The 112,500-nt window shown below is 49.5% G+C and overlaps 4 protein-coding genes and 3 long non-coding RNA genes across 16 annotated transcripts in view; 5 read left to right on the top strand and 2 right to left on the bottom strand.

The window, feature by feature from the left end:
• Positions 1–3,758, top strand: part of babam2 (BRISC and BRCA1 A complex member 2) — a 51,315-nt gene extending 47,557 nt beyond the window's left edge. For both annotated transcript variants that reach the window (XM_048974450.1, XM_048974449.1), the window contains 4 exons: positions 1–63; positions 362–444; positions 1,233–1,386; positions 2,045–3,758. The exon at positions 1–63 is cut by the window's left edge and continues 8 nt beyond it. In XM_048974450.1, coding sequence (XP_048830407.1) covers positions 1–63; positions 362–444; positions 1,233–1,386; positions 2,045–2,108 — 364 coding nt within the window. In that variant the 3' untranslated portion in view covers positions 2,109–3,758. The remainder of the gene's footprint in view (positions 64–361; positions 445–1,232; positions 1,387–2,044) is intronic.
• LOC125707366 (uncharacterized) overlaps positions 1–7,346 on the bottom strand; it is a 15,047-nt gene extending 7,701 nt beyond the window's left edge. The window contains exon 1 of the long non-coding RNA XR_007382269.1: positions 7,315–7,346. This is a non-coding gene — a long non-coding RNA (uncharacterized LOC125707366). The remainder of the gene's footprint in view (positions 1–7,314) is intronic.
• Positions 7,347–10,712: 3,366 nt separating this feature from the next.
• Positions 10,713–26,357, top strand: fosl2 (FOS like 2, AP-1 transcription factor subunit). 3 transcript variants are annotated; one of them, XM_048974451.1, is made up of 6 exons: positions 10,713–10,920; positions 12,050–12,232; positions 16,001–16,120; positions 20,297–20,551; positions 21,156–21,263; positions 22,420–26,357. In XM_048974451.1, the coding sequence occupies exons 2-6, from the start codon at positions 12,194–12,196 to the stop codon at positions 22,933–22,935; spliced, it is 1,038 nt and encodes a 345-aa protein (XP_048830408.1). In that variant the 5' UTR covers positions 10,713–10,920; positions 12,050–12,193; the 3' UTR covers positions 22,936–26,357. The 3 variants fall into 3 exon arrangements, with proteins under 3 accessions (XP_048830408.1, XP_048830410.1, XP_048830409.1); XM_048974453.1 differs by lacking the exons at positions 10,713–10,920; positions 12,050–12,232 and adding an exon at positions 15,358–15,571; XM_048974452.1 differs by lacking the exons at positions 10,713–10,920; positions 12,050–12,232 and adding an exon at positions 15,359–15,571 and having other exon boundaries at positions 15,900–16,120.
• An 84-nt stretch (positions 26,358–26,441) lies between these two features.
• Positions 26,442–37,484, top strand: mocs1 (molybdenum cofactor synthesis 1). Of its 3 annotated transcripts, none has more exons than XM_048974445.1 (11): positions 26,442–27,392; positions 29,462–29,585; positions 29,764–29,931; positions 30,469–30,633; positions 32,113–32,174; positions 32,739–32,850; positions 33,044–33,156; positions 33,253–33,363; positions 33,454–33,574; positions 34,354–34,401; positions 34,518–37,484. In XM_048974445.1, the coding sequence occupies exons 2-11, from the start codon at positions 29,480–29,482 to the stop codon at positions 35,597–35,599; spliced, it is 2,088 nt and encodes a 695-aa protein (XP_048830402.1). In that variant the 5' UTR covers positions 26,442–27,392; positions 29,462–29,479; the 3' UTR covers positions 35,600–37,484. The 3 variants fall into 3 exon arrangements, with proteins under 3 accessions (XP_048830402.1, XP_048830401.1, XP_048830403.1); XM_048974444.1 differs by lacking the exon at positions 26,442–27,392 and adding an exon at positions 27,420–28,157; XM_048974446.1 differs by lacking the exon at positions 26,442–27,392 and adding an exon at positions 27,423–28,157 and having other exon boundaries at positions 34,354–34,413; positions 34,518–34,655.
• Positions 37,485–41,864: 4,380 nt separating this feature from the next.
• Positions 41,865–109,518, bottom strand: daam2 (dishevelled associated activator of morphogenesis 2). 3 transcript variants are annotated; one of them, XM_048974437.1, is made up of 26 exons: positions 109,322–109,518; positions 79,578–79,817; positions 72,518–72,607; positions 68,185–68,259; positions 66,213–66,307; positions 60,018–60,351; positions 59,707–59,817; positions 59,386–59,489; positions 59,241–59,307; positions 58,936–59,053; positions 58,405–58,543; positions 56,446–56,504; positions 56,070–56,254; positions 54,996–55,280; positions 54,462–54,569; positions 53,813–53,842; positions 53,120–53,226; positions 52,151–52,235; positions 51,791–51,897; positions 51,074–51,162; positions 48,866–49,034; positions 48,647–48,754; positions 48,290–48,350; positions 47,004–47,135; positions 43,528–43,698; positions 41,865–43,230 (listed from the first exon to the last, which is right to left on the bottom strand). In XM_048974437.1, exons 2-26 carry the CDS (start codon positions 79,743–79,745, stop codon positions 43,009–43,011), a joined length of 3,219 nt encoding a protein of 1,072 aa, XP_048830394.1. In that variant the 5' UTR covers positions 79,746–79,817; positions 109,322–109,518; the 3' UTR covers positions 41,865–43,008. The 3 variants fall into 3 exon arrangements, with proteins under 3 accessions (XP_048830394.1, XP_048830395.1, XP_048830396.1); XM_048974438.1 differs by lacking the exon at positions 109,322–109,518 and adding an exon at positions 102,577–102,968; XM_048974439.1 differs by lacking the exon at positions 53,813–53,842.
• On the top strand, positions 48,131–55,036 carry LOC125707363 (uncharacterized). Of its 3 annotated transcripts, none has more exons than XR_007382265.1 (5): positions 48,131–48,475; positions 48,570–49,659; positions 51,050–53,597; positions 54,183–54,473; positions 54,900–55,036. It is a non-coding gene; the product is annotated as an uncharacterized LOC125707363 (long non-coding RNA). The 3 variants fall into 3 exon arrangements; XR_007382264.1 differs by lacking the exon at positions 48,131–48,475 and having other exon boundaries at positions 49,030–49,659; positions 51,050–51,239; positions 53,487–53,597; XR_007382266.1 differs by lacking the exon at positions 48,131–48,475 and having other exon boundaries at positions 49,030–49,705.
• On the top strand, positions 95,704–106,210 carry LOC125707365 (uncharacterized). Its single transcript, XR_007382268.1, has 6 exons — positions 95,704–95,814; positions 98,082–98,241; positions 99,029–100,534; positions 100,852–101,070; positions 101,652–101,725; positions 106,053–106,210. It is a non-coding gene; the product is annotated as an uncharacterized LOC125707365 (long non-coding RNA).
• Positions 109,519–112,500: the final 2,982 nt, after the last annotated feature.

Raw genomic sequence — 112,500 nt, 5'->3', positions numbered from 1 at the left:
TGTTATCCAGGGCTACCACAAGAGGAGGGAATACATAGCCGCATTCCTTAGCCACTTTGGCATGTGAGTCCGCCGAAGCATGCGTGGGTGTGTTTCCTGTGAGCGTTAATAACACGCCGCTTTCAGAAGCTCCGTGTGGGTGTGTGTGTGTGTCGAGTGGCTGGTAACGACTGGTTCAGTCCAATGCGTGGCTTTGCATGTCATACATCCATGAGGGTGCGTCAGGTGACCGTTAATAATTGCATGCTTCAGCGTGGTGGTGTGTCCCAAGCGTGCTCCACTCTTCACCGTGTGTGTGTGTGTGTGTGTGTGTGTGTGTGTGTGTGTGTGTGTGTGTGTGCGCGCGCACTTGTGCTTCCAGGGGCGTCGTGGAGTATGACGCCGAAGGCTTCACCAAACTCACTCTCCTGCTGATGTGGAAAGAGTTCTGCTTCCTGGTGCACGGTGAGTTGCAAGCGCAAGCAAGCACACATGCAGTCCCACCCGCGCATTCCTCAGACACCCTCCCACGCTGTGCAAACAGCCAGCGAGGGTCTCGACCCCTCCTGTTTCCCTCGAACGCTTTTACGGTCCTCATCCCCCAGCGGGTGTGTGTGTGTGTGTGTGTGTGTGTGTGTGTGTGTGTGTGCGTGTGTGTGTGTGTGTGTTTGCACACTCCGTAACCCACAGGGTAAACATGCCTGAGCCTCCAGCTGTTTGCCTTTGCCCCAGATCCCACCATCAAGCTGATTGCTGTTTACGAGGCCCACGCTGGGACTCACTCGTTGCCATGGTGAGCGGTGAGGGTGAGGCGGCCAAGTCCGCGGCAGTAAAGCAGGCCCTTGCCTGGCACAGCTGTCTGCCCTCCAAATGCCCGTTTATTTTTTTTTTTTCCTCTTGATGGCACAGCGCTGTTGCCGAAAGTCAGGCTGCTAGCAGGTCGGTGCTGTTCCCACAGTCCGAAGGGCATGCCAGACCCACCTTGCTCTCGCAGGTTTGGGGGAGCACAGTTAAATAAAGCCCTGATTACTAACTGAATCTCCAGCTGAGGAAACCCTCTGTCCAAATGATGAATTCTGTGAAGCGCTTTAGTTGTGAGTGCGCATGAAAACCAGCACCGCAGCTTAGGACCAGGTTCATGCTCTACAAGGTCCTGCTGCAATGGCAGCTGCCGTCCAGGGTTCTTTCAGCGCGATGTTGTGACCTCTGACCCCTCTCTATGTCCTGCCTCCTTCCTGGCCCCGGCCCTGCAGTGGACTTGCCCCTGTACTTCCCATGTGATCAGCCCACGCTCACCTTCCAGTCGGTGTACCACTTCACCAGTAGCGGACAGCTCTACTCCCAAGTGCAGAAGTCGTACCCCTACAGCCCTCGCTGGGATGGCAATGAGATGGCCAAGAGAGCCAAGTAAGTCCAACTCACCGCTGCTATTCAGACCTGAGACTCCTGACTTCCTTAAACATCATTGGTCCATCATCTAAGGCTCCCTATTTTAATCCAAGTAAGTTTACCCAGTATGCTACCATCTAGATCTGAGATCCTGCTGCCTCCTCCGAGATCACCAGCCTAGACCCCCCTTCCTCATTCAAATTCCAGTCCTTCCAGACCCAAGCAGAGTTTTAAGTCTCGATCGCTCTCCTGCTACAGAGGGCACGCAGCGACGGTGTCATCCTTGGCATCAACTCTTAGTTAAACCGGGAAATATGTCTGCTTTTCTGTTCACACTCCATCGTGGAATGAAGGTATCAATTCTGCACCTTTCCCACATTGCATTACTCTGGGTATTGGCCCATAAAAATGCCCCGAAGGGTGCCAGGCCCCACCCAGATGGCGGTTTCGTTGTTGTCAGGTCAGACTGCCCATAGTGCGAGAACAGAACAGCCAGTCCCAAGTCTTGTTTGCAAAACGCCCAGGTCCCCTTTGTTTCCCAAGATCTTACGCTGTCTTACTATAATTTTTTTTATTATTACTGTTTTTCGTGTGCAGGACAGGAGGGTACATACTGAACCCTCTATCTCGCTCACTCTCTCCCTCCCTCTCCCTTTCTCTCTCTCTCTCTCTGTAGAGCCTACTTCAAGAGCTTTATTCCGCAGTTCCAGGAGGGCGCGTTTGCCAATGGGAAGCTGTAGGATGCAGCAGTCAGTGTGAGCTAGAATCTGTTTGATGAACGCCGTCCAGACAGTGTCGTTAGGGAGAGGCCCTCTCTGCGTGTCTGTGTCCGTTTGCCTGTGTCTCTTTATCACTGATGGTTATTGCGACCGTGTTGAGCTAAAGGGTTATCTTTTGTTTGTCTTCAGCTTTTTTTGTGTAAATGGTTTCAAGTCGTCCTGCTCATCGCTTCACGGCCTTGTATGGTCATGCCGCCATCACAGCCAAGTGAATCTGTACAATCCTTCCCAATAAAAGTGTCTGTTCCTTTGTACCCCGGAGTACGTCGTGGGGTGGGGCTGGACGGGGTGGTTCCACAGTGGGCCATGATTTCATTGGCTTCACTGGAGGCTTGTCAAACCGTGGCTTGGGGCCTGAAGCTTCCGGAAAACTCCGGCGCTGTGGAAGAACGTGGGACGTGCGCCATTGGTGCCCTGAGCCATCGTCGCTCACTCTCCCCTTGGATGCCTCGGGGTTCCTATGGCTACGGCGCACTCCCAACCAATCGGAGGACTTTGAGCGCCCGATGCCAGTCATAGCTCGGAGATGCCGCAGTTAGATTCGGTGTCATCGCTGAGTCACTGGTCAACACAGTGGATCCCCGTTGGTTCCCCGTCCCTGATCCAGACGTCTGCGGTGACTTCAGAGGCTGTCCGCCAGGTCTTGCAGTTTCGGGGCGCCTGCCAAACCGGGAGCTTCCCCGTTCTCCTCGTTTACAGCCAAACTCACGCCGCCCCCCCCCCGCACCCACCCGGCTTGCAAGCAAACGACATTTCGTCTGAGCAAAACAAAGGAACCGCGGCCTTCTGCGTTAAAAGCACCTTCAAGTTCCCACCTGCCCGATCGCCCGCCCTGAGCCACGGTGGGGGGGGGTGGGTTTCTCTGCAGTTACTTCATGAGATTCAGGCCGTTCGGAGTCGGACCGTGTGAAGCCATTGGGCGTCAGGCTCGCCGTTAGAAAATGAGCTTGTTTGCTTCCCTCCAGATGTACTTCAAGGTGAATTAAGAGCAGAGTGCTGCCGTCAGGACAGAACCGGCCTTGCGGGAAGGGGGGGCGGGGTACACCCGGGACCTTAGCTACTCCTCCGCACAGCCGGTCCTGTCACAGCGTGAGGGGAACAGTCAGAGTGTCAGAACGTGCTGTGGCGGCTTTGCTGCCGGGAGGATTAGCGCGTAGCCCTGTGGCATCTTGTGTAGGGAAGCTATTGTTGTTTACGTCAGGCCTTGATGGCGTCTCACTATTTATACATGTGTGTGTGTTTGTAAATATAAATACAGATACACACCCACAGGTGTGCTCCGAATGGAGATTACAGGAGGATTGCGTGTTCGTCAGCGACAGCGTGTATGTAGTGCAGAGCGGGGGAGGAAGAGAGAGGGAGAGAAAGAGAGAGAGAGAGCACGAGTGTGTGGGGCAGAGGGGGAAAGGGTGCATGCATGTGTGTGCGCTTGTTTTCGTTATTAAACATAAGGGTCATTGTCAGGGGTCTGCCACAGCCCAAGGGCCTGTCCTCTGCTATATTTATTGTTTGTAATGCTGGAGCTGTCATGTTTAATTGGGAACTATAGGGCGAATGTATTTAGGCCATTTAAAAGCATCAAGTCTTTTAATAAAATCATTAAAAGCACGACTCTATTTGTCTTTGTATCCTGCTTTTTCTCTTCTTTGCTTCTCGAGTTTAACATACAGCGTCCGCATATGTTTGCACGCAGTAAACAGTCAAATCCATTCATTTTCGGAGAAAAAGTCAACGGTTTTCTTGCATAAGAAAGGTGCCATTCTTGGTGGTAGAACCAAAGCTTTTTTTTTTTTGGTGCCAGGTGCCCTGTCATACCAGTCCAGCTCCATGAATCCCCACAAGACATCAGTAAAGCTGTCGATAAACTTTGTCCTTGAGTTAATGTTCCCGAGTGCTAAGAGCACATTGGCATCAGAGCCCGTGTGGGCACCTTTCTGACAGGGAAAACGAGCTCGTCGATCGGGGGAAGTTTCCTTCTTGCTTTTTTAAGCTTCTGAATCTCGTAGGGTGTTGACCGCAGTCTTTGGCCCTCCAAGTTTAGGCTAATTTTGTAAGATTACTAAAATGTAATCCTGTTACATTTTAGTGATCTTCCCAGTTCATAACAGTAATTACGGATTGCTGGAAAGCAATAATTAAGTCAGGTTTTTGGATGCGATAGAGGCAGAAGTGTTGCTATAGTGAATTGAGGTAACCTGACCACGATTCACAAGAGGACGTTTTCAGCAGCACCAGAAGACCACTAGCTTAAGTCGTTACTTGCCTACTTAATTAATGGTAATTTTTGTGTAGTGTGGACCTGCTTAGCACCCCCTCCTATAGGCTAACCTATAAGACAGGAGTTTGACATCGGCATTATTTTGGTGACTGCAAGCGCTCTGCATCCATCCAGAAGTCCTGGATCTGGGTGTTTACAGCTGGTTCTGCGGCTCCATTTGCCACTGAGCTGGTATAAAGCCTTTGTTGGCACGTCCAGTGGGTACGATCCTCCAAACGACTCTGTCTTCACTCGTTGGAAAAGGGAAGAGCGACAAAAACAGGGCAAAGCGTTGGTGGAAACGTGTGAAAGATGTAAGGCAGCGCCAGGTTTTGAAAAGGAATACATCTGGATGGCATATCTTCAGCTGTCAGTTCCTCGAGTCGTTCCTTCGGGGACATTTTACTTGGATATCAAAATTCACAAGGGATGACTTTCCGAGCTACTTCTCAGGATAATCTCCCTTGAGGTAAGTCATCTTCAGTGCAGAGAGAAGAGAAAGACTTTTTTTAAAAAAAAAAAAACAGCAACAAACTTGATGGATCTTTGCGAGAGTTGGAATCCATTGAGGGCATTAACATCGGGAAGGGTTTGGCTTCTTATTGGAGCAAAGGATACACTCAAAAGTCATCCTGGCATTCCGGATCACTGACTTTCCCAGGAGGCCCCAAACAGACGGGAGCGGGCAGGTGGAAGACGGCCTTCCCCATCTCTTGTTTACTTTCCCGATCCAAAATCCTAAGCTGTCAACCTCACCCCACTTTATTTGTCACTTTTCGTGCGCAAGTTTGGGTCCTCGCAGATGAGGAGATGGAAATAGCGACGCCCGAGTCGTCCGTTGTGCCTCTGTGCACCAAGCAAAAGGAGAAAACGCAGGGGGACCCAGAAGAGGGATGGCTCTGTGTGCAGTGGGGGGCGCGAGGTCACATCTTTTAATGCAGATGACAGGCTGAGAGGCTTAGCTAATTTTGCCAAGAACTTGTTCCTCTTCGAGCTTTTCATTTGATCCAACATAGATGAATAGATGAAAACTACAGAACTGCCATTTTTTTGTGCTCCACAACCAAGCTTAGTTGATGTTCTCGTGTTATGTCTGAGCGCTGGCAAAAAGATGTCACTTTTAATAAATTGCAGCACGCCAATCGTTAGCTGCTAATTACTCCCGTCTTGCTGTAGATGGAAACAGACACTAATCCCATCAAAGTCTTCCCCGCCACTGCATCCACATGCAAGTTTCCCTGTTTCTCCCCCTATTGTTTGTTACATTTTGGAGATTTATTTCTGTTGATATTCAATGAAGAACAATATCTATTTGACTATGCCCATCCTCTCCACCATCATCCCCCCAGAGTGAGCTTTGATGATCGATACAAAAAGGGAGTTACACACAACCCCCATCGCCTTGAGAGAAGAAAGGGAAATGCAGGAACTATCTGTTTAAACCCGTCAAGGGATTTTGCAGAAATATTCCTTAGGTGTTTCAGCGTTGGCACTGTTTATGTGTGTTCATTCGTGTTTAAGGAGCGGTGCGGGGTGATTGTCAGACTGCGTTAAGAAGCAGACTTCGGTATTGTTCTTCTCGAAATGTTACGTTAAAGAGTCTTCTGATGGTCACATAGTGGTCGGTTGGTTGGCATGGAGGCCATTTCCAGAGGCTGTGTGGCCCATAAGGCAGTTCACAGATTCGATGCAGGTCATCCTCGGTGCTTTGTGGAATTGCTTCATGTCCCTGTGACCTAGAAGGCGGCAGATCCACGGGTTCTGTGTCATTACAGGCTCTGCGCCTCCCAGGATCCCACCCAAGGACCTGTCACTCCTGATCGCACACCTCCGCATCGCCCACTGTCAGGTTGAATGACAGCTCAGGTTCCATCGGGCCCGTGGCTGAGACGTGACTGGATGTGACGGGGTCATCATGCAGGCTGAGGTTTTGGACTTTTGGATGAGCTCTGTGCCTGTCTTGGGGCAGGCAGGGGGGGTGGATGCACTGGCATTAAAGTTCCATCCCAAACATGAACTCGTGCTCTGAAAGGAGGGGGGGGGCACATTGTTTTTTACTTGGATCAACCCCAAAATAAGAATCAGCTTGGGATGGCGTAGGCAGATTAAAAGATCTTGTTTATGGACAGGATTTATTTGTTTAGAAGACACCCCAAACGAGGGAGCCTTATCACGCTCACTACCTCAAGGCATTCTGCGACATATTTTCTATAAACAGCTCCTATGGGAAGCAGGACCACACAAGCTCAATTGGGCAGGAGACGGAAACATCCATGCTTGCCCTGTGATATTTTCTCCAATTTTCAAGATTTTATGTCTTGCTTTGCAAAAGGGAAGATGCCATCTCCCTTATCCCTCTAAGCATCCCAGAGAGTGTCAGCGAAAGGCCAAAGGCTTCCTGGGCCCTGATCAAGGCCTGTGAGGTCACGTATCCAAGGACAGGGCCGTGTCTTAGCTGGAGTCATAAGGGGTGGGGGGGCACAAACCACCCTTAGCAACCTAATTCAATTTTTCACTTTTACAGACTCACATTAGGTCTTCATCCAGCTGGAAGAAAAACACACTGCAAGTTAAGACCTCGGGGAATGAGCCCCCCGCCCCCCGAAATCATCTTGTGCATGTCTCTGGTCCCTGACAGTCTTTGCCAACGTCAGGACCAGCTTAAGTTCTTCTAGACCAGTGTTTCCTAAACCAGAAATCGGGGAGCTGAGGATAGACCATGTGTTTTGCAAGCATGTGGACTGTCTGTGAGGGAGCAAGAAACGTGGTTCGTCTGTGATCCCCAAGGATCTAGACGTCTAGATTCTGGGCAATTTGAAGACCTCACATGAAAGACAGGGAAGAGCAAGGCAGGAGAACCACAAACCCGACCCACAGGTGCAGGCGCCGGCCCCGGCGAGACGTCCTCACCACATCTGTGGTGTTGCCACGTGGGTGGACTCAGGTAGGGGGCCCCAAGTGGCTGTTTAACAATTTTCTGTAGCTGAAAGATAAAGAAGAAGGAACTAAAAACAATGAACCATCAATAATATGCTAATCAAAGCGGGGCGGGGGGGGGGGGGGGGGTACTGGCGGTAAAGCTTACTGATTGGGGGGGGCGGTTCTCGGTAAAATTTGTCGATCAGGGTGAGGGGGCTATTCCATCAGCAGCAGATCGAATGGCCTAATTTAAGATGTATTATTATAGATTCGAAAATTTTAACCAATATTATTCTATAAAAGGTTTGGAGTGGACATTTGATCTATGTGTTTTGTTACTAAAGGAAAAAAATGTGGAGATCGGCAGGGGGCCCCCTACAGTGTTGGAGCTAGGGTTGTTTGCCCTTGCATGTGGGGGTTGGGGGTGTCATTCGCTCGCGGTTTTGTTTCTGGTGTGATGTGCGCCCCTGCCTCAGCGTACGCCCCTGCCCCTGCCTCAGCGCGCGCCCCTGCCTCAGCGCGCTCCCCTGCCTCAGCGCGCTCCCCTGCCTCAGCGCGCGCCCCTGCCTCAGCGCGCGCCCCTGCCTCAGCGCGCTCCCCTGCCTCAGCGCGCTCCCCTGCCTCAGCGCGCGCCCCTGCCTCAGCGCGCTCCCCTGCCTCAGCGCGCGCCCCTGCCTCAGCGCGCGCCCCTGCCTCAGCGCGCGCCCCTGCCTCAGCGCGCTCCCCTGCCTCAGCGCGCTCCCCTGCCTCAGCGCGCGCCCCTGCCTCAGCGCGCGCCCCTGCCTCAGCGCGCGCCCCTGCCTCAGCGCGCGCCCCTGCCTCAGCGCGCGCCCCTGCCTCAGCGTGCGCCCCAAGCCCCGCGGGCTCCCTCTGACCTTAGTGCAGAACACTTTCTCCCCTTCTCTGTCTCACTTTCTCTGCCTCTCTTCATCGCTTTGCCTTCACCTAATCCTCTTTTCTCTCTTTCCAGCTCTTACCACACCCGCATATAGCAATAGTTGCTTAATTTCGATCAGGGATGCGCAATTTTCTCAGATGTGTGCAGTGGATGTGTGCAGTGTCATGAGGCATCCCGTCTGCCATTGCAGTGCGGCAAGGCTGCACTGCAGACGTGAACACAGGCACACACCACACATAAAGAGAAAAACATGCCTTTTTCGGGCCAACGAACACTTTCCTCTGTGGTTTCGATTAAAGGGGCTTTTGTTTTGATTAGGTCTGCGTCTCCAGACAAAACAGGAGGGGAAACAGCAAACGCATCTTCTGCCGTGGCACTGTCTGTTTACGGGAAAGCCTACACCACTCCACTCTCCTCCCAGCTCTCTTTCTCTGCCTCCCTCTCTTTCCTTTGTTTCTTCGATGCTGGATGTTTGTTCACTTCTTCCACCGTGCCGTGCTCTCTGCCCCCCCCCCCCCCACTTACATTTCCTCTCCTTTGTTTTTGTACCCTTGCTGCAGCAGTGTTCCGCTCCGCTCTTGTGGGCCGTACCTTTAAGCGAAGGGCTGGTGACGCACTTCCTTCCATTTCAGCAGGAACAGATACAAAGCACGGCCACCAGAAACCTACGGTCAGAACCCTTTGGGTGGGGGGGCTGCGGGGGTCTAGTGAAGTGGGCGGTCGATCTTATTAATGCCACGTGCCTCTCCAAGCATCGGGGAACCGGCCTACTCATTTCAGTCATATGAAGTCAACAAGTTTTGATGGAGCCTCAGTCATTTCAGGAGCTAAGCGACGGAACACTCTGGGTCAGTCCGTGGGGCAGATGGTGACCTGGGCTCCATTACATCACGGCGTCATTAGAGGGCTCCATGGCACAGCTCCCCCCATAGCCAAAATATAGAAGCAACAAGTGAAAAAAACAAACAAGCGTATGACTACCTGCTATCTATCAACAGAGGTGAGTAATTCAAGTCCAGAGAGTAAAAATCCAGACCAATATTTTGTTTCAACCAACCAGTTGAGTATAAAGAGTCACAGACAGACAGGACTCAGCTGGTTGGTTGAAACAAAATCTTGGTCTGGACTTTTACTCTCTAAACCTGAACTACCCACCACTGCCTATTGATAGCTTCACGCTGTTTCTGGGTAAAGAGGCCCAAACCCCCAGCCTGAGGGCTTTATAGGATGGCTGAGGGACTCATAGTAATGTAGGCCAGTGATACAGGAGCCCGTGATGTATCAGGCGCTTCAAGTAAAGGTGTAGCCTCAACTTTTAATGCTGAAGTTTCCGTGAGTGATAAGCCTGGCCTGTGCCGCGTTACGTAACTGGCTCTGATTCCCTGTAAGTAACACCAGGAAGGTCTCCTCAGATAAACGCTCCATCGTTATGTTTTTATTGAGTCTGCCGTGATTGGTGGATATATTCCATAGCCCCTTTTTTCCGTCCTGAAACCACATTGCTTAAGAAGGTCTAAATGAGGTACGGTGTGTCGTTTTGAACAGTCGTTGCTAATTCAGATCACCCATCACCGATGAAACTTAGAGGATGTGTCATTTATTTATGGGTAGAGCTCGTCTGGGGTTATGCTCTTTAGGTGACCGTTAAAAGCTGCGCCGCTTCTCATATGCTTTTGTGCCATTTGTACAAGTATGACTAACAGGCACACTGGTATGTGTTGGTTTTCATGTATCCCATCATCCTCTCCTTTTTAAAGACACACACACACACAAACATAGGTGAGCTTGAAGCTTGGGGTCATCCATCCAGGACCTGGAGCATTTTTCGGTTGACGTAGCGGGTGACGGACATTGCTTAAGAGTCCAAAGGAGATGTGGCCATTCTGCCTAGCATGGGATTCAAACCAACCACCTTCCGATCACACACCTAACCTACTGAGCCCCCTACCAGCGAGGCAGGCAATCAGAGGACCAGCCGGCTGCATGGAGCTCAGCTGAGAGCTGGAAAAGTGAATCCCCTTTTAAATGAGCTATAGTGGGGAAGAACTAACCATTTGTTGGGGTAAATTAATCCCAGCTGCTAGGCCAGTAATACCTGGGGCACATATTCAGCACGTGAGCCTCATTCCACAGCAATGAAGACATGTGACTGATGCAATCAGATTATCCACCCAAGAATAGGAAAGATAATAATCTGCTTCAAGGAACTTAACCTATAACCACAATATCCTCCTGTGGTAGCAGAGGTATGTGCCGCACGCCGTTCTGAGGTGTGTCTGTCTTTATGCACTTTGCCTGCCACCTGCTACCCCGAACTGTTGCTTTACACTTGACACTTTGCTTACACATTCAACCACTTCATATCTATGCATTGCCAGCTTATTCATTACAGTAAATCTTAACCTTGTGTTATTTAATGTTTATTATTGTTGCATTGTTAATTTCTTGTTTTAGTAACTGACCTTTATTTATGTTTATTGATTCATCTCTTGGGAGTGAGTCAAGTAGATTTTAGTTGTATGTTGAATGGTGTAATGACAATAATGAATTCTGAGCATAAAGGCACTGGAAGCTGAGGAATTAAACGAACTGTCTTCCTAGGGGCAGTAATAGTGATACCACGAGACCAGATCAGAGGGCGCCTACATATGTGTGACGTCGAGAAACGTGTTTCTTCCAGAGAGCAGGGGGCATTGTGGGTAAGGATGTAAAGCGTTTGCCCAGACAACTGATGATAAATGACAGGATCCGCTGCTCTACCGCTGACCCAAATATCACCCTGTGCGAAACGTCATGCTCAAGCGCATTCTTGTGGCCCCTAGAGAAAGTCTATCGGGTACAATGATATGGCTGTAACATACGGGGGCCCTTATGCACCTCCAGACAGCTGCCAGTGCAGCGTCAGTGCGCAAGATCAGCGACTTCTGCCTCCCATGAGGAGTAAACATTTATTCTGCCCGGTATTGATTCTCCTCCGGCAGACAAAGAGTTTTATTTCTGCACAGAGGGACGGTAATTAGCGTGGGGTTGGTGGTGCTTTGATATCGCACTGCTCTTTTTCACTTTTCGCTTTACAGCCGGTGTTCCGTGCAAAGGTGAGGAACAGTACGATCATGCGAGCAGTAAAACAACCTTGGTCCCTGTATCGGAATTTCACCCAATGAAATGGCCGTATGACATTCGTTTGCTTGCGTGGAGTATAAACTGGCTTGACCTTAATACTTAATACTTGTCCCGGTAACACCCTACTCTACTCAGTCAATCGGCGCCCAGAGCAGCTGGGGCCTGGACAACTCGTTAATTCCTCCAATTGGGGAAAACTCGTTGTCTACTTAATCGGGATGGACTTGTGCCCCAAGCATCCCAAAGGGACCTGTCCCAAATACAAGCGAGGTGTACCAAGTTCTGTGAGTTTGGCCACACAGACACTCATAGGTGTAAAAAGATCCTCGCGTTGTGTGTGAAATAAAATTTTTAATGACTGTTGTGACGTTTCTGTGGCGCTAAGTATGAATACGTGTCGGCAAACGTGGGAATCTGTGCTCAGCTCTCCAGTGAATAATGAGGACCGTTTAAAAGCGCCACCCACGTGGTCCCTTTAAAGGCTTCATTTTGACACTTCGTGGAAAACACACCTCGAAATCCTCCTGCCTAAGTATGTAAGCCTACTCCCGTAGTCTCCCTTAAGGGATACCGGTAATGTCCAATCGTCACAGGTATCTAATTTTCCACTGTTCTATTTTAGGGCGTGATTGATAACCATAATAACGTACATCTTGGCTCTAATTCGCCTGATATCCGGCGCTAATTCTGTTTTCCCACTTGAAGGGATATCGTAACTCGGCCAGACGCCGCAGTGACGTCCGAGTCAGCGAGGGACCGACGTCAGTTACCACCGGGAGAGACTAGCGGACCGTCACCCCCCACCTCCCTGCTGGCTCGGGATGCTAATCCCATCCTAGGCAGCAGCGCATGCAGCTTCACACCGCGCCGACCGTGATCCAATATGATGTAAGCCCATGTTTCCTAAAAAGTTACACTCAGTTTCCGAGATCTCCAACGTTACTGGTGTTATTACATAGGCTATGTATTTGTTCGATATGTGTTAAACTTGTGGGGTTTCAAAGTAAAGTCATTGCGACGATGACTTCATTTAGTGGTTATGCTCCGTTCGCCAGAACTGTTCAGAAATTACGGTTCTGTATAATGCGCCCGTCAAGTCTCGTTTCTGATCTTCCGAGTGCAGCCATAGTTTGCATCATCGCTGATTCGCCGTGACTTTCAGTTGGTCACTTCTTTCCGGTCGGCATTCTTTCCATACCACACATTCCCTACATTTTGGGGGTGGATTAACGCTCCCCCCCCCTCCCCCGTTGTGACACAAATCTGCCGTATCTTGGGAAGCCCTTCGCCTAGGAATTTGTATCAGAGATCAATATATTCCACTGTGAGATTCAATAACTTCTCACAAGTAACGTGAAAGAAACTACTGTATCGATAGAGGTGTGATTATCAACATATTCATGCATTGGTATTCCCTGGTAGGCTATTTTGCAATTTGTCTATATACCATGTAAAGGATTTGTAAACTATATTGCATGTTATTTTGTCTGAAAAGCAATAAGAGATGTGTGCAGGACAGTCACATGCAACATAGTACTCAGTGAATTACCTAGTCGCGCACGTTTGGGAGTCCTTCACTGTGTTGTGCGGTTATTTTCTGGGGGGGAAACGGAATTATCTATCTGTGTACGATGGGATTAGTTTCATTGTTACTGTAGAGCATGATGAGTATTCCTGGGTAGTTGCCATATTGTTACATCATGTATATTTTTTAGTGTTCAACTTTTCCATGGCGTGTAGATAAGTAATTTACTATAATACAGGGTAATACCAGACACATCCTCATGTTTACAGTTTATTGGTGAACTGGAACTGGAGCAATTGAATCCTTTGCACTGACTATAGCAATACGAGCAGCCAGCTTTTGATTTTTTGCGGTGATAAGACGTAAATAGCCCCGCTGAGAGTCAGAAGACTGACCCACGCTCATCTGAAGCGTCCATGACGTGCGCGGTTGCGATCTTTGTTTCTTACTAGTTTGGTCACAGTCGGTAGTTTCCGCGTCTTGCCCCATACACGCTGCAAAAAAAGCGAAGAAATCGGTGCCGTCCCCTCCCCAAATTTACAAAAATTCGTATTTTTCAACTCTTTCCGCATATCAAATACACCATCAAATGCGCGAAAAGAAACATGCCGTGGGAGAGCTGGAGAAACCGACCAAATGTGATGGATGATGAAAACATCATAGTAAATCGATTTGTGTTTCAAGGAAACGATCGGACTTTCAGCTGGGATCGTGTAGCGTGAACGAATAATTCGCTCTTAAAATATACACATTTACTCCATTGAAATAAACTGTTGACCATCAACACACAACTGTCACACATTCGTAGTGTAACATAAACTACAAACGTGTGCTTTTGTTGGCCTGTTATTATTATTATGGGTCTAACATTGAAGTTGTGCTCCCGTATTAGCGTCCCCACATACACAGATAAGGAGGTCGTCTGCACTCCACCACACAAACAGCCTAATGCAATTTGTGTCAGATTTTATGACATGTTCGCAAGGATATTAAGCTGTTGCCCTAATATCCGTTACGATCCAAGTTTAATGTGAGTCTTATATTTAATTCTGCTCAGCCTCTGGTCCAAGGCAGTTGAATGTGCAATTTTGGCACAGACATGCGAAGCAAACAGTCTTACTATATGTAATTAGCGAGTGCTGGTATTTAATCTTAAAATAGGAACCATACAAGATTGGATTGCAGTTAATACGACGTTCATTATCTTCAATATGTCAAAGTCTGGGCTCTTTGCCTGCACCGGTAGTTGGAGTAAACATCAAACGCCACATGAATTAACCTAAATTTTACATCCCTTCGGTATAGCTCCGCGTTTCCAGTACGTTGCACGACCCTGGTTGCCTTTTTCATTCTAGGTTTCCCATCATCAGATATTTTAATGCAGTCTTTGTCATTGCATAATGTTTTTTCTTGTGGAATTTTCTGCAAAACTGATATTCTGAGCGGCTGTCCACAAAGGAGTTAATCGGCACATTTGGTTTTGCTTGTATTTGTTTTTTTTTTTTTTTTGACGTGTGTAGTTCAGTTGTGCGATGACGGGGTTGCGCAGGTAGCACTAGTGACTATAAGCAACTGCAGTCACTGTGGAGCAGCGCGGGGCTCCGGCTCCGGACGGAGGAAGTCTGGGCAGCGCTGTAGTCAGTCCGGTTGTTGAAATGGTGGAGATTCTTCACTTCTGCAGTTCTTTCCAGATAATCTCCCCGTACTACTGGCGACATCTATCTGTTCCTCCGGCAGTAGATGCGGACAGGAATTAAATTCTAAAGCTCCGGAAAACTTCAAAGAAAATATAATCTCTTTCCCTCTCCTCGCTGTAAGATTAGGCTCCACTCGAAATATGACTTCATGCAAATTACGCGTCTAACTAAAAACGTATTAAAACATAAACTCCAAAATGTATAATACAACGGAATGCGCCCCCCCCCCCCCCCCCCCCCCCCCCACACACACGTAGCTATTACTTTTCAAAAATCTCTCTCGTATTGTGTGGGCATACAGAGACCGATGGCAATAAACTGCAATGGTATGGAAATACGTGCATATATGTTTTTCCGTTACACTCATTTGGCTACAGCGAGGTTATGAGACCCCTTGTCTAGTAGTGGAATTATGAAGTGGGGAGGGGCTGAGAAGGGAGGGAATCCCTCCTGTCTTTGACGTCCCCTTACCAAGGAAACCCGCACACGTTCTGTCTGACGCAACTGCCCATTTTTGGAAAAATGCGTCAATGGACAAGACCAACTAACACAAATGGTTTATCAAGAGGGGGGACGTCATTGTAGTTTAAATGTAATCACACATTTTACTACATTAATCCTTCAAGTACTACATTATGCACACATTATATATGTTAAATACGGATAATAATTATAAAATATAATGTTTTCATTAAGCAAAATGCATATTTTATTTGCAAAAAATATATAACCCCCCTGTTTCGAAATGACTGTGCTGACGTGACGACGTACTGGGTTTGATAAGCGGAGTTGCTCTCCAAAGTCGTGCCATTGAAGTGAGTCATACAAGTAAATGGTCGGCAAAATTTTAGAGGAAACAAGGCAGAGCTGTTCCAGAGGGACAGAGGCAAGCTGAATAAAGTGTGTCGCAAAAGCGCGTCTTTAATTCAGAGCAGAGCGTAAGCCGTTGTGAGTCACTCGCATATCGGTGCTGTTCAAGGCAAACTCGGGATTTTACTGCGGAAAGTAGGTGACTCGGTGACTTTAGTTTTGATTTTCAAGTACGCACTAATTACACCACCAAGCGCTTTCAATAACACGAAAATAAGAGACAAGTCCAGACGGATATTCTCGTGTTTTTTTTCCTTGCAGTTTGTTAGCTAAGATTTTTATGGACACACGGAGCAAAGTCTTTAACATTTATTGCGATTCTTTTATTGTTTTTCACAATAGGGTTGTCTTATTTATTTCATTTTGAAGAATCAGGATCTAATATATATTTTTACAATATATATTTTTGACTTTCGAGTTTATTGATTATTGCTCTGAAACTTAAAGGGATTTCCGCTGTCAGTTTTCTTTGGAAGGGCCGATCGTTAGGACGAAGAGACTCTTGAGTGCATCGCGGCTCTCATCGTCAACTGAAATCTCCCCTTTTCTTGGATCATGTACCAGGACTACTCCGGGACCTACGACACGTCCTCTCGCGGCAGCAGCGCATCCCCCGCCCAACCAGAGTCCTTTACAAGCGGCAGCAGCACAATCGGCAGTCCGATCTCAACTTCAAATTACCAGGTAGACTGAAGGGTATCTTCGTGGGTCAGAATTACCTGCCTTACGTTTCTTAGCTCCCCTCCTATACCTGTAAACACGCGCAAGCAAAACGCGCTGTGACTTTTTGCTTAGTTTTGTGCTGTTTTACTCTACTCACAGTATATCTGTATTACTTCAAGATATATTTTATGCAGAAAATGAATCTTGTCGTGGTTTTGCAGAGCTCGTACTCTGTAAGTGTACAATTCAGTACCGCGAGTCAATAAAATTTGGAAATACGTTCAAACACCTCCAGCAACGTGGTATTTGCCATTCGTTTCCTTTGGTTTGTATCTATCACTTCTATTTTTTACACGAAGACATTTCTGCAAAACGACCCGCGGATTGGGGGTATATTGAACAGTACAGTGCAGTGAAGTCGAAGTTAGGAATTAGAGATTTGGCTTAGTGACAATGAAGGGTGGAAGAACTAAGACAAATACTGTTCCAAAAAGTTCTTCGACGTAAAATGTGGAGAGCCTCGAGTGATTAATGCTATATTGCTGTATATTCACAATAATAAAATAACAATACGCGTAGCCGGTTTGTAGTCGCAACCTGCGCCAGAAGTTTTCCGAGCTGGATCCGCGGGAAGAACGTCTGCCTGCGTTTTACCCGGCAGCACGCAATCTTGTTTCATCGGTCCCATATGCACGTGAAAGCAACAATTGCGCCCTAAACTGGCATTACTGTGAGGTTTTAAATCGGCATAGATTAAATGTTTTTGCCCTGAAAGTCCCGATTGATTGTGTGCGCGTGGAATAACCACGTGTGCGATTTAATTCCTACGAATTATAATCACTGCGCCTCTCGCAGTTTAGTTCCCTAAATAATAAATAAGACATCGCCACTTTTTTCCCTTGCGGACAAGTTTAACTGCTTGATACCGCCTTTCTCTTTGGTATCTGAGGATCTACATGTACAACATCGTGCGGCTGCTATGACAATACGGTCAGATCTTCTGTTTTCCCCAGGTTTAAATGTAAAGGTCTGTATTTTCCTTTGACTTTGAACTTCCCTACGCAATCAAAACCCAAAAAAAAGACCGCTGGCCAGTCACGTATAGGTTACCCATAACACTGTTGACAACCACTTTTGTAGTCTGTGGTCAGAGTACTATAAAACCAAAATGCTTCATTATAATGACGTTTTCTGTTCCTGTTTAGTTTGAAACAAAGAAAGCCACTAACGATGTGAAGTTAAACAAAACCTGACTTTTGGGGATTTTCCTTCATGAAGTGTACCAAAGAGGGTTGATAAAGCCAAAGCCCATTTCTTGTTTTGCGATCCATAGTGTTAAAGTATAGGACCGAGTCCAAATTTGTTCACAACATTAACTTCCGAAGGTCTGGCCCCGAAAGTTAGTCGGAGGTCAAAAGAGACCCCTAGTGGCAGGAACAGTGATTACTCCCAGCGGCGCCCACTGTCGGCTCTTTGAAGGAGAGGAATCTAGGGATCTTCCACAGGAAAATATCTAGTTACCCGACTTTCGGTAAGAAAACGAAGTTCGCAGGAGTCGATGGTAATAGGGGCGCGCTACCTTTGACCGTAGAATATACTTTAGGTTGCAGCCTATGCCTGAGAGCCGAGCATCACGCAGACTGCGGTGGGCCCGGGGGCGGTAATCTATGGGAGCAGCCGAATGTTGAGATATCTCCATAGGTTTACTTCGTATTTGTCTGTTCTGTATTTGTCAGCGGCGGTTTTATTTGAGGAGACAGGTTTGAAAGTGCTTTAAAAGTCATCCTTCAAAAAATGTTCTCTTTATACAAAATAAACCTGTTATACAAATTCTGAAATCTGTTATCATTAAGAAATGAAGGCGCGCCACATATGAAATCTATGGTCATATTTAACCCATAACGACAGTACTGGTCAGGTACCTCAATCACTGGAACCTTCGCAAGAGACAACCGTGAGCCCGTTGCTTCCTCTGCTCTGCTTCGTTTGCCTGACATGCCAAACCAGGGGACGCGCTGCAAATGAGGGGGCTTCTGTTCACTGTTATATAATCATCAGGTTCTTCCTCTGGACGTTGGTATTTTAATCTCATCTCGCCTCTGAAATGTGGCCCCCACGAAACAGAGAAACACTGGCCAAAAACGGGAGAATCTGTCTGCCTTGCAAGAAACTGGGAAGAGCTGCCGGCTGAGCTCATGTTCTCAATAAACCAGCAAAAACCATAAATAAGAAAAACTGACCGGTAACGAGAGAGAACCTCTACGAAAAACGTGACTCAACAGAATGATTACAAGCCTCGTTTATTCCTGGGGAGCGGGGCAATTCCCTTCTAAATCCCATTCTTTAAAATGATAGTTCATTTGCTTCATGTTCCCATCTACAAGTAGCTTAAATCTACAGATTTCGTTTTTTAATATACAATTTAACCGCTTTGCAGACTGAAAGCACATGTAGGCTACACCAATCAAATGTAAAGTTCTAGTTTTGGAAAGTCTCTGCCTGCCATTTTACTCACACTTAACCCCCCCCCGTCCCTCAAAAGACTTCTTGTTTACTGCAGGCTTCGAAGCAGACTATTAAAGATGAAGTATATTCGTGTTTAATTCCCAAAAGTTTTGAGGTCTGCTCGATCCAGAAAGCTATTAATTTTTATCTCCTGCTTGGAAAACAAATACGCAGATACGGACTTTAGCGGTGTCATTCACACGGCTAAATCAGTGTATTTAATAAAACGTATTAATAACTAAGCTGTAAATCCGTGGCAGTCGCTCGAGTTATTTCATAACCATTTCAGTTATCGCTTGTTCTTTGTCAAGTGTTTAGGTGGAACATTGTTCCTGAGAGTTTGCATCATGTGTTAGTCATATTTGTATTGGAGGGGAGACCATAGGTTCTGCTGGGAAATCTGGACGAGTTCCCAGTACGGGGGTTAATGCCAGGAACCGGCGCATAGCGGGCTGCTCGGAGCTACTTCGCCTATTTCTTTTGCTTATTGGCGAAATGTCGCCATCGTTGTGTCCTTTTCTTCGGAGAACAAATGCCGTGTGTCCGGGGCTGGTCGCGCCGCGCTGGCGTGATGCTGCGTCGCACAGCCTCCGCAGTAATTAGAGCCCCGCAATAACACGCAGAGGAGAGGAGGGGCGCCTTTGCAACTTCAAACTCGACTAGGGACGGATTTGTATATAAGACAACCCTAAGTCCACGAATGCGGAAAAGACTCTTCTTCCTCATGATATATAAACAGCCTGTCTTTTTTTGTTGTGTAGCGATCCCGCATCTGATCTTTCTTTTCCCATTTCCTGCCTATAGTGCCTATGAATTTGCTTAACATGGATATAATTCAAAGAAAAGGCCGATCTGTTGCCGTACTCGGAATTCCTGCTCCTCTTGGACGGAGTCCCGCAGTTTGCCGTAAGAGGCGTTACATCCCTCCATTTAGCCTCAGCTCCCGTGTGAATGCGGCGGCCCCGCAGTCTGGAATGTCCTGGCCGAAGACCCTGCATTTCCCCAGCGCCTAAATATACGACCCCCTCCCGCCTTACTGGAACTGATTGTGTACTTGCCGATTACACTGTTAAACGTGACTCAGCGAGTGCTTTCCCTACGAACGTGTTCTAAAATGGTCTATTTAAACGCCATAATGTGAAAAAGCCGCAGAATGAGATTATGTGAAATCAGTGTGATATAGGCAAACCCCGTCCAAATATGGCATATTAAATATGTTATTTCTCGCGCTGATAATCACAAGAAAAATAATAATCTTTGACATTCGTGTTAGTCCTCTAGCCCTTTATGCGGAGAAGAGTCTGTGCAGCAGATACCGGACCGTAACTACCGCAGGGCAACCGGTCATAATGCGCCCTGGTCACCGCATCCGGGCGGCGGCGCTCCGGTTCCCCTGAGACGTTCATGCATAACAAAATTTCAAATCTAAATGTTATTAAAACGGTTGTATTAAAGTTTATTATTTTTTTACTACGTGTGCCTGACAGATCCATATGTATGCCAACAGAAAATGCTTTGGCCGAGCCTGTTTTCAGGAAGCCGTTTTTCCAAAGATGGAAGCACTAGCAGCTACTCCTGGGGTGACTCTGTTTTAAACCGTGTCAGCAGGGTCTCATGGCGTCAAGTGTATAACCTGGCCGATGTGAACTGAGCATGCTTTCCTGTCCCCCCCTTACCCCCCCCCCCCCACAGAAGTTCAGGGTCGACATGCCAGGCTCCGGCAGTGCCTTCATCCCCACCATCAACGCCATCACAACCAGCCAGGACCTGCAGTGGATGGTCCAGCCCACGGTCATCACCTCCATGTCGAACCCTTACTCTCGCTCGCACCCCTACGGCCTTCCTGTGTCTGGGGGGCCGGGGCTCCTGGGCCACACGGCGCTGCCCCGTCCGGGGGTCATCCGATCCATCGGTGATGCCCGCGGGCGACGCAAGCGGGACGAGCAGGTGAGCTGATGACTCCACCAGGAGGCGCTGCTTCCACGTTTAGCCACTGCTTAGCAAACCCACTCCAAAGGGAAGCCCGGAACTGGGGCCACGAAGCAGGAGTTTTCCCGTAGCCAGAAAACTTATCAGATTTATGAATCTGGGCTAAATGTAAGTGAACGAAGAAAAAGGCCATTTAAAAAATCTGGGACCTATGGGTCACTCTAAACAGGCCCCCCCCCAAAGTTTAGTGCAGCGTCTGGTTCCTAATGACGATGACATCATCGCGTCTCCTGCCCCAATGTGGCAGCCATGCTTGCAGGCCGGATGTGATTCGCCGTGTTTGTGCTTGGGTGGCTGCGCCGTCTGAGCTGAGCTGTGTGCCGTCGGCTCTGCGTATCCGAGCGACTGGCAGTATGTAGACGCCTCGGCCTGATTTAGACGTCGAGTCTCCGCTTGATTTATGGGCTGCCGTGCAGCAGCCTATGGAAACATGAGCCGGCCTCTTCACTTATGCGAGCCACCATCCGCGTCGATCCAGATGGATGACGGGCATTTCTGTCACAGTGTACGTGTGTGTGGGGGGCGACTGTGCCATTTACCCTGCCCCCCTCCCTGCCTTCAGCTCACCCCAGAGGAGGAGGAGAAGCGGAGAGTGAGACGGGAGCGGAACAAGCTGGCTGCCGCCAAGTGCCGCAACCGTCGGAGGGAACTCACCGAGATGCTGCAGGGGGTAAGTCTCCCACACAGCGCCCCCTGCTGACATGGCCCTCACATGACACCTGGAGCTGGTGGTTAAAAACACAGCCTTTGTTTACAAGGTGCAACGGGACGGTTTTTCCTGGGGAGGGGCTGGGTTTCGGCTGTGAAATGCGGCCCCCACAGCCCCAGACGTGTTTTAATTGGACCACAAACGCGATTAAGATAGGAACTTTTTATATGGGTCCAACTTAACCCCAAGAGTGTGTGCAAGGAGAGGAAAAACATTCCTTTCTCAGAGCTGTACTGTGCCCAGACAGGGAGGGCTGGGCGAATTCGGAGGGGGGAGGGGACTTTTGTTTATGGTTCCACACAGAGGTGGCTGTAGTTTGGCTGATCCCGGGAGTCCCTGCCCCCCTCCCCCCAGGAAAGCAGACAGCTCGTCTTAAATTAAACTAATTAGTATAACAATCAGTCTGTCAGTCAGACCTGTGGAAGGAATTCGATGTCAGGGTTTGTGGTGGCAGGCAGGTGACATTATGTGAGTGGAAAGCGCAGGACGCACCTGCAGACACGCCCCAAGCCTCTGCCCACACATGCCACTAACCCCCCATGGAAGAACGCAGCCCAGCCCAGAGACACAGCCTCTTCCTTTTGTCTTTCGGGGTGGATTTTTTGCCCTCTTTCACCGCATTTCTCCTTCCTCGTTCCTATGCGCTCATGTCACTGGGCCTCTGCCTCTGCCTCCCTGCATTCATGTTCCTGGCCCGTTATGGGTCATTTGCATTTATTTTCTTTAAGGGGGGGTCGCAACCAGGTCACACCTTTGATTTTGTGGCATATAAGCATCCCTTCCTGCACAGCTGCTCTTCCCCTTGCGGTTAAACACACTGAAACTCAGTCGAGGAGTAAGTCAAGAGCGAAATCTGATTAGCATCGTGAACTCTGCATTTTCCTGTAGCTCTCAGCTGTCACAAAACCCAAAAGTACTTCTGCGGTGAGGTGAAGGTGGTTAGCAAGTACATTATGTTCAACTGTTTTTTTTTCTTTCATTATTATTTTTTTTTAAAGCATGCTGCGCCACCATGTGGTAATTCTAGGTAGTGCAGCCAAAAATTGTTAAACGGTACTGCCTCAACCACAGAACCCTTTAAAACCACTACACACGTTTTATTCTTGTCCATGTCCAGGAGACAGAGAAGCTGGAGGAGGAGAAGGCCGGCCTGCAGAAGGAGATTGAGACCTTGCAGAAGGAGAAGGACAAGCTGGAGTTCATGCTGGTAGCCCACAACCCAGTGTGCAAGCTGCCGCCTGAAGAGAGGCACCAGCCGTGTTCCACCATGTCCCCAAACCTGCGCAGCACCCGCAACCCGCTGCACCTCCTCAACCCCGTGGTGGTGAAGCAGGAGCCCATGGAAGATCAGGAAGAGAAACCCCAGCGGTCTGTAATAAAGCCCATCTGCCTGGGGGGGGGCATCGGCATTTACTGCCATGAGGGGGACAGCCTGAACACCCCCGTGGTCGCCGCCTCCACGCCCGCCGCCACACCCAGCACGGCCAACCTCATCTTCACCTACCCCAATATGCTGGAGTCGGAGAGCCCCTCGCCGTCCTCTGAGTCCTGTTCCAAGGCCCACCGCCGTAGCAGCAGCAGCGGGGACCAGTCGTCAGACTCCCTCAACTCCCCTACCCTGCTGGCCCTGTGAGCGGCGTCGCCAGCCTGCAGGGCGGCGACACAGAGCTGGAAGGAGAGATTGGGACTGGGCAGATGATGACTTCTAGTGATGGGTGGTGGTCGAGGCACGTGCCCATCATCTAGTACAACCCACAGAACCCCTCAAGGGCTAAGGTGTTCATCTCCAGAAATTTGGCGTGACTTTCGTTGTGCATCCACATCATAGTAACGCTTCACCCCAATTCCCATGTGGGGTCTGCCTCAATCCCCCCCCCCCCCCCCCCCCCGCAGATGTACCGTGTACTTATTTTCGACCCGTTACTTGTGTAACGTGAATCAAAGGGAGGTGCAGAGGAGGAAAACCAAAGGCATTCGCAGGAAGAAGGTGAACCCCAACTGGTGCACCCCACCTCCCATGCGCACCATCCCGGATTGTTTGGCAGTTGGTGTGTTTTCCAGTCAGGATGTGAAGGCCACAGATCTGCTTCCTTGGGGTCAGGACTGACCCAGGCAATGCACTATGGCAGCGAGAGCTTGCAGACCTCGACCCCCTGGACGTTGGCTGTCATCGTCGTGGTCCTAATGAATCCTTCATTGTATTTATAACGGGAGTCAGTCGTTTTTGTGTTTTGCAGTTTTCTTTCTCTCTCTCGTCCTTCTTGACTCTGGTCTTGCGTGTCTGAGATAAGCCATAGGTTCACTGGCTGAGCCTGCATTTCGTCACATGGTAAAGGAGCACAGCCACCGGATTGGTGCAGAGCGACGGTGGACATATCCGCACGCCCGCCTCGCCCCATCAGCGCCAGCTCATCTGTGCTACTTAAATTATCGTCAGGGATTTTTACCTTCAGTGGAAACTGTTTTTATTAAGCTCCCCCACCCTTATGGTGGCAAGACGACACATTAACAAAGTCCTTTCGAATGGGGAAGATGGACATTGTTGGCAAAACTGCAGCTGGTGAGGAATTATGGGAAGGTCCCTCAGGCAGAACTTTCGCTTGAATCTAAGCACTGTGCTTGCCTGCTGTCGGTTCCACAGCGTTTCAGTCTTGTACAGACCCGTTGTGGTTCCAAACAAACCGCTCTCTTCAAAACAGTGTTTCCTCTAGTCTGTTAAACTTTTTAAGGTGGTGGGGGTGGGCAGGGTGTTTTGGATAAGAAAACGATGATGTAATTTTTATGTCTGCCGTAAGATGTGTGTCCCCCTGGTGGTGATTTGTCTGCCAGGAAAAATTGTTATGTGCACTTTTTTATTTTTAAGTTTTTTTTTGGTATTTTTTAAAAGGTTGGTTTGGGGATAAAATATGTGACTCCTACTGCAGCTGGACTGAGAGGAAATAAGTATAATAACCTAAGCAACAGGTTAAGTGGCTAAACCCAGGTTCTGAAGAGATGCACTAGTGAGCGCTAGGTGGCTAATCCCGGGTCCTGAGGAGGGTTGCCCCTAAGCGCTAGGTGGCTAATCCCGGGTCCTGAGGAGGGTTGCCCCTAAGCGCTAGGTGGCTAATCCCGGGTCCTGAGGAGGGTTGCCCCTAAGCGCTAGGTGGCTAATCCCGGGTCCTGATGAGGGTTGCCCCTAAGCGCTAGGTGGCTAATCCCGGGTCCTGACGAGGGTTGCCCCTAAGAGCTAGGTGGCTAATCCCGGGTCCTGAGGAGGGTTGCCCCTAAGCGCTAGGTGGCTAATCCCGGGTCCTGAGGAGGGTTGCCCCTAAGAGCTAGGTGGCTAATCCCGGGTCCTGAGGAGGGTTGCCCCTAAGCGCTAGGTGGCTAATCCCGGGTCCTGACGAGGGTTGCCCCTAAGCGCTAGGTGGCTAATCCCTCAGTGCACTAGGAATCTCTAGCACTAGAAGAGGTACCTCTGAGGATTTTGGGTATTCAATCCTGGGCTCTGAGGAGATACACTTGTGATCTCAATGTGTTTGTGTTCTAATATGTACTATAGAATCTTGGTTTGTGGTTTTAAGGCTTTGAAGTGGGTGATTGGGTGTTTTTTTGTTATTTTCCATCTGGATGGGAGTTTAAATGTTTTTTTTTTTTTTTATTTTGGGGAGGGGGGGGGGGGTTTAAAATGAACACCAAGCACTGGAAAAGGATTCAACTGCAATATTCAGACAAATTATTTACTTAAAACATTCCTTGCAACAGAAGATGGACTGAACTCTGTGTGGAAACTGAAGGGAAGGTGAAACGCTTGCTGCTGTTGACTTGTGAAGGATTATTCGGTCGGTTTGGGGGATTTCTGACCCCATGGACTGTTGCAGCAAGAACCTGAATAAGGTGACGGATAGCTTATATTTCTGAGGAATATACACGTCCCCCCCCTCCCCCAGCACAGACGAGAGTTGCAATCAAAAAAAAACCAAAAACGTCATCGGAGGGAAGGAGGAGTGTACATCCTTATTTTTTCTTTAATTCTGCAGAAACACGTAGGTAAGCCATCTGCGATTCTCAATCCACGTCTGCGGCTCCACTTTGATTTCCTCTTTTCCCGAATGCTTTATCTATTTAAAAACACAAAACCAACAAAAATAGCAATATCTATGGCAGTGTTTGTTCATTTAGTAATTTAAATCAGTAAACTAAGTTTTTTTTTTGGAAAAAAAAAACCTTTTGGTGTTTTGGATAACTGTACCTTGCTTGTGTTGTGGTAACGTGATGGAGTGTCGGTGAACAATGCGGCCTTACTGCAGTGTCAGTGGACTCTTCCCTTTGTGCTTTGGGCTGAATGCACTATGTCCGCTCCCAAAAGCGTCCCCTCAGAACCATCTCAATATTCTCTTTTGTACTCACGGAAAGGCACGTTGCAGGCCTGATGTTCCTATTGTCCCCAGCAGAGGGAGCTATGTTTTGTGTCGTCTTATAAATTGCGATACACTGATATGACGCTTTAAAATTAAAATAATATTTTTTATCATGTATGGCAGGCTGAAATTCAGCTCTGATTAATTTCTGGTATTTTCCCTCGTTTCCTGTATCTCATGAATAGATTGTATGTGTCTGCTCGATTGAGTATGTCGCCCTTAGCAAAGCAAAGCGCTAGGTGGAGTAATTGCGTGATAATAAGAGGAGGTGCCCAGAAGTCTCCTCCACCCCCACGCGCAGTTGCACCCCATCAGCACTCCATTCGTCATTTCACCCTTGGCTGTAGTCTTGTCAGTCACAATCAGAATCCAGACCTGCCCTGAACTCCTTCTGCCTCTTCCCATTCCCTCCCCCGTGCTGAGAGCTAGCCGCCATCCAGCGTCCCCTTACCATCCGGAAGCCCCCTGACACTGCAGGGTCTTACCATCGGGTATAACTTTTCTCTGACTTTCCAAGTTGTCGTGTGTTGCTGATATTGTTTGACCCATTGAATTGTTCCCCTTCAAAAATGTTCCGTATTTCTGTAAATGCCATTTTTGTCTGTTATAAATGAACTTAATTTTGCTTTTTTAAATAAATGATCAAAAACAAGATCACGTGTGTCGTGTTTTTATGGGCTCTGAGATCGAGGCAATACTATTATTACCGAGGTAGAAGTAAAAAATAAATAAACCAATATATTCATAGTTTCCTATACACGTTTCAATCGGATAAAAAAATGTTAACGAAACTGACGAGGCACATATAACAAGCCGACCAGAGAAATTTACGCAGCTAACATGGATACCTAAGTTGAATTTTCACGAGCCGCCACCAGATGGCTGCAGTAATTTAGTTCGACAGGGCGTACTGGTCTGGACTATCTTCAACACAAGCTTTCCCAATTTCTCACAATAATCTGCTTTTTCACTCGACCTCCTTAATTTCGTACTTTAGTAGATGAGTGTGTAAAACTGAACACCTTATTAAAGTCACAAATTAAGACGCATAAAAAACGCGCAAATACGACCGAAGCAGATTTATTCGTGGCTTAATGCTGCCCTCTATCGGTCACATTAATTGAAATTGTTCAAGCGCTGGAAGAAAAACTGTATTTCTACTAGAGAACTACATTTTCCCTGTTAATTTCATTTGCAGCTGTGTGATTGGTCAGAGCACAGGGTGTTGTTTTGGCACTAAAAAACCAAAAGGGCTAAAGTCTAAAGTGCGCACTTGCTTGGGAGTAGTGCCTGAAGGCTGTCATTGGCCAGCTCCACCAGCCAATCAGCGCAGATTATCCAACCACTGACAGTTAGTCTGTGTGAAATCAGCTTGCCTCGTGCCCATTCGCTGGCATGGCGCCTCTGGTGACTCTCAGGGTGTGACGTTACAGGCAGTATTTACAGTAGATAGTCGGTTATGTTGGTGACGTGAAGCTGCAGTGTTCACACTTGATTTCTGACTGTTTATGGAGAATAACTTGAATTAGTTTTTACTTTAATCATCTTCATTGTTTGGTATTCAGTAGGTAATAGTGGTACACTTTAATTGGTCACACCTGGCCAATTAATCACCTGCTTTCCTGTGGGTGTAATGATATTGCTGGTTAAACAACGGCCATAAAGGCCTTAAACAGGCTGACTGGAGGTAGGGTGGGGTTTTGGAACGGGCAGTCACCTTAGCGTTCTGCAAGAGGCTGAAAAGATAAAAAGATAGATAAAAATGATCTGCAACAAGTACACACGGAACACCCACGTCTTAATGTCTGGCTGCATTTCGGTCCCAAGGCCAGATAAGTCAGGCTTTTAGTATATCTCTGTTAGGTACATAAGAAGTTTACTGAGAGTATACTTACTAATTTTTTAGTTTACTTATAATACAGTTAAATATACTTCTTTTTTGTAAGGGGGCATGCACCGAAACGAGCAGAACGCGTTCCTAACTTGGCAGATCTCCAACTCGTACCCCAATACATCATAGGCTGAACATGCATCATGCAGCTCAAAACCTTGGAGCCGATTCCAACGTCGCCTTCTGCGTTGGGGTTTAAATACGGAGGGACCACATTACCCAGATGCCGCCAGACTATTGGCGCAACGCTATTGGCAGACGCGCATGTCACTCAGTTACAGACGGGCTCTCCTATTGGCTGGCGTGGTTCTAACTTCTTAGGCGCAGACCCCGAGTCCGAAGTCACTTATTTTTGACGCGTCCGGCGAGTTTGGGGTTGTTCGCAGTGCTTCCGACGGCATGGTTTCATACGGCGTGCGGTGCCACCGGATGCTTTTGGGCGGTCGCGCCGAGGCCGGGGCCCTTTCGGCGGGGCTGTTGCGGCAGCGGCGGTACTCGAGCGCTACCCCGTCAGCCCCGGAGCCGAGCGCGGCCGCAGCGTCCGTAGCTGCACCCGATCAGGTAAACGCAGGTGCCTCTCGCTAACTCGCCGCACAAAACCACCGTAAGTCGCCGTGCTTCCTAAATCTCTGCGTACTTTCAGGCATGATTCCCTCCCTGTGCCTGAACTCCAGTTAAAGTGGAATATTGCACCGTGCGCTCCAGTCAACCAGTAAATAAGACATGGACTTCTAAAGTGTGTCGTAATTACAAAACAGGTTTTAACCAGAAACAGTTTTTGCAGAAAAATGGCATAATGCATGTTATACAGCGATGCACTAGCCATGTTCCGAATCGGTGCGTTTGCACAGCCGTCCCGGGACTCCCAGTTCCCACCTGCACATTAAGCGGGTCTGTGGGTATACTGGCACGCCTGGTGCACGTCTGATCGGGCGTAAAACTTAAGCAATGGTATTAAACAGGCTTAAAGAGTAATCTCTGCCTCGTGGGAGTGATACGTGATTCAGGTGTGGGTGTTTCACTGCGTGTTAAACAGGGGTAAACCCTCTCGGTGTCACCGAATGCGTAATTTGCAGGTCTACATATTAAAAATAGCTGTGGTACAGTGTACCTTCGGGCACAATGACCTGTTTTATTTTTTCCTGGACTTCAGCATTAGGGCCCTGCTTATGAGGTGAATTTCTGGTAATCTTCCTGAGCTGTGAGTGTCAGGCTCTGGGCCCTAATTTATTGATATTTATGGAGACTTTAAGTGTAAATGAGTCATAGGGGATCAGCTCACTAGTAGGCAGAGACTTTGCAACCCGCCTCCTGATTTCTTTGTGTCTTATGCTGACACACTCATTCCTGAATGGGCAGATCATTTGGAAATCACAGAATGCAGGACCTGGGCTCTTAATGTACATTAAATGATTGTTTTACATATATAATGTCGAGTAGGGGTGTGTGTGACAGAGTGCAGTGCTGGTGTTTACTGCCCCTATAACCACGCATTTGCCCCCCACCCCAACCAAAACAGAAACTATACTAAAGGTTAATGAAGCTTGTTCCTTAAGTAACAGGTAAAGAAGTTGCATATTCTGTTAACCAGCTAGTTAGCTAGAGTTTTTAATATAAATAGCTCTCTATGTATTAATTTTTTGAAGTTTTTTTCTTTTTTTTTTTTTTGGGGTGGGGGTGTTATTTTAACATTGTGTACGGCCCTAGAAATAAGAAACCTCTTTGTCTGTCTGCCTGCGTGTGTGTCTGCCTGCGTGTGTGTCTGCCTGCGTGTGTGTCTGCCTGCGTGTGTGTCTGCCTGCGTGTGTGTCTGTATGTTAGAGAGAACATGTGTGAGAGAAATGCCCCCTCTGTTGTTCCCGCAGACTCCGGTCCCCCGCCGGATGCTGCCTGCAGAGACTGCGCCCTTCTCCTCCTTCCTGACGGATGGTTTCGGTCGCAGACACAGCTACCTGCGGATCTCGCTGACGGAGAGGTGTAACCTGAGGTGTAAGTGTGTGAGCCAATTTCCTGTATCCCCGACTTCTATCGGCTTTTACAGAAGAGTTATCTGCGTTGCAGTGAAAAAATATCAGCAATAAATAATTGAGCTGGAACATGAAAGTGTGTATGTGACGTTAAAGTGGGTGATGGGCTCTGATCCTGGGGGGGGGGGGCTCTCCTGCAGGTCAGTACTGCATGCCTGAGGAGGGGGTGACGTTAACTCCCCGGGCACAGCTGCTGAACACACAGGAGGTGCTCAAGCTGGCCCGCCTCTTTGTCCACGAGGGGGTGGAGAAGATCCGGCTGACGGGGGGGGAGCCCCTCATCCGGCCTGACATCCTGGACGTCATTGGTGAGCTTTCGAGGGTCCCGCTTTGGTCTCGCTGTTAGTCCCCATTTATTTCCACTTCCGAAGTCGCCGCCGCTTGGTGTCTCTGGGGCTCCTGTACGCCTCAGCGCTGCCCTGCCGTTCTCCATCTCGCCCTCCCTCTCCCCTCTCTGTCCTCCGTCTGTATCCCCTGCTTATCTTATTCTTAAGCCTGTGCAGAGCTTCTGCACCCCATCAGATCAATATCAGCCCTTATCTTCTAATTCTCATAGATTTTTGGGCTGTGATTTTGCATCTGGGTGGGACTCCTTATATTTTAGGTGTACCCCCCCCCCTTCCTGTTTTTGGGAGCCTAGACAGGATCAGGTTCCTGGATCCTCCCCACCCATCCCGGGAGGGGATCTGGATGTTTACCTTCTGACAGTCGTGCCCTAGGGTGTTATCCATGCCGCATGGATGATCCCTGGGGGGGCCTTTCTGGCATCTTTGAGCTTGCTGGTGTTTTTCTCAGTCTGACGTTTGATGGGTTCTCCCCCCCCCCCCCCCCCCCTCCGCGTTCAGCCGAGCTCCGGAAGCTGGAGGGTCTGAAGAGCATCGGCGTTACGACCAACGGCCTGAACCTGACGAGGCTGCTGCCCGGGCTGAAGCGGGTGGGCCTGGGTCTGCTCAACGTCAGCCTGGACTCGCTGGTGCCAGCCAAGTTCGAGTTCATCGTGAGACGTAAAGGTGATTTCTGCACTAGGGGCGCCGTTCCGGGCCTCAAGGGCGACTTAAACGGCGTCTTTCAGAGGACGTGTGGTCAGTGTGTGGTTCAGCCGGCCAGGGTACTGTGCCTGTGAGGAGAAGGTCGCTGGTTCAAATCCCATGGTAAGCAGAGTGATTTCACCGTTAGGCTCTAAAGCCAGGCCCTTAATCCCAGTTGCTCCAGGGACTGAGACCCCGCTTTCTCAAGCAATATTGTTTGTCGCTTTGGACAAAAGCTTGCAATAAATAATTAAAAATGTAAAAAAAAAAAGTGTTAAATGAATTTGCCATTATTTATTCCTTGCTAACAGAGTTTTCACATATTAGTAAGTCTTATTTTAAACACCATCTGTAGCTGGTGAAATGCTGGCATGGTACTGAGGAACACGGCAGCAGTGAGCAGTGCACCTAAAGCCATCGCGCAGGGAGGCTTGGCCTCACATCTACATGCGGTCACAGCGCCGCCGGCTGCAGTGCCAAGAAGGGCAGTTTGAGGCCGGCTTCCTGTCTGCTTTATTTTTATTCGAACAGCTCTGCCGTTCAGTTTGAAAGGATACTTGCAATTTACAGCTTTTCTGGGACGTTCTTCCTGAAACCAATAAGAGAGTGAGCTGAGATTATGTCCCTGAAGGTCTCTGCCCCCTGCAGAGCAGGACTGTGACCAACGCCTGTCCTGATGATGCCTGCTTAGGCTCTGGTCCCCGGGCTGCGAGTTTTTCTGTCTTAGTTGCCCACAATCTCTGGAACAGAGCTTAATCTCGGCCATGAATTTCAAACCGTTTGTCTCTGTATTAGTCTGCTGGATTTCTGCCCGAAAACCGCTCTCGCGTCATGGCGCCGGAACCTCGTTCTTGTGGAATTCGGACGGCTCGGTCGCATGGTTCCGGTCAGGACCGCGCGGCTTCCTGTCGCTTCCGAATGCTCTTGTGTTCGTGGCCATGTGGATGCATATAATTACAGAATCACAGTGACCCGAGTTTATTTGAGGGAAACCCTTTTAAGGGGAGGGTTTGGAGGAAGACGTAGGTGCTTGAAAGCTCCTCGGAGGAATGCGTCCTCTGCTCTCCAAGTCATCCACTATGAAAGCTCAGGGGTTCTGCCATTCCGACCGCATGCTGAAAAGCATTCAGCTGTGCTCTGACTTCGAAAGAGACCTTCAGTGTGAAGAGGACGTCCAGACCAGGACCTCGGGTGCTGCGGTGGGCAGCATGATTGGTGCGAACATCACTCCGGAGCCTTTGGCTCGGAAATGCGTGACCCTGGCAGCTCAGACAAGGTTAATGAAACGCCCCTCGCCTTTCCGAAATAGGCCGCCAATCTGGCAATAGGCGCGGAGATGGAGTCAAGGTGGGCAAGCTGTGAGCCGCTGGTAGGAGAACGCAGAGAATCTCCGTGGGCTGCAAAATGAGCTGGTTTGACCAGATTCGAGCTGACAGCTTAATTTCTGTCCCAATGCCGCAGGATTCCACAAGGTGATGGAAGGCATCCACAAGGCCATTGAGATGGGATACAACCCCCTCAAGGTAAGTCGCGCAAGAACGAGCAAAGCAGCTTTGGGGCCATATTTTAATGGTGCATTAAAGGACATTCCTTGATCTAAGCCTAAAATTTAGATATTAATGAGTCAGATGGTATTAAAATATCTGTGTTCAGTGGCTTCATCTTACTTGGGAATTCAGAAAGGTGACACTGAAGTAGACGTGAATAGTTTGATGGCACGGAGAATACCTCCTCTCGGATAGTGACAGATGGCTGCCACCACGTGTACCATGGATGGTGGGATATCTGCTCAGCTTCAACCTCCATGGTGACGTCAGCAGAGACGGAGCGTCACGGGCTCGGTTAGGGAGGCGTGAAATGTCCAGGGGGGCTTTGCAGTGGCATATTTCCAGAAAGTACTTGAGCTACTCCAGCTGTGTAAATGGATAGTTTGTCAACTTGCAATGGGAACGCGAAGTACAGAAAACAGTGACGCGTTTTTAGTGACTTTGTCGGGAATATGCTCTAAATTCAATGCCTGTGATGTTCCGTATCTTGGTTAGTCTAGAGGAATGCTGTGTCTGTGCACTGCACACTGCCCACTGCAGGTAAACTGCGTGGTGATCCGAGGCCTCAATGAAGACGAACTGGTGGACTTCGTGGCCTGGACGGAAAAGAATCCCCTGGAGGTTCGCTTCATCGAGTACATGCCGTTTGACGGTGAGTCGCGTGCCGTTCGCCTCAGGTGTTCATGGTTGCTCCGTCGTCTGGGTGCATCATCTTCAGACACAAGGCTTCAAGACTCTCTGAATGAAATGTCTACCATGTAATATCTCCACTCCACAAACATTCTTTAGGACATGTGGTCAATTTTGGGATTCGAATATTTCTATGTGTTGGTTTCACCCCACAGGCAACAAGTGGAACTTCAAGAAGATGGTGAGCTGTCAGGAGATGCTGGATGGGATCCGGCAGAAGTGGCCTGACCTGGAGCCACTGCCTGGAGGACAGGCGGACACGGCCAAGGTCAGCTCCTGTGTGCCAGGTCACCATGGAGATCCTATGGCCCCTGTGGACTGTGTGAAAGGAGACCCTCCAGACTGACGACCTCTCCTGTCTCAGATCTTCAGGGTTCCTGGCTTCCAGGGCCGGGTGGGCTTCATCACCTCCATGTCCGACCACTTCTGTGGCTCCTGCAACCGGCTGCGGCTGACGGCTGACGGTAACCTCAAGGTGGGCCCCAGCACGCGGCCGACGAGTGGTCTGCCAATGCCGTCTGCACCAACATGTGGGATTATTCATTGAATTCTGCGGCACGCTCAGGTGTGCCTCTTCGGAAACGCGGAGGTATCCCTCAGGGACTATCTGCGATCCGGAGCTACTGATGAGGAGCTGCTGGAGATCATCGGAGCTGCTGTGGGCAGGAAGAAGAAGCATCACGCAGGTGCGAGTGTGGCGGAGATGTCTGGGGATGGGAATGGGGAGGGGGTGGGCTCCGCCCTGCCAGCTGGGAATCCGGTTTCGACTAGCTTGGGTAACACGCTCTTCAGCTGTGGCATTTTCTGTTAAAATGGATGGAAGAGCACGGATTACCGTAAAGGATGTTGTTGGCCTTCCAAGGATGCCTTGATGTGTGCATGAGGGCAAATTGGGGCACCTACCGGGGGTGGGGGGTGGGGGGGGGAATAGCGAGAGCAGTGCATGATGAGTGATTTCTGGGACATGGCAGCAAAATTCCAATTAGAAAGCTTTCTGCAGTGGTCAGTCATGTTAACGGCGTATGTTTGGTCCAGCAAAGTGCCGGATTATTTAATGTGTCAAAGACCTTGCATATCATTAGTATTTATTTTTTTATTCGTTCAGTTTCTTTTTATCTTTGTTTTACTAATTTCATTTCCAGCAAAGTCGCAGAAGCAGGTTGGAAAGCGTCTGGCTACACAGAAGTACAGTGTATGTTTGTGTGTGTGGTACATGGACCATGGAACTCGGGGATAAGCTTAGTATGGGGGGGGACCACAGGCCTGCACCAGTACGTCTGTGATCCAGTCTCGCCGGGAACTACAGGGTGTAAGCTTTAGTGGTTCTGAAGGCGAAGGGCGAGCCGCCTCCTCATCACCTTCCTGATGTTATGTTTTTAGGTCTTTGGTGCTCTAATCCACTCCTTAGTCTTCTAGAACTCTCCACTGATGTCTGGTCATATCCCGTCTGTGTTCTGTGCCGCAGGAATGTTCAGCATCTCCCAGATGAGGAACCGGCCCATGGTCCTGATTGGTGGGTGATGCAGTACGTACTCTGCTTACCCAGCACACAGCTGGACGTGCCATTCGGTCACTCGGCAGGGTTCCCTGAAATAATGTCACAATCCAAACCTGCTCCTTCTCCCTCAGGTACTGCTTCATCAGGTCCTCCTTCCTCCTCGCCCTCCACCCCCCCGCTGCAGTTTCTGAACCCGCTCCTTCAGCTCCTAAATGCAGTATCCCCCAAGCCAACTCCCTCCCTGAGACTGTACCACTCCCTCTGTGGGGGTCACTCTGACAGCAACACCACATGGTGCCTTTTTAATAGCACAGCCTCTGGTGACCCGGGTTCCGTCATAGACAGGGGCAGCCCCCGGTGGAACCGCGCGTCGTCACAGCACTGGATCACTGGGACGTTTAAGGGAGCGACCCTCCCTGCATTAAGCTCCCGCAGAGGATTGTGGGATTGTGACAATTTGACAGCCGGTTTACAGGCATCGAGAGCCAAACTCGCAAGGCAGCAGTGGCATGACAACGTTCTGGGGGCGGCTCACTTTGGACTGGGCAGTCCCTTCATCAACAGCCAGCTGGGGAATGGCGAAGACGGACCCCCGCTTAAAAGCACTCCGAGTGGCAAGCATGGACAGTCCTCCAGGATCCCTGCCGAGACCGACTCCCTGTCAACACCACTAGCCAGTCAGCTGACGCACATAGACGCCCAGGGCCGTGCCCGTATGGTGGATGTGGGTGCAAAGCCCGTCACCCTCAGGACGGCAACTGCCGGGGCTGTGGTGCACCTGACGCCCAAGGCCTTTAGCCTGGTGAAGGAGAACCAGCTGGCCAAGGGCGACGCCCTGACTGTAGCACAAGTCGCCGGCATAATGGCCGCCAAGCAGACCAGCACCCTCATCCCGCTCTGCCACCCGCTGCCACTGGACCGGGTGAATGTCACCTTGGAGCTGGTGGAAGCAGAATGCACGGCTGTCGTCACGGCGACCTGCCAGACCACCGGCCGCACCGGGGTGGAGATGGAGGCGCTCACGGCCGCCTCCGTCGCTGCCCTCACGCTCTATGACATGTGCAAGGCAGTTAGCCGTGACATCACTATCACGGATATCAAACTGTTGAGTAAGAAGGGGGGCCAAAGAGGCGACTACCAGCACAAATGCCTGGGCAGGAAAAGCCCCCCCCACAACCCCAAAGACCCAGCACTGGAAACGGACGACAAATGAATTAAAAATGTTTTAGTGGGATGTTTATTGCAGTCATCTCTAAAATGGAGATTAATTGCAACTCTCCCAAGCTGAATGCGAGTGAAGAGGATTCTGGGAAATTGTGTATTTGTGTCTGAGCTTAAACACAATAGGTCGGGCCACCCGGTATTGTTCTCCCTCAGCCGTCCAATCGCAGGCTGGCTGTCCCAGCATGTCACTGTATAAAGCCAGGGCTTTGTGTCCACCCTGCGCTGAAGATCCTCTTAAGATTAAGTGCTACAGTAGGATTTGTGAGCCTGACCCCTGGTGTCTCTGCACTGCTGCCCCAGTGGTTAAATAGAGGTACTGCAGCTTATCTGAAGAATGTTTCTTGTGTTGCATCTAGCTGAAGGCACAGCAGGGAATGTAGGGCTGCCTCTGCTGAAGCCTAGCCAATAGGAATGGGGAAAATCAACCACGCACAAATGTCTCTCTAAGCAATACCTTTTTCTAACAAACACTGTGCTCGTACTATTTTGGGTTCGGATGCTGGCCGATTGGTCGTGACATCGCAGATCGTTTTGGTCAATTTTGGCTGCTTAAACCTCTCAGAACAAACCTGATTGAAGGAGTGTGAAAAAGAACATCGACCGCAGTAGTGGCCAAATGTGAAAAAGCCTGAAAAGACCCCCCCCCCCCCCCCCCCCCCCCCCCTGCCACCCAAATGACATAAATACCTTTTCTATACTGAAGCCACGTGATGAATGATTTGCAAACTCCCTTTGGTTCAAATGATGGGCTCTAGCACTTTGTTCTAAGCATCTCGAAGTTCTAAGGTTGTTTTATTTCCAGAATTTAACCCAGGGGAAGTGACCAAGGGGCAATGCTGATTGCTGCTGCCTGCTGTGTGTGGCCAACGAGACACTTCCTCTGGGTTCAATCTTAAGGTGCCCTTAAACCAGTGGGATGAAGTGACGATGCAGTGCTTTACCACCCCTCTGGCGATTTGTCAAGCCAAAGCGGGTTTGTGAAATGTGACAATCCTATTTTTAATGTTGTTTGTGAGTCACATTTATGGTTGCATACAAATAATGTAGTCAAATCTTATTTCTTTTGTGTGTTGTGTGATATGCCTTTTTGGAAAATAATCCAGGAATGTCTAGTTAAGAGTAAATCTTAAATCTAGATAACATGTATTGCCCAAGTTCTAATATATGCTAAGAGTCTTAAAATGTATGTTTGATAATTCAAAAGCTTCATTTTTCTATGACAAGGACACTGACACTATTTTTAATGCCGTGAAATCCTGTGCATCCCGGCTGTTTATGACTCTGCATTATTCTGCTCTGGTTATTGATTTTGGACTTTTATGTTTGAATATTTTTCTTTAGCTTATCTCTACCTGCAATGTTAAATCAGGATTCAGGTGTCATTTCCACCCCTGCTCTGTGTGCGTGGGGTCGGCGTGTCGTCCCTGGGTTGCGCGGGTCCCCCTGCCCCGTCTGCACAAGGTCGGCATGTTGTCCCTGGGTTGCGCGGGTCCCCCTGCCCCGTGTGCGCAAGAGGTGCCCATTTTGCCTGGGATAGACTTGGTTCCATGGCACCTTCTACTGGGTAAGTAGTTGGAAGATTACTGGGCAATTAAAAACCTGGCCAGACATTTTTGTTAGCTGAAGTGCTTAAATTTGAACAGAGGTTCAGCTGGAGTTTTGGCTCTGGGACCCCCCCCATGGCGCCTGTGCATGCCCGTCTCTCTGCCCTTTACCCTCAGGCTTGAATGCTCCCGGCTGGCTGATGGCTGTCTGCTGGCACTAGGTCTGGAGTTCTGTCACAGATGGCAGTTTTATCTACCTCTGTGTTTTAAGGTATCTTGCGTATTGATATAAGAATGCATTTGCTTTCACTAATAAAAGCACTAACTTGACATGATGGTGAGATTTTTCTGCGATTATATTTAAAATTGCTTTCGTTTGACCGTTCAATTCTCACAATTTCCACAAATTCATTGGTGCGATTCATGTTCTGACCAGTATTTTAAGCAGCTTTCAGCTTTAGTACCACTGGGGGGCAGCACTGTATTCTGGTATATTTTTAAAATTGACTTGGAGTTGTACTTACCGGTTTTGTCTACAAGTGATATTAATCTGTGATACTTGTGCTTCCATCATAAAGCGTGCAAAGCACACCGGCACATAGGGGACAAAGATTCATTTTATTGTAACCCTACAAAATGCGAGCAAAAAGAACCTAAATAAAATTATGGTAAAACAACATTAAAAAAACAGGATTCTGAACAGCTCATTCTCGTACAAGTCTGAAACTGACTGGCAAATACAAACAGTATAATTATTTATAATCATTTTATAGAACATTTTTATTGTGTATGCATATAAAATACGGCAAACTAAATAAGGCAAATAAATAGAGGTACAATTTACAGGTAAATTGAACATTCCTTAACTTTCGTTTTTACCTTTTGTCAACAACTAAAACGGTGTACAAAACGTTAAATGGCTGTACAGCTTTCACAAGAGTTTGTTCAACTCTTACAAATACGAATGTGTATATAACTAGTTTAAATTGGGTGCAACTTCGCTTAAGCCTCGCTCCAGACGTGTGTACGTGTCACTGCGCGAATCGCACTGCAATCGTGCCACCTGCTGGCCATTTGGTGAAAACACCAGTTTCCTGCCAGACGCCTGTATGAAAACGGGTGAGTAATATTAAGTTACTTCTTTCTTTTGTTGGAAAGGGATTCGAACAAACGCAGTGGCATGTCAGGTGTTAGTGTGCCTTGGCCCCAGACACTGGATTTCCGGGATAATCTGTGACAGCGATTTGCTCGGAGTGCCTCTGCGCTGAAGGTGACGAGATAATACTGATGATTTTGGAACTGTCCTTTACTGTGAAAAACAGGTTTCCGCTATTTAAATAAATACCACAATACTGTTAACTCGGGGCCCTTCTAGGTGCAAACGAAGGGGAAAACCCCGTGTGTGTTAAGGGGCCCATCCTTTCAGGAGTTTTACTCTTTAGTAAATGCCTTGTCCCAACGCACACGGGTATTTTTTTAAAACCTAGCTCTTTATGCGTTTTGGCCTTTTGTTAACATGCAAACGGCGTTTCAGGCCTATCCACTTTGACGTCAGAGTTCACTGTTCACATTAGGTGTCTGCTTTTTTAGTGTGTTTATGTGGGCGTAGATTTTTTTTTTAATGTTTATAACGGAGGAGGGAAAATGGTGTTTTTAAACATACCCGTGTATGTGTGGACAAGGACTTAATCTGTGGGTGTACATTTACACATTAAACTTGTATGTGATGAATTACGCAGTAGCATTTTTAGTCACGTGGAGCTGCGAGTCGGATTTCCAACAAGCTTTGGCACTGATTTTCTGGTACAAAAAATGAGTGTCTACCCTCAGACAGTCATATGTGGGGTGTGCAGAGATTTTTGGAGGGTGTAAAGGAGCCGACACTGTGGGCTCAGGCTGAGTTGCACCCTATTTAACCAGAACTTTCTTTTTCAAAATTGATTTGCTGGAGAGCCTGACAGCATCCACAACAGCCAGGGTACCGGAACGCGAAGGAGAGAGAGGCACTTGAGGGAAAACAGGGAAATACAGGAAAAAGACTTTTGGGGCATGGGGGATGGGGGGGCTGTGACCTGGCCTGAATATGCTCCAGGGGGAATGGCCGTGAATCCCGGGCGTGATGGAAGTGGACACCCCGCAGTGGAGGTCCATTGATTCCTATTAGAGATTTTTCTGTATATGTGTTTTATCTTTTGCTTTCCTGCCACTGACATTTTCACATTCACTGAAGAAATGAGTGACCAAATAAGATAATAGAGAGAGATTGATGCGAGATCATTGTGCTGTGTGTGTGAGGTCCACGTGCTGCTCCTTGCCTTACATTTGTGCTGTTATGGTGCTGTGAGTGGCACGCCGATCCCATTTAGGTCACAGTACCCTATCCTGCGGTGCAGGGATCCAGCACACAGTTTCACAGAGTGTTTATCTCTGCAAATATCGCATGACGCACTGTGAACACAGTGAGGAGTGGGTAGGACGCACTGTCAGCGCCTTGCGGAGCGGGTATGATGCACTGTTAATGCAGTGAGGAGTGGGTAGGACGCACTGTCAGCGCCCAGCGGAGTCTGTATGACGCACTGTTAACGCAGTGAGGAGTGGGTAGGACGCACTGTCAGCTCCTTGCGGAGCGGGTATGACGCACTGTTAACGCAGTGAGGAGTGGGTAGGACGCACTATCAGCACCTTGCGGAGCGGGTATGACGCAACATCCTGTGCTGATGCAGCCAACACCTGCGGGGGGTGGTTCTGGACCGGAGTCCCATTTCCATTCCTAGTTTAGGTCTGCTCAGGTGGAGGTGGCCCACGCAGGATGTCAGGGAGACGGAACAAACAGGTCACGGTCTGTCACGCCTCCAGCAAGCCAGGCCTGGTCCAAATCCTCTTAATCCCCTGCGAGACTGCAGCCCCTGGACTCGACGCCCGTGCAGCTGTGGCTAAACGCACAGCAAGCGATGCGATAAAGCCCTTCCAGGGAAGGGAGCCCCCAGGGTCTTCCTGTCCAGCATCCGCCCCAGGAAATTCGACGCCACTTAAGCAGCGTAAGTGTTTTTTAATGTATTCTCTGACCGGACCTTTTCGGACTGTTGAGGAGTTATTTGTCATTTGTTATTATTATAAATGTAATATCTCCAGGCTTGAGAGTCAGCTGAGAATGTAGCAGTAATCTATCCACTCTGGGCCAGCTAGTTTTAGTGGGGAAAAAATGGAGATGTACAGCTGACGGACTCTTAACCTGTGAGGATGGTTTTTAAAGATGGCTGTCCATGATGCATCCCTGAATGACTATATTTCATGTCTATATGAGAAATATATACTCTTTTTTTTTTTAACTGTAGAAGTTGTCTGTCTTTTTTCTTTCCATCGATGTGTTTTCTAAAAGCAGCCTCTGCTGTTTCTGAGAAGCTCGCAGTCTGACTCATCTTGCACTTGCGAGGCGGCGAAGCATCAAGGCCAAAGATGGCAGAGGGACCCGGCTGAGGTTCTGAGCTCCTCAGGTCCTGAGGATCCAGGTCTCTGCCTTTGGAAGGCAGCTCTCTCCTGTTTCTCTATCTTGTTTTGAGTTTGGTTTTCCAGATAGTTTCCCTTCTCTTATCTGCATGTGTGTGTGTGTGTGTGTGTGTGCGCGCACATTTTTGTAATTATTATATTGCGGGGGCCAGATTTCCCCACAGTATGATTAAAAAAAAACATGTAATTTTTTACCTTGTAGGGTAAAACATTTTTTTAGTCTCCACAAGGATAACTTCAATTTAATAAAAAAAATTGTGACTGCAATCAAATAACTAAAAATGCCAAAAGTTTTGTGTTTAGTTTGGTAACTTATGGTTAAGGTTGCCATTGTTGAGGGTTTTTCCCATAGAATGAATGGACAGTCCCTGCAAAGATATGAATATGTGGAGTGAGTACGTGCGTGCGTCTGTTTCTGCGTGTGCGTGCGTTGTCTCTCCCCAGCTCAGTAGTTCAACAAAATGACCCCATGAGTCCTTGTCACCTGACTGTGGTGAGGTTGGCTTCAGGGGCTGATCTTCCCGTCAGGCTGATTTTCCCCAGACCAGAGCTGATACATCCACTCCACCACCTATGTCTAGTGCTGAGGCACCTACACAAACACTTAAACAAGCCAAAGGTCCATCATCACAAAACCTTTGGAAAGAAAAATGGAGGGGAGCAGGGTTGGGGGCAGGCACGCCGCACGTTGTGCTCATATCTTCCCAGGGGCCTTCAGGAATCGACCTCGAACCCTGAGCCAACAGATATCCAAGTCCCAGACAAGAGAGGTTTGCTGTGCTTGCTGGGGATTCTCCCAGGTTGTGCTTGCAGGATTCGTCACTGCGCCATCGTTCCTTCCTTTGCGTCGTTGGGTTTTGAGTGTTGGGTTTCTGTCCGTTGTCCATCCTGAAGAGCGGGCTGTGTGCTGGCCTCTCTAAGTTGTTGTGAGCATTGCGATACTTATGTAGATAACTGCAGGGAATGGACACAGTGCAGCTGGAAATCGCTGCAATCAGACGAGTGAGGGAGCCAAGGACCACGCGTTGGTCACATTGAAATGTGCATCGAAACAATGGATCCTTTGGGTGCTCTTTAGAACATCACTTGGGGTTGATGACGGAAGTAAAAACAAAAGATGGGTTCTAGCAGGTAGACGGGAGGGGGGTCTTCAGTAAATTACAGTGCAAATGAGACTGGGACGTAAGGACTGAGACCAGGACGTTACAAAAACATTAATATATGACTTAAAGAAACATTAGAAAAACTTGCCAGGAAACCAAAATTAAACATAATGAACAGCAAAGTTCAACGTTAGCATGTCCACCTCTACATATATAAATATATAAAAGCCTTCCTATTTGCATTTCTTTGTATTAATCTTTTTTTTTTTTTTAGCTTTGGCACTAGTTAATGCCATAATGATCTTTTTGTGTTTTTTTTTTTTTTTTTTTTTGTTTTTTTTTTGTTTTTACAATTTTCTTTTTCGAGGAAAAGAAAAGTGAACTCTACCCTTTCTGTCACATCCTGTCTTTGAAGTTTGCCTTCCTTTCCTGTTTTTCCCCCAGAGGTGCCATTCTCCCTCCAGAACTGCAGCTGGGAGGTAGGAGGAATGCATTGTGGGAAAGGAGGCACTTAGAAGGGGCGGGGCTCACCCCCACCCTCCAGTTCGGTTTGCAAAATTACCAGACAGCCTTATGACAGGTGAGACTTCTGAGCTTCCAGTCAACTAACATTAAGAGCTGATGGGAATGGGGGGGGGGTTGGGTATAACCAAAGTCTTCCTTTCCACCTCCCTGATACATTGTGAAACTTCAGTCCCTCCATCATGACCAAGCAGCACAGTGAATACGGGAGAGACACAGTGTGGCTCCGCCCCCGGAGCACATGTCTGTCGTTCATGAGGGCGGGTGGGTGGGTATGGCGCCGCTACTCCCGACCTGGCCTGGTCGAGAAGCAGCACGGTTTGCTGCTCTTTTGTCTCTGAATGGGTTTGGCTTGAGCATCTGTGCTTTGTAGTGTGCGGACACAGGTCAGGGCAGTGGAGGGCTGGGCCTTGGGAGCTCCTGGGGGGCTTTGGTTTAAGTGCCAGGTGCCTGAGTCAAAAGCTGTGAAGCCTGAGCAGTAAAATCGGCCCAGTGCTGGACCGGTCCTAGAGCAGGGAGATAAACATGAGGGAGGTACGAAAGATGTAACGTGTGATCCACAGCCAAACCCAGTGGTCTCCACAAGTCCATCTCAGGCTTTCTTCTTGCATTTGGGGAGTAAATACCTGGCCAGAGGTTTGGTGAAATAAGAGTTATTGTTTTGTAAGCTCCGTTCAGGTGTGCGGTTGCCCGGCGCCGTCCAGCAGAGGGTGACAGGGTGCTTAATAGTTGACCTTGGTGATGGGCCTTTCGCGCCCGCTGCCGTCCACGTGCTGGCTGCCGGAGCGCTTGCGGTTGCGTTTCAGCTTGGACAGGTCCTTGTCGAAGACCTCGCCAGAGCGCAGCGCCGACACCAGATCGTCGAACTCGCCCACCTCGTCTGACACGGTGCCTCCTCCCAGGTTCTTCTTGGACCTCTTCTCTCGGTCCCGCTGCTCCTTCAGCTGGACCGGCACACGGACACAAAAAAGACGCTAAATCAGCCACGTGACTTTCCTCGTGTAGAATCAACCAAATGCTGAGACAGTGGACCAAAAGATAACAATGGAAAATAGCTTTGATGGTCCTGACTGTGATAGTTATTTTTCTCATGCTATTATCTGTAGCTCTTACACAGGGAAGGTACGTCTTTCATTATTATACAACATATCAGTGGCAAAACTAGACTGTGGACCTCATCCTTCCAACCTATCCTTGGAGCCCCAATGGAGGTGGTTGGGTTGTGACAGGTCAGCACTCACCATAGCCTCCATACGCGCCCTCCTCTCTTCTTCCTCCTTGCGACGCTTCATGTTCTCCAGGTCTTGCTTGGCCTCATTGAACGACTGCAGGAAGGTGTCAAAGATCCCGAAGAATTCGTCCGGCTGCATTTTGCCCTGATCTTCTCCAAAATGCTTCAGGGCCTTTGAGAACTTCAGGGTTAAAAGAGGAACAGAAAGTCAGTTCCTCATGCTGGTAGTGCGCTGTCCCACCATTACAGTGCAGCCATGTGCTGTCCTTGCCTTTGTCTAAGAAGGAATGAGAAGCAATTATTCAGCATCAGATAGCTTTGGGGGTATCTGCCCCATCAGCTGCCCTGCCAAATCCATGTTCCATGTTCCCTGCCAGCCTTGCGTGGAGCTCAGTCAGAACTCTGCCACACTTACAAACTTCCTCGTTAATGGACCAGTTCTACCTAGACTCATGCCAATACCCATGTCTGGGACACAGATGTGCTCCAATTAAAAAGCAAAACTCAAATGCGATGGCATTTCCTCAGATTTGCTTGGCTTATCGCGTTACGTGTGAATTAGTTGTCCTCCCCTTCGGCTTCCATGAGCACCCAGAAGTCTGCGCCACGTTACGGAGAGCCTGGGCTAACTGCTAACTCAAATGCACAGTCGGTTGACAAGCTATGGACTTGTTCTGTGTGATTTATGCTTTACTGCTTAATTATTGTTGTTTTTACATATATATTTTACGAATTTAGGGCCTGCTAAAGTCCGGAAGAGCGAAAAGGGCCAGAGTAATTACCATGAATGATTGTGTGTTCGTATGCAGGCCCTGACATTTAGCCCCAGCTAGCGCTTAGCCGGGCCTCACTTGGGGCAGGTTATGTGGCTGCAGAAATCCTGCTTTATGTGTTTCAGAGCCCGGGCTGCTCTTTATGTTTTCTTTACCACAGACATCCAGACTGTCAGTGCAATATGTAATTCAGGGCCTGGAGCACCAGCTCCTCCCCCTTCTTGTCCTCCCCACTCTGAATACACAGACATTCCCCCTGGCCCCAGGCCTGACACCACCACCCCCCCACCAAACACACCCAGCAGTACAGTGCAGGGCCTTTAAAAATCCCATAATGTACTGGATTATGTAAGAGGGTTGGGGTGAAGGATATTTTCTGAACAGTTTGTCCCCGGTGGACAGTAGCCCGAGAATCTCTGCCAGGCACAGAGCTTTGAAAGAGAAGAGCAAAAAAAGTGTATTTATTTGTTCGTTTGGCAACGGCAGGAATGGAATTGGCTCAGTAGAGAAGCACTCCTCACCTCTTCCTCTTCCCTGCCCCATTTGAATCTTTATTATGGCCTACGCTCCCAACACCAGAATACCAGGATATCCAACATTAATGCTTGGTTAAGAAGAGAAACTAGCACCAATAGGTCATTATTGGAGGGGGTTCGCATCCCCCTCTAGTCCATTCCATCAAGAAAGGTGTCATCACCGGCAAATCCTTTGGCCATTCTGTCACCATGCCAACTTGTCTGCCAGCTCCAGGGTCCAGGGCTCCGCCAATGCTCACCTGCTACAACCCTGCCTCCCCCTAAACACTGGAATGCTCGCCCCCCCCCCTCCCTAAACAGCCAGGGACGGGAGGCAGGCTAGTGACACCAAGCCAGCTACAAAGGTATTTATTAGGTTCTGGGCCTTGCAAACCTGCTCTGGCCAGGAGTTGGGAAGAGGAGATGGATGGGAACAGTCTTGAGGAAAAAACAATTCCGTACTTCATGCCAGAGTGTGGGGGCTTGTTTACTTGGAGATGTAACTCACACTTTCCACAAGCCAGTGGTGGTACTTCCTCCCTACCACTTAAATCCCTTCCTGCCTTACATTCATACAAAGACGGACCTTACGCCCTGGCCTGTCCACACAGTTTCTACAGCCGTTTCTACAGCCGACTCAGACTGGATGTTGGCACCCCCGTCTGGCTCTGCCCCCCCCCCAGTGCATGACCAAGGCACCACACTCGCATCCCGACCCTGCTACACGCAGCATGCCGTTATGTCCACAGAAAGCAGCAACTGCTTTCTCTTCTTTCAGTAAAACTCTATTAAATATGACAGGATTGACACCACGTAATAGTTCTGTAATACAGACATTTCGCAAGTCAGTGGTGCAGGGCACCCTGCACATGTGGGCACCCCCGGGATTTTGGGCATCACAGGGGTGAATCATTTTCTCCTCAGCCCAATATCTGTGCTAATGATGCATCTGAGATTTTGGGGGTGGGGTGGGGTGGGGGGGGCCTGTCTGTAACCTCAGTCACGGCTGAGGGAGAAGAGGGGCCTCTTTATTTCCGAGGGCCGAATGTAACTCGGGCTGATGGTTTTCCTCCGCCGTCCAAACACTCTTTACGCTTGGGCCCCCCTTGAACAAATAAACTGAAAGATGGGAGGCAGAACATGGCGGGTTTCTGTGGTGGCAAAGGAAGGCCAGCCGCCCACAAGGCCCTGTTTGTGCACGGCCCGTCATGGCGACCCCAGTGCTACCTTAAAGCCAGACCACCCCCCACCCCTACGCACCATCTCCACAGACCCTACTGCCATCGCTCCGGCCCCTTGGGCTTCAGAAATGGCCTTTAACGCCCCGCGAAACGACGAGCCAAAGCAGAATGTGGGAAATAAATCTGACACGGACCGAGCAGAAGAAGGAGGAAACCTAGACGGAGAATTCGGTCCTGGTGACGGGCTTCCCTGGGATGTTTAAGTCATTACATGGGGCTTGAATTCACAAAGCCTCCTCTCTTTCCTCCCTCCGTTCACCCTCCCCGTCGGTCGTTTTCCCACCACTCCGTCGTGTACAAACTTGGCAGCACCTCCTGCGTCTTTATAGGGTTGACACTGAAGTCCCATAGGGACAGTCCAAGTCCGTGGCCCGAATGAGAGAAAGGGGGAGATGTGGACCCGTCCTGACAAAGAAGGGCTCCGCCGATCCGGCCCGGGACTGGTGTCAGCCAGTCAATTGCCTGGATCTGGGAAAGTCCCTCCTTTGTGGTAACTGCTTCCATAAAATGGTGCATTGTGAATGGGACTGTAGATTTACTGGAAAACACTACAGGAGTGAAATGTGCATTCTCAGGTCCGATTTCTTATTAGCTGCAATTTTTTTGGGGGGGTGGGGGGGGGGCTTAGCACTTTGTAAGGCAGGAAGGCCTGGAACATAGCTGTAATAGATCAGGGTTGGGGGGGGGGGGGGGGGGGGGACTGGCTCATATATAAACGTTGCTGCAGGTTTAATAGCTTCATTGCTAACGTGGTTTTCGACAAGCTAGTCAAAGGGATGTCATTGGGTTTTGGGGTTAAAACCACGTGGACATGAGGCCCTCATCAGCAGGCTAGGGTGGGGTCCAATTGGCTCTGTACAAGGCCCAGTACAGAGACTGAAAGATCCAGAAGACCCTTGAGTCAGAACTGACGTGCCTGAACCACAGTCCCATTGAGAATGGGGGAGGGTGTAGTACCTTATTCTTGGCCTCATTCAGCTGGTCTTCCAGCTCGGAGAAGCTGAAGCTGGCCACCGTGATGAAGTCACTGACCACCGGAACAAACTTGTCCCCGTGATCCCGGGGACGTCGTTGCTGGTACTGCAGCTCCTGTCAGGAGAGAGCAGGGTGTCCAAATCACTCGGGGAGCGTCAGCAGGTGGGGGTTAATTACAGCTGCTATCCTAGCTTGCGTCATGGCTTTGACTGAGCCAAGAATGTGTCCAGAAATGCAAATGATCATCCCTCTCATGATTGTGGAAATGTCTTTCCTTGGGACATATGTTAGACTAATGAACTAGGCAGTGTTGGTCTTTAGAGCCACTAAAAATCATGCATTTGTGTGGGCCCCCTGCTAGCTACAAGCAGTCACTGTACTGGGGGGGGGGGCCGGACACAGCCCTTTGCCCCTGCCACACCTTGCATTCATACCTTCCTCGATCATCTGGAATGAAATTAAGCCCATTGCACAACAATCCCTGTGCCCCCCTCCCATGTTTACTATCCATACACCGAATGTGCTGATGCCCAGTGGCTTAGCTGGGCTGAGTTCTGGGTCTGACTTATAACTTGGCAAGCCTGAGCCAACAGCGCGTTTGGCTCCTTCTTCATTTATGTCCATGAGAACTGCAAAGATCCTTCTGCTCAAAGGCCAAGCCTTGAGATACACATGAGAGCCCCCCCCCCCCACCCTGCAAGCCTGGCCTAAATGGGCAAACCCAGCCCCCTCCCCCCGGTTTCATCATGGCGCCCTGCAGCCACTAAACACTTCTCCCTGCATCTAATTTCTGCTCCTTGCTCTTCCAAAACATAATTAAAGGCATGGTAAGCGCTTCTGGCCAGAAGCAGAATGGTTCCATGCACTGCTGGGACATCTCCAATCTTCGGTGGGGGTGGGTTATTCCTGGTGGCACTTGGCTTCTCGATGGCTTTTCTAGACGTTGTCTTATGGATGGTATGTTATTTGCAAGTGAAATCCAAATCTTGGTTAAGTAAACTAATGCTGCGCAACTTCTTTTCCAGGTATTAAGCCCTTCTTTCTGTCTGGAAGGTGTCCAGGTGATCGCTTGTTGAAATGGTAATACGTGCTTAATTTTAGATGGGGGTTTTGTTTGGGTGGGCAGCGTATCACATTATATCAGTGCCGTCTGGCATATCTCAAGGATTAACAACAGGTTGATATAATTGGATTTGCCTACAGAATTTGATTGTCCAAAACTTGGCTCTGAAAGCCGAGCCAATCATTAGCATGTCTGGTTAACCTACCGCCTCCAGAGCTTTCAGTCCACTTTTGATGCTGTATACCTCCTTTTCCAGTTCAGCCAGACTGAAAGAAAATCAAAAAGCAGACAGTCAGAAGGAAAAGATATCAGTGCTTAGACATGCAACACCAACGTGCTGCGATGAGAACAGGCTCCCGTGGATCATTCAGAGCGACGCGTGCAAACTTAGGTGATTATTCTGTCTGCTCAGCGGATTCTGCAGCTTGATGTTGGTCTCTGTTTTTTGTAGATGAGCTTCCTCTTTGTCGGACTTGATTTTGCAGGTGTAAAGCTCCACCAGCATCTAGTGGAGCCTGGTCTGCAAGACATCTGTTTAGCAGGACAGTCCGTAGCTACTCACTTGACTTTGGCAGCCTCCGGTATACTTTGAAGGTCCTGCTGAATGTGGAGGATGTCTGGGTAATGTTTCTCAAAGATCATGATCAGATAGTGAAGCATGGTGATGTTCCTGCAGCACACAGACAAACAAAAGTCACCTGTGTTCTCCTCCATATGCCCGGTGCTGTAACCCTAATGCCTCCAGGAAGCAGCCCCATCCGCAACAGCTGTGCCCACCGACCTGTCGATGCTGGACTTGGTGTCAGCGATCTTGTTGAGGCTGGACACCTTGAAGCCGTAGGCGTTGCCCCGCTGACCCTTGTTCATGAAGTTTCCGAACGCCAGGACGACCTCCAAGGTCTGCGTCAACCGCTTGCTCCTCATCACATCCCGTGAGGCACACAGGATTGCTGAACGAGGGGGAGGACAGCGTGAGAAAAAGGGTAGCGATGTGAGGAGAAATCGAGACGTCTTGCTGCTCACCACGAGAAGCTGAAACGAGAGATTTGTGTTCGACTAAAGCATGTGACGTCCTACGTTTGGACTTCAAAGGTGACCTCACTGCACCTGCGCCACCGATATTGGAGAGGAGGGGAAAAAACTTCTGCACTTGCTTCACTCAGGGAGCCAGACAGACGCACTTCAATCCAAAAACCGTCACAGGAGTAAAGAAACAAAACTCATCCGAGATAAACCACCTTAACTCCAAGTGCGGATGTGAAGCAGCGGGCATGAGGAATATGCAGCTTCCCCCGAACTCGGACAACAGAAAAACCAAAGTAGAAGAACAGAATATTCCGTGAGGAAATTCCACTGGCAGAGAGCGAGGACCGGCTCGCCCGTAAGGCAGAGAGTGGGTGCCATGAACCGGGGCTGACCCCAGGTCCGAGCAAACGGCCCTGTGCTCACGCTGGGATTCTCATCACAGGGCTGAAAAATCCAAGGGGCAGGGGTGCAGCCCCATGAAGAGCGCGACAGCCCCGTGTCCTGCCTTAAAACCAACAGCGCTCTCCACGGAAAGCGGCGCTGATCCAGGTCACATGGCCATCCGCGCCTATGAAACCTCAGGCAGGATGTGAAAGTAATTAATACACGCACAGGCACACGCACAGGGACAGGCAGAGGGACAGGCACACACACAGGCACAGGAACACACACACACACACACACACACACACACACACACACATAATGTGCCTGGGCTTGACGGCCTTGTGAATCACTTCAAGCTCACATTGCAGTCCTGGTGGCAATTTAAAAATGGTAAAAGTCTGTAAAAATAAGAGTAACGCCGGATGATATACCCCCGGGTCCATCGCGTCCATGGTGGGCCTCTGGCTGATTTATGCTTTAAACTTGAACCTAGTCAGTGCTGGCAAGATGGTGGTATTTTTGTTTTTCCTTCTCCGTAAAAGTCCAAATAGCTTGTTTTGAGGATAGGGCCTTGTCACAGAACTGTGGATTTAAAGACCTACAAGCTCATAAGGATTTCTTGTTAGGGACCAGAGTTACCCCATGATGACTCATTAACATCGCCCCCCTGTGGCCAGGGCTATAATTAATTCCAATTCCTTTTTCATGTGCATGTTGACTTCATTTCATTCTCCCAGTCCCCATTTCCCCCAGTTGTAAGGAGACTGATGTGGTGAATAAATACAGATTTGGACACAGAGGCAAACCCGCCTTAATGGCGATGGAAGTGCAGCCTGGTCTGTGATTATAGAACCACAGTGCGCCAAAGCATCCCAGTTAGGAACGGATCAGCCGACTGCGTCACATGATCTACGCCGGCTAACGTGCTGGGTCTGAGGATGCCTGTTCTTTAACCGACTGCGCCAGCTGGCTGACACTGAGTCTCTGGGAGTGGATCTGTAAATGAGTCGGGGATCCTTTGATCCATTAGTGGTGGTCTTGGACTGGGGAAAATGTGCACTTTTGTGTAACCGCTGCCTGTACGTGTGTATAGACGGCATCTGCATCTGCATGCACGTGTTCTGTATATTCATACCCACACACACAGGCTGGGCACCCCCAGTGCAGCGGTTTCCAGCTCTTTGAACTGCAGGGCCTGCTTCATGAGAGAGAGTGTCCTCTCTAAACGCCTGCCAGCTTTCCAAAACAGCTTCCCTAGAAACCCAGTTCTTTATTTTCGCTGGAGGATTGGAAGTGTGAGGTCTCTGTGCATGAGTACACACACACACACGCACACAAGTGAGCATTCACACACATGCACATACACCGGGACCTCTGTCTTCTGAGTGGACAGAAAGCTTCACAAAAAGCCTAATTAGCAACCAGCTTTCTCGCGTGTTTCCTCTTGTCTGCCGTCGTCTTTTGCCGGATGGAATCGCCTCCCTGCCTGCATCTGGCTTCTCGCTTTCCTCACGACAGCACCTTCAAATACCGTCACTTGTTTATCCCGTAGACATTGGCTTGCTGTCGGACCTACCTTCCACCTTGGGCTTGGCTTCTGCGAGGCGCTCTGCAAACTTCTTCTTGAAGAACAGGGATTGGAGTCTCTGTTGGTAGTGGTCAATCCTGGAGGAGGAGAGTGAGATGAAGCGTGAGGTGGTTCAGCCTTGGGGATGTGGAGCCATTTCAATGCATTTCTCACGGTGAGCTTTGTAGTGACCCTGTCAAGTACTGGCGCTGTGTGATATTAAGCAGGAGACCAGCCATACTAAATGGCTGAGTCAGAGATGGCGAAATGTTAGCTTAGAAACCTGCAGTGATGCCGGGACATGAATCTGTCAGTAGGTTGTGAGGAAGTGGATCCACTCGGTGGGATGTAAAGGTAAGCAGTGTCATGTGAAGAGCTCCATGGGGAATTCCCCAGTAATGTCTCACAATCGAAGAGGACATCGGCTGAGTTGGATTTTTTTTCCCTTTTATTGTCTATGAAGCTTCTAGATATTTTTAAATTAAACTAAGAGAGCAAGCTCTGATTTTACAAGCCTTAGAAGTACGTTCGTGGCCACGGTAAGTTTTTCAGACTGTAAATGAAATTCTTTTGTTTTTGGGCGGTACTGAGTTCAAATAGTCTGAAGGACAGCACTAGGACGTTTCTCATTGTCGAGAATGATGTCATAGGTCTGCCTGAGTTTTGCCTAAGCTACAGAAGCAGAATGACCGTTGGTTGCCCTGTTGCCCCAGTAATTGCCCCCACCTGCTCATCTCAAACAGGAAGCGGTCCGCTCGCGCCATGCGCTCGAGCTCCTGTTTGTGCTCCTCCAGAAGATCAGTGTCACTCTTCTCTGGAACGAACTTCAATAGCTGGGAGGAAGCCAATGAACATGTCAGCCACACCACAAAAATCCAACTGGCCAAATGCCCCCGTTCATCCCGAACTATCTGGGTTTTATGTAAAGCTCTCGTCAGTCTGAGATTATCCCCAAAGATTAAATCTTAAACCACATAATCTAAATTAATTTCTGACAGGGATGGGTCTTACGATATTTGGGCATCCAATTGAATGTGAGCTACAGTCCATGTCAGGACCTTAGGCTCATGGTCCGGACGAGGCTACCTGCTCAAGCATATCTTTAGCCAGCTCCTCACGCTCGTCCATCTCCAGTATCGCTCTTTTGATCTCCTCATTGCTCATCTTCAACCTGTTCAGGGCCAGAAGTTATTTAGTTGTATCTTTTACCCAACGTAAGCACCCTTTACAATAGCAGTACACAAAGCTGAGCCACTAACTGCTACTTCTCCACTTCGGCTTCAGTTTCAGAAAGACATATCGGGATATTACACATAATCTGTCTACAACCTTGATGTTATGTCAAAGATGTGTCAGTTTAAGCTGCTACCGTGGCAGATGTTTCTCCTGGTGGCCAGTTTCTTACAGCGTGACCCCCTACGCTCCCCCAACACATGCTAATTGGACCATGTCGGCAATGATTTCATTGACCTGACATCTCATCAATGGGGCATAAGATATGCAAAGCTTAAAGCAGATCAGATTTCAACTCCCCAAAGAGGTTTTGTAAGTAAGCATGACCGAAATTTGAGAGGGCTCCTCACTTGTGTGGAAATACATACCCACGCCAAGAGTGGTAGCTGTGAGCCAGCCTGGGGCCAAAACTACACAGCGGACAGTGTGATCAAAGCTCACCGAGCTGAATCCTCGTTTATAGCTCCAGTTGCATTGACTGGGCCCTGATCACACTGCCATGTTCCTAGAGCCCTAAATTGGTACCCTTCCTGTTCACAGCTTAGCCAAAAATGTACTTCTGTCTGTTGGTGTAATTTTAGCCACCTTAGATGTTAATCAAAGCTGAAACATATTCTACAGCCAGAAAGCAATCAGTTCATATACTGGAATTTCAAATCTCTTTATTTATAAATCTGAGCAACCTCAAGGCAGGAAGTGACATCACACACTGTGATCTGTGATGTGATGCGTGTCTGGAGTGCACTTTGAAGTCCTTTTACAAATCCCACGCGCCCTTTGAGAACGTGATACAAAGCTCCAGGCGTTCAGGCTGGGACTCACTTGGAGAGCAAGATGACGCAGTTCTGGGCACGGCGACCATCTATGACGGAGAGCTCCTTCACTTTGCGTGTGTTAAGGTAGAGGTCGTCCATGGAGCCTGTCTCTTTCTGCAGGCGGAGGGACAGGAGATGTGGAAATGGTGGTAAGATCTCCCACATCAATCACCCACTAAATTTATTAATAGAAATCAGATTAGAGGGAGCATAGCACCTGAAATCTGCTCTATGACAGATTTTTTGCAGTGAGAAATGCTGCTACGCGTATATTGATATAGTCAGTACACATCGGCTGCTCCCTCTGACCATTTTGTTGGAGCTAAACTGTAAAATGACGCAGGGCTCTTTGAAAGAGAGCTCATTTCTTCCAGACCGTGCTGCCCTCTCAAGCTGGTTGGCAGGTCATCTACGGCTTCGCTTCAGTCCACCACAGCTTACCTCTTGGATGCTCACCCCGCCAACTGCTTCTCGTTCCCCGTGAGGTAAGCATGTTCTGTTCCGACTGTCCACTTTGCCCCACTTACAACAACTGGGGGAACTTTCATAGTCGCATATCCCTAACACGTTCCACTAGAAGGTTCTAACACGGCTCCTGCTTCCAAGCTATCATGCTGTAGGTTTGTCTCAATATGCAAGCTGCTGGTACGCAAAAGTAATAAGCATGCAGCTCCTATACGGGGGTGGGGGGGGGACTCACCTGCTTGAAGGATTGGTTAGTGAGCAGCTCCTGCCCAGGCAGCCGTGGAGCGCAGAGAAAACAAAATTGAAACACGTGCAGTAGTTAGCAACCCAAGCGGCCATAGCAGGGCTTTCAAAATGTATAAAGAGTCTGGCTGCATGACTTTGGGGGCCCTGGACGGCTTTACTTGACTGCTACTTGTTCTTAAGAAGGAGGACATAGAAAATGACCAACACAAGATATATTGGTATTTATTTTCCAATTGTAACAATTCATCAGCTGAAAAGAGAAATTGGAAACTGTTACACTGAATTAAAATGTGTGTCTTATTTTTTAGAATAAATAGAATTATTTTTGTCTTATTGTTGTCTATCCCCCACCTTGGCAGCCAATGAGAAGACCTCAGCCAGCCTCAATGTTGCACTAACAAACACTACGGCATGCAGCAGATCTATGCCATCAGCCATGGTGGGAAGAGCAGCGGCTAATGACAGCCTGCAGCAAAAATTCCAGTCACACAGCAAGGCATCATGGGTAGCGACATCATTTAAAGGAACAGTACCACAGCACGGCAAATGAGCGTATCACCAGCATGGATGGACTCAGTACCAGGGCTCCAGTCATTTTGAGCAACCAAAGGGGAGACCCCCACCATGCGTCCCAATACCTGTTGTCTCTGGTAGGCTGAGAACGTCTTCTCGATCTCCTTCAGGTCCAGGACTTTGAAGGCACGCAGGTCATCGATGTCGTGCCATATAGTACCGTTGATTTTGTTCTGGGTGGAGAAAATGGCTGGACTGTGATACTGTGAAACTTTCTGAAGTAGGATTCCTTGGTGGGGGTCTCACACTTATGTCTTGTTATTAATGGGTGATGGGGTGTGGTGTGTGTGCCTCAGTGGGTTCAAAGGTCACAGGGTGTGCAGATTGATTTCACCGTTTGGCCCTTGACTAAGGCCCGTAGCCCCCAGTTGCTCCGGGGATAAAAGTGTGTATTAAATAATGTAAAGTAATGAAGTATAACTAAATGGCTGTAATTCCCCCTTGAGCGAGATCTTTACAATTCTCTACTTTTTTGACTTCTATGCCTGCTTTACATTCAACAGCTATTGGCTTACACCTGCTGTATGACACAATTGATGGCTTCCCTGACATCTCCCCACCAAATCCGACCGGCTGAGAAACGGAGCACTGGAACTCACCTCCCCCAGTTTGGACCAGTTGAAGGACTTGAGGGGGTGGGATGGCTGGGGGATGCTCTTTGTGCGCAAGCTCAGCCCTGAGCTGAATGCCTCCGGCCCTGGAGGTGGGGGCGCCGCTGGGGCAAAGAGGGGAGGGGCTCCTGGGGGCGGAGGTGGCGGGGGTGGGGGCGGACAGGAGAAAGGAAGAGGGGGTGGCGGGGGAGGGGAGTCGCCCATCATGGGTGGTAGAGGAGGAGCCAGAGGGCCCCCTGGTGGTGGTAGAGGGGGCAACAAGGAACTGCCTCCCTGAAAGGGCAGGAAAGCCGAGAATTGTTACTGTTACTTTTAAGATTAGTTCATAATTACCAGTGCTGATAATGCATTGCTGTTTCTTTGATTGTTCATTAATTCTGATACCCCAATGGGAAAATGACCAAAGCTTTTTAGTATAAATTGATTTCTATACTGAATGTACACAGTAAAACAGTTTTTGATGGTACTGCAACATGATTGGATATGCCATTAATCCCCAATGTGTGAAATTAATCACAAATAAAATAACTGCATGATTCTCCCATTGGTGTATCAAAATTAGCGCAATTAAAATTAACGCAGTCAAATGCATTTTGACTTCAACATGTTAATCTTAATGAGTTACTTTGAATGCCCTAATAATTAACACAGGCATGTAAGGGTCTCTTAAGACAGATGCAGCAAATCTGTCATCATCCATCCATCCATTCATTGTCTATTTAGGGTCACGGGGGTCCAGAGCCTGTCCTGGAGGTTAGGGTGCTCAGGAGGGGGTGCCAAGCCACTGCACGCACCATTCATTCATATATGCACCCCTACGGGCAATCTAGAATCTCCAATAAGCCTCCGCATGTTTTTGGACTGGGGGGGGGGGGGGGGGAACCAGAGAACCTGGAGGAAACCCCACGATGACAAGGGGAGAACGTGCAACCTCCACACACACAGAGTGACAGACTGAAGCCCTGGTCCTAGAGGTGTGAGGCAACAGTGCTGACCACTGCGCCGCCGTGCCGCTTCTTAGGTCTGTTATTTGCGAGGAAGCGGAGGGACAGGCCTGCTCACCGAGACGTCGCCCATGCGTGACGACAAGCTGACGACTTGCTCGCGTGCGGAACGCAGCTCCACGCCCTCCCTCTGCAGCTTGTCCTTCATCTTGTTCAGTGTCTTCATCATGTCCTCCTTCTCCTGTGTCTTCGTCTCGCACTCCCTCTCCTTGCGTTCCAGACGGGCCAAGAGTTCGGCGTGCTCTGGGGGGGGGGAGAGACGCTCGTCGTGACGCTGATGTTACACCAGGAACTCCACGGAGCCTTCCGATGTGGGGTAACGTGTTCTTTTCTCAGCTCGGGTTACAGGTCTTAGCCAGTAACCAGTGGACTATGTTGCATTGCAGACAAACTCCAGCAGGAGGCAAGGTGGGGAAAACGGCACGGTTAGATACCTTTCCTGAACTTCTCCGCCTGATCTCTCCACTGTTTCACCTCATTCTCGTTCACCAACCTGTCAGCACAAGTGACCATGTATGGGTACGTCAGTAACACCATTGTTATGACCGTGTCCGTCGCACTGTCCGTGTCCCAACATCAAGACGATAGTAACACAGGTGAATAAAATGGACCCGTTCTGTGTTCTGACGGACCTTGGAGACATGCGGATTCTAAACCATCAGTCACGTCCCTTGCATGTTGCCTGAAATGATTCATAAACCCTACATGCCTTTTTGTTAACGCTGTACCTTTGTGTTGAGCAGCTTTTGCTGGAGTTACATGCAGAAATTGATGGTTAAAATATATTTCCTCTCTTTTGTATCGTGAACACAATGTAACACCATAAAAACTACCCCATCAAATATATACTTCCAGTGAAAAGATTTATTTCGCTGGCTGATCACGACGGCGACAACACCTAGTTCTAACACGTAACACAGGCGGCTGTTTAGTACTGGAAGGAATTACCCATAAGTGCAAGATTCAGATAAACCAGTTGTACAGATGTCTGGTTTGTACTCCATGCTCACCTTCTTCAGACTAAACAGAGCTGTCACAGGCTAAAAGGAGGATGGAAAAGGTCAGAAGTGAGGGGGAGACACCAGGGGGAGAAGAGAAAATGGAAAGTCGAGAGGATGAAGGAGTCTGTTATTGCTTCGGTGTTTTGTTTAGCAGACCGGCCATGACGGCTCAGTGGCATGCATCTGCTGTCGCGCCTCGCTGGGCTGTGCGGGAGCAGGTGAGGACGTCACGCGACAGGAACCAAAACAGCCCGTGACCCATACAATCCCCTGACCTCAGAAACATAGCCAAGCTGAAAGCACCAATGCTAAGTGAAGCTAGCATCCTGCTCCTTCGCCTGCTTTGTGTAAAGCCATTCTGCTGCGGCGTTTAGAATCGCAGAGTGATGAGGAATTATCGGGCGTGACGTGCTGAGCTGACGGCCGCACTTGTCCACGTGCATCCAGTTTGAAGGCAGACGCTGAGCTCGTGCTCCGGCCATAGCTGTTTGAGGCGGATTAGCGAGGCCCGGTCCCAGCTGGTGAAACTCCTGCTCTGGTTTCTTCTGTCTCTAAAACAATCAGGTGGTGTGAGGCTCAGTGGGTTAGGATGTTGTCCCTGTGATCAGAAGGTCACTGGATTAAATCCTGGGGTTGGCAGAGTGAGTTCACTGTTGGGCCTTTAAGCCCCAGTGGCCCCCGGGACTGCCTGACCCTTTTTTCCCCTCAGACTAGACGTCATGTCTGACGAAAGCGTCAGCTAAGTAAATTAATTGATTTAAGATCTGCCGCACAGATCTCTCCTTGCTGAGCGCTGGTCTCTCCCATCTTGCCTTCCATGACGGCTGCTGCCCAGCCTGTGGTCTTCCTGGCGTCGGTACGCGCTCGTCTGTTTGTCCAGCTCTCAGTTGCATGCCAGAAGCACTAGCCTTTGAACGGATCAGTGTTTCCACGTGGCCCGGTCAGGTCTGAGCCCCTCGCATCCGGGCACCAGCGGATGCTGGGCCTGCTTTTGATCTGCTGGGATCCAGCTGGTTCCGGATGCTGTGAAGTCTGTCCTCAGCGTGAGAGATTCCATCTTCAAAAGGCTAATTTTGGCTGTTTTCAGCACCAGCACTGACGTCTCAGAACTGTTAACTACTTAAAATCTCCAGTATATTGCAAAGATCATCTGGTTCAAATCAGGAGAGCATTACAGCCAAAGAGACTCCTTTCTAATATTCTGCGTAAGAAGTAGTATTTGGACTGTGATGATGAGCTTGAGCTATAATGTGATATAATTTAAGATTAATAAGCTATGGAAACAAATGGCATAAAACTTCCTGGAAAGGCTTAATGGGACGTAATGCGTGACTGAGAGCCGGATTACTGTGCTGGTGTGACTCTAGCAATGGAAGGGGAGCTCACACTCACATGCGGATGATGTTCTTCACGCTGAAGTTGTCCAAGGGCGCCAGGTCGGGATCCTCACCCTTCTCGTCCTGCAGGACCATCTGCTGCAGAATGCGGTCCAGCAGCTGCCATTGCTGCAGGCTGCTTGCGCCACGCTTATCTGAGGCGATAGGTCAAAGGTCATAGGTGGATATGGGTGACACTGCTGGAGTGCAGGGACGACAGCATTAGGCTTGTGAACGGCAGCCTCGCTTGAGGTCAAACTGACTTCACACTGACCTTCTCTATAAGCCCTTTTTCAATCGGGCTAACGAAATCGCTCTTTCTTCATGCTATGTCAGATACAGTCTCAGCTGAGAGAGACTGCTATGATGTAGCATGGCAGTCACAGTCAAACTTTGTCCGCATCTACCGCACAGATGTCGTCACCACCTGACTCAGGCTAACATTCATGCTTGGCATCGAATCTGACTGACTCTGACTTTTGATTATTCTCTTGGGATGTGAAAGACCGGGACACTCGTCTTCACATGGCTGCAGACTAACACTTACAAGGCATCATGAGGCAGTGCTGGAGGATGGAGAGCAGGTAGGGATATGCGTCTGTGTGCATCAGCTTTTTCTTGATCACCTCAAACATCTGGCTGCCACTCTTCGTGTCCACGTGTTCCTGTGTGGGGGGGAGTTACATCCTCATCTCATCTTTCCCAGCTTGAACTTTAATAGTAAATTAATTACAGCTACTCCTTGCAAAAGGAGCTTAATTCAATACTGCCAAAGCAAAACGGAATGTTGTTCTCTGGTGTCTAGCATGGTGGCCACTGTGCCACCGTGGCCGAAAGATCTGGTCCACTCACCATGTCGAAACGCTTGGCTAATTCTAAGTCATCTTCATTCCGCACCATCTCAAAGAAATCCAAGTGTCTGCAGATAGAACACGGATGGTCACATTCCGGGCATTTTCACGGTAACGGAGAACGAGGCTTCAGGCTTCCTCGCTACCTGTCTAAGGTGGCGTTTTCATGTTCCCTCAGCTTTTCAATCACAGGCTGGATCCCCAGCATCAGGAACTCGTACCTGAGATGGAGGCGAAACTCTAGACTGTCCTGGTGAAACACACAGCGTCAGTAATGTGAGCATACGTGTAATTACCCTAAGACACTAAAATCATGATGGAAGCAGGATTGGGTACAGGACTTCAATTTGTCAGATACGGTACTAGAAGATATACAAGTTACTAGCGGTTAATAGCTGAAGGATATTGAGCATCAGGCAGCCCAATGTAATCTTGAGCCATTAGCATGGCGGTTGCCCTAGACTTACCTCTCCTGCCCCAGCATTGAGAACGGCATTGATGAAAGACATAATGGCAGTCTTCAGGTTGACCTCGTCTCGGTAGTGTCCGGTACTCCGGTCCAGTTCGTTGAGCAGCGTCTATGGGGAGGGCCAGGGTAGGTTCTGCGCTCATAATTATGTTCTGCTGGGCAGTCAGTGCTGGTCAAACCTCATGTGAAACTCCAGGCAAGCATCACCCCCAGCAGCCTCCCCGCACCCCCCAAAAAAATGTAAAAAAAGAATCACTGCCCATTTCAGCTTTGTCCCTAGGCCAACAGGGTTGACCAGTGTGTCTCTACCTGAAAGCGTGTCCTCTCCGCCGCATACTTCTGGTAGTGGACCATAGCCTGCAGGACTTTCTTATGACCATCAGGCACCAGGCAGACGGCTCCCAGGATCTCTAGCACGGCCACTTCAGTCTTGATGTTGTCCTGGCGCAGGCTCTGGGAGATGGTGCTGATGCTCTCCGGGTGAGCCAGTACATGGGCGCGACCCTGTGAGTTGTTCATCAAGGCCTTGATGCAGCCAATCACAGAAGTGTGGATGCGGCTCTCTGATGTCTCGTAGTCCATGCTCTTCAAGAAGTTCAGGAGGCACGTGAGGCCGTCCAACTCTATGAATCGTGTCACAAACCTGAATAGGATGGAGGAAGGTGTGATGTGGGCTGTCAGCAATTAGCATTGCATTTATTAGCTTATGGAAACTCAACAAACAGGGCAGACAAGTAGCAGTCAGGTACACCTGGCAATCTCATGGAATTCCTTCATCTTCATCTACATTTAATCACACTTATATGTCATCTGCTCAGACAAAATTGCTCATGGTCTGTACTCAAGTATTCTTCTGTTATGTTTAATTATGTTGTCCTGAATCTAACCTCAAACTCATCACGTTAATGACTGTAGCACAATTTCCAACATTTGAGATAATTAAAGGTTAATTAAGAGATTAAAGTTTTCTCCGTATGAGTGTTTTCCAATGACCTACTAATACACTAATATGTGAAGCAGATGTCTAGATGGAAAATTAGGGGCCTGACTTTTGTTATATTCACCAAATCCAGTGGTCTCTCCCTTGTGAGAAGAATCTGGCCTAGTTGAAGAATATTAGCTTGGACCAAAGGTGGGAAAATACGCAGTGAGTGATGGGGGACACATTGTTTTGACATCATTTAACATCAGTGGTCTAGGCTTCACCCACGCCTAAGTCTGACTCCTGTATTATATAATCATTCCCACATTTCTCTAGTCTGTGTCTCACCTCGCGTGTGTCATTTGGACACGTCAATTCAATCACCATTGTAAAATAAAGTTGGACAAAAGCGACACAAAGCTTGAGAAAAGTGAGGATCTCTGAAAATGGGCGACAGGTTTTATTTTGCTAATTATCATTTGCAGTCGCAGCCCTAGCTGGTGTGGCGCCCTAGGCGAGCATCACCACTGGCACCCCATGTAGGAGGCAAGGTGAGGTTGGCTGGAAGGTCTTTTCCTCCTCAGAATGTGGTATCCTAGGCGGCTGCCTATGTCACCTATAAGACTGACGTTTACGTGTGTTACTGTGACTCTGGTATGTTTTTATTGTCAAAAGCAGTGTTTCAGACGTGACGGTAAACATGAAACCTTATGTTCAACAAAGCCATCACCTGGCTTGGACTCTCGACTTGGACTTCTGGAACATAAGCTCTTGCTGGTGAGCTTTCAGACCTCCACAGATGAACTCGGGGGTTAAGCGGTCTCTACAGGCACTATTAAGCTGGATTATTCCTGGTCTTCCACCTTTCAGCACGTGGAGCTTCAGCTGGCCTCAGAGAGAGCCAGGAATGTTTGGCCCATTTGCAGGAGCACAGGCTCAGCCGTCCCATTCGACTGGCAGCTGGACAGCTGAGGGAGCACGGTGAGTTACCCCGGCTGGCCAGCCGGCGTCTGACTGGAGGAAAGTCCTCAGTAGGCCTGAGTCGGCTGATCCGGTTATCTGACACTCCTGCTACTCTAACATACACACTTGCTCAAATACTGGGCCTAGCTCCCCTGGCGCCATATGTTCATATTCTCTATAAAGGACTTTCATTGCTGACAAGTTCTCAGAACTGAGAACAAACCATTACAAGCACCGCTGGCCAGTCGCTCCCTCCTCCCTTCGTTCTTTTTTTGGAGACAACCATGGGAATTGATCTAAACAGATTCCGACCGACTCGAGCGTCTGCTCCCCTCTATTTCACCTTCCTCTTCCAGCTCAGCGCCGTTTGGACGCACCCCCACATACCGTCTGAACCCGAGGAGGCCCCTCGCTCTGGAGACCCGCATACGATATGAGCTGGGACACAATGGAGGGGCTGAGTGTTTCTCGGACGCGGCCAAGGACTCGTGCTGCCCAGAGAAACATCCCAGTAAAAACAGAGACAATGGGAGAACAAAATGAGCCACGGCTTGGAAATTTGGGACTGGTTGGTCCCCGCAGGATACTGGGGGCTGAACTGGGCTGGGGGGCCCACAGCTCTTTGAAACGGCAGCTTAGCTGGTGCTGACAATGATCAGCAGTGACGAGATTATATTAGAGTGATGGAGAACAGGGCTGGGCGCCTGACACACACCGGCGACTGTGTGGGGAAGAGGGGGAGGAGGAGGAGTGTGGACCAGTCTTCAAAGGGTGTGAGGGGGAGTACTGAAACAGGCCCCGAAAAGTAACCAAAGCACACTGCCTGTTACCGACTTCTTCCTCTTGTCGTTTCTGACACCACTGATTGTCCAGGAATGGGAGAAGTTGCAAGGTCTTAGGCCTTGGGTCTCACCATCGGCCACGCTGGTTGTGAAGGTGACCTGACACTAACCCTTGACCTTCAGCACGAGTTCATGGTGCTCCCAGAACCCCCGGCTGCTGCCGCTACTCATTTTCCATCAGAAGCCTAGGAGAGGTTCCATGTTTTCATGTTTTTTTTTTTTCCCCCTGTTCGGTTGTAGAGCGTGATGCGATACAGCAGCAGCCTCCAGCAGGACACATCTGGCCCGGTGGGAGATCGGCCAGCTCCTGAGTGAACTTTGGCCAGGGGAGCAGCTCAGCAACGCAGCGCCAACTGGTGGCCGTCCATATCTGCCGGCTCAATTCCCTTACTCCCCTGCTCCCTGGCTCACATCTCCGGCACTGCTGGATTGACTGGACGGGGACCAGGAATCCCAGTTTGAGGACAGTTCTGATGGAGTAAAGTGAGGATTTTATGAGGGTAAGTCAAACCCAGCCCTACAGATGCACTAGTGTGTGTGTTGATGTGCAGCTCTACACACATTCCTGCTCCTGATTGGCAGCCCTTTGTTTCCCCATTCTTACTTATCCTACAAGTGCTCTGTTGCTTGAGACGGGGTAGCGGTCTGTAATTACACCCCTGCAGCAGGAACAGGGATGGGGGGGAGTAGTACGGCTGTATCAGTGCCCTTTAAACTGCCTCCAATGCAAACCACTTCGGCTGTGGCTTTGAGCAGCATGATGTGGCTACCTCTCCTGTTTCTCTTTCTCCCCCCCCGCTACTTTCAGATGCTAACCCCCTCGCCCTCCCAGCCCGTGCCGATTGCCCCAGCGTGGGGGTATTGACACAGAACAAAGAGTAAACACTCCCACATCCAAAATCTCCAAATGTATGATATTAGGTTCCTGCCAAATATCTCGTAAAATCTCTGGATTTTGGTCAGTTTATGCGCATCTCTCGCATTTCAGAAGGTCGGAAAATAAACGTTGATGCTTGAGCTTGTCGGCGCGCAACAGGCTTTCAAAGGGCCCCGAGGCCGACGGATAGCCGAGTGTCGGAGTGTTGCTTACTTAGCCCCTGTCTGAACTTTGCTTTCCTTCGAACTAACCGGGGACGTAGAGAGAGCCTTCCATAGCCTGAAAACCATCATGCAGCCCCAGCGAATCAGAGTGGCAGTGCTTTCTGGACCTAAACCACCAGACTGCTTCCCATATGCATGTGTAATATGTGTGCCTGTTGCATAATACGGTTCACTCAACCTTAGCTATCTGCCATAGATGGGCGGACTATCCAACCATGGTAACAGTGACATTTAAGTTCAGCTTCAGGGGGGCACTCCCGAGTAACTCTTCTATATCGTTGCCTAGTGCTAGCGTGGATCCCTTCCCGCCCACCTTCATCAGGGGCCAGTTACTGGGCCTGGTGATGAGGGCTAAGATCACAGGAAGGAAGGAATCACTGCAGTGCGATTACAGGGCTTGTCAAAGCTTAGATAATGATCTTGGGAGTGCAGGCAGGGGTGTAGCGATGAGTGTAAGGGGAGTGGGCAGATATACATTGTAATTGGCACTATAATCTTAAGGCTGTGTTTGTAAAGTGGCTGGGGCGGGTATCTAATGAGGACCAGACTCTTCTTTCTTCTCCAGCTCATATATGCATGTAGTTCACTTAATTAAACACACGACCGGAGATGAGATGCCATGACGGGGGGGGGGGGTTGAGGTCATCAGATGCTCATGATTACCATATTAACGTACGCCAGGGATTGAAGACCTAGACTCCCGTGATCGCGGTGTGGCACATGTACGCATGTGGGCTGCACGAGGTCAGTGTAAAACAGAGTAATCTCTGTTTACCACACATCTGAGCAACGGGGGCTGGACAAGCTTTCATCCTGGCTGTCGTCGGATGCTAAATCGCATCGTGGGAGAGTATGCAAAGTTGTAAATATTTGGGAGTTCTGTCCACGGTGAAAGGGCAGTCTTGGAAGTGTTCTTTAGTATAACTCAATTATCTCGGTTCTGTTTGAGAGCGCAATTTTGTGTGGCTAATGGGGTGAAATAAATCTTCTGAGGTATTTTCTAGAAGTGGCTAAAAACAAGCCATGTGATTTGATTTCAAGTCTGGACACCAGTCTACTGAAACATAAACGCTTTCATGGAAGGTGACAGCAATGAGAAAACTGCAACTAATTTCCCAGTTACTGACAGTGAGAATTTATATGGTCTTCAAACATCCCACACATGCTGATATTTGTGTTCTTTGCACAGGCCTGGTCATTGTCTGCCTCAGTTTCCAAATAGCCCAAATCTAAACTGTGTTTATTCAGTCAGGGTTTACAAACTGTCATATTCTAATGCTGAGCTGAAGCCTGTGGGATGTCTTACAGTAAGACTGGAATCAGTGACTTGGAACTTCATGGGAGAATTTCTCTGAGGCTTTCTGAGTCAAAATTAACAACCGTTCATCCTTTCATGGTGCTGTGAATGTGTCTATAGACGTTCAGGTTTCCATCTGTGAGCAGCCCATGGAGTCTTATTTTACAAAGTAACTATATGGGTTGAAGGACCATAACACAATACTTTTGGGATGTCCAATAGACTGAGGTATTCTACTCCGGTGAGGTTAGTCAGGTTCCAGGTGACTGTTACCCAGTTGTTTTCTGCCTGAAAATATCCAATCATTGTTCTGAGCATCTCCTTGTCTTCACTAATGAAAATGTGAGGGCAGCTGGCTGATACATAATTACTGCCTCTCTTCATAGCCCCTGCCGTCTGACTGTTGCCTTTTCTCTTCATAACCCCTGACGTTTGACTGTTGCCTCTCTTCTTCATAACCCCATCCTCTCACGACAAAATGATCAAGTCCTGCTGTTGCTGCTGCCCCAGCCAAGCCCGACGTGGCAGCGCAGTCCTGGGCCCATAGGCCGAGGGAATCTATCGCCCCGAGACAGGCGTACAGATACACACCCCAAGAACAGCGCTGTTATTGTTTCCTGACTGATGAGCTCTTGACCCGCAGCTGTCGTCCTGCTTGTTGCAGTTAGGGAACTTGCACTTGTATTCTGGCGCGACAGAAAAGCGAAAGTGTTTCTCTTTTAATCGGGAATTGTGAGGATGCCAGAGCTGGCTCAGTGTGAGAATATCACACCCCCCCACCTCGGCTCTGCCTCGTGGGAGATGGCTCATCTACAAAGGAGGGGCCAGGCCGTTCCGGCCGTACCCTGCTGCTCCGCGTGGTCCCGCCAGGCATGTGGACCAATGCCCAGTCCTGGGATGACTTCCTACCCATGATCAACCAAAGAACAGACACCAGCAGTCGATCCCTGCCTGGGCACATGACTTTTGAAGTCTGGGGCCTTGAGTTTTTCCTAGCAGGGTAGCCACATTGCTAAAAAATTTGAAAAAGGTGCAAAGGCTGTTGACGAGTTGGGGGGAGCGTGGTCTGGATATTATGTGTTTGTAAAGCGATGCTCTAGATAAATACACTGGCACGCGCTTTTGGTCTGCTTGTAACATTTGTGGCTGATTAAGCAACAATCTCTGCGCACCAAATGTGCAGCATAAGAGATGTGCCTTGTCGATGAGGCAAAGCTAAATATTGAAGACCAGTTGACCATTTGATACAGGAGAAATGATGCTCCATTGTTTAGACTTCACCGTGAGTGAAACCATGTCATTGGCCAAGCACCTGAAAGAACAATGCATCATTGGCTCAAGAGAATAGCTCATTAAGCCATTTAGGTGTCAAGCCATACCTCATTGGCTGTGTGCGCAGTGCCGTCTTTAGGTCCTCCACGACTTTGTTCCTCATCGCCATCTCCTCCTCGTCGAAGGCAAACAGCGTCTGCATCTGTAAAATGTTTGGATGGTTCACGTTTACAGTTTATCCCAACTGCTAGAGTTACTGGCACGCCATTGGTCGACCTGATATCTAAGCACGCCTTGTCCAGCCAGACCACAGACCTAGTGATAGTCAGTGTTGGGCCTTTCCCAGCAAACAGAGGCCACAACATCTGTGACACCCATCTGTGTGTCAGACCGATATCCATCGACAAGATGCAGTCTGTATTTCCATTGCGGTTGCTGCCTTCGCTCAAACTGTCAGATCTCTTTAGCAGAGACATACTGACACTTTTCACGGTAGATTTTCCTGTAAAATTGTATTTTGTGTTAAACAGAACGGTTATTCAAATATTAACTACAACGAATGCCACCTCAATTTACCCTCTCGTTAAAAGCTCGCCCACTACATTATGGTCTCTGTGAAGTTTGTGTTGAACCTTTGTTCCGCCAGCTTCTGTATGTCCAGTGAGGCTGCTGCACCACACTGAGCTCTTAAAACGGATCTCTGCTGTTTTCCTTACGGGTGCAATAAAACCCATTCGCAATTGCATATTTGTTTGATTTAAAACACTTAAAAAAAAAAAATCTAAATTAACTGAAAGGCTGCCAGGGTTAGCCTGCTAAATGAAGAAAGTCGTGAAGAGAAATAGTTCTGCTGTTAAGGTTTTTGGCTTGAAATCTGACCCCGGATATCGTGACCGTCCGTCAGATCCACTACTAATTCACGTTGTGCTCTTCCAGAGAAGCGAGATTTGGGAGGAAAACTGAGAGAGTATATCTGTTCTTTTTAAAACTGTATTAGAAACTCACTGCTGAACTTTAGACAGACAATATTAATATTTAGCACCTCCAGACTTAAGTTCAGCTAAGCTTTGAGTTCCTCTGAGTTGCAGGGCTCACTAAACCTTCCAGCTCCTCATCTCAGCATAAAGACCTTCATTCTTATTTTATTGCTGTGCCCCCTTGGGTACAGAAATAAACACATAATTAAAACACCTTATTTGACCTTGTGTTCTAAGAATTTTTCCTCTTGTCTGAGTTTATCGAGGTAATATGCTGTGTATTACGCACTCCTGGCTCTGAGCGAATGAGATTGAAGATTATTTTAATGTCAGGGTTGCAGCATTAGGCCAAGGCTCGCATTGCCCATGGGGGGTCATACTGCGGGTACCACACTGGTCACAAGATCACTGGGTCCCAGGTTCCAGTTCTAGGCACGCCAGGTACGTTATGCTATCCGGCCCGCACTAATAAACAAAAACAGCTGCATGCACAGCAGGCAGTGTAGGTTTCTCCGGATTAGTAATGTCAACTAGGAAAAACAAATGAACTAATGTAGCGTAACAGAAACACAGTGCCCTGTTACTCTTTTGCTGTCCTCTTTCCAGGACATGCCTGACCTGTATTCCACAACTCTAACGACATTTTCTGCTAATAGAGGACCTTTGCCCTGTAGCCAGAAAGTGACATCAAATAGCGGCAACGTAGAACTGGAACTTCATGGCACTGGCTGGTGATCTGCTGAAGCGTATCATGTTGTCTGATACTTGTTTCTTCTCAACTCTTTTGGTGCTCCTCTTTGGACCCCGTGAAGATGACCTGCTGGTGCACGGCACCCTCACTGCCCTGCCATCAGCAGAGTAACTCTACAACATTTTTAAGCATATGTTTGATGTGCTAGGGAGGGCATGGCCGACGTTTTATTGTGGCTGATTACATACTTCTGTATCGCTTAGCATTTTTCTGATGCCTGACACCGTGAGGCTATTGAGAGATTAATGACCACTTGTCGTCAGCCAGGGGTGTGAGTGTCTAACTGCAGGCAGGAATGTATGCGGTGTGAAGGGGGGTGGGGTGCGGTGGGGGGGGGGGAGAGATACTCACTGCAGCCATGGAGTTAATGCGGTCGATGTAGTAGTCGGGCCAGCTGGTAGCCAGCTTGTTGGGGTCCTCTTGTTCCTGGGCCATAAACAGTAAGAGAGAGAGAGACCGTAGCGTGTTAGCATGTTCATGCAAACTTCAGGCTTGCTGATGAATAGACCCTTATCTTTATCCCCATATTTTTTACATGTGGTCTTAAGATTAGTTGACAGCTATAAGTCTTCATGCCAGATTGAATAGATGATGTCAGCTGTGAGATGGAAGCAAGTTCCCAAGTGATAGGAATGACGGTGACAGCAAGATCCTGGACTGAGGAATGTGCCTATATCGTCCATTACACCACCACCACCATCATCATCACCATCATCATCATCATCACCACCACCATCATCATCACCACCACCACCATCATCATCATCATCATCATCATCATCATTACCACCATCATCATCATCATCATTACCACCATCACCATCATCATCACCACCACACCATCGTTATCACCACCATCATCACCATCACCATCATCATCATTACCACCATCATCATCATCACCACCACCATCATCATCATCATCACCACCACACCATCGTTATCACCACCATCATCACCATCACCATCATCATCATTACCACCATCATTACCACCATCATCATCACCACCACCATCATCATCATCACCACCACCACACCATCGTTATCACCACCATCATCACCATCACCATCATCATCATTACCACCATCATTACCACCATCATCATCATCACCACCACCATCATCATCGTTACCACCACCATCATCATCGTTATCACCACCACCATCATCATCATCACCACCACCATCATCATCACCACCACCATCACCACCACCACCATCATCATCACCACCACCATCACCATCATCATTGTTATTTTATTATTGCTGTTCATTCTGTTGGCAGTCATGGTAAAAGACTGATTTGCAGCTGAACAAATCTGCAGTTTTAGCAGGTATCTGGTGTTCATTCACCCACTTGGGGCCAAGTTCAGTGTGGTTCCCCAACACTGTGTTGGTGACCCATGTTGACATGCGCACAGACACTGCCCTTGTGCCAAGGACAGGCATGGCTCATGGCACAGAAGCACTGTTTAAAATCTGGGTCAAATGCAGGAATGCAGACAATTCAATTGTGGAGGCATTTTAATAACCCCCCCCCCCCCCCAGGCAAGGGTGAATAGCTGCAGCAGTGGCCTGGTCTTCAATAACACGTCTGAAGTGCATTTCCACTCGTTTCTGGTGTCCAGGAACAGAGATTCACAGGCCAAGCTTGTCAAAGTATGCAAAGGCAGTTTTGGACAGAGATTATCTAGGACTATTGAATTTCTGTTTTTTGTTTTTGTGGGTTTACAGGCCCGTTGGAGAGCTGGAAAACATTTTTTTGATGGAAAATGTCAATTTTCTCCATGGAATACTTGTCATTTTTGTGTGTGTCTGTGTGTGTGTCTGTGTGTGTGTCTGTCTGTCTGTGTGTGTGTGTGTGTGTGCGCGTGTGTGTGCGCGTGTGTGTGTGTGTGTGTGTGTGTGTGTGTGTCTGTCTGTCTGTGTGTGTGTGTGTGTGTGCGCGTGTGTGTGCGCGTGTGTGTGTGTGTGTGTGTGTGTGTGTGTGTGTGTGTGTGTGTGCACGTGTGTGCTTTGCGTATTTACAGTATTGGGATTATCGCTGTAATGTTTTCTCAGTTGTGCTGAGCGGGTGGGCGGTGTGATGAGCACGGCAGCACGATGATATTCGTGAAACCGAATGACCTGCATCACGTCTCTCTCTAAATGGTGGCCAGCCGCCTCTCATCCGGAACCACATCAGCATGAAAACATTCCTCTGTAAAAATCTGTGCTTATTTTAATTCAAAACTCACACGACGGGAGAGGCGTGTGGCTCGGGGTGTTAGGGAACTGATCTGTGATCAGAAGGTCACAAATCCCAGGATCTGCAGAGCAATTTGGCCTTTACGTAACCCCCCCCCCCCAACCAGACCAGGGACTGTCTGATCCTGCTTTCTCTCAAAATTGTACATGCTTTGGATTCAAGCATCTGCTATAAATGTAAATGTACTAACTACTACAAGGCTGGAATTAAATCGCACAGACTAATATGTGCTGTGTTTGGCTTTCTCTCTGGCTTTACCCCCCCCCCCCCCCCCCCCCGCCTCCCCTTTGTCAGTAAGCATCATCTGGGGGTCATTCTGTGACCCCTTATTTATTGATGGTGCACTTTGAAAATGTTGCACCACATGAAACGTTTACTGTACCCGTTTAAAATGATCGCCGGCTGGTTTAGTAGGAAAGGCTGCAATTTTAATTAGCCTGGTACAATTGGAAGGGTGCTGTACACCTCAGGGTTAAGTCAGTGCTATTGAGCTTTTTGTGCCTTCATATCTGTGCTGTAAGGCTGGCAGGGACTATATAAGCTGCTATAAACAGCGTCTTCTGTTCACAGACATTAAAGTCACCCTGCATGCTGGGTAGAGTTCTGGGAGCCGCAAGTAAAACTAAAAACTAGAATAACACAAAACGCTAGGCAGAGAAGTCACTGCCTTAGCAAGATGAGACCTCGGGCAGTCAGGAAACAGGGCAAGCCTTCCAGAACGTTCTTTCTGGCAGCCTCTGCCTCCCATGTCTCTTCAACTCCTGTAGCATTTGCAACCTGCGGCCGCGACTTAAATTACCCGGGGAGGGAAGCGGTGACCGGCAAGGCGAGGAATCTAACTCTGCGCCGGAGATGTCGAAGGCTTGGCCGAGCGGCTTACCCGATTCTTCCCAAGGCCGCTCCGGGACTGGGCCGAGCGCGCAGCCCCCGCTTTGGGGCAACCAAAATGACACGGGACCTTGTCATCAGAAGGGCCGGCCTCTCAGGTCACGTGCCCTCGAGGTTTGAGGCAAATGCCAAGTGTTTTCGTCAATGTCAGTAAGAATAGTGGCTTTATTAGGTTATTGCTTTGTTTGTAAGACGTTCTGTAGCTCCTGCTCCGATGCTGCTTACACTAAAGCTTGTACCTGGGTGTTCACTGGCGGCTCAGCCTAGCTGTACTTATGCCTAGTTAACACACTGGCCGTACGTTTGTAATGTACATCACTTTGGACAAAAGCATTCGCTGCATAATTGAGACTATGGGCTGTTATAGGGCACCTGCCCAATAGATTAGGAAGCCCTGTGAGGTGTCTGTTTGATGGCGTGTGAATATGACAGTCTCACAGTCAAAAGGTTTAGTGACTCTGGGCTCCCTGTCTGGCACTGTTAGTCCCACAATTCCTGGAGGTAAAGTGACAATTATTTTCATCCTCTAATCACAGGTACAAGTCTGATGTCACACCTGCAGGGTGATACGCGGATCCCCCCACTGCCTCAGGTAAGGGTGGCTGCAGTGCTGCAGTGCTCTCGCACACGCCGTAAATTCGGCGACGGGATGTTTCAGCCACGGAGGAGCGGCTTTATGCGGAATGTTGGCTACCTATCCAGACTGTTTTAAATCTGTTCCCTATTATTCTGCGAGCATGACGGTTCGGCGAAGGAATCCAAAAAGACAGGAGCGGAATGGTTCTCTTCTTTTTTTCCAGTTTTTCGTTTAGAGGTTCCTGTTTCTGAAACTATGCCACATCCATACTGTGTAGAACTGATACGACAGGCATGGACTGGGGGCTCACTGGGGGAAGGGTGCAGTGTCAGTCTCTACGATCATAACTACTCAGCTCCCTTACTGAGTAGCAAGGCCGTCCTGCAAGTACAACCATGGGTGGGCTGCTCATCTCTAACGTGGGATTGGATCTAATGTTGTACAGTAAAACGTACAAGGTGAATCTGCCACACAGAGACAAAATCATTCCCAGTGATCAATGCGTGGGGGACCGGACAAGCTGAGACCAGAGAGACACATACAGGGAGCCCCAGAGTTCATAACCGAATGTTCATAAAGCAAATTCATCACCCATTCAGGTTCCCTGTTCCCTCATTGTGGATTGTGGAGCCTGAACACCGAGGCTGGTGTAATGTATACATCCGTCACCTCAGTCCAAACAAACTCTCATTGTTTCCCCGCTATATCTAAGGAACTCCGGCGAGACCTTCTAACGCAAACACCACTTCCGAAGCCATTCGCCAAGGTTTTATTTCACTGTTTATACTGAGCATGCATGGAGAACGCGCCAATGGGCGAGGTGCACCGCCGAACAAGGTCGTCGCTAAGGAAACTTGTAGCGACTGTTGCTAATGCCGAGAACATACAGGATGTGGATTGGCTGTAGATAATATGTGACGTAAGACGCACTGGGAGCTTATGCGAGTGGGCGAGGTGCAGGGTACGTACCTTCTTCTTGCTGCAGTAGATCTGCCATTTTTTCTCGGCCGGCAGAGCGAACATGGCCTCCCGGTTCCGGTCTGTCAGGTCTAATTCATCCTGAAATGCAGCCGGACACAGGCTCAGTCACACAGCAGGTCCAAAAGACACAACGTTTTGTGGAAGGATGAAGTGAGAAACTTCATGGAGACTTAGGATGGGCAGAGGTGGGATGAAACTCACTCCACACACTAGGCCATGAACACATCCAGGATGGGCGACAGCCAAACAGGCCATTTGACTTATTGCCATGGCGACTGAGCTTTTCAGACGCCGGGGGTCACTGGAAAACTTGAGAGAAGCCCCCCCACTCTTGAGCCACTGAGACTCCAAAGGCATTATCCCCTGACTTTACACTTCCATTAAACGCTGAAGCTTAACTGGACCAGAGGCTCCCGGGGTGGCTGGGGAATGGAGACATACAGACGTCACTGTCACCTGACCTGTACATGTGGCAGACGCTCCATGGTAGCTGCAGGCTACTGAGGGGGTTTGAGGGAGCATGAATCGACTGGCTTTCTGTAGACAGACCCCCCCCCCCCCCCCCCCCCCCCAAGAGCAGTAATGTGAATCTCAACATCTGCTGCTGGGCTGAACCAGAGCCAGGTGGAGCAGAGCATGCGGGACCTGGAGTTCTGTGTTTCATTTGAAGCTTGTAGCTAAGCCCCAGCCCGTCTGACTGGCACGCCAGTGAAAGACGGCCCCTCCGTTTCCGCCGAGTCGTGTTCCCCGTAATGAAAGCCTCTGTAGCGGAATGCAGTGATCTGGAGGCTTCACTGCTTCTTAGTGTGATGTTTAGCGCCGAAACGTTCCCTCGGTTCGGTAATCAGTGAACTCCCCATGCCTTTCCCCGCCCAGAACCAAGAAATATTAAAAACAGTGTTCCGATCATAATCTCCAGAGTGGATTAGACATCAGATTTTGGGTCATGGCTATGATTCCGTTCTGGGCCAGTGACAAGGGCATAGGGCATGTGCTCCGAATGCCTGGGCCCCCCTCCTTAGTCAACCGACGGGAGCGTGACTTTGCGGCTCACAGAGCATCCCGCCTGCCCACGCCAAGTGACCACAAGCGCTGTGGCCGCTCCGTGGAATTCACATAAACTAAAATCAATATTGATACACCTGCTACGCAGGGATGAAAAACAGATGTACAGTGGAAGGCCTGACGTTAATTTGGCCTGCATGTTTCTGAAAGGGGGAAAAAAAACAATCACGCGATAGGAACAGACAAGCGAGCCGGGGAGGGTCTTTAAGCTAAACAAAGGCAGCAAATACCCCCTCCGTCCTGATGGGTGAATCATCACACATCATACTGAAATGCAACACCGGGCACGGCATCGCCTGTCAATGAGTTTTTAATCTGCGTGAGGGCTCACGCAGCTGGACGATTGCTGTGAGGATTCAGGTCAAGTACAAGTGAGATGTTTGCAGACAGGGCTGTGAGAGCTAAGGTGGGTCTGCAGAGGTCTCTGGCTAAGGTGTCCACCAGAAGACTTCTATAGGAAGACTACAGGTGAACTACCTGCTTAGAAGGAAGTAGATCACAAATGGCTTCCAGATGGACTGTCAGCGTGCAGGACGTATACACCAGAATCCGGTTCATTATCCACACTGAGGAATTTTGTCTCTGCTTGTCAGTGGCTCTCTTGAATGCAGTAGATGGAGATACAGTTCAGACGAGACAATGATCACATGTCGTCCTGTTGATATATGCAGCTTGCATGTGTGGTTACGAACTGTACAAAAGTGTCTCTGTTGGCATTAGCCTCCTAAAATTGGCTGGATGAAATTGGCAGAGCCACGGTCAACTAGGATGGGAGGCAGGGAAATGTTTCAGATGCCATCTAAGCCAGGAGATCTGATATGATTGTAGGGATGGCAATGCAGCAAACGGCAAATGCGGGAGCTTTAGAAGTGTAAGTTTGCGTAACATGAAGGCATGAAGGGTTGAAGGGAAGGAAAGGGCTTGTCTAAGGGAGCCCCGGTCTTGTACGGATGTGAGAAGGGCGGCTTCACGGCTGCGACCCTGTGTGAATGAGTGACCCACTGCCAGGTGTGTGTGTGTGTGTGTGTGTGTGAGTAACCTGGGGGTCTGGCTCGTTCAGGAAGGGAGAGGGGAAACGGGGGTGTGGACCTGCAGGAAGCACAAACTAGCAGAAATGGAAGGAAGTCATATGAGGTCCCGAGGGCACAGCAGGAAACTTGTAGAGGCTATATATGGACATCTGGGACCAAGTGGGCGGGGTGGGCAGCACAGGTATCACAGGGACCTTCGGTGGAGCCACAGATACATCCGTAATGCCTCCAGAGGACCCAAGTTCTAGGGGAGCAAGCAAAGCAGTCAAGGGAGACGGTCCTAAGGGTCACAGGTCCAAACCACGGGAGAGGACAATGGACCTATTCTGTTGAAAAAGGGGCATAGTCTTAACCTCAAACTTGAATGAATTCCAGTGAAGTATCTCGGCACATAAGCAGCGGTGAAATGCACAGCTGTGAAAGTGCACGCTTCCTGGGTCGGCTGGGACCACGGCGGCGGGATGTAAGAAGACACGCACTCCAGGGGGCATGTCAGGACACGGTGTTCGTTAAGCCGCTGGTTATTTTCCAGTTGCGCTGTTTGGGCAGTGGGGTGGGGCTCCACCGCGGCACGGCGCCGAATGTCCCAGAGCGGGGCGGCTCTCGGGATGTGTCACACGCGGGAGGGGGGTCAGAGTTTGGCCTTGGCGGAGTCTTGGCGGGCATCAGGGCTGGATCAGGAGATTCGGCAGGAAGGGAGGGGTGGGAAGTCAGCGGGTATCCAGGTGCTGGTTGAGGACGAGGAGGAAAAACGCACCCCCCCTTCCCCTGGCCACACAAGCCCCCTGGGCAGGCCGGTGGAAAATGATGAGTCTCTGGTGTTACATTAAGCGTTTCCGTGCCGACACTGCGAAGCGCGGCCGTGCAGCTGGCATGTTCCATGGGAAGCCTTCCGAGCGAGCCGCCCAGTTTGGGGAAACACGAGACCCACCCAGGCTCCGCACCGCAAGACCGGAAGACTTTCCTTGACTCCAGTTGTACTGGGGCAGGAAAGAGCACTTGTGGAGCCTTACAATACAAGTTTAGTTTTCAGTGGGTTCGCTCTGAACTATTATAACGTCCCGCTGTGGGGCAGGGAGAGCATGTTATAAAAATAAATGAAATAAAAAGAGTTTATTTAATTACAGGAGAAGTTAACATAGAGGCTAAGGAACCTGAAAGGCAGCCAGAAGGCTGTTGTGGATAGCTGCACAACCTGAATCGCTTCGGCATTATAAAATTCAGCTGAATGGGAATTTGTTTTGCCTCGGGTCTTGGCCAGCTCTAGCTCCATCTTGGTGGTAAGAGCGAATATTGCGGCCTGTCATTTCTCCAGCAGGCCATGCCGACCCCAGGAGACATAATGCCTAAGACTGGTGCCTAGCCCCTGTGGTTTGCTGCAGGCTGCAGGATTCAGCCTGTCTGAATCTGTGAGATGAGACCAGCCAGATATGTGCGGTCCTCTGTCAGCTGTGGGACCCAGTGGTTGCACAGACATCCCCACCAATGTTCTCCTGCCCACTGAGTCCTGATCCATTTGCTGTGGAGAAATAGCCTGTTGCGTTTTAAATGCACCCCCCCACACACAGGAGCACAAGACACTAAAGCAGATGATCCGAGGTGCTGGCAGACGTCATGGCGGTCCTTCCTAAGATGACCTTACTCCTGGCAGGTATGGCCACTCTCTAGCAGAGATGCACCGGCACGGACCCCTGCGTCTGCGCGATCCCCACGTCTGCACCGGCACGGACCCCTGCGTCTGCGCGATCCCCACGTCTGCACCGGCACGGACCCCTGCGTCTGCGCGATGCCCGCGTCTGCACCGGCACGGACCCCTGCGTCTGCGCGATGCCCGCGTCTGCACCGGCACGGACCCCTGCGTCTGCGCGATCCCCACGTCTGCACCGGCACAGACCCCTACGTCTGTGCGATCCCCACGTCTGCACCGGCACAGACCCCTACGTCTGCGCGATCCGCACGTCTGCCTCTGCGTTCTTACACCCCAGTATTCTCCCATTCGGTGTCAGCTTCACTTTAACCTAATTGCCATGCATGGAGGTTCTGCAGTCTGACCAAAGGCCTTTGTTAGCCTGGTAAATAACACCGTTTTTCTCTATTCTTCTGCTCCAACTGCTCTGCTCTGATTCATCTCCCCATGGCCCCCTACCCTCCCGAGACCTTCGCACCCCGTGGCGGATTGTGAGTCAGGTTTCGCAGACTGGGGACCGCACTGGAACCTACAGGGAGGCACCAATCCAGGACTCCAAGTAGAACCTCCCTAACCCCTCTCTCTGTCACCTATGAGTCCTCTGCTACCCCCGTATCTGTTCCCACTGCATATTCTCCTCTGGTTTCCAAGCACACAAATGTGCGACTCATTACGTCTGGTTATAAAACGTCACTGCTCTGGAAAGAGGAGCCGTCGGATAAACAAAACTATATTTCTACCACTGCATGGCCCACATGTCACCACATGGACCATACATCGAAATAAACAAAAAACTAATCAATAAGAAGAATTGCCTTTTGAAATGTGTTACAAGCAGACAGAATTTGCCACAGCTTCCATAACTGATTGCACATTTGTGTGAGAAGCATCCGAGCTATAGCGATGACCCCACATCCCATATCTGAAACGCATCGTGGCAATCGTGATTAATTATGCCCATTAAGGCTCGTGACATGGGCTCTCTTACTCATGAGGAAATTGGTCAGGACGCTTAATCGTTTCCAGGTTAACCGGGAATCGTTCCGTGTTCCAGCCAACCGCACCAAGGAACCTCCTGCACGTGGGCTGCGGAGGTTGGAGTTACTCCTGCCACCATTGCTACAGCCACTACCACAAGGGATACAGACTCCCGTCAAGGATTTCCAGCTCCATCCCCGGGATGGTCGTCATAGTAACGTGCGTATTCCTGCATCCCTGCCAAATTCCTTCCCATTGGTGCCTGAATTTACTTGGAGCTCATCGGACAAGGTGAACCAATTTTATGTCTACTGGTAACGCTTAGCCATAAATTCAGACTTTCCTCATCTAATTTGTTCCCTGTTTGTTTGACCGACACTAAGGAGATGCTGCAAAGCATGCATTGACAACCAGCCTGAGCAACAACGTCTTCCACAAACAAACAGTAATTACCGATGTGGCTGGATGATGATTACACGTGGGACTGGCGTCCTCCTAATCGTATGTGGGAGGGATCTTCCATGTATTGTTTTGACTTCTGTGGGGGTTGCCGACCATCGCGGGCCTTGTGGTTTCCACGAATTGCAGACTCTAAACAGGTCACATCTCCTAGCCTCGTGACATCGCCGAATTCAGTCATGAGGATATGCGACCTTCGGTGATGTCACGCGTGTTCATATGGCCGCTGAAGCAAAATCGGAATGGGCAAAAAGGAAATGAACGGTGTCAGCAACCATAACTGACCTGCGTGCCTAACCCTAACCCTCAGTGACGGGGCAGCGTATCACGACGCCCTGCTGGTGGAGTTGAGGGTAACGACTTCCAGAAGTTGAGAAAAGGCGGTTTTATTGCGTGGCACGCTCCGGATCCGTCGTTTATTATCAAGGCCTTGCAGAAGTTATATTATTGCAATAAAGACGAACCACATCTGCAATAATCTGGTTTACTGTTAACACGAAACGAAACAGGAGAATGGCCTCGCTCAGAAATATACTTGCACTCGCCGTCAGGCGTTCCTAAGACGCACTGCGTCAAATACAAGCCTAAGCACACAGGCTAATTTCCAGGTCTAGCTTGGAGAGCCTGGCATTGAAGCCATTTCATTGTTTTGGATGTGGCCTGCCTGTCTTAATATTTCTGTCAGACTCCACTTAGGCCAAGATATTTACCATAAATAAGCTCCGAGTCGTTTGTTTCCTCGACCATGAGGCTGCTGTGATTTGGCTAAGCGTTCCCATATGCGGGGTAAGTTCTATTTTAGCTCCTATTCCATTTCTCGCATGATCTTTTTCCACTAAAGCACCCAAACACAAATGCAGCTCCACAAATGAAAAAGACCCAAATCAAAATTCTCCTTTAATTGGAACATAAGTTTTAGCGAGTAAAGGACCAGGCCAGGTCCTCTGTATGTAAGGGCCCAGTCTTCGCGTGATTTGGTGGTTGGGGTTATGATTAATGATGAGGTCTGTGGTCTAACTGACTTGCAGAGTATTAGTAAGATCAAGTCTGGGTCATTTCAGGTCATTCCTCATTGAATACTGTACATTTCACCTGGCATAAGTGTCATGTGATCTCTCAGCACGCTTCTGTTTTGGAGAACCTTCATCAGGGCAATAAAAACAGTTCCAGTCTGACCATTTCCAGTCTGACCAGTTGTCATACCATGTGCTTCTGGACATTGGTCCAACCTTGGCTATTGCTATATACTGACCCTCAAAACATTGATGGTGTGTCGTTGAGTCATGAAAATTTAGAGGGAGAGTCTTCTGGTCCCCCCAGTCACTGCATGCCACATCATAACTGGGTACAGGCCAAAACAGATTTGAGGGTGTCAGCAGAGGGCACTGTGGATCCCAGGAAAGGTCTTGGATCGTTAGGATGCTAGTTCATTACCATCTGGGACAAGGCTAACGAAGCACGCTCAGAGCCTATTTACTGTGGACTGCTTCCCATTAAAAGGAAGAACATTCCAGAAATGCATGCATCCATTCTGTTCCCGCTCCAAGAATGGATTCTCTTATGTCTGCTTATTTTTCTCCTACGGCAGAAATCGTCAGGAAGAAACAGCATTTCTGATTGCTTTTTTTTCCCTAGGAATAATTAGTCATAAATCAGGCACTAATTAGCTGGCCATAGACTCTACGTTAGAGTTCTCACGATCTTTTGGTGCAGGGGGCAGCAGACAGGCCCGGAATAGATGCCGGTGACATGAGTTATGAGGTGCCAGTGCCGATAACGGGAACCTTGCAGTGCAAACGCACTGCGACGGCGCCACCGGTCCACTCACCACCAGTTCGGAGAAGCGCGCATGTAGTTCCTCCGCCGGGGGCATGGGGGCGCTGAACTCCAGCAGCTGCAGAGGCACGCTGTCCTTCAGGTTGATCTCGGGGGGCTCGCTGCTACCGAAGCAGCACAGGAACCCCAGAGTGGGGCGCGTCCTCTTCCGGGGGGGCATCCTCTACGGAAGGGGGCGCGGGGGGGTGGGGATGGGGGAGGGGCCACAGGCCTGCTATCTAGGGCACATGATCTGCAGAAAGGGAGATAGAAAAAGAAGGGTTTGGTAATTAGAATGATATAAGGATTATTTGAATGAGGATGATCATTCTCCTTATGCCTCCTGGTCTCATTCCCGTAGTTCTGATCCGTATGGCGGGATGAGGGCCAGGATCTGCCATCCAGTCCCTGACTCGAACGCCTGGCTGGCAGGGCGGGGCCACGGAGCCCTTCTCCAGGACCCGGCCAGCTTTCCAACACGACTGACTCATGTCTCTCCCCAGCTTTGCCACAAATGGCTCCTGGCGAAAAAGGGAATCTTTCATTTTGCCAGATGAAGTAACCAGCAGAGGCTGACCCCCTCTCCCCCCAGCCTGTCTGCTTGTTTGCACACTCCCTGTGCGCATGGCATAGAAGTGGACTTTGTAGAGCCTAAACCCGCCACCCTCGCTCCGCACGGAGACCTCCGCAGCTCTGTAATTAGGAGATACGCTGTGAGCACTGAATAAAGCCTCCCAGGATGAAATCATCGTCCTCGGCGACTGGCCATTGATGCTTTCTTTTTTGGATGCCAGTGAAAGAGAACCGGGGGTGGGAGTGGGGGTCACTGCACTGAATCCAGCTCAGCTTGTCCTTGGTCGGCGTGTCAGCCGGCACCGGCTTGGGTGTGTGGTACCGCCCACAGGCAGCGCCATCCGGGGGCCACAGCCCCGCTTTGCATGCAGCCTGCGAGGGCTTCTTTTGAAAGGCTGCACTGTTTGGGGCCAGAGTGTGAGGCAGCCCCGCGCATGAGCCATAGCACGCAGCCCCCCCAACAGCACCCTGCCCCCACCCTGCGGGGGCTCAGAGACCCAAACAAACAATGCAGTAGAAGCCCCTATGGCTGTCATTCATGTTACTGGTTTTTTGGAACCAGTTGGAGTGGATCGTTAACTGCCACAGCCCATACAATTTCCACGCTCTGTGTGTGTGTGTGGGGGGGGGTGATCCTGCTTTGGCTCTTACTCCTCCACCCCCAGTCCAGCCCCCTCCCTCACAGTGGGTTCTCAGTGCTGATACTATTTCGGGTTTATATCTCACCCCCACCGCACCCTTATGAAATGGTGCTTTGCTTTGTTACTGTCCTCCCCGGTGTTTGTCTAAGGCTGTGTCTGTGTGTTAAGGACCGGCGGATTCTGAGCATGTGTGTGGATCCCCGGCGCTGACAGGACCTCGGCGCTGGTGACAGAGGTGACAGATCTCTTCATTATCGCCGTCCGGTGGCACGTCGGCCCGGCGCCCTGCCAGCATTGTTCCAGCGCATTTTATTTTTTTTAAATTGTGTCCCGTTCCAAAACGGTCTGGGTCCAGAGTGCAGCCGCTCTTCAGCAGCCCCCGTCACCTCGCCAGGCTGTTGGCACGTCAGCGTGTGTCCGGTCCAGATCCGGCTCACTTGTGAAAGCGGGGTTTGGCTTGATTCACGCCGGCCCGCTTCTGTGCGCCGCTGAGGATCACAGGGCTGATTTAAGGCTGGTTTCACATACGGTTTGGACCGGCGGTCCCATTACAGTCCATGCTTCCTGTGTTTTTGAAGTGGTCCTTCTGATTTACGCTTTTACAGTGAGGCGTCCACCGCCATCTGCCTGCTCTGCTCTGCTGAGAGCTTTGCAGTCTCTAGGTCAGCTGCACACTGAGGGACAGTGAAAAGGCCCCCCCAGCCTGCATCCGTGGATTCATAAAATCAGCTGCCAAAACCCAGAGCCGTCAGCTCTCAGCTGCCTGGGCCAGGCCTCCGGTCCGGCCCATCATCCTGTCCGCTTCTCACCACTGATGAAGCGGAGGAAACACTGGGAGCTGGCTGGAGGTCCAATCGATACAGAACCAGTCTGCCGTCTGGGTCGGGGTGCCGGACTCTGGAATGCTTACTGAACACACGTGTGACATGCCTGGCTGTGCATTTGGGAATTTGCCACCGACTTATTCTACATCACTAATCCATAAACCTCAAATCAAAAGTCAGGAAGAGACCAAACATGCTGACATCCCACAAGTTCCTGGAGTTTTATATGAACGTGTTTGTTTTCTAGCTTTGGGATGAGACCCCGCTTGTAGGCACAATTAGGGTCGAGCCGCTCTCATGTAGTTCCCGTTTCATACCAGTAAACGGCCCAGCGGACAGCCATTGACGTTGATCCATTCCGGCCATGATGGTGGACATGACCAGGAGGAAGTTAAATAAATTCACAAACGCGGGGAACAAACGTCGAGATCAGAGGTCACTAGTAAGCCCCGGGTGCAGAGGTGCAGGCCGGCAGTGTTTATACTGACCCAGGCCCATGTGACCTCAGCTGCCTGCCTCTGCACGTGTGGCCCGCTGCTGCAGGCTAGCATCTACCTCCTCTCATGTGCTGTTTACACAACAGCCACGCTATATAAGTTCTTAACATGATTCCATGTGCCGGCTACTCCGAAATACACCACTGTCATTATTGTACCGGTGTTCTGCTGCAGTTAGCACCTTCACGGCCCGGCTCGTGGCACTGTTTGGATGTATTACGGCCCTTTTGACCCACCCACTTCTCATTAATATGAATAGACCTTGGTTTGAGTGACAGGGCACCCAAGTCTCTAATATCTCCCCTTCCATTCAAAGCCCACTTTGTGATCCCCAGTGCTCCATGTCACATTCCCAGTCAGCGACATTCCCGGAAGTGGGATTGCTCCTGGAGCGAGCCAGCCCCAGGCGCACGTCGTCACGGGCATTTCCGGGAGGCTGTGGCTGCACCCTGATCACACCATCAAAGCGAAGATGTCGCCTCTAATTCAGCCCCCTACCTGATCTGCTCATCTGCACCACTGAGAAGTAGGTCAGAGAGGGGGGGTGGGGGGTTCAAGCTCCATCTCCTCTCTCCCTCGCCATCTCCTCTCTCTCTCTCTCTCTTTCACTCCTTTTCACTATCTCTCTCACCTGTCCTCTACCTCTCTCTCTCACTCTCTCTCCTTCACCATCTCCTCTCTCTCTCCCTTTCTTCCCCAGGCTGCCTCCTCCTCCCTTATCTTCCTGCTCTAGCCGTGGGGTTTTAGTGCTGTAAGACGGGGATCTGACCCACCCTCTCTCTCTCCCCCTCTCCCACACTCACCCTCTCCTTCTCTATCTTCTTCCCAGAACCCCTTTCCCTCTCGCCCTTGCCCTCTCCCTCTCTCTCACCCTTGCTTGCTCTCTCCCTCTTTTCCTTCTCCACTCTCCCCCTCTCTCATTCACTCACCCTCTCTCGCTCTTGCCATCTCCCCCTCTCCCTTGCTAATCCTCTCCCTCTCCAACCTTCTCTCTTTCGCTTACCCTCTCTCTTTCCCTCTATTACTCTCCCTCTCTCCCTTGCTCACCCTCTACCTCTCTCACCTTCTCTCCTTCGCTCTCCCTCTCCATTGCTCGTCCTCTCCCTCTCTCTCACCTTCCCTCTTTCCCTCTCTCTCCCTCTCTCTCGCTCACCTTCCCTCTTTCCCTCTCTCTCCCTCTCTCTCGCTCACCTTCCCTCTTTCCCTCTCTCTCCCTCTCTCTCGCTCACCTTCCCTCTTTCCCTCTCTCTCCCTCTCTCTCGCTCACCTTCCCTCTTTCCCTCTCTCTCCCTCTCTCTCGCTCACCTTCCCTCTTTCCCTCTCTCTCCCTCACTCACCTTCCCTCTTTCCCTCTCTCTCCCTCACTCACCTTCCCTCTTTCCCTCTCTCTCCCTCACTCACCTTCCCTCTCGTTCTCAGCCCCCCCTTTCACTCACCCTCTCCTCCCTCATTATCCCTCATTTTCTCTGTCTCTCTTCGTTTGCACTCGTCACCGTCCTGCACGGCTTGCGGTGGAAAAACCTTTCACCTTTGCTCTTCAACGTCATGCCCCCCTCGCCCCCCCCTCAGCCTGGATTCATTTTGCTGTTAGCTTCCTTTGTGGCATGAATGCCTCCTAACTGAAGGGGAAGACCTTTTGTTGCCCATGTGCAAATTAATAACATTCTTGGGGGTTGATGGACCAAGATGGACACAAAGGGCGGGCAGCGGAACGCGGTGCGTTGGGTGGGGAGCACATGGGGGTTGACAGTGCTGATTAAGATCAAAGGGGGCCAGACCGCGGGACCCAGGACCATGTGCCTCCCCGACATCGTCATGTGACTGTGGGGATGCTGATTGGGGTCGACTCCCTGCAACCCTCCCATCCTCCCATCACAAACCCGTGTTTCAGTGACGTGGTCATTGATTGCCCCCTATCTCCATTGCCCTTCTTTTCCTGGGGGTGCACCTGTCACCATCTCCTTCCTTTGTCCGTTGGCAATCATTGGTCCTCTGCCAGCTACCTGGGGCTGTGTGGTCGTCTCTGACCTTTTCTGTCATTTTTTTAGGCAGAAATGTCAGCTCTTTGATTCCAGAATAGCCTGAGAATCTGCAGAAAATGGAACTGTAGGTATGCATGTGTGTCTGTGTGCTTGTGTCTATCAGAGATTATACCACTGCAAAGTCAAGCCGGACGCTTTTAGATTTTTTTTTTTTTTACTGAAATCTTATCTTAAGCATCTTATTTTGATTTCAAACATTTTATAGCTACTTATTAAGTTTTTAACCTTTTTTGTTCTTTAACCTGTTTTAATACTCATATGCTCTTGCCATGAATATAGCCCTAGGCTTTCAGTGTTAACATAACTAACTAACCTCACCCACCATTTGTCTTCTGTCAGAGTACAGACCTGGATTTGGGAGCGTAGTTGAGGTTCAGGCATGCATATGACAAACTGTAAGTGGTAATCCTCACAGATCCCCATTGAAAAGGCATTAACTAGCCTGTGTTTTACCGGCCCTGTGGGCAGTGCTTGCATTTGACCATTTTTGGGGATGTAACCCTGCGGTCTCCTCCGGCGTGTGACCCTGGCTGCCTCAGCAGACGAGGCCCTGTGTGGGAATCCTCACCGCATGTTTGTTTTAAGACCAGATACGAAGCAGCCGCTATCGGAGGCTGGGGGGCTCTCTGTAAACACGCCTTTAAAATCAGCCTGGGCCCCACATTTTTTTGACCCACTGTGCGCGCACACACACACACACACACACACACACACACACACACACACACACACACAGACAGACAGACAGACACAGACATACACACAGACACACACACAGACACAGAGCACATTCCTTCATGGTTATCCAAGCAGTTATTTAAATCTCTGCCGGTGAGTCAAGATATAGTCCCAACTGACCACCATGAACCGTGTAACGATGACGTTCACAGCATCTTGGCCGACTCTACGTTCAGTATCAACTCGAAACTGTGAACGGGGGCACTGTCCTGGGTGTGCTGGGTGTGCTGCTGGAAGCTGTAAAGAACTTCGACCAGGGGAATTAGGGTGGGCAGAATCTCAGAAACTGCCAAGGAAAGGCCAGTGTGCAATTGGTCGGTGCTTCATGAATAACAAAACAACCTTCTGTGGGGATCTGCTGGCCACAGAACTGAAAGGTTTGCAAATACAATGACAGGAAATGAGAGGATAATACAAGAAACAAAGGTCTGCTGGTGCAGGCAGAACTCTGGGAGCCTGCTTACAGGACCCTATAAGCGCGACTCTCCGGCTTGCGGTATCCCTGTGACGGATCTAATTTTTTCCCAGAATCCCCTTGGGTCGCAGATAAAGTGAAAGACGTTCAGAGCCGGAGTGTGCCTACGTGCAGGGGATGAGTGCAAGTCAAAACAGTGGAAATGCTGCCTCTCCCTGCCTGCTTTCTCTCCTTCGGTTTTTTTTGGTCCTCTTTATCTGAAAAGAGGCAGTTTTCGGAAATGGACAGCAAAACTGCAGCCCTCCCTCTTCCTCCTCCTCCCCCCACGGACGCATCATCTCCATCTCAGAAAATACAGCCACCCTGTTGGATACCGGAGAGTAGCTGGCATCGCGGTTGCGTTTCTGTGACGTGCAGGAATATGACAGATGGTGGCTCGTGGAGAGTGTGGTTCTGCGGGGTACCGTTGGCCTAAACTGGAAGGGGGGGGTCTCTTAGAAGCCACATGTCAGTACAGGCTGCCTCTGGGTATCCTGGAAACAAACAAACAATAACTATTTGTTTACAAGAGCTGCTTCTTCCTTGGAGGGGGGAATGTATCGGCATTGAAAACAGGAGGGGCTGCCTGTCCTCTCCCGGTGTTATTAATAGATACTTCACTGTGGGGGAGGGACAGCTCAGAAGTTTCAAAAGGACAGATGCAGGCCAGATTTACCAGCCGCCATCTCATTCTAAGCAGATCTGAGCAATACCATTGGTTCAAAAGTCAACTCGGTGTTTCTAATGAGGATGACGTTTGACAACAGAGAGGCCACTGATGACCTTTGACCTGGTGATGACATCAAATGCCAAGGAGGGACCCCTTAATCCAATCCAAATTCCCATCAGAGGGGAGGTTAAATAGATGGACACGAGTGTCGACCACATTCCAGGTGGGTGTAGATGACCATGAAGGTGCGGAAACACTTTGCCTGAGACGAAAGACCAGGCCTAAATCACTGAAGCATCCACCTGTTTGAAAGTGGAATATGTATAATTGACAGGTGGGGGGCTAATTTTAGCAGTTTCCCCCTAACAGTCCTTGGAGTGGATGTTTTACCTCCCTGCTGTATGGAAATTTCACTGGGGGAGGGGGGAGCAGTTTTAATGGCAGGGCAATAAACAGCAGATTAAATGAGCATGGTCTGCTGGGTGACACGAGCCAGGTGTTGGCTGACCCCCCTTTTCCCGAACATGAAACTAACACACTCTCACAGGGTGGGGCCACACTCGCCAAGCTGGGTCATTCAAATTCCCGTTTATCAAAAGGGGGGGTGGGAGGTGGCTGCACATTCCAGGCTACCCCCCTTCGTATCTCACATGATCACAGGGCCCTGGTGAAACCTTAGCTCAGGCGTGACCCCACATTCTCACGTGCCCCCCCCCCCCCTCCCCCCCATCGGCTGGAAAGCCGATCACTCGCGTCCCAAAACCCCAGAAGGAAATAAAGCATATCACCACCACCCCCACCCCCCTCCCCCATCACTACCCCCTAAAAATACGTCAGTGCTCAGGCCAGACTTCGCCAGCTAAGGAGATCACACTCACTGTCAGGACTTTCACTTCGGTACTATGGGCCAATTTACGCCCATGAAAGTCATAGTTCCCAGGTGCTTAATAAGCCCAGGTAACTAGAAACACCTGTGCAGTAATTACACTAAACAGGAGCACGTGCTTATCAGCTGACCTTTCCCTACAGGTTAATGCTAATAGCTAATTACTTTCTGCAGCTGCAGGTATGATTGTGTTGTTTCTTTGGTTTGTTGTTTCTTTCCGCTGGCTGGCGGCACCCAAAGACATCCAGGGCATCGCCCCGGTGACCCACTGTGGGCGCGGCTGCCGGTCTCGCTAAGCATTGTTTGCCGAAGGTCACGTCCTCACAGGGGTGAAAGGGGTCAGCAGCTGACTGTGAGCCTGGGGGGCAACGTCTGGAATGTCTCACAGACCATTTTAGGCGCGTGGACCGGAGAGGCAGTGGCATGCCGGCCTTTGGGAGTCTCCATGAAACTCTCTGAATCAGATCACATTGTGCTGCCAAAAAAAATCTCAATGGATCACAAGCTGTAGAAACTGTTACCGCGGGTGATACTGTAGTCACTTTGTTTCACATGCAAGTAGGGAACTTCCCAGACATATAAAAAAAAAATTGTCACAATTTCTCCTGCCGCTAGATATCCTGCCACTGATGTGATACTCTCTCTTCCTGCTTTCAGTGTTCTTTCAGGCATGACAATACAACACCAGTACATCTCTGACTAGCATTCCGCCCATTAGCTTGCTGCTAGAACTTAGGAATGGAATGGATGCCGAAATTAAAATCCGAGCCGTTTTTCGTTTTAGGAAAACTGTTTGCCTGATTCCCCTGCCTGGTCGCACACCTCCCACTCCACCTTCTATTTACCCACTGCTGAGCGTCGACGTCCTGAATGACAGAGGACCAGTGGTCCCAAGAGCACTTCTCACCACTCAGACGACTAAAATGGACGGTGCTCCATGAGACTAAGTTGTATTAATTTCCCTCTCCCTCCTTAGCTTTCAGCGGTGTCGCCACAGCTCTCAGTCTTGGTCCCTGTGTTTGACCTTGGAGGTCACGGGAGTCTCAGTTTCTGGCATTCTCCATATGGCTGGAGAAACAGCAGGCTAAGAGGAGGGAAAACCAGCCTGGACCAGCAGGCCGGGTCTGCAATGAGCATCCATCAAAGACCCAACATTTGGAAAGGAGTTAGACGAAAGGTCATGGGGAACCTACAGCCAATAATTGATTTCATGGATTGATCGTATGAACTTTTACTGCCTCGCCACAGATGGGGAATTTACGAGTCTGCCTGGACCTCCCCTTAGGGGGCGCTGCTGGGCTATGAAGGCCCTGTACCACATTCAAGAATCTTGGATTGATTAGAAATCTCTTTGATTTCAGAGTGAATTCAGCCTGACATCTGCTTGCGAGGAGAACCAGAGTAACCAATCGATGGAGCTTTATGTCAACAGCCACAGGGTGCCGTAGCATGCTGCCCAAATGGTGGTGGGATCCAGCATCAATTCCAGACAATATTTAGCTCCCCAGGAGAACTACAGAGCCCTTGGGAGCGCCTGCCCACAGAACAGTGCCTCAGAGTTGGATGATGAGGAAAGTGAGCGTCCCCGGTCTCACTCGCTCGCATCAGGAAGGCTCCCTGATTCGCTGGGACTGCGTCCCCGGTCTCGCTCGCTCGCAGAAGGAAGGCTCCCTGATTCGCTGGGACTGCGTCCCCGGTCTCGCTCGCTCGCAGAAGGAAGGCTCCCTGATTCGCTGGGACTGTGTCCCCGGTCTCGCTCGCTCGCAGAAGGAAGGCTCCCTGATTCGCTGGGACTGTGTCCCCGGTCTCGCTCGCTCGCAGAAGGAAGGCTCCCTGATTCGCTGGGACTGTGTCCCCGGTCTCGCTCGCTCGCTCGCAGAAGGAAGGCTCCCTGATTCGCTGGGACTGTGTCCCCGGTCTCGCTCGCTCGCTCGCAGAAGGAAGGCTCCCTGATTCGCTGGGACTGTGTCCCCGGTCTCGCTCGCTCGCTCGCAGAAGGAAGGCTCCCTGATTTGCTGGGACTGTGTCCCCGGTCTCGCTCGCTCGCAGAAGGAAGGCTCCCTGATTCGCTGGGACTGTGTCCCCGGTCTCGCTCGCTCGCAGAAGGAAGGCTCCCTGATTCGCTGGGACTGTGTCCCCGGTCTCGCTCGCTCGCAGAAGGAAGGCTCCCTGATTCGCTGGGACTGCGTCCCCGGTCTCGCTCGCTCGCAGATGGAAGGCTCCCTGATTCGCTGGGACTGCGTCCCCGGTCTCGCTCGCTCGCAGAAGGAAGGCTCCCTGATTCGCTGGGACTGTGTCCCCGGTCTCGCTCGCTCGCAGAAGGAAGGCTCCCTGATTCGCTGGGACTGTCCCCGGTCTCGCTCGCTCGCAGAAGGAAGGCTCCCTGATTCGCTGGGACTGTGTCCCCGGTCTCGCTCCCTCGCTCGCTGATTCACTGGGAGATTGCCTGTCTGTCCCGACAAGTGGCTTCTGAGGCTGAGTACGCCCAAGTCTGGAGGCCTCCGCTCACTTCCTCCCTCAATTCCTGGCATTCCTGATGCTTTCAAACTCCTAATATGGATCCCGCTAATCACCCAGGGGGATGTGACTGTTCATTCCTTCTCTGTCCTGCAGCCTGTCATGCCCCCCCACCACTGCCTCTTGCTTCCGGCCTGCAGAAATTTACAGCAAGCTTTCCATGCCGTATCCCCTCTAGTCCCATTCCTCATCACCAGGCCCCGCCACCGACCCGACTGTAATCTCCCCTAAACATTTCACAAATAGCTGAGTGTTGCTGTTCACAGCCTCAGATGACAGATTACAGTTTGGCCGCTGTTTTCAGACAACGCGTACACCAAAATGAGTCGCTTATAGACGAACAAGCTGCTTCTTTCCATGCCACTCTCCCAAACAATACATAATGATATTTTACTCTTTAATGCACTTCTCTCATCCCCGAAACACTACAATGCAAAAACAGAACCGAGAAAACGGACTGTAGTAAAAACTGAAACAGCGAGAAGATCAAACTAGCAGGAAAAGAACAAAATAAACAGCAAAGTAATAAAGGAGCAGCTAAAGGCAATTAAATTAATGGTTAGAAAAACACTGAAACAAGATGTCTGTCAACATCTTCCTATGTGATATTTTAATGGCGGAGACAGGCAGACCATCCAGTTGCTCAAGGGGGATCAATCCAGCAGCCTCACAGTTAAACAGCAATGTCTCTGTGCTCCTGTTGAACAGCCTTCCAATGCCATGTCTAACAAACCTGGCACTTTTGTCTGGAACCTCTGGAACCGCAGAAACCTGTTCCAGGTCTCCTCATGTCCGTGACCCTGTCAGTCTCTCTGCTTTGGTGCCTTTGCCCTACAATTGCACGCGCCCCTGAAAGTCCCAATCATCACTGACAGAGGGAACCCCCCCCACGCTGACCCAGGCTAAGCGTCATAAACACCGACTGACGCTCCCAGCATGCTTCGCTTTCACACTGAGCCCCCCTGCTTCTGTTTATGGCCCAAACCGTCTACCCAGGAACTTCTGGAAGCCCACCCACGAAATCCCCTCCTAGTACTCCTGTTCAGCATGCTTCTGTCTTATCTGCTGCTCGACCCCAGCCCCCCTATGTTAACACGACGTCATGCTGAACCCATGGGTGGGGGGCAAATTGAAATGTCGGCCACAGTCCCCATCATTTCCCTAGGATCCCTTGAGCCCAGATCCCCCCCCCCCACACAATCCCTGGAGACCCCCCAGCTCTTTGGCTTCTCTCTCCTGGGTGTCAGACACCCCTGGGTGGCACAGTTTTCCTATGGCTTGTGATGACAATTCTGCTCCCACATCTCCCTCCATCACAGTTTTCCTACGGCGTGTGATGACAATTCTGCTCCCACATCTCCCTCCATCACAGTTTTCCTACGGCGTGTGATGACAATCCTGCTCCCACATCTCCCTCCATCACAGTTTTCCTACGGCGTGTGATGACAATCCTGCTCCCACATCTCCCTCCATCGCCTTTCCTTCTCAGCGTTCCTGTATTTTCCCGTCTCTCTGAGCAGAATATATTTGTCTATCTGCAAAATAACAGCTGACGGGAAAGTGAAAGACTGTGCCCCCCCAAACTTGATTACGCTGCACTCGCTCCATGCTCCAGATGGTGACCCAACATCGGAAAGGGGTCAGGGGAAGGCCTTCGGAAACCCGCCATTCCGACGTCCGTTATGTCTGTCTAGTCAGGGCCAGTCCTACCAGTTAATTGCAATCAGGATAACAAGCTGCAATCAGCATTCCCGGACTGAGTCCACCGCCTTGCCGGTCCACATTAACTCCGGTGCACAAAGATAAAATATGGACAAGCACTCTGGACGTGTGTCTCCCCAAAACCCGAGGGACATGCAGGCTACAAACTTCATCAAAGGATGCAAATTTCCCTGACAACTGAGAAAAGAGGATCTGGATAAAATGAGTAGGAACGTGACGAAGCCTTAGATCAAGCAGAGTAGTGGTCTGAGGAGCACAGCAGCTGGGATTCCCCGCATGACCTCTGACCTTTCATTCTACGAGCCCAGGGGTCCAGTCAGTACTCTACCCTGTCCTCTGCATTTTAGGGTGTCGTTTTAGTAGCTGTTTAGGGAAAAGCCATTTTTTTCAGCTGGTTCTATTCACGTGCGTCACTTTTTCCAAAACAGTGTTGAGGCCGTGAGCTTTTCCAAGGGCCACTCGCTGTCACAGTTCTGTGTCGACTGTGAGAATCTCCACAGATGTGTCCTTCATCTGTTCTAATGAATTCATGCATGAATATTCAGGATTTTCTGGGTGGGGGCTACTGCCATGACTCACAAGAGTGTGTGTGTGTGGGGGGGGGTTCTTTGGCTTGTGGGCTGATCACCCTTCAGATGTGTCCACAAGGACCTGAACTCAAGAAGGAACTTTGGCATTCCCAAACAACAGCCATAGTTAGCTACTAATTCTTGGTCACCTGTGGACCACAACGGTGTGATGTTCCTTCCTTGGGTTTTGGAGTTGACAGTTTGCGATTATGCACCAGTGGCAGCACTGGAGGTCGATGTCACCAGTGTAGTGTGATACAGTGGTTATGTCCCAGTCCCTTGCAGCCCTTGGAGCCACTGCAGAGGGCCGGAGGCGTGACTGCTTTCTTCTGCACACATGATTAAAAGTGATAAATTATAAATATGCAGGCGCACAGAATAAACACCACTCAGCCTTCCATGACAATTTAACAAAATTAAATACAAAAAGTCAACCATGACAGGCTTCAAGATATTCAACAAATGCACAAACTTAAGGCTTCCTTTCTTCACCTGTATGATTGATGATTCAGAGCTTTTCCTGTGAGAGCACATGTGCAACCCCCCCCCCCCCCCCCCGCCCCACGTCCATTTGCTGTGGGAATGGTACTCCTACTATCTCCTTAAGGCACAGTCAAACTCGCCCTGCACATTTTTGGGTTTCCCCTCATTTAACACACCAGATTCAACTACTTGTGCTAATTATCACACAGCTCTTATTGTGGAACAGGGAAAGAACTAAGTTACACAGGACTCCGGCCCCCCCAGGACTGCACTTTGACACCCCTGGTGTTGCACTTCAGCATGAACTCCCCCAGAAATTCAGCAGCTGTTCCCTCTCATCTCTGACAACATGTCAGGCGTTGTGCAAGGCGACTGGCTACAGCAATGTGTGTAATCTGAGGACAGTCTCTCAGTCTCTGGGCTGAAATCGCAGTATACCCTGGGTGACTGTGCCGTCTTTTCCCCAGGGAAGCGAGTGCCGATTTACTCCCTGGAGTGGCTTGAACCTGGAACCTAAGTACGGTACCTTAAAGAACCTGCTCATTTATGGGTTTGGTCCCTAAGACTGGGCCTTCAGTTCTTGAGGATGCAGGACACTCAGCTGATGCGGTTTCCAAGGATGCTTTTCCTGAGCTCGCAAATGTGGAGGATTTACCATTTTACATCTATCCCACAGGCCACAGTGACAAGAACCTCCATTCCAAACCAGACTAAATCCAGAATTAGTCTGGGGTTAACATTTTAAATAGTGTTTTTTAATAACCTGGCACAAAGACAGAAAATGTTAGGTATGGCATTGAAACACACTTGCCATTTCCCAGGCCAAAGGACGTATTCTCACAAACTTCTTCAAGCTAACCCTAAACCCTAACCCTAATGGTTTAATTTTAAAGATTAAAAAAAAAACCTTGTTTGCAAGAAAGATTTAAAAGTATATGCCCACAGATGTCACAGATGTAAATGGTCCAAGCTTGCCAGTGCTTTCTTGTGATTGACAGTTAAATGATGGTAAGTCCTGGTTTACGATATGTTTTGTAATTTATGGCTGTATGTTTCTTTTGGGCCCGAGAAAATCTTTATTGCTGGTCTTGCTCTTCTTAGACATCTATGCAGTGAAGCTGAGATGTGCATGTTACTAAAATTGCCAGGAACAGATGACTTCTCAGAACTATTGCTTTCCTGCACTGTCTTCATTATTAAAACATCTGCTTGGCATGAGGAATTCTGCAAGAGAGGTCTGAAGCTGCATTGTGAAGGACGGTGATGCCGCCAGGTTTTACACAAGATGAATCTGTATTTTCAGGAAAAGCGATGCTATGTATTGACACTTATGGTATGTATTGAGGATCACTGACCCCGAAGTCGTTGACAAATGCTGTATATTGAAGAAGAGTGACCTTGAGGTTGTTGGATGATGCTGTATATTGAGGATCAGTGACACCGAGGTTGTTAGCTGATGCTGTATATTGAGGATCAGTCACACCGAGGTTGTTAGCTGATGCTGTATATTGAGGATCAGTGACTCTGAGGTTGTTGGATGATGCTGTATATTGAGGATCAGTGACACCGAGGTTGTTGGATGATGCTGTATATTGAGGATCAGTGACACCGAGGTTGTTGGATGATGCTGTATATTGAGGATCAGTGACACCGAGCTTGTTGGATGATGCTGTATATTGAGGATCAGTGACACCGAGCTTGTTGGATGATGCTGTATATTGAGGATCAGTGACCCCCAAGGTTGCTGCCTGTTGCTATATATTGAGTAAGAGCGACTCGGAAGGTGCTGGCTGGAGTTAGTGTGTGTGATCTGTGACCTTCCGCTTCATCATGAGCTTCCTTCCACCCATATCATTGTTTATTTTCTTAGCTGATGAGCCATGATCTACCGAATGGTCTTGCTATACCTCCCACACTCTCTGGTCCTCCCTCTCTCTCTTTCTCACTACATTCTCATTTCACTTTCAGGAAGAACAGTGCCCTGTTTTGGGACGAATCATAGCAGGTTCGGGCCTGGTGATTAGTACTGTTGAATGAATCCTCTTCGCACTTTATTTTAGCGACGCTTGAGATGTATGAAAGACAAAACTAGCATAAGGACAGAGGGATCATTAATATTAAATTGGCTTAACCAGGAAATTCACCCAGACAAAAATGGCTCTTTCCACAATCCTTTCTTTTTCATTGTCTTCTTCTTTCATCCCCTCTCTTCTCCATCCTTTTATATCCAGGCTGGCCGCTTGCACGTGGTGGTGTGATAAGAACAAGCTTTCAGCAGTACACATGAAACCTCAAGCCTAATTATAGCAATCATTCAAAACTGTTTAAAATAAATAACCGTGCGATGCAAATTAGGTCTTAAACAGACCATTTTCATTTGTCTCACCGTCTCACGAAACTCCCATAGTGACACCACGCGAATCAGACCTAAAATTACAGAGATGGTTAGTTTTAATTGCCACAACTGTGCTCCTTGGGACTGGGCTGATGCAACACGGCGGACATTTAAACCCTGGAAAAACAGTTATCTTGGGACACACCGGTAACTTGCGTCTCCTGGCCCTTGTCATATCCTCATTTTCACTTGTAACTTTGGTCACCCTAATCCCTTCAGCTTCCAGCCATTAGGCAGCAGTGGAGGGTACCGAGATCAGCCGATGTACCGAGATCAGCCGATGTACCGAGATCAGCCGATGTTAAATATGCAGCAAGGGCTGCCGAATCTGCCCAGCGATGTCATGTGTGATGAGGGGTCTTGCGAATTGGCAGTGGGTCCCACGGCTGGGAGGGGTCCGCAACACGCATGTGAAGTGGGGAGCGTTTGGGAAGAGCACGCGTGACGAGACAGACGTGTGCTACTACACGCCATCGGCAGGCCACTCTTTGTGTCTTTACACTTCTAATTATCCACTCCCCAGTCATGGAGGACGACCCATCAATGGTCTCTTTGTGACTATTCCTAGTCTTGACCGTGGTTGAAGGATAGCAACAGTTGTAATGTCGCTACTGATTTAGCAGCAAACTTTTACGTCCGCTGAATGGTACAAATCAGTGCTTGTGTTTTTCTGTGATTTTACAATTAAACGTACTAAACCAGTGTTTTAGCACTTAAAAGGGCCCGTTTCTGCAAGCACATAACATTCCTGTCTGGAAAATCCATAAAAAATGTAAAAAGGTAACTCAATAACACATAATGGGTCAGAAATCCCCGTAGGTGTGGGGCTCATGTTCCGTCACGGTAACATCTGTGCACCGTATGTCACATGACGGCAGTCCTGCACACAGCTGTACCGCTGACCTGGTCACCCTCAGCACGATGGTGTATATAGAGTCTCTGGATCTAGCATCTGTATATGCAGCGTGGAAGAAAAGCAGGTACCTTCGGATCCCGGGTTTGGCACCACCCACCACCCCCGTATGCACTGCCCCCACCCCCCACAACAAGAAGCATGTCACTTCCTTCTTCCTGTCACTTGTCCTCAGTATCTCTCTCCACCATCTCTGCAGTGTGTGAGATGACGGCACGAACAGCCACCATTCCTGGCTGCAAACAACAACCCCCCCCCCTCCTGCTTCACTGGCCCAGGGGGGTGTCCCCACACACGTCAGAGCCCTGGATGCTGATGGAGTCACAGTAAGGGGTTCTGTCTCTGCCCTTAACTTCATGCTATTACATTATTTATTTTTATGGCAGGCTTGTTTTTCCAGACGTACAACTGTTACACGTGTTGTATGGCTATAAATTTTCGCAAAAGCAATTTGGAGCCTCATGAAAGGCTGCCCTCCCAACCTCGGTCCAGAACCCCCCCCCCCCCCCCCCCCCTGTCTGCACCTGTAATCACAAGGCTACCTGCTGTCCGCCAGGGCTGTTATCTTCAGTAGCCAGGTCACTCTCTCATTCGAGTCCCTCCCAGACCTGAAGGGGGCGATCTTCTCCTGACTTAGCACTCAGCGCACCACTTTCACAGTCTGTACCCGGCAGCCTGTAACATCCCTGAAAGAACCAGTCCTCAGAGGTGCTGAAAAACTGTCTATTTACGTAGTAACATGAGGACGTTCATCTTTTCACTGTGAAGAAAACCATTAGGGCTATTGAGTCTGACACCATTAAACACTAATATGTCTTCAGTTTATATTCCTTTAATCCAGGGGTGGCCAATCTTGTGCGCAAATGGCCGGTGTGTATGCGGGTTTGTGGAACAACCTTTAGGTCAGCTGTTCAGACCCAGGTATGAGTAATAATCAGTAATAATCTAATTAGGGAGCTGCAGCAAAAACATGCAGACACAGCGGTCTGATCTAGATAAGATTGTCACCCCTGCTTTAGTCTTTGGCATGAGTAAGCAAACCATGCTCTGTACCTGCACTTCTTGGGCCAAACTAATCGACTTGTAAGCCCCTCCCTGTAGTTCCACACTTGGTTTAGCCCATGGCCTCCCCTCCCCCAGGAGGCATGTGCGTCCGTGCCGCTTCCCGTCTAAGCGCAGAGCTCGCCAAGCTCCTCGCCGTACTTCCTCTGAGGGAGACTCGGGATGTCGGCTTCCCGAGCCCACCCCCCTCCGGGATGCCCCTGGCCGTTAACCCGCACCACGAAAAAGCCCCCCCGCCTCTGTGGGAGTCTGCTTTATTACTTTACGCAACTGTTTAGCTGTATGGCAAGGAAACGAGGGAGAGCACCATAGCAACACAGAAAGGGAGGCCTTATGGAGGGAGGCGAAAAGCGAAACACAACAAAGGGAAATGAATGGAGGCTTTCCTGGCCACCCTTGACACTGGGGTGGGGGGGGCAGGTTAAGCAGGAGCAGGGTTTTTTGGCGGTGAATCTGGTTAGTGTGACGAAGGGGGCCTCTTACAGTTTTCTATTTTTAGCAGCGTGAATTAGAACCATATGGAACAGTTCAACTCACAGTCCCACAGAAGGCACTTTCACCTCCTCGTTGTCCAGCACCCGGTATCCCACAGAAGGCACTTTCACCTCCTCGTTGCCAAGCACCCGGTATCCCACAGAAGGCACTTTCACCTCCTCGTTGCCCAGCACCCGGTATCCCACAGAAGGCACTTTCACCTCCTCGTTGCCCAGCACCCGGTATCCCACAGATGGCACTTTCACCTCCTCATTGCCCAGCACCCCCCCAGCACCCGGTATCCCACAGAAGGCACTTTCACCTCCTCATTGCCCAGCACCCCCCCAGCACCCGGTATCCCACAGAAGGCACTTTCACCTCCCCGTTGTCCAGAACCCCCCAGCACCCGGTATCCCACAGAAGGCACTTTCACCTCCTCGTTGCCCAGCACCCCCCCAGCACCTTCAGGCTGCCTAATAAACAATCAGCCTCCTGATCAGGCTGGGCGGAGGCCCACCTTCAGGCTGCCTAATGAATCCTCCACAGATGGTTAAAGGAATCTGGTTCTCAGATTTGTCTTCCTCCTGTGGGCAGCACTGAAAATATCAAAATTCATACTGCCCCCTGCCAGACTACACGCGTGTCCCCAGCTGGGATTATATACCCCTCCCCCCTGAACAAAACGGAGCACAGCCTAAAATGGTCAATGGGGTGAAAACATGCCTGGAATGAGACCTGATGCTATGTGGCACAGGCATGGAAAAAAGGCTAGGGTGAGACTCTGAGTCTAGATCCTATAACATACTGTCCCCTGAGACTGCTAGCATATGAATCAAAGGAGCTGTCTGGGTATTTCTTTATCTGTGTTGTTACTATTGATCACAGTACAGAGTTTTCTTTTTATTTATTCAGCATATTATTTTACCCAAAACTGGGTCAGACAGTCCCTGGAGTAGCTTGGGCTTAAGAGTGATGCTCAGGGGCCCCATGGTGACATGATGGTGACATGATCACCCTGCCGACACTGATTTGAACTTGCCCCCCCGCCCTGTCACAGGTGGCTCCCGATCACATGTGGCAAAAGGGGAAAACTCACCATCTGAGCATCATTTAATGTGCTCTGGAATAAGTCGCCGGATCGCACGCCGAGCAGACCGTAAGCTGTGTCCGTATGTAGCTCGTGTCCACCCTGATCACTGGAGAAAGCTACAATGCAGGTATGTTGCTTCATATTTGCTCCCTGTTTCCACGGGTTTGCTGATTGAGGGTTAGGTAGTGGCGAATGAAGGCCTTCCCTGTAAATTGTATACTCTGCGCTTATGGGATGTCGTGCGACGCGCGCAGCACAAACCGAAGGACTTCTCATACCTCTAATTGCACACAGGCACCCTGAGCCCTCCGCAAATTCCATTGCTGCTCTATTCCCGCTCTTTGTTCCACCTCCCTGACTTTCGCAGCCTTGGGATTGGCGTCTCCCTCAGCCTGGAGGTCAGTGTAATAAAAGATGTTTCAGAAGAAGCCCAAAAAAAGGGGCACTAGGAATGCAAAGCTGCACAGAGAGACACCAGGTGACCGAATGTTAGTCCGGCACTGCACTAAATCTGGTGTTTCTCAGAGGAGACGTAAACATCTGAGAGCACTCACACAGGGCTATAACATCCCATTTAACACTCCCTGCTTGCTTGTTGAGATATTCGGGCTACGCAGACGTGGCTAATTGCTGCGGCTCGGGTTTGTAACTGCTGGAGGTGAGACAGTGGTGTGGCCTTCTTCTGCATTAAGGTCCTGATTTCCTCTTGGCCTCTTGAGGTTCAGGCTCATTCCATTCCCAATGCTGTCCTGTGCCCGGGTCTGTCTATGATACTGGAATTCCATCTGTCATACTGGGAGGGCACCTTGAGCACTTCTTGGACTATTCGAGATGGTTAAGGCCTAGTTAAAAACATGTCACACGTCAAGCCACCAGGTCGAAAATGTAGCTTGATGTTTTCTGTTTCTTCCCAGGTATGTTGGGTACAGCACCTCCAGGTTCTATGGGTAGCATGACTGCCATTTCTGCTATTCCCTGCATCGTCAAACGCATAAACCGAATACCAAACGTTGCATGTATGCCCTTGCATGGGGCAGTTGCATGCCAACAGCACCTTCTGTAGTCTTCTCAAATATGTCCTGTGTCCTCAATTACATCAAAAAGGATCTCAACAGCGTGCTGAGGAAACCATAGACAACTTGTGGGTGGGGTTTGTCAGGGGTGGCTTTGGCATCAATAAGTCTTTTCCACAATGGGAGGAAGATCAGGGGTCTTGATTTGAGCCAGGGTCTTGAAGCTGTGATGAGCTCAGTGGAGCTAAGCGTGTCTCGGTGAGCTTGATGGGCTTAGAGATCACACAAAAGGACACCATTTCCAGCGTGATGCTCACTGGCTTGGCCACATGGGGCTTTGCAGAGCAGGCCCTTCTCAAAGGCTTTGCCATGTTTCAGAGAACGCCTTTCATGTGCGAGCGACGAAAGCGGTCACAGTCAGGGGAGCGGGACGGCTTTGCGTCCACCGAGCTTGAGAGGTCTATCAAGCTCAACGGCAAATGAAGGCACCGGAGGGACGTCCTGCAGAGACGTTCCATATGGCTCCTGATGAAACCACCTGGATCATCAGATTCCTTCAACACCTTCAAGAAACCCTACAAAACGCACCTGTTCCAGGAACACTTGGCTTACACCATACCATGTTCCTCAAATGCTCTTAGTCTATGTCTTCTGATTTGAATAGCAATTGTTTAGAAGTTGTTCTGTAGCTCCTGCTCCGATGCTTATATCTGGGCGTTCACTGGCGGCTCAGCCTAGCTGCACTTATGCCTAGTTGACTCTTTGATTGCCTTGGACAAAAGCATCTACTGAATAAATATATATATCTAATAAACTGATCACAGCTTGGCTTTCAGCGCTTCCCAGGAATTAGCTGTTCAGTCTCTCTCCATTGCTGTCTCCCTTGGCAAACAGGGAAGTGATTAGACACTGGCTGGATATGTATCCAATTAGGCCTTCTGTTGAAGTCCTGCTTGACGCCTTTTCCCCTCAACCTTCTCCAGCCCTTACGAACCACAGTGAGGAAGCTTCACCGACCTTTCCTCACATCCTGTCCACCAAAGCCTTCTCAGATACACAAGGTGGAGAAAACAGGACACTAAAAGTCTAAAGAGTCTAATTGCAAAGCAACTTATTTTTTTCTGAATTAAGTCCAAAGGGTCAGAGATGAAGAATGTGCAAGATTTCCTGTTCCGCGGCCCGTAACTCCCCAAACATCTCCCAGTTTATGTACTGCGGCGTGTTGCCGGGGCAACCTGGCAGCGAATCAGGGCCCTGCACCAGAGAATCACTGTTCCAGCAGAAAGACGCAAGAAAAGCCTTAAAGAGAAACACACCCATTCTAACAAGAGCAGCACTGTGTCCAGGATCACGCAGTTACAACCCAGGCGTCTGGAGACCCGGTCACATGAAGAGCCAAGAAGGCAGGTATGTGGAAATCACTGCAGCACACAGTTGTGTGGCTGAGTCACCAAGTTCAGAAGGAGCATTTATGGATCATGCCGGATATTTTTTGCCTTTACAACTGCAGACAAAACACTTAATGTGCATTAAGTATATATTGCGAAAGATATTAAAAGATCTTATTGCCATGAGAAAACTGAGGGAAAACAACCTTTCCTTCATAAGAAAAGGAGTGGAAAGGTTCAAGATATAAGTTTGAACATCATATATAATGTGTGTATTATATATAAAATGCACACGATTACAGACAGTGGCTGTGATACCGATATTTCTCTTTGCAGAACAGGCTGGCCGAGACTGACCCCTCTCTCGTCCCGGTGCCAGTGGTCGCTCTGGGTGTGGGAACGCGCCCCACTGCACACATTTGTTAGCAGGTCAACCCAAAACATCACAGGAGACCTGATAGAACGTGACTGATTCGCCTGCCACCCAGCAAAATATCGAGCCGGAAGCTAGGGATGGACAGTCGGGTAGTAACGTCACCAAAGGCATGGCACATGGTAAGGATTTAATCCCACACAAACCAGGACAAGAGGGCTAGGCCTTCTCTTCATCGTCATTCACGACGGTGCAGGAGTAATCATCTTTCTGGCAGGCTGGAGCAAGAAAGAACGAGGGCACCACATGTGGTCCACCCGGTACAGCCACATGTGACAGAAAGTGTAGGTCGGCCGCACTAAAATTATTCTGAACATTAAGCAATATTCCGGTTAATTTTTCCCTCCTGGAGGACCTGTTTGTTTTCTCAGGAGTCTGCATTCATTTCATGGTTGCTAGGACACTGACAGGCAGATTGTCATCTGTGTCTCCTCCTCACTTTACTGTTTGTTTATCCTCAGACATCCTGAGATAAAAGATCTGCCTCTCAATTATTTTCAGGAAAAAACATACTGCTACTGACATAAGCACCCGTGCCTGCCCCTCCGTGTGAACCTCACCGGGGGGGGGGGGGGGACGTAAATGTCAGCGTACCACAAGCGCACCCCGAACCACACACAAGTAAAAATCCAGGCCAATGGTTTTTAAAATCTGAAAAAAAACAAACATGAATAATCGGACCATATCTGCCTTGTGGTGCAAGTGGAGAGACCTGAGGAGACTGAAGAAACCCCACCGCGTGTCTTTGGAAGCAGTTCATCAGAACACTGAAAGCAGGTAAGCCCTTAATGACTGGTATGAGCTGTGAGACAGTTATGCAGAATGAATCTCAATGGTTACATTTTCACATCAGACTACAGCATAGCCATTAATGGTATGTTAATGACATAGTAAAAGTAATTCCCAACACGTACAGTTTTCACCGTGTGTTCAGGTAAATATTTGCAAAACCAGGTGAGATTATCTGATCCGTGCTTCTCCGGGGTTCTGAACCTTCACAACCCAATTTTTACACTCTACTACTGTTTCTGCATCCAGAATTAAAGTTAAACAAAAGGAAACATTTCAAAGGGCAAGATTCAGAAATTCCGGCATAATTGAAAACACCGCAAGTTTACTACAACCATCTTTCCTTTTGTTTTGCTTTTGTACTGTGAGTGTTTGAGACGCGACACAATGTAAGAGTGTCACCGGATTCCCGTAAGATGCCACACCTCATGGCAGGACGTGTAGCTGTCACGGTGAACTGACACGCACCCTCATTGACGTAACCAGAGTTCACCTGGAATATCCCCAAAATTCCCAAGAATGTGAAAGTAAAAGCAAACGACTTCAAAACAGCATGTCGACAGAACATCACATTCCACACAATCCAAGTAAAATCCTACACGGGGTAACATACTGCTTTACTTTTAATTTTACTTTTAACTGCCCATATTTGCCACATTTCCCCATAAAAGTCAACAAAAGAATTAGCAAAAACGCCCCTGCGTCCAAAGGCCAAGATTCTCCCAAACTGCAAATCAGCGCTAACAGCTACACCTATTTCAGATTCAATGTCTGCACCTGAAAGGCAGCAAAATAAACCCGCAGTGCTCCACATGCAGCCCAAACTCTGAAATACTCACAGTCTACGGCTCAAGCTTGCACGCTTCTAGACGGTGATTTATCCGCAGTGCCTCCCTGCTATTTAATCGCCGCGTTGACAGCCCTCGACATCTTCCAGTGTTTTTACACAGTGTTGATGTCGCCGGGTGCTACGAGGGGGCCGTGGGGGGAGACAGAGGACGAATGACCTGGGTGATGGAGACGAAGGGGCAGGAGGCTCAGGAGGAGGGTCTTTGGCCGCCAGCTGCTGCCCAGACCAGCAGGCCGAGGCTGGGAGATCTGGGACCCTGGAAGTCCAAGGAGCACAGCCTGTACAGAAGGGGACCCTGGGGATCGGCGTGTCCAGGCTTGGGCTCTCACGGACAGCTGAGGAATTTTCCCACAATTCAACAAACAAACAGCAGAGCAGCACGAGGCCGTATCATTAGCCCAGTCTGCCACAAGGAGAGCCTGGGACTGGGGGCCCTGGACACAGTCTTTATGTTTTTAGCAGTCCTCGTCACTCCCCCAGCGCCCCCTTCCCCGCAACACAGCTGATCTGAAGACCGTCCTTCAAAGGCAATAACATCACGTTGGTATTTCTAGGATGTTTTCCTTACTCTTCCACCTGAAATACTGCCGGAAGGCTGGGATACGCAAGCGGCTCCATCTCAGCCATGAAGGGGCACAGAGGTTTTTCCAATCAGCCAAGAGGCCCACCAGCGTAACCTAGACAGACCCGATGAGCCTAAATGCATCAGAAAACCGCGCCTGCTTCCTCCAGCTCGCGTTTGAAATGGCAGATGTTATCTCTCTTTAGCTACTGCTTTCTGCAAGCCTTGAGGGCTAAACATCAGGTCAGCAGCCGGGCCAATGGAAGAATCTAACTAGGAGGAAACCGAATGCTATGCCTGTCCTCAGATCAGTCATGCTCACTTACAGGCCCAAGTATGAAGGCATTTGTGATATCAAGGCAACAGTGAAGTCGGGCAATGTGGCTAGACAGCTAACGGAGCCGTTTTGTTTTAAGCAGATCGTGTTGAACACTCCGTGTGAGTCTGAATGCCCCCCAAGGCCAGACCCCGTTGGGGTTTAGACGGGTTCAGGGGAGGTCAAATGACTTCAAGTAAGGCTGATGTCCCAGAGAGACATGCTCACATTAAGCTGACAGAACGCTTAGCTTCCGTGTTACATGGTCAAGACAAACCTGAGGACGACAACGCAGCAACACCTGTTCCCGCCAGATGTGGATCAAAGACAAACAAACTCGACCCCAGAGAGCCTTCGGAGTGCGGTTCCAGTAAAGGAGCCGCTGCAGTCCACTCTTCCATCTCTTCATCTTCTATCTCCAGCACAGGCCAAAGTCTCCACTAGCATGCTCCTTGATGAATGAAACTTTTCTGAAGATTTGACATCAATCTTTGAATGCATAGTAATCTCCAGTTTAACAGAAAAGTAAACAATTCCAGGTCTCTTAAGCTGAAAGCTGCACTATAACATTAAAAAAGAAACCTCTGTCAGGATATTTGGCTGTGTAATGGTTTTGCACATCCAGCTGTTAGGTTAGTGATGCATTAAAGTTAGTTTAAGGGCACAGATGAGGCCAGGTTGGGACCTGGGGACTGGCTGCAGGCCAAAGTCACAGATCAGCTGCCTGGAATCACAGTCGATGCCCATGCTTGGATTCCGGACGACTTCAGATCTCAGCGGTGAGAGGCTTGGGAGGTGACAGTGCCTGGGAAGCATCTTGGAGGCCCCAGGACCGCACAGCTCAGGGCTTCAGCTCCTCCGAGTCTCGCCGGCTCACACTGTTCTCCGCTTCGACTGCATCTGACCATTGCTGTCGCCGGCCACCTCTGTCTCCCACCAGAAACTAGGCAAAGCACTGAAAAGCTATAACTCCGTCTCCAGAAACCATCCATCCATTTTTTGATCTTCCGTTAGTGACAAAACCCACAGGGGCCTTGAGGCCTAAGAACCTGACAGCTGCTACCAGCACCGTAGCCTCTGCCGGAGGAGGCCTCAGTGAAGTGAGAAGGCCGAGGTACGGAATGGAAAGGGAAGCCATGTCCAGGTGGTGTTCCGGGGAACGCCCGAGCTTCCCAGGTCGCCCTGGAGCGGGCCAGGAGCGCAGGGGCAGAGCAGAAGCAAAAGGCTTCCATATGTGGCCCAGTTCCCCAAGTGAAAGGCCCGCTTTGTGCTGGGGGCAGCCGCCACGTAACATTAGTCAGGTAGGGGGCGCCCTCCCCATGGTCTGTTTTGACGGGAGGTAATTGCGCGTGACGCCGAGGGGCCTTGGGGGGGGGGGGGGTGCATGCTAAACAAACCCGTCTTTGAGAAGCTGAAGTGCGGGGGGGTACATAGTGTAAAGGAACCCCCCTCCAGTATGAACCGTACTAAATCGCTCACAAAAATGCTGGAGATGGTTCTCGAGGGCGCTGTAAAAGGTGCAGTAAGTACAGCTCAGATGCCATTATGGCTGCCGCGCCTGTCATCCGCAAAGGTGTCCCGCCTGGGTTACACCTGCTCCGCGTTTGGTACAGCAGGGAGCCACAAGATGCGCATCCTAAAGTCACCCGGGGAGCACAGGAAACCATCACCCCCACTCCTCCGCTGATCTGTTCTTTTCAAGAGTGAATGTGCTGCCCAGTTGGCAGTGTCTGCTGAAAACGAGAGTAAAGGGGGAGACGACTGAGCGCAGCTCGGCCTGGCCGGCCGTGTGGAAAAACCAAATCAAAAAGTGCCAGGCAATATTTCCAGCTCCTCACACGCCCCCAGCCGCCCCCCCCCCCCCCCCCCGAACATGAGGTCGGCATGGAGACAGGATGCAGGGCTAGCTGGTTTTCAGCAGGTTCAGAGGTTGTCGGTGTCTCCTCCTCAGTAGAAATATTTCCACATCTACACTCAGGTTAGGACATGGAGCGAATGCCAGTATATTTTCTGCAGGTTGGGAAGCTAACATCCTCTCACGTTGGGCTGCTCTAACATGCTGCAGCCAATGGCTTTGCCTGCTGCCTGACTCGGGTGCTTCACAGGTTTCCTACAAACTTTCCAGCTACAAGGATACTGCTAGAGCACATGACTCGTAGAGAATCCCTCTCGGCATGTGCTAAAACCTTCTCACCCCCCCCGGCAGGACAGATACTCTGGCCCTGAAGGCTGGCAACATGAGAGTTTTGGAACTTTTTGGAAAATGCTTGAGTGAAGAATAATGAACCAGAACGAGTTGCAGATGCTGAACCCAGTCAAGCCAGCAATGCAGGGTCTTTCGCTTGTGCATTTAAGCCCAGTTCTGCAAACAGTCACCTTTCATGCTTCAGTGGCTCAGGGCCAGGACAGCAGGCCTGTGATACAGCCTCAGTTGAATGATATCTACAGACTGAACCCTCCCAACCCAACAGAACCCTTTCACTGGTGTGTAAAGCTAGAACACCCTACGAACAGCTCGCCATCTCCCATGCCAGTTATTAGTATGAATCGCTCATAATTTTTGTCTTGTATCTTATCTCCCTGTCAGGCCTCCACAGACGTTTCTGCAGGAAGGTCACAAGCTGAACTCAGAAGCTCAGCCAAGAACATGTTTGGGAGCCGACGTTCCGACACGAGCACAAGAAGAGATGTGCCAGTGCTGAGGTATTCCTCCGTCAGGAATCAGTCAGAAGCATCCGATCCACAAGTACCCGCGTTAACAATTGTACAGGACCAAAAGAATCAGATGAACTGTAGCAAGACGCAGAAGCATTTCATGCATTAAGGTGCACATCATGCCTTGACATTTGCTAGGTCCCCTGAGTGTTAGGCACTAATGACATCGTTGTTATGTAGTACCCATACATTGCTGTGCAGTATCCATACATTGTTGTGTAGTACCCATACATTGTTGTGTAGTACCCATACATTGCTGTGCAGTACCCATACATTGTTGTGCAGTACCCATACATTGTTGTGCAGTATCCATACATTGTTGTGTAGTATCCATACATTGTTGTGTAGTACCCATACATTGTTGTGTAGTATCCATACATTGTTGTGTAGTACCCATACATTGTTGTGCAGTACCCATACATTGTTGTGCAGTACCCATACATTGCTGAGTAGTACCCATACAGGCTCAGCCAGCTCCAACTTACAGAAGCTATACCTCTAAACCGGGCCTGGATCGGGACCCGCAGTTAGACCAGCTGGGCAGCGCTGGCTACACCAAACAGCTAGACAGAAGCACGGACATAGAATCGTACAGAAATCATGATCCTTTGCAGTTTGCATAAACAAATGAGCTCCCTGGTATCCATCACCGATGAGTTTGAGGTTTTAAATAATTCATCATTAATACTTCATTCCTCTGATTGGTTAGGAAATGACAGCGGGGGCAGGGCAGCCTGAGTGGGGTTAAAACACAGGGAGGAAAGGCCGAAACACGACATGCGGTAGCAATGTTTATCTGCAGAGCACGATTTTCCTAGATTACAGGGCAGAACTGGCCAAGTCTGGACATTTCCACTCCCTTGAGTTTACAGGGCTCAGATCGACAGAATCCCACCACATGTTTGGCCGAAATTTTGTGCATCTTTCCACATATATACAGCACATCTGTATGTTAACGTGTGCTTGCTTATGTGTGCATGAACACAGGCATGTCTGTGTGCTTGGCGTTACATACGAGTCACGGCTTCCTCTCTCCCATTCTCGGGCAGCCAGGCAGAACAGACGCAAACCTCTCACCTTACTTCTGCACCGCAGGACGGCCTGCCAACCACAACATCTGGCCTGGGGGGCGGGGAACCTGCCTCAGCACCTTCCAGGAACAATGGCCCTCTCTTTCCCCCCTCTAGGGTGGGAGCACAGGCGTTGCCATTAGTGGGCACCGCACAATGGTGCCCACATCCACACACGTCCTCTGTCACCCCACCCACTCCATCTCCACCAAGGCACGCCCAGGTGGCCGTGGGTATAATAACCATAACTGAAACACGGGCTTCTTGCCGAGTTGCTCTTGGCCAGTTGGGTCCCCTTTGTTTTCCTGCCTCCCTGACAGATGTTTAGCACCTTCAGGTTCTGAACTTGATCGTCCATAGCTCCTGTAGGTTTTCTTTTAAACAAGCAAACTAAGAGATTAACAGTTCTGATTTCCAAAGTACACATGAGGAACTCCTTCTCTCTTTCTATCTTTCATTTTGAATCCTCTTCTCTGCACTGTACACTGCAGGCCTTTCCAAGCCTCAGCACTCATTGCTCGACCCGCAGAGCTGTGTGACGACCTGCCCGCTAACATGCTAACTCCCGCTGGTCCCTGGCCAGGTGTGAACGCACAGTCTGGGGAGCACATGGAGAGCACGCGAGCACATGCTGGTCAGAAAAAACGATTAGCTGCCTTTCCCTGGGGTTCCCGACGGGACGTGTGTGAAAGCTTTTCCGGGTGAACAAATTACTACTATTATGTCAGGACATGCAGTTTCCAAATCCCGGTCGGCCAAAGTTCAACAGAGGACGAGGGCTACTAGAGTATCAGTGCTTCTTCATAAACTTGATATTTAAGTGGCATCTATTGAATTTAGCCACTTCAAGGCCAGTGATGCAATCCTTACGGGTAACAGATTCACAATTAGAGTTCACAGGACAAATGAGACCCCCAATCAAAACAGCATTTGATCCAGATAGATATCGGTTTATTTCATTAATATTTTTTTGTTTGAACTTAATGAACGAACCCAAATAACATGAAGTAAGATAGGAAATGTGGTACATACTGAGCTGACACATTATGACCATCACAAAATATATTATTAATTATTGTTATGGTACCACCCAGGACGGGATCAATCGAGTCACCCGCCATACTTTTGGGTCGGAACACGGCGCGCGGCGGCTTTCAAAACGAAACGGCGCCCCCTGTCGGCCTGCGTCTACAGCTTCCCGATTTCATATTTCGGCTGAGGAGCAAAGGAACAGAAACGCGCGACTGAAATAACACGCATACGTCCAGTGTGACCAACACGGCAGTAAATATAACAGACCTCAGGTACGCAATTAAACCAATTTTTCGGAAAAGGACATTCTCTCTAATCCGTGTCAAACGCTCTGAGACATACAGGAATAGATTCAGTCCAACAAAATCAAACGTAATGCCAAAATCACAACTGAGTCACTGGGAATAATGATTTCCAAATTACAGCCACGGTGCACGGAATATATAAAAATGGAAAACAGAAATTGTATTTATCATTACAGCATGTTTCAGGTCAAAACGTCAACTGCGGCGATTTCGTTACATTAGGATAAAAAAATGATCTTACAGCACATGAACGGAGGTCGTTATTTTAAACACGTACTTAAATAACCATGCATACATACCTAAGTACTAGCGTCCATGCATACAAAGTAGCTGCCCCAGCAGCCCGAAAATAATCGCTTAACTGATGCCTCTCTTATGTTGCACATGAATCCAGTTCTCTGAGATGTAAACAAGTAGACGATTGCGGTATACTTGAACTTGAAAACTTAAAAGCTGCCCAAGTGAAAACAATGAAGGAGCAGCGGTAGATTTTAATGTAAAAAAACAGATATTATGTCAAAACGGTAATATAACAGCAACGTATTAAAAGAAAACATTACACGAAGAGGAACAAAACAAATGTCAGTTATCTTAAGACATACTACTTCGCACGTAAGGCGGTTATAGTTTTGATCTCCGGCTGATGGGTTGAAACGAAAGGGGGAAAAACACAACTACATTCCCCCACGCAGACTTGACAGATTTAAGGTAGTAGCGCATCTCCGTTTACTTACCCGCCCGGTGCATTTCATCGGAAAAGGACGCTGTCAGTTAATTCCCTGCCGCCTTCAAAACCCCGTTGCATGCAAAAAAAATCAAAAGCAGGAGAAGCGATGCCCCGAGCCGTGGGTCCCCTGCCTTAGTGCTCATTCAGTCCCCGCACTTGCGAGTGACTGGCGATGGGGCGGGCGGCCGCAGAAGTGACAGCCGGTCACATCCCAGTGCGCCTACCCACCGGCTTCTTAAAGGCGCCGCTCGCCTCTGAGCTCTGGGCTGCGCACATCCGAATCCCCCTCGAAATCTTTCACCCCCCCCCCCCCCATATTACTATTACTGTGGAAATCTGGGCGGTGTATTGACACGGCGGCTTTTGGCAATTGTGGTTAATGGCACATATTACAATCGTGTTTTAATTAGATCCGGGAACATAACAGTCCGCTATGAGTTAACGGGGTGTGGGCTTGTCTGTTTTGCTATATTTGATGCAGGCCTACGTGTCGTTTAGTAAAGTGGAACAATATCCCATATTGCTTCCATTCAGAAAACATAAACGATTGAAAAATTAGGAGGGAAATTTTATATATAGGTACACGTATTTAAAAATGTGGTTAAAATATTTTTTTATTTAAAAAAATATCGCTCAACGAATGTTATAGGATTCTTAACTCTAATCACCGTATAAGTCACATTAAGCAGAAATCTCTGCCAATGTCCACACTGACAATTCAGGCATTAAAACATGTGGATTGATGCTTATGTTTGGGTGGGGATAGCAGAGGCTGTAGCGCAGCATGAGCAGACGGTACCGGTCCACAGGGAAGAGAGCGAGAGGGGCAGCTTGTGGAGAGAATGACGCATGAATGACCTTCTCTGATTCAGCGAGAGCTCATGCCGAAGCGTGATTTTGCACACTGACCATGTCACCCGTGATGACTTGCAGTAACCCTGGGCACGTGCGGAGGTCGGCTCATGTGGGCGGGGCTGGCCCTTGGGCTGCTGCTACTCCTGGTGGCCTGACATCATGACTGACAGTGCTGCTCACGGTAACGTGTGAATCCAGCCAGGCGTGTGCAGGACCTGTCAAAGCAATGCTAGCAGTATCCGGTGAGGGACTCCAGCCCACAGAAGAAAACGCAAACCTCATGCATGGATCACTTCCTTCACACGACAGAGGGACTGAAAATTAATATTCCAGACCACAGTGTGTCAGCGATGAACCATCTGATCCCAGTCCTTAACCTGGATCCTCCTCTCATTCTGGGGCCTCCATTTCCAACCTCCTTGCTTTGACAATCATACTGTTCTGGTTACATTTATAAGTGTTGTGCTAACTTGTTTGAAGTTCAGTTCAGCAGGAGATCTGGACACATTCTCCTTCTTGCCAAACGCACCCAAACCTAATGACGGGCACTGAAATGTCTCAGGTGACCGTTGCCATTCCTCTCTGATCCACGCAATGTCCACAGGCTTTGTGCAGCAGTGCCAGAGTAGCTAGGAAAATGCATAAGGATGTCAGCTGGCAGGAAAACACTTAAGGAATCGGGCCTGTGACTAATAGGTTGTAGGTTTGAGTCCCAATAAGTGCTGTGGTTCTGTCTGGGATCAATCTGCCTGCCTTGTCACCACTGCAGTCCCAAAGCTGGTCCCCTGGAGGTCCTGTTTGAGTTTGTGTCATCTTCTCTGACCCCCCCACCATACAGTGCCCTTTACAAGCCTCTGCTGGCCCCTCCCTCGCTCTCCTCCTGTCTGTTCTGTCCCAGTGTCAGCAGTTTCAGGATGGGGGGGGGGGGCAGTAATCCCAGCCCAAACCCTCTCTAACTTTGCCATGTTCCTTAAATATCCGTCCAGACTAACCTACCGCAAACCTCGGCTCTCCATGCCTGTCTGTGGCAGTTTCTCACCTCATTCTTCTCTGTCATGCCACCTGTCCTCCCCGTCATTCACGGAACCCTGTCAGCCCCCCCCCCCCCCCCACACCCCAACCCCAACTGCCCACGGTCTCTCTCTCTCTCTCTCGCTCTCTCTCTCTTTTTAACTGCATTTATATCTGTCACTTCAGTACCTCTTGTAGTCATTGTGTGACCGGTGTCTCATGCATGGGAGCCTCTGTTGGCCACAAACAGTCATTACACTAATTATCAAATTAGCTCGTTCCTTTATATAGTGGTGTTGAAGCGGCATGTTCTGCTTACCTGGCTAGGTATGATCTTCTGACAGTACTTGCTAGATGCATGTCTGAGGGGGTCTGGGGTCCCCTAGTTGACTTTTGAGTGGGGGCCCTGTGCATCATCGCATGCTGACGCCCCCAACTAAGGATGTTTTTTCTTGCAGACGTGAGTGAGGCCCTCGCAGGATGCTGGAGCTCCTACCGCCCGGTGCGGCTGTCAGCAGGAGCTGCGTTGGCGGCGTCGCCTGCAGGGGGCGCCGTCACGTCTTCTCTGAAGGCCCCACCCCAGGCCCTGCTCCTTTACCCATTCATGTCTTCGCAGAAGCGTTTCTCCTGAATCTCCGCCGCTCTCCGCACGCCTCTGTCTGCGCGGCGTCTGCTCTCCATATGGCTCAGGCTTGTTTTTCATTCTTTCCCTCTTTTTCTCTCTTTCTGTAAAAGACATTGGCATCGGTGGCAGACCAAGGGAGCCGCGAGTACCCGGCAGGGCAGGTTGCTTAACGGCCAGGCTGTGGCTGGCAGCTGCCAAGCGGTGGGCCCCCCTGCCCACCTTCGCGGGTGGTGGGGCGCCCATCCACATTGCTTCTATCCATATCCCAGGCGCTGCAAGTTGCCATCCTGAAATGTATTATTTTTTTTGCCCTGACACGAAAAATAACTTTATTTTAAATTTAGTTTCCTCCTCCCGGCTGTCATGTCTGCCCGTGGCCCCCGCGTGGCCATGCAGTCTGAGAGGTGTGGCTGCCATCCACAGCTTCAAATAGAGGCTGCAAAAAAGCCTCGTATTCAGATCCTGCTCCTTGTCCTCTGAGTTCTTCAAACGATAAAAAAAGCGAAGCATTGGTGATGTTTACACAGATGTTTCACATCACATTCCGCGGGGAAAAAGATGAAAAAGGAGTGGACATCGTTACAGGCGGCCCGGTATCAGGTGTGCCGCATGGCGGTATATCTCCAGGCGACAAATATAGAGATCAGTGTGTCTCACGTGCCGGCCTTCTGGCCGTGATTCGTCGCGCGGGCCGC

This window comes from Brienomyrus brachyistius, chromosome 14 (assembly GCF_023856365.1).
Source record: "Brienomyrus brachyistius isolate T26 chromosome 14, BBRACH_0.4, whole genome shotgun sequence".
In the NCBI taxonomy this organism is placed as follows: Eukaryota; Metazoa; Chordata; class Actinopteri; order Osteoglossiformes; family Mormyridae; genus Brienomyrus; species Brienomyrus brachyistius.
Note: the sequence above shows the minus strand (reverse complement) of the source record. Positions and strands in the feature narration are given on the sequence as shown.

What these genes read in the sequence shown, in the direction of transcription:
- fosl2 (XM_048974451.1), top strand. Translation starts at nt 12,194, where the DNA reads ATGCAGCTTCACACCGCGCCGACCGTGATCCAATATGAT. An exon ending in TCTCAACTTCAAATTACCAG is followed by an intron (nt 16,121 to 20,296) that starts GTAGACTGAAGG and finishes CCCCCCCCACAG; the next exon opens with AAGTTCAGGGTCGACATGCC. An exon ending in GACGCAAGCGGGACGAGCAG is followed by an intron (nt 20,552 to 21,155) that starts GTGAGCTGATGA and finishes CCCTGCCTTCAG; the next exon opens with CTCACCCCAGAGGAGGAGGA.
- mocs1 (XM_048974444.1), top strand. Translation starts at nt 27,996, where the DNA reads ATGGTTTCATACGGCGTGCGGTGCCACCGGATGCTTTTGGGCGGTCGC. An exon ending in TGACATCCTGGACGTCATTG is followed by an intron (nt 29,932 to 30,468) that starts GTGAGCTTTCGA and finishes CTCCGCGTTCAG; the next exon opens with CCGAGCTCCGGAAGCTGGAG. An exon ending in TGGGATACAACCCCCTCAAG is followed by an intron (nt 32,175 to 32,738) that starts GTAAGTCGCGCA and finishes TGCCCACTGCAG; the next exon opens with GTAAACTGCGTGGTGATCCG.
- daam2 (XM_048974437.1), bottom strand. Translation starts at nt 79,745, where the DNA reads ATGCCCCCCCGGAAGAGGACGCGCCCCACTCTGGGGTTCCTGTGCTGC. An exon ending in CGCGCTTCTCCGAACTGGTG is followed by an intron (nt 72,608 to 79,577) that starts GTGAGTGGACCG and finishes GCTGCATTTCAG; the next exon opens with GATGAATTAGACCTGACAGA. An exon ending in TCAATGCTGGGGCAGGAGAG is followed by an intron (nt 59,490 to 59,706) that starts GTAAGTCTAGGG and finishes GTGTTTCACCAG; the next exon opens with GACAGTCTAGAGTTTCGCCT.